This window comes from Hylobates moloch, unplaced genomic scaffold (assembly GCF_009828535.3).
Source record: "Hylobates moloch isolate HMO894 unplaced genomic scaffold, HMol_V3 SCAFFOLD_15, whole genome shotgun sequence".
NCBI classification, from domain to species: domain Eukaryota; kingdom Metazoa; phylum Chordata; class Mammalia; order Primates; family Hylobatidae; genus Hylobates; species Hylobates moloch.
In genome coordinates, this window is record NW_026652290.1 from 53,535,108 (window position 1) to 53,676,062 (window position 140,955).

The 140,955-nt window shown below is 49.0% G+C and overlaps 5 protein-coding genes, 2 long non-coding RNA genes and 1 pseudogene across 7 annotated transcripts; 4 read left to right on the forward strand and 4 right to left on the reverse strand.

Annotated features, from left to right (window-relative positions):
• Positions 1-11,698: 11,698 nt before the first annotated feature.
• Positions 11,699-12,756, reverse strand: LOC131381351 (uncharacterized). Its single transcript, XR_009210033.1, has 2 exons — positions 12,615-12,756; positions 11,699-12,019 (listed from the first exon to the last, which is right to left on the reverse strand). It is a non-coding gene; the product is annotated as an uncharacterized LOC131381351 (long non-coding RNA).
• TEX261 (testis expressed 261) lies at positions 12,487-21,391 on the forward strand. Its single transcript, XM_032176846.2, has 6 exons — positions 12,487-12,669; positions 13,581-13,660; positions 15,372-15,525; positions 17,515-17,582; positions 18,322-18,424; positions 18,622-21,391. The coding sequence occupies exons 1-6, from the start codon at positions 12,600-12,602 to the stop codon at positions 18,735-18,737; spliced, it is 591 nt and encodes a 196-aa protein (XP_032032737.1). The 5' UTR covers positions 12,487-12,599; the 3' UTR covers positions 18,738-21,391.
• Positions 21,392-21,997: 606 nt separating this feature from the next.
• Positions 21,998-28,051, reverse strand: ANKRD53 (ankyrin repeat domain 53). Its single transcript, XM_058428673.1, is given in 7 exon segments — positions 21,998-22,728; positions 24,646-24,766; positions 25,243-25,407; positions 26,810-27,009; positions 27,327-27,471; positions 27,774-27,825; positions 27,828-28,051. Coding segments are annotated over 7 exon segments (1,488 nt in total). The 5' UTR covers positions 27,943-28,051; the 3' UTR covers positions 21,998-22,038.
• Positions 28,052-38,494: 10,443 nt separating this feature from the next.
• ATP6V1B1 (ATPase H+ transporting V1 subunit B1) lies at positions 38,495-67,669 on the reverse strand. Its single transcript, XM_032176847.2, has 14 exons — positions 67,552-67,669; positions 60,040-60,095; positions 45,756-45,854; positions 45,473-45,566; positions 44,793-44,870; positions 43,811-43,950; positions 42,886-42,987; positions 42,215-42,312; positions 40,987-41,110; positions 40,575-40,725; positions 40,234-40,316; positions 39,349-39,453; positions 39,026-39,155; positions 38,495-38,933 (listed from the first exon to the last, which is right to left on the reverse strand). Exons 1-14 carry the CDS (start codon positions 67,667-67,669, stop codon positions 38,770-38,772), a joined length of 1,542 nt encoding a protein of 513 aa, XP_032032738.1. The 3' UTR covers positions 38,495-38,769.
• On the forward strand, positions 47,647-47,985 carry LOC116483116 (elongin-C-like). The gene has a single exon (XM_032753631.1). The coding sequence runs from the start codon at positions 47,647-47,649 to the stop codon at positions 47,983-47,985; it is 339 nt and encodes a 112-aa protein (XP_032609522.1).
• On the forward strand, positions 55,198-61,732 carry LOC116483117 (uncharacterized). Its single transcript, XR_004252178.1, has 3 exons — positions 55,198-55,586; positions 56,149-56,286; positions 61,318-61,732. It is a non-coding gene; the product is annotated as an uncharacterized LOC116483117 (long non-coding RNA).
• A 2,332-nt stretch (positions 67,670-70,001) lies between the features above and the next one.
• Positions 70,002-102,885, reverse strand: VAX2 (ventral anterior homeobox 2). The gene is made up of 3 exons (XM_032177421.2): positions 102,577-102,885; positions 82,304-82,491; positions 70,002-70,851 (listed from the first exon to the last, which is right to left on the reverse strand). Exons 1-3 carry the CDS (start codon positions 102,821-102,823, stop codon positions 70,414-70,416), a joined length of 873 nt encoding a protein of 290 aa, XP_032033312.1. The 5' UTR covers positions 102,824-102,885; the 3' UTR covers positions 70,002-70,413.
• Positions 73,194-73,306, forward strand: LOC116484411 (small nucleolar RNA U13; annotated as a pseudogene).
• Positions 102,886-140,955: the final 38,070 nt, after the last annotated feature.

The window sequence follows — 140,955 nt, forward strand, 5'->3', positions numbered from 1 at the left end:
CTCCCCTCCATGGAAAGGGCAGGCTCTGGCCCCCAGCAGAGGGGTGGAAAGCCAGTTTCCAACTTTGACCTCCAATCTCCCAAACCCCACAACCCTGGGACAGAGAACCTCTTAGGTCTAGGGCAGGGGAAGCTCAGCTGGCCCCACTTCAGGTGACCTAAAACAAACTGGGTAGATGCAAAGAAAGGGAGGTAAGATGGGAATGACAGACTGTTGTCACTGCACCAAACCAGCCAAAGGCTGCCTTTGACTGAGGAAGATTGATTTGGGTGTCTCAGGAGGATGTCAGGTGTGAAGCTGTGTCTGTGGGCCTGGTACCTGTGTGTATTTGGTGTCTAGGTGGGTCTGGTACCTTCCTGCTTGCTTGAGTGTCTGTGACTGAGTCCTCATATACCCACATGTTTACCTGTGCGCTCCCTGGGACCCCTGCACTGCCAGCTGCAGGGGGCCTCTCTTGTATGTGCCTTTCTCTGTGTGAGATGTCCCGAGGTTTGTTGTGCCTGTCAGCCTCTGACGTCTATAACACTCTGTTCCCCAGCCTTGCCCTGAGGCTCTCTGGGGAGAAGCTGCCTGCTCAGCTCTCACCAACACTGCATATGGGGATGGCAAGGAGACTCAAGAAGCTCTCGGGAGATGCAATTCTGCTGCTGTTGGCTGGCAGAGGTTTGCACTTAGCTTTGTCTTCACTGTCATTACACACACACACACACACACACACACACACACACACACACACACAGTACATGCAGCCAGTCAAGCCAGCAGCCCTAAAATTAGTCACGCATTGATTTTGGTCTCTTACTGGTCTCTGGCTGTGGTTTCAGACTCACATCACTGTCATTGCCCACCCCCAGCCCCCTCCCCCTGAAGGTGCATGGAGAGTGGTGGTGAGTAAAGACAGGCAGCTTGGGTGGGACAGGCAGTGTGGCTGCCACCGGAAGCTGATCTGGTGTGCTGGGCTCAGAGGTTTCGGGTTTGGGATGAAATTAAGAGGTAATCTAGCCTCTCCCATCCCTCTACCATTGACTGGTGCCATCAGCCACAGTTGTGTGTGTGTGAGAGAGAGAGGGTGCCTGCTCCCATCCAACCTGATTCTCCAAGGAACCTTCTTAGGATGGGCCCCTCATTCCCCACTCCAGACTGGGGAAGTGGGAAAGTGGGGTGGGAGCATCCACCGGTGCATGGACGCCTGAGCATCTCCCTCAGGCCCGGCTAAATGTTTGGCCAGGGTGTGGTGAGCAGACAAGGGTCTCACAGACTGGTCAGTGAGGCAAGGTGTTAAAGGCCTGGAAAGTCAGAGAAGAAGCAAGAGAAGTCAGAGGGAGTCAGTGAGTATGTCCCATGAGGACCGTAAATGCTGGGTGCAAACAGGAACCTAGAGAAGAAAGGGTTAGAATGGACTGGAGCAGTCAGGAAGGCTTCCTGGAAGCAGGGATGTTACCTAGGTCTTGAAAGACTGATGACTGGATAGGCAGAGAGAAGGGGCAGGAAGGGCGCGTGGAGTGATCACAGGTGGCATGGAGGAGGGGTTTGCGCAGGAGGCAGGGACACAGGATGGACAGGGCTCTTCAGAGATTCAGAGCCATGACTCAGAGTGTCATGGCTGACTCTGACCCTGTGCAAGACCTGGGGGGAGCTGCACCAGGAGGGACGGACATGCTGCCCAGGGAACCATGGCAAAAAAGAGAGGAGGCTGGCAAAGGGACTGACACTTGTCTCATATGAAGAATGGCTGTGAAAAGACATGGTCTGGAAGAAGACTTGGGGGCTGTGTGTGTGTGTGTGTGTGCCTGCATGTGTGTGCATGTGAGAAACATTTGAAGAGTGGACGTTCGGAGGCAGTGTATTTCAGTGGGTAAGCATGTGGATGCTATTGCCAGGAAGACTGGGGCCTGGGGTGACCAACTTGTCCCAGTATGCCAGTGGCTTTCCTGGCTTTAGCACTGAAAGTCCAGTGTCATGAGTATACTAGTATGGATTGCCCTACCTGGGACTTGCTAGCTGCTACCTAACTTCTCTGTGCCTCAGATTCCTCCTCTGTAAAATGGATTTAATGGATACCTATTTTGGCTGAGTGTGGTGGCTCATACCTGTAATTCCAATGTGTCATGCATGCAAGTGGTGGGTGGGACAAGGACAGCTCCAGGGCTCACCTTTGCTGGGTAGGGTTAGGAGGAAGAGGAGGAGGGGCAGGCTGGGCAGGGCTGGCCTCACTTGCAGCCCCCTCCACTGCTGTCATCTCTGTAGCTATGCATAGGAGAGGGTGGGTGTTGGTGCTCAGGACTCTAGTGGCCCAGTGTTCTCCTGTACTTCTCCGTCTCTAGGGCTGTGTTCCATCCTGGCTGCCCTGTGGAAGCCCTGAAGAAATGGGACGTGACCCTGTGGAAGCAGGTTGACTTGAAGAGCTGCTGATGCTGGAGCCCGTCCTGGAGAGTCTGATTCAACCTGTTTGAGTTAACTATAGTGTACGGCCCCAGCTGAGAGCTACCAGACTGGGAGTTGGGGGACAACGAAGGGACATCGGTATGGCTGGCTGTGGGACAGGTAGGGCCCAGACTCTGGGTCAGCATCTGTTGACCCCTGGGAACCTCCTCTCCTGGAGCAGTTAGGACTCTTGAGTTGCAAGAAATAGAAACTCAGTAGTGCCTCAAAGAACCCAAGGGTGCTGGGAGTAGCTGGAACAGGAAGGGTCTGTAAGGCTGAGGCTACACCTCACTGACCGTACCCTCCTCACAGGCATCAGCTAGGGCCTTTTCACCATAGACTGGCTTCCTCTGTCATTGCCACATGGCATAAATGTCCACCATGGGGCTCACAAGCTGCCATTGAGATGGCTCAGTGCCACACACTGCACACAGGCCAATCCAGCCTCGCTCAGGTCCGCTCTCCAGTTGTGGGAAGGAGCCCATTTAGCCAGCTTGGGTCAAGGATCTCCACTTCTAACGGAGGGAGGGTGACCTGGCAGAAATATGGCTTCAGAGGCCATCCCCATAGGCAGGATAACTCCTGCCCACCTCACGCACCTCTTCATGTTAGGACCTGTGCTGGGAACTGTGGACACAGAGATGAGGACACTCCATGGCCTACTCAAGAAATATTTGAGCTGGGCTTTGAGAAATGGGTGGGTGTTTTTCAGGTGGAGAGGTAGGCAAGTGGTAATGCGTGAGGGGGGATTCTGTGTCTGAGGCAAGAATCCCACAGAAAGAGAAGACAGCGCCCAGCTCTCTCCCCTCTGTCTGGGTGGAGTGGAGAATGCCAAGGCGTGGAGGGACCCCCGAGGGAGACCATCCTAACATGTTGTTTGGATTTGAGATTCACTGTGCATTTTCCTCCTCCCGCCACCACCCACTGCCCCAGAATCAGACCTTCCTCCTCCAGTGGTTGGGCTGAGGGTGATATGGAGAGTTGTTCTATTTTGTGTTTGTTTTTTTAAAAGCAGGGCACACTGCTGCTCTAAAGAAAATAGAGGCTCTGCTGGGAAGGAAAAAAGGAAAATAGGACTTTGGGCACAAACCCTCAACCTATGGACATGGTCCCCTTGATTGTCAGCATCTGACTCTGACTCTGCACAAGACCTGGGGGGAGCTGCACCAGGAGGGACAGACATGCTGCACAGGAAACACTGGCGAGAGAGGGAGGAGGCTGGCAAAGGGACTGGCACTTGTCTTAAATGAAGAATGGCTGTGAAAAGGTGAGACATGGTCCAGAAGAAGACTTGGGGGCAGTGTGTGTGTGTGCCTGCATGCGTGTGCGTGTGAGAAACATTTGAAGAGTGGATGTTCCAAGGCAGTGTATTTCAGTGGGTAAGCATGTGGATGCTATTGCCAGGAAGACTGGGGCCTGGGGTGACCAAGCTGTCCCAGTACGCCAGTGGCTTTCCTGGCGTTAGCACTGAAAGTCCAGTGTCATGAGTATACTAGTATGGATTGCCCTACCTGGGACTTGCTAGCTGCTACCTAATTTCTCTGTGCCTCAGATTCCTCCTCTGCAAAATGGATCTAATGGGTACCTATTTTGGCTGGATGTGGTGGCTCATGCCTGTAATTCCAGCACTTTGGGAGGCCGATGTAGGCAGATTGCTTGAGCCACAGGAGTTCAAGACCAGCCTGGGAAACATGGCAAAATCTTGTCTCTATGAAAAAATACAAAAATCAGCCAGGCGTGGTGGCATACTCCTGTAGTCCCAGCTTCTCAGGAGGCTGAGGTAGGAGAATCACCTGAGCCTGGGAATGTCAACACTGCAGTGAGCCGTGATCATGCTACTGCACTCCAGCCTGGGCGACAGAGCAAGATTCTGTCTCAATAATAATAATAATAATAATAATAATATCTACTTTATAGAATTATTGTGGGTGTTAAACAAGAGAGTGTATAAAGGACCTAACCCAGTGCCTGGCAAAAGACATGTCCAACAAATATCATCTATTTATAATAAATTATATTAAATATATAGGCTTTTTCTGGGCAGTCCCAAGTGGGGAAACTGGACCTATCTGTTTAGCATGAGGAAAAATTTCCTCACAGATCGTGGGGTAGTGAATTGCCATGGTGTTCAAATATAGGCTGATGTAGGGCCTGGTTGTGAAGTGGAATGTAGAGCTAGCATCCTCCTGATACAGAAATTTCTTTTTTCGTTTGTTTGTTTTTTTGAGACATGGTCTTGCTGTGTCGCCCCGGCTGGAGAAGTTGCTCAGGCTGGCAGAAGTTTCTTAGTTCTCTGATACATTCAGTGTCATCCTCTTCTCTTTGTTTCTTTCTTTTTTCTGAGGAGAGGAGCTAGCTTGTCAGAAAGAGCTGCACCTTTTCTTCTTGTCAGGAATTCCTGTCATGGGAGGACCCCCTGGAGCTGCTTGGATAAAGACAGAGAGACACTTCAGCCGAGATTCCAGTGATCTGCGTTATGCTAATGACAGGAGTGACCGTGAATGGCTCCCTGCTGTCCTGGCTAATGGGGCTGCCTCAGGAGAGGAGCTGCTAGCCCAGGGCGGCTGGACTTCCATCAGCCAGCTGCCCGCCTCCCTGCGCCCCAGGCTATGTATGGGACTAGAGCAGCCCTGCTCAGGGGCTCTGCTGCATGCGAGTGCGTGCATATGTGTGTGCGTGTGTGTGTGTGTGTGCGTGCATGTGTGTGTGTGCTTCCCTCCCCACCCGTTCCTTCTTGTCATGCCCCAGCCCCACCCCTTCACCCCTGCCCCACCCCCTGCCCTTTATCCTCTAGTAGTTTAGCTGAAGACAATGCTGAGGCAATTAATAGTGCCCTTTGAGGACTTGTCACTAGAAAGCTCTTTAACCCAGCCACCTGAGTTGGAGCCCTAGGCATGTGACATGGATGGGGGGGTGCCAGGACCGTGCAGCTGCTTGGGTGAGGCACAGGCACCGTGTAGAAACCAGGTTGGGAGGCCTAGGTTCCCTGGACATATAGATTATGTGGACATAGCAGGGGTCATTGTTTTTCATTGCAGTTTGTCTCTCACTAGAATTTTGGTCTTGCTAGCCGGCTGCAGAACCAAGATCTTAGAGGTGGGGTGCCAAGCAACACACCTGCCAACTACAGGGGCTATCACAGGAAAAATTTCCCCCGGCATGTGGCACCTTAAAGAGGGGACATCGTGTGGTGGATGGCATGTGTTAGGGTGCAGTGGGGCCGGCGGTAACCTCTCTCCTCAGCTCTTCCTACCCCAAAGCTGTGCTCCTGGGAGGCCTGGGGAGCTGGTGGGGAAGGAGTTCAGGTCGAGGTAAGAGCCACACAGGGGGAGGAGAAGACTAGGCGGAGGGAGGGCCCTGGGCCTCCAGGCCTGTCTCTGCCATGTCTGACTTCACGGTGTCTCTCACACAACAAGCATCGTCTGTAGCCAGACCATGCCGGGGCAGCAGGAGCCCCGATGCCGAGGTGGACCCTGTCTACAATTTTGTGTACTGTGTGTGTGTGGTGGGTGGGTGTCTGCTGTGTGTACTCTCGGGGCCTGCCCACCTGGCCTTCATGAGCCGGGTAGTGGGGTCCCCACTGTCTCTCAAAACTCCTTTCCATAAGCCATGAACCTGCCTTTGGTCCTCGCCAGCTCCTCTGGTCGCCACTAGAGGGCAGCAGCCAACACAGCCCGTCAAGGGGAACTTTGGCGGCCAACTCCTGGCCCTACCGCCTCCTACTTCCACCTGTCCGCACCTTCCTAGCCCCTGGGGATGTGCAGGTCCCCAGCGTGTGGGTGGACCACTGGGACCACAGATCCTACTAAGGATGTCCTTGGCCTCAGGTATAGTGAATGTGTTAGTCTGTTAGAATGAGAAGGGGAGTGGGTGAAGACAGTGGAGGGGACCAGGGGTGGTCAAAGCCAGAACCCTGAGGTGTATTCATTTGTTCCTGCAAGGGTAAAGGCAGGAGAGAAGAGGAAAGGCCTGGGGGACCAGGCAGCCTGCAGGGAAATGAGGCAGGACCCAGCCCACTGGCCAAATGGCACCTGATGACAACGCAGGCAGAATCACCCTAACTGCAAAGTCAGGTGACTCAACTCAGGAAGACCAGAGAAAACCATGTGGACTTTGGAGACAGCCTGCCCTAGTTTGAGCCCCGGCTGCTTAAAATATTCGCGGTATGACTTTGGACAAGATATTGAACCTCTCTGTGCTTTGGTTTCTTAGCTGTGATGGAGACAGTAATAGTATCGCCTGTGCTAGATGTGTGTATTAAATAGGTTAGTACATACAAATCACTTAGAACAGTGTCTGACACAGATAAAGAACACTATAAATGCTAGCAATTATTGCTTTCTGCACTTCATCTTAGCCAAAAACCTGAAAAGCAATTTGGTCTTTGTTTTCTCAAGTAGAGACACCTATTATGTTGAAATAACTAGTTTCCCCTAGAACCCTCTCATGAAATATACGGAGTTGGTCCCTCACCCTACAAACATTAAATGGTGACATTTGTGGTTTCTTTTTCTTTTTCCTTTTCTTTCTTTTTCTTTTTTTTTCCTTGAGATGGAGTTTCGCTCTCGTTGCCCAGGCTGTAGTGCAATGGCGTGATCTTGGCTCACCTCAACCTCCGCCTCCCCAGTTCAAGTGATTCTCCTGCCTCAGCCTCCTGAGTACCTGGGATTACAGGCATGTGCCACCAAGCCTGCTAATTTTTTGTATTTTCAGTAGAGACGGGGGTTTCTCCATGTTGGTCAGGCTGGTCTCCAACTCCTGACCTCAGGTGATCCGCCCTCCTCGGCCTCTCAAAGTGCTGGGATTACAGGCATACGCCACCGCGCCCGGCCCTTGTGGGGTTTTTTGGAGACAAGTTCTCACTCTGTCACTCAGGCTGGAGGGCAGTGGCGCAAACATGGCTCACTGCAGGCTCGACCCCCTGGGCTCAAGGGATCCTCCCACCTGAGCCTCTCAAGTAGCTAGGACCGCAAGTGTGTGCCACCATGCCCAGCTAATTTTTTTTATTTCTTGTAGAGATGGGGTCCCACTATGTTGCCCAGGCTAGTCTTGAACTCCTGGGCTCAAGCAATCCTCCTGCCTCAGTGCCCAAATTGCTGGGATTACAGATGTGAGCCACCATGTCCGGCCACCTGTCAATATTTAAATCAACAAACTGGTCAGTCACCTTTGAACCTCCAAACCCTTTCACCCTTGAAATGAGTCCCTTGAATTGAGTGTGGGGACCTGCTATCCTTCCTTCCCTCCTTCAGGCAAGGCCTGGGTTTGCTCCCCTTGTAACTCCTTCCCCAAACACAGCCTGAGGATCCTCCATGAGCCCCACCCTGTCCTGTTGGGTCAGGTGGACCTGACTTCTCACCACCCTCAGGAAATGGTGGCTTCTCTCTTCCTGCCATTGGAGGAGATTTGAATCCTCAGCCTTACCTCTCTCAGGCTACTTTTGGCTTTAAAACTGTGGGAAGTGAAAGTGCCCAGCCCTGGAAAAACAAGGCTGGTTCAAAGGTGAAAGCACTTAACCTTTTGGGGCCTCCAGTTTCCCTTATCTACAATTCTGGAGAGGGATGGGGGATATTTTTATAGTTTCCTCCTTCCCTGGGAAGATGTTTAGGGAAAAAAAAATACCAATTGAGACTTTACTGGTTGGGTGTGGTGGCTCATGCTTGTAATCCCAGCACTTTGGGAGGCTGAGGCAGGCAGATCACTTGAGACCAGCCTGGCCATCATGGCAAAACTCCATCTCTACTAAAAATATAAAAATTATCTGGGCATGGTGGTGAATGCCTGTAATCCCAGCTGCTTGGGAGGCTGAGGCAGGAGAATTGCTTGAACCCAGGAAGTGGAGGTTGCAGTGAGCTGAGATTGTGCCACTGCACTCCAGCCTGGGCAACAGAGCAAGACTCCGTGTAAAATAGGTAAATAAATGAGAGAGACAGAAAGAGAGAGAGAGAGACTTTACTATGCCTCTACTCACCGATGCTTCTGTGTCTCCAATACAAACTCCTCAATAGAAAAGATCTGGGCATGAAGCTCCCCTGTTGGAACAATCAGGGATGACCAAGTCCCATGACCTAAGGTTAGCAAACTTACCAGTAAGGCACCACTCAATGCTTTTTCCTCACATAGGGACTGGGTAACAACAGGAAATTGGAGACATCCTAGCAGGCCCATCATATTATGAACATTTTAATTGTAAACTTCATTTATGAATAGGTAACACCTTTCCATAACTTTACATAGTTCAATGTTTTAAGGATATAAAAAGACATACAGTGGGAATGCTCTTTCCTACTCTCAAACCCCACCCTTTCTCTTCCTAGGAAGCAAGCAATATTACCATTTTCTAATGCATTCTTCCGGAGATATTTTATAGAAAGAAATGTGTAGCCTGGGTGACGTGGCTCATGCCTGTATTCCCAAAGTATTACCTGCTGTGGCAGGAGGATTGCTTGAGCCCAGGAGTTCAAGACCAGCCTGGACAGCATAATGAGACCTCATCTGTACAAAAAATAAAAATAAAAAAATCAGCCAGGTGTTATGGCATGCACTTGTAGTCCCAGCTACTTGAGATGCTGAGGTGGGAGGATCTCTTGAGACCTGTGGGTCAAGGGTGCAGTGAGCCATGATCTTGTCACTGTGCTCCAGCCTGGGTGACAGAGTGAGACCCTGTCCCTCCCTGCAAAAAATGTATATATAGATTCTTTTCCCCATTCTTTTGCTTTTTTTCAAAAATAGTCCTATATAGGTACATAAACACCCTCATTGGCTTTTAGGGCCAGATATACTTAACCAGTTTCCTATCAATGAACACTTAGGTTGTTTTCAGTCTCTTACAGTGCTGCAATGAAAAGCCTTGTAAATAAGCATATGGTGAGGCTGGGTGCAGTAGCTCATACCTGTAATCCCAGTACTTTGGGAGGCCAAGGTGTGTGGATTACTTGAGGTCAGGAGTTTGAGACCAGCCTGGCCAACATGGTGAAATCCCATCTCTACAAAAATACAAAAATTAGCTGGGTGTGGTGGTGGGCACCTGTAATCCCAACTGCTCAGGAGGCTGGGGCAGGAGAATCGATTGAACCCAGGAGGCAGAGGTTGCAGTGAGCTGAAATCGTGCCACTGCACTCCAGCCTGGGCAACAGAACAAGACTCCATCTCGAAAAAGAAAAAAAAAGCATACAGCCCTTTAAGGTCTCACTATGTCACCCAGGCTGGAGTGCAGTGGTGTGATCCTGGCTCACTGCAACCTTGAACTCCCAGGCTCAAGCAATCTCCCACTTCAGACTCCCGAGTAGCCAGGACTACAGGCACCATTGCACCTGGATAATTTCTAAATTTTTTGTAGAGATGGGGTCTCACTTTGTTGTCTAGGTCAATCTTGAACTCCTAGGCTCAAGTAATCCTACTGCCTAGGCCTCCCAAAGTGCTAGGATTATAGGTGTGAGCCACCCCACCACACCCCATATACATGTCTCTCAGGTATTCTTAACTGGGGGTCCAGGGACCCCTTAGAAGTCAGCAGGTATAGAATTTAGGGAGACAATTTCAAGACACCTGGAAACTTGGAATGAGAAAAGTTTCTATTTTTATCTATAACTCTCTCATATGATTAATGATATCTTGAAATATCATTTACACTCACTCCTACTTTGTCATTGTGGTAGGTAGTTATTAGATTTTGCAATAGGTCTGCTTATGTCATATATTAATAGAGAAACACATAAATTACAGAATACATTTGGTTTTCTAAAAATAGTTTAATACTTGCATTTCAATATAATTGGTTTGCTTTGTAATCTTTTTTGTTTTATTTTTGTTTTGTTTTTGTTTTTGTTTTGAGACAGAGTCTCGCTCTGTTCCCCAGGCGGGAGTGCAGTGGCACGATCTTGGCTCACTGCAAGCTCCACCTTCCAAGGTCATGCCATTCTCCTGCCTCAGCCTCCCGAGTAGCTGAGACTACAGGTGCCCGCCACCATGCCCGGCTAATTTTTTTTTTTTTTTGTATTTTTTAGTGGAGACGGAGTTTCACCGTGTTAGCCAGGATGGTCTCGATCTCCTGACCTTGTGATCCTCCCGCCTCGGCCTCCCAAAGTGCTGGGATTACAGGCGCGAGCCACCGCGCCCGGCAACCGCATTTTTTTTTTTTTTTTCTGAGACAGGTTTTCATTCTGTCATCCTAGCTGGAATGCAGTGGCCCAATCATAGCTTACTGCAGCCGCCATCTCCTGGACTCAAGTAATCCTCCTGCCTCAGCCCAGAGTAACTGCGACTACAGGTACGCACCACCATGCCTGGCCATTTAAAAATTTTTCGTTGCCCAGGCTGGTCTTGAACTCCTGGCCTCAAGTGATCCTCCTACTTCAGCCTCCCAAAGTGCTGGGATTACAGGCATGAACCACTGTGCCCAGCCTGCTTTGAAATCTTTTTTTTTTTTTTTCTTGAGACGGAGCCTCGCTCTGTCGCCCAGGCTGGAGTGCAGTGGCGCAATCTCGGCTCACTACAACTTCCGCCTCCCGGGTTCACGCTCTTCTCCTGTCTCAGCTTCTTGAGTAGCTGGGACTACAGGCGCCCGCCACCAGGCCCGGCTAATTTTTTTGTATTTTTAGTAGAGACTGGGTTTCACCGTGTTAGCCAGGATGGGCTTTGTAATCTTATGTATTTTGTTGGGGGGAGGGGGGAGCTATGCATAACATAAAATTTACCGTTTTAACCATTTTACAATTCTGTAACACTGTATACAATTCAGTGACATTAAGCACATTCACACTGTTGTGATGCCATCAGCACCATCCATCTTCCCAAACTGAAACCCTGTATCCATTAAAAAGTAACTCCCCATTGTTTGTCCCCCAGACCCTGGCAAGCACTATTTAACTTTCTGCCCATGATTTTGACCACTCTGGGTACCTCGTATGAGTGGAATCATACAATGTGTGTCCTTCCCTATTTGGCTTAGTTCACTTAGCATCATGCCTTCGAGGTTCATTAATGTTGTAGCATGTGTCAGAATTTCACTTCATTTTAAGGCTAGATAATACTCCATTGTATGTTTATAGCACTTTGCGTCTATCTTTTCGTCAACCGATGGACATTTGGGTTGCTTCCTTCTTCTGACGATTGTGAATAATGCTATGAATATTGGTATACAAATGTCTCTGCTTTCTCAGTTCTTTTGGGTATATACCTAGAAGTAGAATCGCTAATTCGTACGGTAATTGTTTTTTTAGGAATATGTATTTTTAGGTAGGAAAAGTATGATTCTGAAATAAGCCTACTAGACTCTTGTTCTACATACTTTATTTTGCATGCCTGTCTCGGCCACTAGATGGGAGACTTGTTGACAAGGACTAACCGGTTCCAGGTGCCCCTCAGGGAACCCTCCCAGAGGTGTAGTAAATGCACCCAGCGCCTAGCGGACGCCCTGCGTGCCCGGCAGGGGGTGAGGTGCAGGCGATACAAAGGTGCAGAACGTACCCCAAAAGAACAGCCTAGAGGGGAATTAGGCCGGAGGATGACCGATTAAAAATCACTCCAACTCCTGATTGTGCAGCTTCCTAGGTGCATGACCCAGGGCAACTTCCTTTGGCTCCAGCTTCCCCATCTATAAAATAATTTACATCATCTGCTCAAATTTCCGACAAGAACACACCTCGCCTTTATCACAGAGCGTGGCACATATTAGGAATTCAATAATTTTGTCCCTGTCACCTGCGATCGCAAGAGACAGATTTGTCCGTAACCTGCCGGGAGGCAGGTTCTGGGGAGGTTGCTGGGGCGCGGTAGGGCCGCCCTGTCCGGCCCTGGACCACCTCCAGGCTGGTGCGGGAGTGCACAGGGAGGGGCTGGAGGCTGCACTCCGAGCCCCGTATGGGCGCCTGGTCGTCTCCGCCCCTGGGGACCTTCCCGCCTCCCCCTGGCTCGCCGTCTGCATTCGTTCCCCTCAGTGGAGCGGGGGATCCTGGCGGGGCAGCGGCGGTTGGCCCTCCTCTCCGGCGGGCGGCGCTAGCGCGAGCCTGGCCCCGGGCAACACTCGGGCCGGGCTCCTCTCGACTGCGGCGCACCGTCGCCCTGCCGTCCGCCGGGCGGGGACGCGGCGGCAACGGCGGTGGCGGCTGTGTGTCGCCGGAGCCGAAGCGCGCAGGCCCGTCCCGGTGGCCGGGGAGCGGGCGGGTGGGGGCGCCATGTGGTTCATGTACCTGTTGAGCTGGCTGTCGCTCTTCATCCAGGTGGCCTTCATCACGCTGGCCGTCGGTGAGACTGCACGACCCCGGCCCGCGCGGGCTCCCACCCCGGCATCGGTGCTCGTTGGGGGTCGCATCGCGGGGGTTTCGGAGCCACTCGGGGGGCCACTGCCCGGCGCTCCCGGCCTTCCCCGCCCCAATCCCATCCCGCCTGATCCTGCCCCTCCTGTCGAGCCTGGCAGCCCGGCCTGACCGCGGCTCCTTCCAGGTGTCACAAAGTCCGCTCCGGCAGTGCCCGGGAAAGGGTGACTCGAGTGCCGCGCTCGCGCCTGCGGACCGCTAACCGCTGCGGCTCCCACTCTTCGCGGGCCTGCCGCGCGGAAATTTTCCCCAACGCCTACCGCCGCCTTTGCTCCTCTGGCCCTTCATACTTCCTGCTCTCTCCATCTTTGACACTTCTCCTCTGGCTAGTTCCCATTCGGCCTCAGTTGAGATGTCATCTTTTCCGGGAAGTCCACAGGGGTTGATTGTCCAGCAGTGCCCTGTCCTTTCCCTAAAGTAGCACTTCTCACACTGAACTCGTCTGTCTCTCCCTACTGTTCCCCTTCCCTTTCCCAGGCTGGGTCAGGGAAGGACCCTTGTCTGTCTTGTTCAGCTGTATCGTCAGCCCAAGGACCTGGCTCATGCCAAGTGCCCAGCAGTTGTTTATTGAATACGTGAAATTCCATTTTCTGAGCCAGAGGTTATCATTGTACTGTGCATCAAATGCAGACTTTCACTGATTTTTATGAGATTTGTCCTTAGTTGCCCTAAGAAAGTTTTACTTTTCCAGACTTGGAAGGGCAACACATGGGATGTTTGGTTTGTTCTTGACCTTCTGGGGTCCATGAAGGGTGGATGGGGACTGGGCTGCAGAGAGAGGGGTGACCAGGATGGTGGGAGTGACCCTGGCTGATAGTCTCCCTGCCTCCCACCCTGCAGCAGCTGGACTCTATTACCTGGCAGAACTGATAGAAGAATACACAGTGGCCACCAGCAGGATCATAAAATACATGATCTGGGTAAGTGGCATCTTTCTCCAGGAGTCCTCCTCACTCTTTTGCCCTGCCTCAAAAGCAAGAAGTGGGGAGAGTTTGGCATGGATGATGAGGCCTGTGTCTCTGCTGTTTCCTGAGCATACACTCTTACCTCCTTGCCCTGAACGCTGTCTTTTGGGTCTGCACTCCTGGGCCCAGATCTTCCTGGCCGCCTTCCCCAAGTGGCATTGTTTCACTGCAGGCCTTGTCCTCTAGTCTTTAAGGTGACAGCCAAGTGTACTTGTCTGTTGACAAGACCGTAGATTTGACTTTGCTTAGCTGTCTCCCGCTGTCTTTAGCCCTTTGCTCTGCTCACAGCATTTAAAACTTAGAGGAGCCATAAGACAGTTTTGTGTATATGTTCATTGCCATCTTTCTAATCGGATCAAGTGATTTGTCCTGAGATTGGCACAGCTTCGCTGTCCTCACCCTTTCCTGGTCTCATGGGAGGCTTCTGTTACTGAAGACACAGTCCTTGCCACTGATGTCAAAGCCATAGGGGTGACTGCTGGTGGACAGACTTCCTTCAGCTGCAGGAAAGGCTGGGGGTAGGGGTGCCATTGGAGAGAAAGCACCCATAGCCCCTCAGGTCACCTGGTGTCAGCAGCCACTTGCACTCTGGGCATGGCTGAGGTTGGGGGTTCACAGTGGAGGCAAGACTATAGCCCTCAGCTCTGGTCCAGAGGCCCAGCTTGTAGGTTTTGGCACAGTAATCAGCCCCTCATTCAGCCAACTGTCATTTGCTAAGCACTGACAACTGTAGGTCATTATCAGTAATGTTTTTCAAACTGTAGGCATGATTCATTATTTGGCTGTGTAGTTAATTCAGTAGGTCACAATCAGCATTTTTTTAAAAAAGGAACATAAATAGAATTGAAATTTGAGCTTTGAATCGTGTATATGTATATATGTGTTGGGGTCACAGTGTAAAATGTTTTTCCTTCTTTTTTTTTTTTTTTTTTTGAGGTGGAGTTTCGCTCTTACTACCCAGGCTGGAGTGCAGTGGCACAATCTCAGCTCACCACAACCTCCGCCTCCTGGGTTCAAGTGATTCTTCTGCCTCAGCCTCCCCAGTAACTGGGATTATAGGCTAATTTTGTATTTTTAGTAGAGATGGGGTTTCTCCATATTGGTCAGGCTGGTCTCAAACTCCCAGCCTCAGGTGATCTGCCTGCCTTGGCCTCCCAAAGTGCTGGGATTACAGGCGTGAGCCACCATGCCTGGCAGATGTTTTTCTTACTGTGGGTTGCTGTCAAAAAGTTTGAGAAATGGGCTGAGCGCGGTGGCTCACACCTATAATCCCAGCACTTTGGGAGGCCGTCAGAAGTTCGAGACCAGCCTTGGCCAACATGGCGAAACCCTGTCTCTACTAAAGACACAAAAATTAGCTGGGCGTGGTCGTGCGTGCCTGTAGTCCCAATTACTCAGGAGGCTGAGGCAGGAGAATTGCTTGAATCCAGGAGATCGTGCCACTGCACTCCAGCCTGGATGACAGAGTGAGACTCCATCTCAAAAAAAAAAAAAAAAAAAAAGTGTTGCCTTTTGGGAGCAGAGAACCTAGTTGGGGAGGCCAGACCTGTGAAATGAGGAGATTGAAGCATGAACCTAGTGCTGCCTAGAGCGGGCTGGGGGTTGGTGAGTCCAGGAAGGTTGCCTGGAAGAAGCGCCCTGCACTGTCTGCCTCTGGTTGTTTCAGTTCTCCACCGCTGTACTGATCGGCCTCTACGTCTTTGAGCGCTTCCCCACCAGCATGATTGGAGTGGGCCTATTCACCAACCTCGTCTACTTTGGCCTCCTCCAGACCTTCCCCTTCATCATGCTGACCTCGCCTAACTTCATCCTGTCGTGTGGTGAGAGGGGACAGAGTTGGGGAGGCAGCTGATGTGGTTGGGTGTGCCCATCTCCATCCTGGGCACTAAAGGGGATACAGAAAAAGGAAGCCAGCTGTTGAAGTCCTCCAGGAAGCCAGGCTAGCTGGGAAGATGCGGTTCTTACTGCTGAGGACTCTAGAGCCCACCTTGGCTCTAGTGAATAGAATTTGTTGGGGCTGAGGGCTCAGACAGGGCGGGCTTTCCCAGAGAGGTAAGTTTGAAGGAGAGTTTGGGAAAGAAGAGATTGTGGATTGGCTGAGGCAGGGCCCCCAACTGAGCAGTTCCAGCCTCAAAAAAACCACTTGGCCAGAAAAAGCCCAAAGCCCTTCCGGTAGGCAGGCAGGCAGGCAGCTGTCCGTCCAGTCCTCTGACCCAAAGTCATGGTTAGGACTGGAGCCTCATGGGGCTGTGAGCACCTTGCAGACTCTGGCCTGGTGTGAATGCCTCCTGGGGGGCTGCAGCTTCTCATCTCATTCTCACTGGCTGCTGCTGCCTCGGGCTTGAGCCTGGATGTGGAGGACCCAGTCTTCTTGGTGTTGCCCTGCCACCACTTTCTGACCCTGGGGAATCATTGTCCCTCTCTGGGCCTTAGCTTCTCCATCTATTCAGAGAGGATGTTTCTGAAAGAACTATTGGGAGACTCAGTGGGCATATAGTAGGTGCACATAGGTATTTACAGATATTCCTGGAAAAGGCTTCGGAAAGTATTTTGGTTGCCAAGATTGCCATTGCTCCTGTTCATCATTGCTGGCTACCCTAGCTTTCAGTCAGGGTATCAGATGGAGTTAGGGGTTTTTTAGAGTGACTTTTCTGTTTCTATGAGAGAGCCTGGAGAGTGAATATTATCCACACAAAGGGCATATTGTTAAAGCCAAAACTGGTTTCTTCCTTGGGTGTTGGTGTGATTTCACCAAAGAATTTGTTCAGCAGAGGTTTGTTTAGGGAGCCCTTCCATGGAGACCAGGCCCCTCTGTCCCATGGAAGAAGTCCTGCCCCCAGCCCCTCAGCAGCAGGCTCCCCGATTTCACTCCCTTGATCTGCCCTTTGATGCCTAAATGAGTTTTTCCAAAAGATCTTGTGGGCACCAGGCACTATCCTACCTCCCATTATCTCTTAGCCCTAGAGTGTGGCTAGGCATAGCAGAACTGTAGTGTTTGCCTTAGAATGGGAGAGGCAGGAGAGAAGAAAGGAGACATGGGAATTGCTGTGAGGTGTGTGTGAGGGGACAGTCAGTTTCAGGGCACATGTTCTTTCTGGTGCCTGCCCTTCACCTCACCATGGGAACCAGCAGGGATGACTGTCTCTTGAGCAGCCTGTGTCCAGGATATGCACACGTGCCCTCTTTTATAATCTCAGTTACACACCAAGGAGGGGTGGCTGTGTGTGTGTGTCCAGAACGTATCAGTTCACACCGGTATGCCTTACCTGGGGGCAGGATGGGGAGGGACCCCTTCCCCCAGAATGTTGAGGAACCTGAAGACTGCACCTCAAAGCATCTAGCGAGTCTTGCCCTTTTATTCCTGAGGAGTGAGAGCCTTTTTATTTGAGCAAGACTTCTCCCTGCTGCCCAGTTTGGAGTAGAGCGTCTTAGGGGCATCTAATCTGCACACCCACGATTTCTCCCCACCTGTCACTGTGGGAGAGCTTTCTTTAGCACTCACATCCACTAAAAACGAGGTTCATTATCATGATGCTTTGGATTATGTAACATAGAAGTCTCATTTTTATAACATGCAAAGAGCCTTCTTCTAATTTTACTCGGAATGCCCTGTGCAGTGGGCAGGTTGAGGCTCATTCTCCCATTTTAGCAGATGGGAAACAGTTCTAGGCAGTAGTCTACTCTGAGTTGAGTGTAAAGTCAGGCCTAAGACTCCATGGAGGCTCCCAACTTCTGAGGGCCTTTTGAAGTTAAAAGTACAGCTTTCTGTTATTCCCCTTAAACTGACTGACTCTTCATTCCCTCAACAGGACTAGTGGTGGTGAATCATTACCTAGCATTTCAGTTTTTTGCAGAAGAATATTATCCCTTCTCAGAGGTAAGAAGTGTCCAGCACATTCAGCTGTTGACAGGGACAGGGTAGTAAAAGGGAACTTGCATGGTTTACTTTGTGAACTTAGCTATGATTTGAAACTGAATCTGTTCAAGGATTACATGTTTGAAAAAAACAAAACATAGATGGTTTGAGAAAGCAGTGTGGATGGGGACAGAATGAGCTCCTTTGGCTGAGGTGGGGAGGACACTGCTCTTCCTCAGTGAGTCCTTTGGGTCCCCCTGGAGGGGTCATCCTGAGGTCAGGAAGGGAAGGGGTTCTAGGGTGACCTTCTCTGACACAGTCCTCACAGGGCAGGGATGGACTGCACCCCTGAGCCCCAGCTTTTCCCGGTGGCTGCCAAGGTTTTCTTCTCCCACGATTTCTCCACACCCTGCTGCTCTAGTTTGAACCTCTGCTGGGAAGAGCAAGGTCACTTCTTTGGGGAGTGTGGGTCAGTCAGTCATGGCTTAACACTTTGTCTGCCTCCTTCAGTCCAGGGGAGTTGCTTGTCCTAGTGACCAAGATGTAGGGTTTGTGGCCACATTCAGTCATTTTCAGCCTCCACCTTTCCCCACAGAAGGATTTCCATGTCTGAGGGTGGCGTTCCCCGCTTCCCAGGCCTGGGCCCCCTTCGGAGATCAGGTGTGGTCCCCTGTGCACTCTTGACCAACACACAGTGACCACACCCAGCCCACTCTTGGCACCTCCGGGGCACCCTCTTCTCAGTCTCTCTTGTTGCCAGGTCCTGGCCTATTTCACTTTCTGCCTGTGGATAATTCCTTTTGCGTTTTTTGTGTCACTTTCGGCTGGGGAGAACGTCCTGCCCTCTACCATGCAGCCAGGAGGTGAGAAGGGATTTGTAAGGGGCCGAGGTGGGGGCAAGCCAGCAAGACCTGGGTTGGCAGGGATCCACTGAGGGAACCGGAGTCTAGCCCTGTGTTGGAGACACCTGGACTCGGGGTTGGGAGGGCCATGTTCACACACACACGCACGCACACACACTCTCTCTCTCTCTCTGATACTCTTGCCTGTGTCTCCACAGATGATGTCGTCTCCAATTATTTCACCAAAGGCAAGCGGGGCAAACGCTTAGGGATCCTGGTTGTCTTCTCCTTCATCAAAGAGGCCATTCTACCCAGTCGTCAGAAGATATACTGACCCCCATGCGGGCAGGATGTGGGGGCAAGATCAGGAGAGTCAGGCTCCTGGGCCTCTATGCCAGGTGGGGACCGGAAGTCGGGACGGCACCTACCACCTGCCCTGGCTTTCCTCCCCTCAACTCTGAAGCCCCATCCCCACCCTCCTTGGGGGGCTCAGCTTGGCTCAGATCTGATGCTGCAAGAGGCTGTAACCTCAAAGGGCACCAAAGAGGGTGGCAGAGCCTGCTTAGCCAGGAGGCCGAGGTCCCTCAGTCCTCCCCTGTCCCTTCCAAGGTGGGTCAGGAGGTTCTGGCCCAGCTGGGGCAGGCAGGGCAGGGTCTGTGAAGCTTAAGAGCAGATGGTGACAAGTTCTCTGGGCAGGTGGCCATGGGGAGGGGCCATGGCTTGGCATGCCCAACAGAAATAGTTTTTGCTGTTGAACGGTGATTTCTATCCAAGTGCGGATTTCCGTTTGAATAAAGCTTCTAGGTGGCACTGTTTGCCTTAATGTCCTGACAGTTTACCTTCCTTTCTTCCTGCTAACCTTCTGCTCTGGACTGGACTCACTTTTCTGCTCCAGGGACTCCTTTTCTGGGTTTGGGTCTTGCCCTTCCCAAGGGACTGTTCTTGTGGCCCTTAATGGGAAGGGTGCAGGGGTGAGGAGCTGAGCCCGCTCAAGGAGTGGGAATTGGGGCTATAGGCAGCCTCTCTGATGCACTCTCTTCCATCTCTTTCCCCAAGGCTCCGTGACTGTCAAACTGGGAGTAGGAGAGGGGACAATTTAGGACTGGGCTAGATTTTCAGAAGAACATCTACAATATCCTATTTATAAATCTTCCTCTGGGAAAAGGAGTGGTTTCTGGCTGAATACTATCTTGGGCTCAAGGAGAAACAAAATAAAAATTAGCTTCCAGGCAGCCTGTTTTTAAAGAAATGGGACTAATGGGAGAAGCTGTTTGTCACTCTAAGAGCATCCAAGGCCTGGCCCTCTTCTGTGCACTCTTGGCTCCTGGGGAGATATATCTGCCTTCTAAGAAGGCAGGCCAGGTCTTGAGCACAGACCTGCATTTGTTGACCTTGCACTCCGACTATAGTGCCTTGCAAGTGCTCAACAGTACATATTGGAATGAAGTCCCCATGAGAGCCATTTCTGGCCATGTTCTATACCTCAAAGTGAGGCTGGCAGGTACAGAGATGAACTGTACACATGTGATACCTTTAAGCCACTGGAAAAACCCCTGTGCTTGAAAATATTTCCTCTATATCATGCCTGGAGTTCCATCATAGCCCTTCATTTCCTTGGCTTTAGCATTTACCTTCTCTTAAGAATACCAGCTTTCCCCTTTCCCTGAGAGGAAGAGCACATGTTGGTCTTCTCTTAGTGTGAACGAGATTACCAGGCCCTTTTCTCCTATGCACACCAGGATAGACAAGGCAGGGGATACTGGCAGCCTGCATCATCCTCCCATTGGGCTGACAGCTGGCCCTACTCTCCTCCCTCTGCTGCTTGGTTCCTCACCTTGATGATGTGGCTTCGCCCTCTCCACTCTACTGCCAGTGTTCTCCCAGGGGTTGCTAAATCCAGCAGACCCCTTTCCTGTCTTACTAGATCTGGGCGGCATTTGACATGGCTGATCACCCCTTGCTTCTTGGATGGCACTTCCTTGGCACCTCTGTGGCTAGTTGTCCTACCTCCCTGGCTGTTCCTTTCAGGCTTCTGTGCAGGCTTCTCCACTTGCCCATGCACAGTAGGGTCTTTCAGGGTTCTGCTGTGGGCTCCCTAGGGAAGCCCATCCATCTGGATAGTTTCAAGGAAGGTGAGGAATTTAGAGTTGACCTCCAGCTCCAACATCCTTCCTGATCACCTGAACCACAGTTTTGCTGCCTTCTAGGTGCACAGACAATTCAGGTCCACGGCCCAGATGGTACTTGCTGTCTTCTGCGAACCTGTCCCTTCTGGGTACTTCCCTTGACCCCGAGATCACTCAGGAGCCAGACAGGAAACTTCTTGTATTCCTGTTTTCTCTTTCTGCCCACCACATCCAATCTCTCAAAACGGTCAGGTCTACCTTAACATCTCTTGATTTGAGCCACTCCCACTGTCATCAGCTTTCACCTGGGTTATCGTGACAGCCTCCTACTGCTTCTCTATCCCGTGGCCAGAGCTATCTTCCTAAAATGCATTGCCTAGTTGATCAAGTCACTCTCTGGCCTAAAACCTTCCATGGCTCCCTGCTGCCCTCAGGATAAAGTCCGGACCCCTCAGCATGGCTTGTGAGACTCATGGTGTCCTGGTCCCTGCTCACCTCTCTGGTCTCATCACTTGCCTTCTTGCATTCTGGGGCCCAGCCTCCTGTATCCAGAGATGCAGTGGCTCTCCATTGCCACTCTGATTCCTCCTTTCTTTTGGTCACAGAGAAAGGGTACTTTCTCTGTCAAATCTCAACTTAGACTTGACTTCCTCCAAGGAGCTTTGGCTATACCCTCTCCTCCTGACCCCCACCCTGGCATACTACACAGATCACTCTGGGCTCACTTGCCTGCCTAATGGTCATCTCCCCAGTAGACTGTAAGCTCCTTGAGGGCAAGGATTGTGTTGGAATTTTTGTATTAACAGTGCCTGGCTTGGTGCCTGGCACCTAGAAAGCACTCAATAAATGTTTGTTTAATGAATGAATTGTAGTGATGTGTACAAAGGGATACAGGGAAGCCAGTTAACTTCCTGGAGGAAGTACAAGTGCTTTCATAGACTCGGATGGAAACCACACATCCCTCCCCTCCCTTGATGTACTGCCCATGCCTCCCTGAACTGCAGAAACCTCAGTGGCTGCTGGGAATAAGGATGGCAGCCCAGAGTAGCAGGGAAGCCCATGCCAGGGGGACATATTAGCTGCCCTCCACCCCATTCTGGGTCTCAGCTTAGAGCCTGCAGCAGGAAGGGCTTAATCTGAAAAAGAAACAGAATTTCCCAGTGGGTCTTTCCATCCTGGAAGCCTGGGCTCTTAGGGCTGGGAGGGCAGTGGCGGTGCCAAAATGTGACAACTTTTACAATGCCAAGGTGAAGGATAGCGCCTGACCCCCCCACTCTGAACCTAACTTGGATTTCCTGGCGGGGGGGCAGTGGTGCCAAGACATTTATTTGCAGAGAGAAAGGAGGCCTGGGGTCTGCGCTTTTGATTGGGAAGGGGGACTCCTATTCTCGAACTTGGGAGTGGGAAGCCCATGGGCACCCCTCCCCCTTTTCTCGCCACCCACAACGCAAATTGCCACACTTCAGCCTTCACTGGGCTGCCTCAGGGGGAGAGGTAGCCATAATAACTTTATGGGTTGGTTTGTGGGGAGGGCAGGGCGGGGAGTCCTTGATGAGATCGCACAGCTGCCAGGAAGGCTTCATCAAATGTGTCACGCAGGTTCATGGCCAGAGTGTCAGTCCAGAAGGTGTTGTCACCCAGGTGCCGCTTCCTGGGCACTTCCCTCATGCTGATGGGGTAAAAGCCCTGGGGCACCTTCATTCTGTACGGCCATACACGTGGGTACAGCATGCGGAGCAGCACCTCAAAAGGCAGCCGCGGCACGGGCGCCACCCAGTGGCCGTCCACTGTGTGCAGCCGCGCACCGCCGTGCCCATCAGGCCTCACCTCCAGGAAGCTGCTGAAGTCGTGCTCCGGAATGGGGTCTGGATGCACGCCCAGGCGGATGCCCTGCGAGTGGCTGATCTGGGTGGTGGGGGTTCTGGCGGGGTTGTTGCTAACATTCCACATCGTGGGCCGCTTGACCGTGGGCTTCCTGTAGATGGGCTTGGGCATCTCTGTGGGCTGTGGAATGCATTGCAGGCGCGCCTCCACAGAGGGGTGGAAGCTCCTGGAACGCTGCGATCCCCGTTGCTCTGGGGTCTTGGAGAGGGCGGTGGCCTGGGCTTGCTTGGTATTAGAGACCAGAGAGTGGCCTGGGTGCAGCTTGCCGTGGAGCCACTTTCTGATAGCAGCTTCGCTGAGAATTTTGTGCTCTTTCTGCAACAACAGAGGGCACAAGAGAGTCATGGAGGCCTGCTGCCCTCTACTTCTGTGCAAGGAGGTCCTGTGGCTGTAGCTTTCGGAAACCACGGTCTGAAGGATGAGGGAAACTGAGTCTGATGGGAGGGAAACTCTGAGTCTGATGGGAGCAACACCTACCTTATGGGAGCTGGTGTTCCGATGGGGGAGACAACTTTTTCCATAAGGGAGCCCCTGGGCTGAGTGGGGAGACAAAGCACCTCTCCCAAAGGGGAGATCTCCAATCTGATGGGAGAGATATAGCCTCTGCCCTAGGTGAGACTCCAACTTGACATGGGAGACACAGTCCCTGCCCTAGGGAAAACCTCAAGCCTTACAGAAAGACAATTCCCTTCTTCTCCAAAGGAATCCACAGTCTGATAGTAGAGACATGTCCTGCCATAAGAGAGTCTCTGGTGTGATGGGGGAAAAGGCAAATGGGAAGTGCACACTGTATCCTTGATCCTGGAAAGAGAAAGCAGAAAGGACCGGATGGCCTGATGTGGACACACTTCTTGGAAGTGGTGGGCCTTGAGAAGTCATGTAGGGAGGATACAGTTGGCTGGCTCTCCAGGCCCAGTGGCAGCAACTCAATCTAGCTCTGTCCTTGCCTCCACGGAGCCTTCCATATGTTGTCATAGAACCTCCCCCACCACCATTTTCTCACTATCTCACTCCCAGACTGTTGCTAAGCAATCAGAGGCTTTGGAGATTGACCCAGCTCCAGGCGCAGGCTCTGATTGGGCTAAGCCAATCATAATAATTCCATCAGACCTTGCCCCAGACCTAAGTCAGTCAGCATATGGCTTTCCTTTAGTTCTAGCTAAAGGAACGAGAATGGACACTTGATCGAATTGAGGCCATAAGAGATGCGGGGAGATGCAAGGAGCTTCTGGAAAAGGTTAGAGCTACAGGAAACAGATGGGCCTTGCCTCCTCTGGACAGTGTGTGACTCTGAGGACTGGTGACCCTGACATCAGAGGAGGATAGGGCTGAGAACTGGAGAGAAATGGAGCTGAAACAGATCTGGTGTGCTGCAGTCAGCAGCCCCAAAGCCCTCCCCACTTCAGGATTCACTTAAGATTCCCAGTATCTTCTGAGTTTTTTGGGTTTTGCACCCTATGTAATTACGCCTGCTTAAAATCCCCTTTCCTCCCCAGCCAAGGTCCTTCACTGATGTAAGCCCCTGCCAAATCTTGTCAGCCTCCAACTTACATCTGATCCCCAGCTGCTCTGAGTTTTCATTCTCTGCATACATCATGTTCCCAGGTGCCTCTATGCCTTTCCATGCGGCTGCTCTTTATGCCTGGTTAGCCCTTCCCTCCTTCATATAGCCAAGTGCTGCGCATCTTTCAAGACTCCTCTTAAGCATCATGCCTCCTGACACCCTCCTGGACCCTCTCCTCCTTGATGGGCCTGTAACCTGCCTCCTCTGCTAGACTCTAAACTCCTTGAGCGTGGGGACCACATATTGTTCATCTTTAGACCTCAGGGTCTAGCAGGTTCCTAGCACAGAGTGAATGCCCAGTGCCTGCTGGAAGGAAGGGTGGATCTTTTTAACCAGAGTGTGAGCCCCAGTTACAGGCAGGGCCATGGTCTCATTGAAGGTTCTCATCCTGAAAGAGGCAGTACACTAGGAGGGGCCCAGAAATACTTGCGAATTTAAGCTTGCTTAAATTGGCTTTCTAACACAGGATAAGTCTTTTGACCAAAACACTGGCTTATTTAAAAGAGTGGTATTCCAGTCAGAGTACACGGTGGGAGTACAGGCGAAAGGGTGGCTCTTTCAGGGTGGGAGTGCTTCTAGCCACTCCTCCACAATATGTCTGTCACTGCCCCCTCTGCTCACATGCCTGGGTAGCAGCTGTCCCCTGGCCCCCCTGCTGTCCCCCTTACTTGATACTCAGTCAGGTAGTTGTGCTCCATGAGGGCCAGCTGGCTCATGAACGTCTTCATTTTCCTCATCTCACGGGCAAAGTCCTTCTTGTCCTTTTTCCACATGGCATCCTTCAAGAACCTGGTGCCAAGGTCGGGGCAGGGGTGTCATCCCACAGTGACAGAGCTTCCACCTGGGCTGGGAAGACTGGCTGCTGCTGAGAGCTTGGATGGGGATGAGGGGAGTGGCCAGAGGGAGATGAGCAAGACGAGCCACCCCCATTGCCCAGGGCCCTCTGGCTCCCTAATTCCTTTAGGTGAAAGAGGAAAGTCCTTGATGACCTGGTCACCACCCTCCTGCTGAGGAGCCAGGGGCCCCAGGGCAGGAAAGGAGGGCAGTGATCAACCCAGAGAGCAGGGGACCTGGGCATACTTACCCCCCAGCCCAGGTGATGAGGTGATCGCCTCATCCAAAATATCCTGGGCAGTAGACTCATCCTCCAGCTGTCTGGCTTCCCAACCCTCCCCTTAAAGGCTCAGCTGTGGTGAGGGCCCCAGGGAAAAGGCTGGGGGAGGGGAAGGGGGTGGGCAGGCTCTAGGTGGTTCTCACACTCTCACCGGGCACAGGCACGGTGGTTCCATATTTTGCAGAAGTCAATGGGTTTGTAGCCCATGGCATCTTGGGCATGGACATTGGCGCCACTCTGCACCAGGACCTTCACACAGTCCAGCAGGCCGTCACGGGCTGCCAGGTGCAGGGGCGTGGAGCCGTTGCATGTCTGACTGTGGAAGGCCCCGCCAGTGGGGATGAGGGCAGAAAGGAAAGACAAAGAGCATCTGCCCATCAGATAGATGGACACACCAGTTTCCGAGCCCTGCTCTACCATTAGTCCACTGGGTGATCCTAGCTATGTCTCTCCCTTTCGGCACCTCAATTTCCTTTACTGTAGAGGGAGGAATTGGACTAAGTGAACAGTAAAAATCTGACTTTAGAAGGTATGTGACAGTTAAGAACTGCTGGAAGGAGAGCTGGCTTCGTTCAGAGACCACTAACCTCATCCACTCTTAAACCAACCAGCCCCCTGCCCTTTCCCTATGCCCACAAGATCTGCATGACCCGGGCCTAACCTCCTCGATCTTATCCTTTGACCTTGCCCACTCTTTCCCAGCCCATGGTCTTTGCATATGATGTTACCTCTACCTGGAACACTTTTCCCTGGCTCTTTGCATGGCTGGCTCACTCTGTCTTCAGGTTCCAATTTAAATGTCACCTCCTTAGAGGTGATTGCTTCATCCAAAATAGATCCTCCCCCTACCTGCTTTACCCCCTACATCATCACCCTGTTTATTTTTTTCGTAACCACTTCCCGTGCTCTGTCAGGATTTTGTTCGTTTGTTTGTTTGCTAATTTACTGTCTGCTCCTGCACTAGAATGTCAGCTTCATGAGGACTCCAGCATAGTGCTTAGCACGTAGTGCATACTTGATACTTTGAATGAATGCAGTCTCCTATATGCCATGCACTTTTCAGTGATCACAGTAGTCCCGTGTGATAGGTACTGCTATTCTCCCAAGTTTCAGTTGAAGACACTGAGACAGAGGTTCCCAAACTTAGCTGCAAGCTAGAAGCACCTGGGGATCTTTTCTGACTTCCAAAGCCCAGGTCACACCACAGACCCATGAAATCACAGCCTTTGGATTGGAACACAGGTGTTTGTATTTTTTAATTTTTTTTTTTTAGACGGAGTCTCACTCTGTCACCCAGGCTGGAGTGCCGTGGTGCAATCTCGGCTCACTGCGAGCTCTGCCTCCCAGGTTCACGCCATTCTCCTGCCTCAGCCTCCCAAATAGCTGGGATTACAGGCATGCACCACCACGCCCTGCTAATTTTGTATTTTTAGCAGAGACGGGGTTTCTCCATGTTGGTCATGCTGGTGTCAAACTCCTGACCTCAGGTGATCTGCCTGCCTCGGCCTTCCAAAGTGTTGGGATTACAGGCATGAGCCACCACGCCCGGCTAAAGCCCAGTCTCTTTACTACACCATGTGGATTCCTGACTGCTTTATGTGGGACCCAATCCTTGTCACCTCCAGCAGCCCCTCTGCTTGTCCTGCATGGATTTGCCTGCCTGGAAGTGGGGCTGTGCCCGTGCCTGAAGCCTCCCTCCTGAAGCAGGCTGGACTCACGCATTGAGGGCTGCACCTTTCTCCAGCAGGTAGTAGATGCAGGGGAGGGCCACGGTGGTGTTGTCCCTGTGGATGACGAGGTGCAGGGGTGTCTGGCTATTGTTGGTCAGCAGGTCCACGGGAAACTTGTACTCCTCTACCAGGACCTGCAGGCATGCAAGCTTGCCCCGTTGGGCGGCGAAGTGGATGGCAGTGAAGCCCTGTGAGGTCCAGAGCAGGCAGGAGGAGGCTGAGTGGGACTGAGGTCCCAGGGTCCACAATTTATATAAATTTATTGGGGTTACCTTCACTCTCTTCCCTGTGTCCCCAGGAATGCTCACACCCTTTTGCTAGTTAACCAGTGTGTGTTCATCAGCCCACCCAACCTCCCTGCCCCCAAAATGGTCCTTCCACAGCCAGAAGATGAGTTAAATTAGGAAGATCTACCCAGAAAACGACATCTCTTCTCCAGGTGACCACTCCGAGCAGCGTAGCGGGAGAGGGACCTCGGTCTTTGCCCCCACACTCAAGAACTTACCTTGTAGTCGGTGGGGATTTCCCTGAGGCTCTGGTTCAGACAGAATCGCAGCCATTCCACGTTGCCCACAGCCGCCGCGAACAGCTGGTAGTAGCTCCAGATCACCGTCTGGTCGATCGCCGTCTGGTCGGACTCCCCCCTGGGGCTGGGGTCAGCGCGGGGCGGGGTTAGCGAGGCAGGGCGGCGCGGCGTGGCGAGGGCAGTAGCCTGCGCACGGAGGTGGTCTGCGAGGTCGGGCAGGGGCTGGCTGGTGGGCGGGGCAGTGGGGAAGCGACTCTGGGCCACCGCCTAGGGACCTCTCGGGAGGCGATCCCTGGCCCCCGCCTGGCTCTCCGGGCTTATTGGGCCGCAGCCTCCGCGCCCGCCCGCTCCATGCTCTGCCCATCAGGGAGGCGCTGGGCCGGGTTCTCGTTCCCCGCAGCCGGGACACCTTCTCCCGCTACCCACCTGGGCTGCTTGGACTCCGCGTCAGTCCAGGTGGCCTTCAAGGAGACTTTGTCGCGCGCTGCATGGAGCCACGTGGAGTTGGCTGCGGCCGAGCACCTCTCCCTTCTCCCCTTTCTGAGTGCCAGCTTCCCGAGCCCGCCCGCCGAGCGATGCTGCCCGCGGAGGCCATCGCGGGGCTGGAACTCGGACCCGGGCCGGGCGGGCTGCTCACCCACCCGCCGGCGCCCCGCCCCCGGGGGCCGCTCCTTGCCCGCTTGCCGCGGTTTCCCGGCCCCTTCCAGGCCGCTAAGGTTCGGCTGCCTCTCTAGCTGGAGGGGCAGAGCCCGGGCGCCTCTGGGGACCCTGCCCGCCTGCCGCTCCCCACCCGCCGCTCTGCTCCCAGCCTGAGCCAAGACCCCCCCACTCAACCTCCCAGTCCTGCTGCCCGGGAAACTCAGCATCAAACACACAAACAACAAAGACACTTAGCTTTTGTTTCCGATTATCAAACCGACAAGTAGAAAACAGAAATACTCAGTGTGGAAATTAAAAATTACCATCCCACCACCCACAGAAATCATGGTTTATTGCAGTATATATGCGTATCATGACTATTTTTTGTATCTCTTTTCGTTTATTAATAATATTATATTATGAGCTAGCGTGCATTGTCACTCCACATACTAAACGTACATTATGACGCAACCAGAGCCCAGCGTCATAATGGATGTGCCATTGTTTCACATGTGCTGCCGAGAACGAAATGGCTCAACTCTGGTTGTTTTCTTAGAATGGATTCCTGGGGGTCGAATCACTAGGTGAAAGGGAATGAATATTTTTCAGCTGTCAATATGGGATTGCAGACTGCCTTCCAGGAAGGTTATTATTCACTTCCACTTCCACCTGCAGTGAAGCGGGTGCGCTGCACATCAGCAGTGTGGCTTTGGGCAAGTTACCTGACTTAGTTTCTGTGGGCGGCAAGCCACCCGGGTGCCGAGGCAAGAGACTGAGGGCACAAGCTGTTCCAGTATAATAAAATATATAAAACAACAAGAGTTATACTAGATCTAGATCATAAACATGATTATATATGAATATCGTTAATCATCAGTTTGTAGCAATTACTCTTTATTTCAATATTATAATAATCCTCGCTCTATAATCATAACCTAGGAAAAACCAGGCCATACAGAGATAGGAGCTGAGGGGACATAGGGAGAAGTGACCAGAAGACAAGAGTGCGAGCCTTCTGTTATGTCCGGACAGGGCCACCAGAGGGCTCCTTGGTCTAGCAGTAATGCCAGCGTCTGGGAAGATGCCGGTTACCAAGTGGACCGTGGTCTAGCGGTAGCATCAGTGCAAAGAAAAAGCACCTGCTACTTAGCAAACCGGGAGAGGGAGTCTCCCTTTCCTGGAGGAGTTTAGAGAAGACTCTACTCCACCACCTTTTGTGGAGGGTCTGACATCAGTCAGGCCCGCCCACAGTTATCCAGAGGCCTAAACGTCTCCCTGTGATGCTGTGCTTCAGGGGTCACACTCCTGTTTCACTTTCATGTTCCATCCTGTACACCTGGCTCTGCCTTCTGGATAGCAGTAGCAAAATTAGTGAAAGTACTAAAAGTCTCTGATATGCAGAAATAATGGCGTAAGCTGTCCTTTCTCTCTCTCTCTCTCTCTACCCCTGCCTCGGCTGCCAAACAGTGAAGGGCCTCCTGTCCGGTGGACACGTGACTCACGTGACCTTATCAATCATTGCAGATGACTCACACTCCTTACCCTGCCCCTTTTGCCTTGTATCCAATAAATAACAGCACAGCCAGGCATTCGGGGCCACTACTGATCTCTGTCCTCTTGGTGGTAGTGGTTCCCGGGGCCCAGCTGTCTTTTCTTTTATCTCTTTGTCTTGTGTCTTTATTTCTACAATCTCTCATCTCCGCACATGGGGAGGAAAACCCACCCACCCTGTGGGGCTGGTCCCTACAAGTTTCTACAGCAGCAAAATGGGGATAATAGCACCTACTTTATAAGGAATGAAGGAATGCAAACAATGAGAACGGTGCTAGCAGAGAAGCACTACCTGTGAATCTGCTATTACTCAAAGAAGAACTATTCAAACCATTGCTAGCATCAGATATTAGGATTTTAAGTAAATGTTCACTAATTTGGTAGTGGAAATGATGTTCTAGTGTGGCTCTTTGATTACCAACAAGGGTTAAACATTTAATTATCAGTGGTTTTGTCTTCTAGGAATTCTTTTACTCACGTGGTTCTTTGAGGGCCTTAATGTGTTTCTTACTGATCTGTAAAACTTATTAGCATAGTGACCCTTTATGTATGTTATATTTGTTGTCAATATTTTCCTTAGTTTGCCTTTTGACTTTTTAGAATATATAGTAGCTAAGCAATAACTGTTGCTTGAATCAGTGTTGTCTTACTGAGCCATCCACATTCTCATCCCTTCTCAACAGGAATGACCCCAAGTTTATAAGAAGCCTCCTGTGGCTGCAGGGTCAACTCTGGGCATATCTGATCACATCACTCCACCCCTACCACGGTCTCTCCTCTGTACCCCAGCATTCCAGGTATTTCCCCTAAGAAAAGGACAGAAGGTCCCCTAAGACCACAGTGACCTGCAGAGAGGGACAAGAATACAGATTATCCACCCAGAATCACCTTTCTCCCTTTCCAGGATACTGTCTTCTGAGAAGGCACTTGTCCCCCAACCCCAGTAGCCAGGACTCAGCATACCTGGCAAACACCTTCAAAACTAGCAAATCATGCTGGCTATCTGCCCCAGGTAGGGCCTTAGCAACTGGCTTCAAGTTGAGATAAAGTGACAGTGCTTTTCAGGGATAAAGTTTGAGGATTTCCTGGGCTATTGTTGCTTCTGGGGTGTTAGGATTCTAATAATGACAACAGGACCCTGTGTATGTGGTGGGGTTGAAGAGAGCATCTCAGTACCTCTCCAAGTACATCCTCACTATCTTGACCTGGGATATCTTACATCTCTATACGAGTGTTTTGCAACCCTGGCTGTACAAACACCAATGCAGGGGACTTACCCCTACAGATTCTGATTAATTCATCTGGTTTGGGGCCTGGGCACTGGTATTTGTAAAGTTCTCCAGGTGATTCTTGTGTGTAGCCAAGGTTGAGAACCACTTTAAGGCCTTTCTGCCTCAGTCAGGGAGGCAAGAGGCTGCAGGTGATTTTGAGGGAGAGGGGTCAATAGAGTAAGGGAAGAAGAAACAGGAAACTAGCAGAGTCCCCAGGAGGAGAGAATGTGTTATCCTAAAGACACCTTGGCCACAGCCACGCAACTGGACAAACATAACGGCTGGTGGAACAACAGAAGCTGGACCATGAGAAGGGCAGACAGCAGAAAATGCCCAGAGAAAGGTTCGATTTCTTCTTTGGAAGGTGATGGTAAGGGTGTGGCTCCAGTTTAACTGGTTCTACAGCTCTAGGCAAGGGAGATGGAAGGCTGAGGGGAGCAGGCCCACCAGGGAGAAGTTGGGGGAGAACCTAGAGAGGCGCTGTCTGCACACTCCAGGGCCAGTGCCCAAGGCCAGATGCTCCTCATCTGTTCTCTAAACCACCCCAGGATCCTCTTGAAGCTTAAGCTAGTTTAGATTGAGCTTCTGTCACTTTCAACTGAAGCCTGACTAGTAAAAATTCCTGAGGTTAAAGCCTCTATTGGGTAAAAGAATTAGGACCAGTGGGATAGTCCTAGAAAAGAGCTGTGTGGGCTAGGGGCACTGTGAAGACCCAGGGGACATTGGAACCTGGCCCTGTGCTGTCTTCCAGGAGGAGGAGTGGTACACCCCAGAGAAATGGCCAGGTACGTGAAACTAAAGAATTATGCTTGGAGTGCTGAGATCCATTTGTTTGAGAAGGGACACACCCTAAGATGGGCCTAGGCTGTGGAAGCTGACACTTTCACTGTGGCCAGGCAGCGTGCTCGCCCATGGATGGCAGCAAGGTGGGGGAACTTGGCTGTGAGAACTGGGAGTCCTCCAGTGGTGAGTCTGGGTTCTGGCCGTAGTGGTAATGGGGTAAGAAACAGGACTTTCAGAACAGCACCCTGGAGTATCCATTTGGAAGGAAGTGGATCATGCTTTTGGGGGAGAAAGAAAAATTTGAAAGACAGGTTCTAACGGGTGGGAGAGGGAATGTCTGCCTCTTGGGACCAGATCTGGAGGAAGGCAGGTATCTGGGTGCCCACTATATTGTAGGGGTGGGGAGGTCTGCTCAGGACAGGAACCCTAAAGAACAAGCCATACCCCTTAAATCAGATTTACATTGAAGGAAAACAGGACTTCACTGTGACAGCCTATCCAAGTCCCTAAACAAACAAGCAAATAAACAAAAAAACAAGCCCGAGAGTGGGGAAGGGAAATCAGAATTCAGAGTTACGGCAATATATTTCCTAAAAAGTTTAATTTTCAACAAAAAACCATGAGATATACAAATAAACAGGAAAGTATGACCCATACATAGGGGAAAAAAGCAGACAACAGAAACTGCCTATGAAAGAGGCCAGATATCAGCTTTAACAGACCAAGACTTCAAAGCAGCCATTATAACTATGTTTAAAGAACTAAAGGAAACTATGATTTAAAAAAGTAGAAGAAGGTATGGTGACAATTTCTCAACAAATAGAGACTATCGATAAGATAAACCATTAAAAAATAATCCAATGAATTCTGGAATTGCAGAGTATAATAATTGAAATGAAAAATTCGCTAGAGAGGAACAATGGTGGATTTGAACTTGCAGAAGGAAGGATCAGCAAACTTGAAGATAGGCAGTAGAGATTATGCAATCCAAAGAGCAAAGAGAAAAAAGAATGAAGGAAAACAGAGCCTCAAAAAAAGTCGGGGGGCACCATTAAGCACACCAACATATTCATAATGGGAATTCCAGAAGGAGAGATGAGAGAAAAGAGCAGAGAAAGTAATTGAAGAAGCGATGGCTGAAAATTAGCCAAGTTTGATGAAAAAGATTAATCTACACATTTAAGAAAGCTTAGCAAACTCCAGGTAAGTTAAACATAAATATATCCACACCTAAGCTCATCATACTAAAAATGCTGAGAGACAAAGTTTTCAAAGCAGCAAGAGAAAAAGAACTAATCACATTCAAGGGAACCTCAATAAGATTAATAGCTGAATTCTCATCAGAAACAATGGAGGCCAAAACGCAATGGGTAACATATTCAAAATGCTGAACAAAAAACAACTCTCAAGAATTTTATATCCAGAAAAGCTATCTTTGAACATAAAGGCAAAATAAAGACATTGCCTGACAAATAAAAACTCAGAAAATTTGTTGCTAGCATCCCTGCCTTACGAGAATTACTAATGGACTCAGGAAGAAATGGAAAATCTGAATAGACATATAATAATTAAAGATAATCAATTATTATTAGTAGTAGTTAGTAGTAAAAACTGCCGACAAAGAAAAGTCCAAGTCCAGATGATTGGTGAATTTTACCAAACATTTAAAGAAGAATTAATACGAATTATTCACAAAGTCTTCCCAAAATATAAACGAAAAATGAACAATTGCAACTCATTCTATTAGGCTAGTATTACCCTGCTACTAAAATCAGACAAAGACATCACAAGAAAAAAAAATTACAGACCAATATCTCTTGTGAATATAGATGCAAAGATCCTCCATAAAACACTAACAAATCATATCCAATAACCTATTAAAAAAGATTGTGCACCATGACAAAGGGAATTCATCCCAAGAATATAGGTTTGGTTTGATGTCTGAAAATCAATATAATGCACTATACCAATGGAATAAAGGATAAAAAACCATGATCATCTCAGTAGCCAAAAAAAGATCATTTGACAAAATTCTACACCTCTTATTATAAAACACTCAACAAACTTGGAATAGATTGAACTTCCTCAACTTGGTAAAGGAAATCCATGAAAAACCCACAGGTAACATCATGCTTAATGGTGAACAGCTGAATGACTTCCCTTTAAGATCAGGAACAAGACAATGGTGTCCATTCTTGCCACCTCTAGTCAACACTGTGCTAGAGGTTCTAGCCAGGGAAATTAGGTAAGAAAATGAAATGAAAGGCGTCCAGATTCAAAAGGAATAAGTAATACTATCTCTATAGATTACATGATCTTGTATACTGAAAACCCTAAGGAATTCATTTAAAAACGATTCAAAGTAATAAATTAGTTCAGCAAGATTACAGAATACAAGATCAATATAAAAAATCATTTGTATTTCTATACAATGAGCAATCTGAAAATGGAATTATGAAATCAATCCCATTTACAATGGCATCAAAAAGCATAAAATGCTTAAAAATAAATTTAGGAGAAGAACAAAACTTATTCCCTGAAAATTATAAAACTTAGTTGAAAGAAATTAAAGAAGACTGGAATAAATAGAAAGATACTCCCTGTCCATGGATCAGAAGATTTAATATTGCTAAGATGGCAAGACTCCCCCAATCAATCTACAGATTTAATGCAGTTCTCCTCGTAATTCAGGCTGGCTTCCTTTTAGAAACTGACAGGTTGATCCTAAAATTCATGTGGAAATTCAAGGGATCCAGAATAGCCAAAACCATCTTGGAAAAGTGGGAGCACATCCGCTTCCCAATCAAAACTTATTACAAATCTACAGTAACTAAGAAAGTGTAGTAATAGCATAATAATAGACATATAGATCAATGGAATAAATTTGGAGTCCAGAAATAACCTGTCACATTAATGGTCAACTGATTTTTGCTAAGACAATTCAATGGGAGAAAGAATAGACTCTCCAAAACATGGGACACTGGAACATCCATATGCAAAAGAATGAAATTGGAACCCTGGCTCACATAATATAAAAGATTACAATGGATGAAAGACTTAAATATAACAGTTAAAACTGTAAAACTCAGCCGGGCGCGGTGGCTCACGCCTGTAATCCCAGCATTTTGGGAGGCCGAGGCGGGTGGATCACGAGGTCAGGTGATCCAGACCATCCTGGCTAACACGGTGAAACCCCATCTCTACTAAAAATACAAAAAATTAGTCAGGCGTGGTGGCAGGCACCTGTAGTCCCAGCTACTCGGGAGGCTGAGGCAGGAGAATGGTGTGAACCTGGGAGGCGGAACTTGCAGTGAGCCGAGATGGCACCACTGCACTCCAGCCTGGGTGACAGAGCAAGACTCCGTCTCGAAACAAAACAAAACAAAACTGTAAAACTCAGCTGGGCGTAGTGGCTCACACCTGTAATCCAGCACTTTGGGAGGCGGAGGAGGGCGGATCACTTGAGGGCAGGAGTTTGAGACCAGCCTGGCCAACATGGCAAAACCCCATGTCTACTGAAAGTGCAAAAATTAGCCCGGTGTGGTGGTGCGTGCCTGTAGTCCCAGCTACTCAGGTAGCTGAGACAGGAGAATCACTTGAACCCGGGAGGCAGAGGTTGCAGTAGCCGAGATCATGCCACTGCCCTCCAGCCTGGGTGACAGAGTGAGACTCCGTATCAAAGCAAAAACAAAAACAAAAAACTATAAAACTCTTAGAAGAAAACATAAGCATAAATCATTGTGACCTTGGATTAGGCAATAGGTTCTTAGATATGACACCAAAAGAAAAAATAAACAAGACATCATCAAAATTAAAATTTTTTTGCTTTAAAGGGGATCATCAAGAAAGTGAACAGACAACACACACACAGAATGAGAGAAAATATTTGCAAATCATTGGTAAAGGACTAGAATTGGTATGTCAAATATGTGAACAAGTCTTACAACTCAATAATAGAATGATAACCCAACTTTAAAATGGGCAAAGGACGTGAATAGATATTTCTCCAAAGAAGATATACAAATGATCAATAAACATGGGAAAAGACGGCCAACATCATTCATTGTTAGGAAAATGAAAATCAAACCCACAATGAGATACCACTTTGTACCCACTAATATGGCTATAATAAAAAGGACAGATAATAAGGGTTGCTGAGGATGTGGAGAAATTGGAACCCTCATCCACTGCTGGGGAAAATGGAAAATGGTGCACCCACTTTGGAAAGCAGCTGGCAGTTCCTCAAAACATTAAACTGAGTTACCATCCAACCCAGCAATTCCACTGCTAGTTATCTACCTAAGAGAAATGAAAACATGTCCTCATAACAACTTTCACAGGAATGTTCATAGTAGCATTATGCATAATAGCAAAAAAGTGGAAACAACCCATATGTCCATAAACTGCTGGATAAACAAAAGGTGGTATATCCATTCTGTGAAATATTATTTGGCAATAAAAAGAAATGAAGTACTGATGCATGCATGGATGAACCTTGAAAATATTTTGCTAAGAAGCCAGTCACAAAAGACCACATATTGTATGTTTCCATTTATATGAAATAAAACAGACAAATCCATACACAGAAAGTAGGTTAGTAGTTGCCTAGGGCTGAGGAGTGAATGGATTGTGGGGAGGTGTTGCGAGGTGAAAGCTGAGAGTGTAGGGTTTCTTTTTGTGGTAATGACGATGTTCTAAAATTGATTGTGGCCATGGATGCACAACTCTGTGACTATACCAAAAACTTCACTCTTACAATTGTAAATAAATTGTATAGTATGGGAATTATATTTCAATAAAGCTGTTATTAAATAAAAACAACTCTTTGCCCGGCAGACACCCAAACCTTTCCCTAAGATGGCTATAAATTATCTTGGGATGGGAATGGGGAGGGCCTCCTTTGGTCCTAGCTCTTGATCCAATAATTCTGACGTCATCTACAACGCGTTTACCTAGAAATGAAACTCAGCTCTTTGCTGAAGTTCTATCCTCCCAAACCACCCTTATTTCCCTTCCTAGGAAGCATTCATGATTTCACTGTAGATGGGGCAGGGGAGACAGAGGAGGGACTGGTATTACAAAAAAGTTGGCAGCTTTCAAAGGAACATCAGGCAGCCTAATTTATAGAATACTCTTCACCCATTTCTTAACTGGGTATCTTCAGTCTTCTGCACTCATACCCCCCATGTCCTTCAGGCCCTCTCCCTAGCAGCTCTCCTCCCTTCCTGTCTGGAGCAAACCAAATTCTACCTAGCATCTCTCAGGCAGAGCTGTTTAGAGTCACACACATCTTTTGTGGCCTTGGTTGTCCCTTCCAAGGCTCCTGAGCTCATGTTCCACATGAAATTTATCAAGATATTTGTGTATTTATTTGTTTGTTATTGAGACAGGGTCGCCCCTGTCTCACTCTGCTGCCCAGGCTGGAGTGCAGTGGTGCCATCATGGCTCACTGCAGCCTTGACCTCCCAGGCTCAAGTAATCCTCCCACTTCAGCCTGCTGGGTAGCTGGGACTACAGGTGTGTGCCACCTAGGTGATTTTTAAAAATTATTTTAGTAGATACAGGGGTCTCACTATGTTGCCCAGGCTGATCTTGAACTCCTGGGCTCAAGCAATCCTGTCTCAGCCTCCCAAAGTGCTGGGATTACAGGCTTGAACTATCACACCCAGCCTATCAAGCTATTTCTTTCTTTCTTTCTTTTTTCTTTTTTTTTAAGACAGGGTCTCACTCTTATTGCCCAGGCTGGAGTGCAATGGTGCGATCTTGGCACGCTGCAACCTCTGCCTCCCAGGTTCAAGCGATTCTCCTGCTTCAGCCTCCCATGTAGCTGGGATTACAGGCATGTGCCACCACACCCGGCTAATTTTTTTTTCTTTGTTTTGTATTTTTAGTGGAGACGCTGTTTCTCTATGTTGGTCAGGCTGGTCTCAAACTCTTGACCTCAAGTGATCCGCCTGCCTCGGCCTCCCAAAGTGCAGGGATTACAGGTGTGAGCCACCGCTCCAGCCCAAGCTATTTCTTAAGGAAGATAATTATCTCCCTAAGAAAAATTCTATTGTCAACTGTTAAGACATTAATGCAGCTTTTTAAAAAAATTATTTATTTATTTATGTGAGACGGAGTCTCACTCTGTCGCCCAGGCTGGCGTGCAGTGGCACGATCTCAGCTCACTGCAACCTCTGCCCCCCGCGTTCAAGTGATTCTTCTGCCTCAGCCTCCCTAGTAGTTGGGATTACAGGCGTGCGATATTACACCCAGCTAATTTTTTTTGTATTAGTAGAGACGGGGGTTTCGCCATGTTGACCAGGCTGGTCTCGAACTCCTGACCTCAAGTGACCCCCGCCTCGGCCTCCCAAAGTTCTTGGATTACAGGCGTGAGCCACCGCACCAGGCTTAAATTTAATTTTTTTTTTTTTTATTTTTTTAAGAGACAGAGTCTCGCTACGTTGCCCAGGCTGGAGTGCAGTGGCTATTCCCAGGCACGATTCCGCTATTGATCAGCACTGGAGTTAGGACCTGTTTGGTTTCAGACCTGGACTTGTTCACCCCTCCTTAGGGAACCTGCTGGCCCCCGTCTCCGGGAGGTCACCATATTGATGCCCAACTTAGTGTGGACACCACATCAGCATAGCACACGACAGACCAGAACTCCTGAGCTCAAGCGATCCTCCCGTCTCAGCCTCCAGAGTAGCTGGGACAACAGGCTCAGCCTCCGCGCCGGGCTTTTTTTTTTTTTTTTTTTTTTAATAGGGAGAATAGTTTAATGAACTCCGTGTACTCATAACCCCAGCCCCCAGCTTCAACAATTATCTTTTCCTTTCATTTTTGTCTTTCTTTTGCCAATCTTGTTTTCAACGAAGATAAATTCATCTCAGTTACCTTTTATTTTTATTTTGTGGGCTTTTAACATAAAAACACAGATGCTCCCGTCAGAGCAAGGCACCGCAACCTTCGGTTCTTCCGCAGCACCGGGAGTCGAGGGAGAGGCATGGAGAGCGGGAAAAGGAACCGAGCGAGGTAAAGGGATGGAGCGTGCGCCCCCCGCAACCACCTCGGAGCCAGCGGAGGGCGGAGGGCGGAGGGCGGCGCAGAAGCCTCTGGTTGGGTGGCAAGGGAGGGGAGACCCGGGAGCCCAGGGCAGGTTCCCTGCCGGTGTTGGGGTGCCACGGCGCGCGGGGCTAGAGCGCAGTGTCAGGCGCGAGGTCCTGCAGCGCCCCCTCGCGGGAGTAGAACTCGTCGATCATGGCCTGCGGAATGCGCTTCAGCATCTCCTTGGGGAAGATGCGCAGCAGCTTCCAGCCCAGGTCCAGCGACTCGAACACCGAGCGGTTCTCGTAGGGGCCTAGGGACAGAGCGGGAGGAAGTGTTAGGAAGGTGTGTGGGGCGGAAGGAGGGTGAAGAGGTTACTGGCTCCACACCAGCGACGCGCCTTACCCTGGTTGATGAAGTTCTTCTCAAACTTCTGCAGGAATTCCAGGTAGAGCAGGTCCTCAGAGGTGAGCGCCTCCTCCCCAACTACTGCCTTCATGGCCTGCACGTCCTTCCCGATGGCATAGCAGGCGTACTGGGGGAGGGGCAAGGCGTCGGTGGCCGCTGCGGGCTTACCACGGGAGTCCAGTAGCCCCCAACCTGGCCACACTCGGACCCCGTTCGGAAAGGAATTTTGCCAGGACAAAAGCTTGTCCTTCAGGTGGGGCTCAGGCCTTCAGCCTCGGAAACTAGAGGACCTACCAGCCCCCGGACCCTCTCCTCCTTACCAGCTGGTTGGAGACGTCTCCATGGTCCTTTCTCGTCATGCCTTCCCCAATAGCTGACTTCATCAGCCGCGACAGGGAAGGGAGCACGTTGATGGGGGGGTAGATCTGAGGGAGAAGAAAAAGGGAGTGGTGGACAGCAGGACTCAAGGTTTGCTCCGCCTGTCCCCAAATTGTTCTCAGGAGAAGCTCCTCACTTATCCTACATTCTGAGGGGTCAACAGCCACACCCACCCTCTCTTATCTCCCACAAATTCTAGGGCTTGGGCATGCAGCTCTCTTATATGTGGCCCCAGACAGAACAGTGGAGGGGCAAGGTGACATGGCATTAGTTAATAAAAGGCTCAGTATTTCAAAACTTTTGATAATGTGGACGAAAACCACTTTGAAGCTTAATGGTTAATAGCTGCAAAAAAAAAAAAAAAAAAAGCCTGCCAAGCAAAGAGAAAAACCGTCATAGGGGTCACCGTTAACCTACACACAGGACGGATGTGTGTCACTTAGCTGTTGTTTTCTGCCCACCAAAGCAAATAACTGGAAAGGGAAGGCAAATAGTATTTACTATCTGCCAGATGCTTTCTATATGCCAACTTATTTTTATGCTCCACAATGCGTCTGGGTGATATATTTGATTATTCCCATTTTATGGATGAGGAAACCTAGGATCCAAGAGATGAAATTATCTTCTCAAGATCCCAGAGCCAGGTAAGCCAGACTCTGCTCAGGCCTGTCTTCTGTCTGTGAACTATGCAGTCTTCCCTATGGCTGTCTCCTGTTTGGGGTTCGCTTTGGCTGGCCCTCCTAATTCATGCCTGGGGGCAGTGAAACATCTGTTCCTCAGTGTTTCTCTGGGCTGAGAGCAGGAAGTGGGCAGGGACAGGGCAGTACCTGTCTGTTGTGAAGCTGTCTGTCCACGTAGATCTGTCCCTCTGTGATGAACCCCGTCAGGTCTGGGATGGGGTGGGTGATATCTACAAGAAAACACACTGGCCTCAGTGTGGGTGGGGCCCAGGTCTCCAACCACTCAGGGCCACCTGGGTTCTGTTTCCCTCATGGGAGTGATAGGGATGTGTGGGGGGCATGGATGGTGGAGGAAAGCGCGGTGTCTATCTCGATGGAGGAAAAGCGCTGCTGCACATCTGTGCAAAGCAACGTGGGCCCTTTAAGTGTCTGGTTGGAAAACGGAGGGCAGGGGAGCTCTGGGGGGTAGTGGGCTGTGAGGAGGCTACCGTCGTTGGGCATGGTGAGGATTGGGATCTGCGTGATGGATCCTCCCCGACCCTCCACGCGGCCCGCCCGCTCGTAGATGGTGGCCAGATCTGTGTACATATATCCAGGAAACCCTCGGCGCCCAGGCACCTCCTCTCTAGCAGCAGAGACCTGCAATATCCATGGGCACTGGGTTAAGAAAAGGGGTGAGAGGCTGAAGCTAGGAAGGGTGGGTGGGAGGTTCAGTGACCCTGTGAGAAATGGAGTGGGGGGCAGGGGAGGAATGGCCAGGCTGAGACCAAGCCCTGGAACTCATGGGAGTGGGGCAGGCTTGGGTGGACCAGCTCCCCTCTATTTGCTGGGTGACCCTCTGGGGTGTCAGGCTTAGGGAGGGGCAGGGAGGAATCTGACACCCCTTGCTAGCCAGCTCACCTCCCGCAAGGCCTCTGCATAGGAACTCATGTCCGTCAGTATGACCAGCACATGCTTCTCACACTGGTAGGCAAGGAATTCAGCAGTGGTCAGCGCCAGGCGCGGGGTGATGATCCGCTCGATCCTGGAGGTGTGGCCAGGTGTTTAGACAGCCTGGAGGCCTGGGCTAACGCACCACATAGCCTGGGGGCTGAGCGCAAGGTGAACTGGGAAGCTGGTGTTGTGCATAGTGGCACAGGAATGGATAAGATGAGCCCTTGCCCCCATGCCCTAGACCAGGGCCATGGTTCCTGGGAGTAGGCAGACTCCAACACACACCTCACCTACTGTCCAAGGTAGGAAAGGGGACAGAGGCTGAGGCCAGGAGGCAAGTTGGGTGGGAAAAGCCAGGCAGGGCCAGGAGTGCCTGATGAAGATGAGAGTGGCTTTTGTCCCCTGTGGACTGAAGGGGAAGGACTCTGGCATATCACCCTGTAGATGAGTTGGGGGCACCTGCTTTAGCTCTGTCTTATCCTAGGGCACCCACACTTGGGTCAGCTGGAGCACCCTCACTCTGTGTCCTCTGGATGGTTTCGTCCCTCTCACTGCTCCTCTCACTGTCCCTTTCACTGCTCCAAGCACACCTAACGTGCTCGTCCCTACGCTTGCCAGCCCTACGAACCCTTCCCACGTGGAGTGCTCCTGAATACCATAGCTCAGCTTCAGACATTGTCAGTTCCCAGCTCTGGAGCTGTGGCTCTTCCCCTTGGGGATGTCACCAAAACCTCCAGAATTCTATTATCTGCTTTCTGGAGTACCCTCCAGAAATACCCAGGATAGTTTATTAGAATTGTTTTCATCCACCTGACCCCCAGATCTAAACTCCCATTTTCTACACTTTTAAAATAGCAGTTTTTCTAAATAAATGTTTAGGGAAATGATCTTCTTGGGGTGACTTTGTGGATGTGACACAGAGATGAGGAGCCCTGAGTTGGAATGGTGGCTGGACATGGGTTGTGGGAAGAGCAGAGGGCACAGGCAGCAGACAGAGTCATGGTCTGGCTCCCTCTGTGAGTTTTCCCTAGCCCTTCCCAGGCCTCAGTTTCCCTAGCTACACAAAGAGGGTTGTTCTCCCAGCTCTGGCCTATGGCTGTAGTTCTGGGATGCCCTGGAGCCCTGGTACTGTAGGTCTTGGAAGGGGACGGGGTCTGCCCACCTGAGGGCAGTTTGGGCATCAGGGAAAGCTCACGTGGGGTCATTGGCCAAGTTCAGAAAGAGGCAGACGTTCCCCATGGTTCCATTCTGCTCAAAGTCAGACTTGAAGAATCTAGCTGTCTCCATGTTCACCTGGATACACAGCAGGGTGGGCTGGAGTTAGGGCCCTGTGGCCTGAGGGCAAGGCCTGGCCCCTCCCAGCTGTCCTCAGGAAAGCCTGTGGACTGACCAGCTACCAGTCACTGGGGGTGAAGGCACCATGGCCATGGGGAGACCCCGCGGCTGGAAAGGGCAGGCACTGGGTTTGCTGCCCCAGTCCTCACAGGGCCTTGTCAGATCCCCGCGGAGAGGCTGAGACTTCTCTAAGTCCAGCTCTGCTCAATGCCATCCCTGCCCCTCCTGTTGCCAACTGCTGCTCTGCCCACCTCCCTGGCCTCCCAGGCCTCCCCTTCCTGAAGCTATCTTTTTTCCCCCAATCCCCTGGCTTCTCCTCCTTCAGGCCACCCAGGGCCCATCCTACCACTGTGATTGCCTTTGGAACACCCTGAGGGACACATGGCCCTGGTCACTGCTCCCATCCTCACCCCTCCTGGCTGGCCGGGACACTGATGGCTTCCCCATCAGATCAGGTCATGCCAGGGGCTGAGGGAGACAGGCTGCCTGCTCACTGCCTCCAGAACTTGCCAGTCTGCTAAGTCTTCTCACCCCCATGGCTGCAAAGACGATGGCAAAGTTGTCATCATGATAATCCAGCACAGCCTTGGACTTCTTCACCAGCCCCGCCTGGCGGCAGATCTGAGCAGCAATCTAGGGTAGAGTGGATTGGGCAGGAGGATGGCAGAGTCAGAGCTGACCCCCGCCCCACTGAGCACCACTGGCTCATGGCCTTTGGTGGGAGGGATCCAAGCCCAGAGAGGTCAAGGGGCTGCCCCAGGTGCTACAATCTTTCCTGGGGTGGGGTTGGGAGTTATTGTGGGCTGCTAGTGGGCTGGGGGTGCCTGACACGAGAGGCAGGACAGAGTAACAGTCCTAAAGAGCAACTACCTCTTTGGTCTGGGCACCTTGGCATAGGGCAGCCCCATACCCCTCCACAGCCTGCTGGGGGCTATTTGGGCACAGAGTTGCCCTGGGCCTGCAGTCTGTGGGCCTCCAAGACACCATGCCCAGAGCCAGGAAGGAAGGGTCACAGTAGGGTGGGGGCACTTATGCCTTCTGATCACTCAGGCCATTTTGAGTGGTCAGGGTGCTGGGTGGCTGGAGGAGCATCTAGAGACCTTTTCACAGCAGCTGCTCTGAGAGGAAGCAGCTGTTCACTGTTGGTGGTTGAGAGAAGCAGGAGCGGGTGAGTAAAGATGAGTGCAGGGACAGTGGTAGGGGCTGTGAGCTCCCCCAAGCAGGACTTTCTACTCTGGGAGCTCCCCATGGGCTCCCTCGTTTGGGGCAGCCTGAAGATTGGACCTGGAGGAAATCTGGTGCAGTCCTGAGTCCCTGAGCTGCCAGTCTCGATGCTGGGACCCTAGCCCTGCCAGCCCCTGCCTGCTTGGCACAGGAGCTGTCCTCACTGGCCCAGCAGCCCCAGCCTCTGCTCTGTCCCTCCCCCAGCCGTGCCTGCTGGCCCTGAAGGCCTCACCTCATTGTGGGGGAGACCGGCTGCTGAGAAGATGGGGATCTTCTGGCCACGGGCAATGCTGTTCATGACGTCAATAGGAGAAATGCCCGTCTGAATCATCTCCTCGGGGTAGATGCGGGAGTGTGGGTTGATGGGCTGGCCTGGGAGAGGGCGATCACAGAGCCATGCTCAGGGGTTCAAACCCTTCCCTGCCCTCCTCAACACTGACCCCAGACTCCAGAGCAGCACTGTTTGATGGAACTTTCTGCGATGATAGAAACGTGCTCTGGCCGTGCTGCCTGAGGTAGCCCTAGATACAAATGGCTATTGAGCACGTGACATGTGGCTCTGAAATGGGACTTTCCTTCTGTTTGAATTAGTTTAAATTTAAATAGCCACAGGCCCCGTGCTACCTTGGACAGTGCTGCCCTTCTGCTTTGGAAGTGGCAGGCAGGCAGAAACTCAGGCTGAGGCTTTAGGACACAAGAGGGCAGAGCCCTCGTCACCACCTCCAGGTACTAGTGCAGGGTTCAGAGGGCCTGAGGGTGATTCAGCCTCCTGTCTGAGCAGATAAGTCTTCTGTGCTCTGCCACTGACTTTCTGTGTGGCCTGGGGCAAGCCACGGGCTCCCACAGGCCTCCAGCATGTCCTCAGTAAACAGGTGGGATAGGGTTTGAGGCCTGGGGAAGGTGCCCACTTGAATGGACGAGAGCTGGCAGAGCACCACAGCCCATTCTCAGGATTGTGGACAGGAAGCCAAAGGCAGGGGCATGATGGCCTTGGGGCAGGCATGGAACGCTGCCCAACGATGATGGCATTTTACAGGGGATGGACATGGAGTGCTGACGGCAGTGTTGGGGTTCAGTGGAAGATTTGGGGATAGAGAGGCCTTTGCTGCTCTCCCATCACATCTGATCTGCTTGTGAGTCTGGGCAGAACTTCCAAGAGTGGGGAAGGTGTTAGGGCTGGGTCCTGAAGCCATCCAGAGCCTCCAGTCACTCACCATTGATATCCAGAAAGTCCTCTGCCATGACCACTGGCCCCTTGTCAATGGGCTTGCCGGAGCCATTGAAAACCCGACCTGAGGGTGGCGAGGAGTGTTGCAGGGTCCTCAGGTAAGCCCTGTGTCCCTCACTACTGCCCACCCTCCACACCGCCACCAGCTCTCACCCACTCCCCACTGGAGTGCCCTGTGTCCCCCTCCCCTGCAGCCCACAGGTAGCCCAGAGAGCCAGCTACAGTGACTGTCCTGTGAGAGTCTTCCTTCCTCTCCTGGAAACCTTTACAGGCAAGGCCTTGGCCAGGACAATGACTCTAATGGGGGATTCCAGGACTAGAGAGAGGAGAGGGCCAGGCCAGGTCTTGGGAGAGAATTAGGGAATATTCAAGGCTTAGCAGTCCCTTTCAGCCTGGCTCCAAATAGGTGGCTATCTACTGTGTCTCTAGTTTATTGAACCCACCTTCCTCATTTATTGAACACCTGTATGTCAGACCCTGAGCTGGGGTCAGAAATCAGAGAGAAGAAGACACACCTCAGACCTCAAAGAGTCCACCAGGGAGACAGGCAGGAAGTAAACAGGAAGTGACAGTGTAGTGTGCTGAGGGCTTGGTCAGAGAAGCTGGGCTGGGAGGGCAGAGGAGCGCCCCCACCCCTGCCCACCGCTGCCCACCCCTGTTCCTCACCCAGCATGTCCTCCGACACCGGAGTTCGTAGGATGTCCCCTGTAAATTCGCAAGTGGTCTTCCTGGCATCGATCCCTGATGTCCCTTCAAACACCTGTGGGAACAAGAGGGAGTTTCTCCACTAAGGGGCCTGCTGGAGGGAATGGGGCTACCCATTCTGGACCCGCTTTGTGTTCTCAGGGAAATTGACAATTTCCTGCCTTCAGAGTTTGTAAGATAGTGTGGGAACTTTATGGGTTAATTCATTGACTTAACTAGCCAACGTCCCATTGACCCCACTCACCTGAACAATCGCCTTGGTGCCAGCCACCTCAAGCACCTGCCCGCTCCTCTGAGTCCCATCTGGGAGGGTGAAGTGGACGATCTCCGCATACTGGGCAAACTGACAGGAGGGTAGAGCAGCCACGTGACAGTGAGACCAGAGGCAAAATCCCTTCTACTCCTCTGGCCCTCCCTGACCCAGTCCCAAACTGTTCTCTCCCCTCTAGTGTCCGGACACTTGTGGAAATGAACTCAAGGGGCTGGGAAGTGAAAGTTTGAATTCTGTTTGGGAGGCAGTTGCACCCACTTCAGAGTTGCAAGACCAGGTTAGTATTGAAACTCTGAGGCTTAGTAGCTGCCTGACCTTGTGGAAGTTACTTTACAATTTCAGTAACTCATTAAATACGTAAGTCATAAGTAATGAGCTTGAGTTTCCTCATCTTTAAAATGGGGATAATAATAACACCTACTTCCCATGGCTGCTGCAGGGAGGAAATGAGATAACATATGCAGATCCATTCACATGGTGCCTGGCACTTTGTAAAAGCTCAGTAAAGATGTAGTAATGATGGGGCTGCCTTGGGCTCCTGACAGCGTATCTGTTTCTGCCTCTGTGGACCAGGGGTAAACACATTGGTAAAGTGCTTCCCTCTGCTGAGGCACCAGGAGAAAGACTCTCTGCTCCCAGGCGTCCTTCAGTACCAGTGGCATGGGACTAGAATTGACTCACGTAGTCCTTCCAGGGATCAGGAATTTTAAAAATCAGGCTAATATATATATATTGTATTTTCAGTAGAAACGGGGTGGTACATAGATGGATAGATAGATAGATAGATAGATAGATGATAGATAGATAGATTGATATATGTATGTATGTATGTTGCCAGGCATGGTGGTGCACACCTGTAGTCCCAGCTACTCGGAAGGATGAGGCAGGAGAATTGCTTGAACCCAGGAGGCAGAGGTTGCAGTGAGCCGACATCGCGCCACTGCACTCCAGCCTGGGTGATAGAGTGAGACTCCATCCAAAAAAAAAAAAGAACTTTTAAAACGCAATAATCAAAAGGATTTGATCAAAGGATTTGAAAAAGCATTTCTCCAAAGATGACATACAAATGGCCAATAGCCACAAGATAAGATACTCATCAGTAGTTATTAGGGAAATGAAAATCAAAACCACAATGAGATAGATGTCACTTCACACACCCTAGGATGGCTATAATAAAAAAAGATAGGCCAGGCGAGGTGGTTCATGCCTGTAAATCCAGCACTTTGGGAGGCTGAGGTGCGTGGATCACATGAGGAGTTTGAGATCAGCCTGGGGAACACGGTGAAACCCTGTCTCTACAAAAATATAAAAATTAGCCAGGCATGGTGGCGGGCACCTCTAGTCCCAGCTGCTTGGGAGGCTGAGGCAGGAGAATCCCTTGAGCTGGGGAGGCAGAGGCTGTAGTGAGCCAAGATCACACAACTGTACTCCAGCCTGGGCAACAGAGCAAGACTCTGTCTCAAACAAATAAAATAAAATAAAATAAAATAATAAAATAATAACAACTGTTGTTGAGGATGTGAAGAAATTTGAATGCTCATACAGTGCTGGGAGGAAAAGAAAATAGTGCAGCCACTTTGGAAAGCAGTCTGGCAATATTCATAATAGTCAAAAGTGAAAATAACTCAATATCCATCAACTGATGAATGGATGAACAAAATACGATGTATTCATACAATAGAATATTATTCAGGATTAAAAAGGAAAGGACTGCCCTGGAACACATGGGGGCAGGCAGGCGGGTTGGGGGCGGCCCTGGAATGGGGCTATGGTGGCACATGGGGACCCGGCTATGGTGGCTGTGGGGCTAATGAAGAACTTCTCAAGTTCCTTGGGAAGCAAAGGAAGATTTCATAAGAACAAAATGGATGGAGAGGAGAAAACCTATGGTGGCTGTGAAGGCCCTGATGCCATGTATGTCAAATTGATATCATCCAGTGGTCATGAATGTATTGTAAAAAAAGAACATGCATCAACACCAGGCACAATAAAAGCTATGTTGAATGGCCCAGATCAGTTTGCTGAGAACAAAACCAATGAGGTCAATTTTAGAGAGATTCCTTCACATGTGCTATTAAAAGTATGCTTGTATTTTGCGAACAAGTTTCGCTACGCTAACAGCTCCACCAAGATTCCCGAATTCCCAATAGCACCCGAAATTGTGTTAGAACTGCTGCTGGCTGCCAGCTTCCTAGGTTGTTAAAAAAAAAAAAAAATATATATATATACACATATATATATATATACATATATATATTAGACTGTTAACTCTTTTCAGTAGTTAATACCCATAATTCAGTTAGTAACTTTTTTCATATATAGTGTGTTGCCTGTATGCGGTTGAATTATATAAAGTTCATTGCAAAGCAGATTTGTTTTTTTGCCTAGCAATCAGAGTTGAAATTTGTTTGCTACATCAACAAATTAAGGACATTTTTACGAATTGAGAAATAAACAAACATGTCAATTCATAAAAAAAAGAAGCACTGATAGATGCTGCAACATGAATGAAACTTGAAAATATTATGCTAAGTGAAAAAAGTCAGGCACAGCAGGCCACATATTACACAGTTCTATTAATAGAAAATGTCCAGAATAGGCAATTCCATAAAGACAGAAAGTAGATTAGTTGGTGCTCAGGGGCTGGGAGAGGGAGGACTGGAGTGAGGACTAACGGGCATGGGGTTTCTTTTTGAGGTGATGACAATGTTTTGGAATTTGATTATGATGATGCTTGCATAACTCTGTGACTATACTAAAAGCCACTGAATTAACAGTATGCGAGTTATATTTCCATTTTTATAACACATCAGGGTCCCAGATACTCAGGTGGCTGAGAAAGGAAGATCACTTGAGCCCAGGAGGTCGAACTTGCAATGAGCCATGATCATGCCACTGCGTGCCACTGTGTGATCATGTCCCACTTCAGCCTGGGTGACAGGGTGAAACCCTGTCTCAGAAAACCAAACCAAACCAAACCAAAAACCAAACCAACAAACCATCAGGCTGTTCCTCCAGGACCACAGGCAGCACATGGGCAGGTAGAGCTTTGCCCTGGGGAATCCCTGAGCTCTGCTGTCTGTGCATGCTCTGGGAGCCACCCAGTCCCAGTCTTTACCCACAGCTAGAGGAGGTCACAGACTTGGCCTGGGAAGCTGGGCTAGCAGAGCACACCATCCCCATTGACACTCATCGTCAGCTGTCATCAGCACCAAGAGATCTAAGCCCCGTACCTGCACCTTCTTCCCGGAAAAAGTCCTGGAGCAAACACACTGCATCCCCTAGGCTCCCTCACCTCACTTCCCAGGTGGCTGATTTACTCCAGGGAGTAAGCCATAATCATAATCCAACTAAAATTAATGGGACCAGGCACAGTGGCTCACGCCTGTAATCCCAGCACTTTGGGAGGCTGAGGCGAGAGGATCACTTGAACCTAGGAGGTTGAGATCAGCCTGGGCAACACAGAAAGACCCATCTCTAAGAAAAACCAAACCAAACCAAACAAAAACCCAAAACAACAAACAAACAAAATAGTGATGGTAAAAAGACAACACTTTCCTCCCAAATTCCTAATATTCTGGGAAACTAAAGCACTCTTCTGAATTACTCCTTGTCATTAGAGGCAATCAAAACTGATATAACAGATTATCTGGAAAAGAATGAGGAGGTCATCATTTTGTGCCATTACCTATGAAAGATATAAAGCTGTGCCATAATATCCGACCATAAAAGTAAGTTAGAAATCAGTAACAACAGCAAAAAAATAGTTAGATAAACCTCTTACATTTGGAAAGAAAAGCATTCTAGGTATAGAAGCATTTATAATCAGAACTAGAAAACATTTAGCTCCGTAATAGTGAAAAGCTGTATGTCAATATATGTGTGATGCATTTAAAGCTTTAAATGATTGTATTAGATAAGAAAAATAGTTGAAGAAGCTAAAAGTATGCAATGTGAGAAGTCAGAAAAAAGAAAAGCATTAAAACCCCAAAGAAAGTAGAGGAAATAAGAGGAGAAATTATTAAAACAGAAAACAAATATATAATAGAGAAGACCAACAAAGCCAATTGGTTTTTTGAAAAGCTGAATAAAGTAGACAAATTGCTGGCAACACAGATTAAGAAATAAGAAAGGCATGAATAAATAATTGTTGGAATAAAGTCACAACTAGATAAACTGATAATATTAAAAAGATAATGAAAGGAACTATGAACAATTTTATGCAACACATTTGAGAAATTAGATGAAATGAATAAATATAACTCAAACCAGAACCAACTGAAAATGATATTGAAAACCAGAATAACCCTGAAATCTTTAAGATATTAAATAAGCAGTCCCAGATAGTTTTACCAGCGTGAGTTCTAATAGTCAAGGAATAAATAATTTGAAACTTAAGCTCTTCAAAGCCAGGAAAAGAAGGTACTGTATTTAACTCATTTTATGAGGCAGGTATAGCCTTGATACCAAAATAAAATAATTATGGGAAACTTGTAGGCAATCTCACTCATGAAGAAGGATGCACAAATCCTAACAAAATATTAACCCAATCTAGCAATGTATAAAAAAGACCAAGTTATAAGCCAAAATAGTAAAGAAAAGAAATGAAGATAAACATATACACATAAACAGAAATTTTAAAAGATCAAGTTGGGATTATTTTAGGGATGTAAGGCTAGCCTAATATGAGAAAATCTATTCATGTAATTCACCTTATTAACAAATTAAAAGATTAAAAACTATGAACATCTAAAAACATTTTGAAAAAAGTTAAAAAAAAAAAAAAAACCCATCCATGATTAAAACCAAAACAAAAGAGAACAAAAGTACTCTCTGAAAACAGGAAATGAAAGGGAAATTTCTTAACGCCAAAAAGAATATCCTCAAAAAACCCTACATAGGCCGGGTGCAGTGGCTCACGCCTTTAATCCCAGCATTTTAGGAGGCTGAGGTGGGCGGATCGCTTGAGGTCAGGAGTTTGAGACCAGCCTGGCCAACGTGACGAAACCCCATCTCCACTAAAAATACAAAATTAGCCAGGTGTGGTAGCGGGTGCCTGTAATCCCAGCTACTGGGGAAGCTGAGGCAGGAGAATCACTTGAACCTGGGAGGCAGAGGTTGCAGTGAGCTGAGATCACGCCACTGCACTCGGTGACAGAGCGAGACCCTGTCTCAACAAAAAACAAACAAACAAACAAACCCTACAGAAAATATGATATTCAATGATATGATGCATAAAGCATTCCCTTTAAAATTAGGAGCAAAGCAAGAATCCCTGCTATTCTCATTCTATTCAGCCTTGTACTGGAGGAACTAGCTAAACTAATAAAATAAAATGAGTAACAATTAGAAGGAAACAACTATCAAATAGAAAGCCCCCAATTCCCAAATACATTAAAGATAGAGCCAAGAGGAAAACTATAGACCAATTTCTCTTATTAATATAGATGCAGAAATAAATTATTAGTCTAATCAAGTAGTGCATTAAATAAACATGTATGACCAAGTAGGTTTTAATCCAAGAATGCAAGACTAGAGCAATCAACATTAGGGAATTTGTCAACATTTGATAACAAATTTCTTAATAATAGAGAGTTCGTCAACATAGATTAAAAAAGAATCCTATAAGATTACGTAAATAGAAGCCAAAAGGGTTCTGATGAAATTCAGCATCTGTTTTTTTGTTTTTTTTTTTTTTTTAGACAAAGTCTTGCTCTGTCCCCCAGGCTGGAGTGCAATGGTGAGATCTCGGCTCACTGCAACCTCCGCCTCCCTGGTTCAAGCGATTCTCTTTCCTCAGCTTCTCAAGTAGCTGGGATTACAGGTGTGCACCATCACGCCCAGCTGATTTTTTGTATTTTTAGTAGAGATGGGGTTTCACCATGTTGGCCAGGCTGGTCTCGAACTCCTGACCTCAGGTGATCTGCCCACCTTGGTCTCCCAAAGTGCTGGGATTACAGGCGTGAGCTACGGTGCCTGACCAAGCATCTGTTTCTAATACAATTCTATAGAAAACAGGAATGGAAGGCAACTACTTGAACACTAAACTATTAACCAAAACCAACATCAACATCCTTGTACATGGTAAAATGCTAACGTTACTTTCATTTCCAATGAAAATCAGTAACAGAGATGCCTATATTTCAATTGTTACCTAACATTGTTTTGGAAGTTTTTGTTTATACAGTAAGACCAGAAAAAGAAAAAAGAAAATTAAACATAAACAGAGAATGTTCTATTTATTTTTATTTATCTTTTTTTTTTTAGACAGTTTCGCTCGTTGCCCAGGCTGGATACAATGACGTGATCTTGGCTCACTGCAACCTCTGCCTCCTGGGTTCAAGCGATTCTCCTACCTCAGCCTCCCGAGTAGCTGGGATTACAGGCACCCACCACCACACCCAGCTAATGTTTTATGTTTTTAGTAGAGATGGGGTTTCTCCATGTTGGTCAGGCTGGTCTCAAACTCCTGACCTCAGGTGATCTGCCTGCCTCGGCGTCCTAAAGTGCTGGGATTATAGGCGTGAGCCACCGCGCCCGGTCGAATGTTCTATTCTTTTAAAGGTGGTGGTGGAAGGTGACTGTATTCTTCAAAAATGTCAAAGAAAGCCTGTGGGAAAATGCTCCAGATATCAGGTAAGCTGATAAATTGGGATGTGGATGGTAGATTAAAGTATTTTATCAGTATAAATTTAAGAAGTTGATAGCTCTACTGTAGTTATATAAAAGAATATCTTAATTCTTAGGAAATATACACTGAAGTACTTGAGCTTAGTTTACCCTCAAAAGATTCAGGAAGGCTGGGTGCAGTGGCTCATGCCTGTAATCCCTGCACTTTGGGAGGCTGAGGCGGGAAGATCACCTGAGGTCAGAAGTTCGAGACCAGCCTGGTCAAAATGGTGAAACCCTGTCTCTACTAAAAATACAAAAATTAGCCAGGCGTGGTAGAGGGCACCTGTAATTTCAGCTTCTCGGGAGGCTGAGGCAGAAGAATCACTTGAACCGGGGAGGTGGAGGTTGCAGTGAGCCAAGATTGTGCCACTGCACTCCAGCCTGGGCAAGAAGAGTGAAACTCCGTCTCAAAAAAAAAAAAAAAAAAAAAAAAAAAAAAAAAATCAGGAAAAAATTATGCACACACAGTCACACATGGAAAGCAAATGATAGAGCAAATGAGATAATATATTAACTGTTGGTGACATGGATGTTCCTACTACTATTTTTATCTTTGCAAATTTTTATAAAATTGAAATTGTTTCAAAATAAAAAGTAAAGTAAAAGTATACTGATGGAAAAAGAGACATAATTCCCTTTATTTGCAGATTATATTATACATCTAGAAAAACTCAAGAGGCTCTGGTTCAGAAAAAAGGTTTTAGAATGAATAAGATAATTTGGCTGTTTATAAGATAAATATTTAAAAATCATTCCCCCCCCCCCTTTTTTTTTCTATTTTAGTAGTAACCAGTTAGAAGAGGCAATGGAGAAAACCATCCCATCTGCAATAGGGCCAAAACTCATAAAATAGCTAGAAATAAATATAACAAGAAAGGTACAAGAAAAAAATATTATGGAATAACATAAAACAAGTCCTAAACAATGAAGAATATTATTGTCTTAATGTTCTTAGTTACTAGCATAAAAACATGAATCCTTTTAAAAAGTATATAAATTTAATCCAACCCTAATGGATTATTGTTTATTTTAAAATTTAATAAAATTATTTTAAAGTTCACATAAATGTCTGAGAATAGCCAAAGTAGTTATGAAAAAGATCAGAGATAGAGGACTTGCCTTTTCAGATGTTAAAACTTGCTATAAAGCTACTGAAGTCAAGTAGTAAATTGATATGAGGTCGACAAATGGATCAGTAGGAAAGAAAAAAAGTCCAGAAAAAGATCCCAGATTTTATAGGACTATTATAGAACAAATGTTGTATATTAATTAATTCTCAGAGGGGAAATAATATATAGAACATAAGAGGATATCTAGTTAGAAGACAACCACATCATAAACCCAAATACATTCCAGGCATGTAAAAAAATTTTAAATATAAAGTAAAAACAATTTTTAAAAAATACTGGAAGAGCTTTTCTTCTTTCCGATCTTTCTGAATAATCCAATTAAAAGACAGATGAGCAATGTCTTTAAGCAAGGAAAGAAATTCAGAAGCTATACACAAAAAATATTTGATCATATGGGTATTTCAAACTTCTGTATGGCAGAGACACAATAGATGAAATCTTCGTTTCATTTATTGTTGCAAAAGATAGCCTGTGAGCAACAAACAAGGAGCTCCCGTATGCACAACTTGCTTCATAGGAAGATTTCACGGAGAAGGAAGCAAAATCAAAATGGTAAACATATGGACAGACACTCAACTTTCCTAGTTATCAGAGAAATGTAAATAAAAGCGAGACAGTACTAGTTTTCATTTACTAGATAGGCAAAACTACAGAGATAACATATTCAGGGCCAGCAAGGATGTGGGGAAGTGGGTCCTCTCATACCTGGTTGGTGGAAATGTGAATTACCACAACTCTTCTGGGCAAGCCATCTTGCCCCAAATTGTCAATATCTAATTTGAAATTAAAAAGTACTTGAACCAGCAATTCCACTTCTGGGAATCTATCCTATAACCACAAAAGCATCCATTTAAAACGGATACAATATTGTACTATTTGTAATGGCAAAACCTGAGAACATACGAATGTCTATCAATAATGGGACTATTGAGTAAGTTACAGTACATCCATACTATCGCCTGCTATGCCAGTATCCAAAAGAATGCGTAAAATGTGTATCCGCTGACACTGTCAGTGGATCCACTGTCAGTCCCTTGGCGGGACTGACCCCAAGGTCAACCTCTAACATATTTGCCTGTGTTTGAGCTTATACAGCAGGGTCTTTCGGGGCTGAGAATAAAGCGGTTAGGGGCAGATAGTTAACTTTACATGTCTTTTCTCTTTTTCACTAAGTTACAAGGTGCATGTATTATTTTTGCAATTAAAATATAATACATTTTTAGGACATGTTACAGCACAGTGCTGGTGATTATCATCATTACTATCGTTATATCACCTACTGGCCACAAACTAGTGACCTTAAGGGCTTGGGGGTTGGGGCGGAGTGTCCAATTCCCCAGCAAGGTGTGACCAAGGTAGGGGCCACTCCGCCGGGGAACCCGTGCTGGTCGAACTTGAGACTAGAAGGTTTGCAGCCCTGACCATCACACGGAAGGAAGCGCTACCTTGAGTCCTTCCTTGTCCTGTGAAGAGGATGCCAGGAAGGTGACCTGTGGTTCCCCAAACCACCCCTCAGCCTTGCGGAGTCGGGTCTCAGCACTAGGCCGGCCCCGGGGGAGGGCTCCGAGGTGGGAGGAGCTGCGAATACCCAGGCGTCTTGGGTTCTCAAGCAGGGACAGCGAGCGCCTGGGAAACGCGTGCAACACACGTCCCGGCTCGTTTTCCTCTCCCACTCTGATAACCTGTGTTTCGATACGAAACGGGCCCTGCCTCATTGTCACCTCCCTGGAGGTGACGGAGGGCTGTTTCAATCTCAGGGGAAAAGTTGCTGTACAGAACACAGGCCAGAGTGTGCCCCAAAGAAATCAGGCGGTGGAGTGATTTAAAAGTGATCATTTTCTGTAGTCCTAGCTACTCGGGAGGCTGAGGCAGGAAAATCGCTCGAACCCGGGAGGCGAAGGATGCAGTGAGCAGAGATCGTGCCACTGCACTCCAGCCTGGCGACAGAGCAAGACTCCGTCTCAAAAAAAAAAAAAAAAAAAAAAAAAGTGATCATTTTCATGTGGGTTTATGTGGGTGAGGGAGGGAGGGTGGCAGGAGAGGAGAGTGGAGAGGAGAGTGGAGAGGAGAGTGGTGCGTTCTGTGTCCCTGAAGGACAAAATCAGAGAAAATGAACTTTAAATGGCAGAAATTATGGTCAGATCTGGGGAAGGGCCATCAGGTTTTCACACCCAGGCATGGAGGGTGTAGTGTCTGGAACCTTTAGGAAGAGCCCCAGGCTCTAAGTGTGTGCTGGATGTTCGTTGTTATTGTTGGTGGTGGGATCTCATGACCAGTTATGGCAGTGGGTGCCTGGGAGAATTCCGGTGGGGGATAGCGAGTCCAGGAGCTTGTATCTTCAGGGGCCCTATTTCCCAACCGCATACTGAGCAGGCCTGATCCCATCAACTCTGACTGTCGGTTACTAAGAGGGCTGCAGGAAGAGGGCATGACTCAGTGCAATGTAACCCCGTGCAGGAGATTCAACTGAGCTCTCAACCAGCAAGTGGCCAGGCAGAGGGGAGCTGCTGCGTACACACGGAGGACCGGAAGTTCTTAGCAAGCCTGTCGGGATTTGTGCACAGGAATGCTTCCTCTAAGGTCCCTCCTGCTGACAATGGTCAGGGCAGTGCGGGAGCTCCTCTTTGGAAATTGTCTTCAGAGCTGATGCAGACTCATTTGAAAGCAGCCACAGACATTGGGGATCGAGTCTGGTGGTTAAGGTGAGTGCTTACTCCAATTCTCAAACAGGGACCAATTTGAATCACAGAATACAGGAGTCAGAAGATTCTCTAGAACAGAGGTTCTCCGTGTGGTCCCCATACCACCAGCATCACCTAGGAACTTGATAGAAATGTACATTCTTGGGCCTCCTACCCCAGACCCGCTGAATCAGAGCTCTGGGGTGGGGCCCAGCAATCTGCCTGTTAACAAGCCCCCTGCACCCCTGATATTCTGATGCTTGTTCAACTTCTACAAATCAGAGAGTTAGCCTTTTCTGGGTCACAAACCCTGGAAAATCAGACGAAACTGTAGAAACTCCTACCAGAAAAATGCACAGGCACGTTCATGGATACCTTCAAATGTCTGCACACAATTTCAAGGGCCTAATTCCCTAGGCTAAGAACCTCTGATCTACACAAATGTTCTTACATTTGAGGACGGAAGCAGGAAGAGTAATTGCCTGTGTGATTCAATGTGGGCAGAAGGTGGCGCTGTAGAAACAGAATTGTAGCATTTGCCAAATCCTGGAAGAGGGAAAGGGGTAGGGGCAACGGAGAGGGAAGCGGAGAGGTGCCTCTACCACCCAATTATTTTTCTCTGCCAAAGCTACAGATGCATCCGATAGTCGCAAAACCACAGGTCTGGGGACCTAGTTCTGGTTTCCTAGATCGGCCTCATTTTACAGTGGAGGAAGTGGACGCCTGTATAGGTTTCGACTCCATGCCACGCTGGGTCCCATGGAGAATGGCAGGTCTGGTGGAGAGTGTGGTGGAGGTGGAGAGGGGGCAGGAGGTGGCACCAACTGTTTAATCAGGCTTATTAGCATTTCCGCATTCCAGGCAGAAATATTGCCGGCTATTCTCGAGGGAGAATAATACTACATTTGTCTGATGTGACCCTCACAATAATCCTATTATTATTTAATAGATGAGGAAACTGGGATTAACAATCCTAGATCGATGGTTCTCTAACTTGAGCATCAGTTCACCTGGAAGGCTTGTGAGGACAGACTTCTGGGCCCTACCCCCAGAACTTCTGATTCTGTCAGTCTGAGGTGGAGCCCAAGAATTTGTATTTCTAACAAGTTCCTGGGTGGTGCTAATGATGTTGATCTAGGGTTGGCAGGTAGCTAGTAGAAAAGAGTAGGATGGATCTGGGATTAAAATCCAAACCCAGTGTGCTACACTTAACTACTCAGCCACACTTCCTCCTGGGGCGTCCCTTACACTGGGGGGTCAAGCGGTAATGTCCGTATGAACTCAGAATCTGTTTGCTAGCAAAGAATGGGTCTGATTTATTTAATATCATTGGCTCAGGTTTTGACAGGTCCATAGCTAGTCGTGCTAACATTTATTCATTCATTTATCTCATTAATGTACTCACCTTTCCTTTGAGCAAATGTACTGAGCACCTACTATAGCCTACGTGTTCAGTAAAAATGCTGTGTTGGGCTTCTGGAGCTGAAGATGAACAAAACACAGTTCATGGCCAATAGCAGGGCACAGTGTGTGTGGGGAAGGGCAGGGAGGAGATACGTGGCCAGATCTTGACCAAATACCTCAGTGGATGCCACTAATAAAACCACAAAAAGTAGAGAAGAGGGAGAGGCATCCAGGAGAAGGTGACCTCTCAGCCCTGGGGATGAGTCAGAGGGAGGGAATGGGGCAAGTGTAGTCTAGGAGGCAGAGGGAAAAATCTGTGCACAAAATTCATATACAAAACAGATCGATCCCCAATGTCTGTGTTTCATTTATATTTATATATATATATATATATATATATATATTTCAATAGCCCCCAACACAAAGAAAGGATGCTGGAGATGATGGATATGCTAATTGCCCTGACCTGATCACTATGCATCATATGTATCAAAACATCACTGTGTACCCCAGGAATATGTACAATTATTGTGTGTCTATTATAAAATCCACAGACACAAGCCCCCAATCTTTGTCATTCCTTTCCACATACTCTATCCTCTTGTCCAACTAATTGTGAGAAGGGTTCTTTGCCTGGAACCCATCTCAGAGTCTACAGAGAGAACTCAGGGGTTCTGTGATCTTGAATGGGAAAGTTACATTTTTACATTCATTAACATTTACACAAATTTAGTGTTTCCTCTAGTTCTGAATGTAAGGAACAAACCACAGTAGAATTAGCAGTTCCACGGCATCTGTGACTTTGTTACCATCAGAAATCACAGATATTTTCATACCACATTACAGTCGTTGCAGGTATCTCAAAATAGTATTTGTGCTCATCACTACTTTAAAATTATAGCAGTGAAACTGGCGGTGAGATCTCATTATTTAATTTGTTAATAAACATACATCACTGATCACATTTTTAAAAAATGATATGCAAGTGCCCAGAGATCTCAAATGGCAGCCCCATGCAGACACTATTTCAGGTGTTGGTTTCTACACAGGGAAGGGAGAGTGATGAGAGTGAGTGGAAAGGCTTGCAGCCACCCTCATAGAAAAGACCTGTAAGCAGCCGGGCACGGTGGCTCACACTGTAATCCCGGCACTTTGGGAGGCCGAGGCGGGCGGATCACGAGGTCAAGAGATCGAGACTATCCTGGCTAACACGGTGAAACCCCGTCTCTACTAAAAATACAAAAAAATTAGCTGGGTGTGGTGGCAGGCGCCTGTAGTCCCAGCTACTCAGGAGGCCGAGGCAGGAGAATGGCGTGAACCCGGAGGGCGGAGCTTGCAGTGAGCCGAGATTGTGCCACTGCACTCCAGCCTGGGGGACAGAGTGAGACTCTATCTCAAAAAAAAAAAAAAAAAGAAAACCAAAGCCCTGTAAGCTGAGGGCACTGGGGCCCTGGGCAAATTTGATGCAAGGGTCAGGTCTGAAGGGCTGGAGGATGGAGACAGGATAGGAGGGTGCCAGGCTGGGAGCTCAAGGCCATTGCCACAACAAGGTAGCAGTGGGGTGGGAGGGAGCTACAGACGTGGGCGCTGGCAGGTGTGGGGTCTTGGAGAAGAGGGGTCAAAGGGGCACCGAGACTTCCAGTTTGCTCAGCTAGGAGGTGGGGTGGGAGGCTGAGGGAGTGGGGCTGGTTGGTGGAGGGAGGATAAGAGAGTGATCTTGTACCTTTGCAGGGCTCTTTATGGCTCAAGAATTCCCAACCCCAGGACTCAAGATACTGTCAGTGTCTGCCAGTTTCCCAGGGGCTACAAAATAGCCCACAGCCCGCTTACCTTTGGTGGGACCCACTTCACTTCCCACCCATGTTGGTGAGACTGAGATATTCCAAAGGCCTTTGGAGGCCATCAAGATCCCTAGAAATTTTAGTTGGCATTGACTTGCTACCTCCTCCTCTTTCCCCTTAAAAGAAGATCTTGTGAGAGTCGCAGGTGGGGAGAGTCTAGCCCTCGAGGAGGTTAGGTACAGCTGTGCTGTGGTCCAGCCTTCCTCTGAGGAGGTTAGGTACATCCATGCTACTGATGGGGAAACAGAGGCAGGACAGCTTGTTAGGGATAGTAGGAGGTTTTCCAAGGCCCAGGGCTGGGCCTCTGTGGGGTTTTTATGGTTTTTACTGAAAAGGCAGGGAGGAGAAAGCTTGGACAGCTGGGGATACAGCTAGGGAAGTAGAGTGGGAGTGGGTGCCTGGATGGAGAGAACACACCAGGCCCTGGGGGCCATGGAGGGAAAGGGTAATTTAGAAGAAATCCTGCAGGGCAGGGGAGAGGCACCCTGGGATTTGGCCTTAGTGCAGGGAGGCAGCGAAAGAGTCTTACCTTGACCCGGTCCAGCACCACCAGGGGCCCGTTCACGCTGCACACAGTCCTGTAGGCTGGGGGAGGGGCGGGGGTGAGTAGGGGTCTCACCCCAAACACCCTGCTCACACACACAGAGGCATCCTCTGCCTTCCCTTCCTCTCCACACCCCACCTCCTTCCCAGCCTGGGCCGTCAGGGTCATTAGCTGTGACAGGGCCAGCCACCATTGCTGTAAGGGTCATGCCCCTGCCCGCAGGGCCCCTGCTGCTCAGACACCTGCAGGAGGCTAGGGGAGGGCCAGGCAGAGGGCAGAGGCCTCCTCAGAGTCCACCCCCACCACATAGAGGCCTCTCATCCCTGAGGCTGCTTCCCCTCTGGCTTCAACCCCCACCTCACCCACTCCCTCCTCTCTCACTCCAAGCATTTTCCAAAAGCTCCTGGCCCCTGGCTGTGGCCCAAAAGTGCCCTCCTTTGCCCTCACCAGGACTGCATTTCCCTCCATTCACCCCACACTGATTGAGCAGTGTGTGTGTATGTGTGTGTGGTGTGTAGGGGGTGCAGGCGTCAGTGAGAAAAACCAAACGGGGCCTCTGCTCTCATCACAAGGTTCCTGGACTCCCCAGGCTCACTGGGTGCTCAGCATGGGAGGGGAGGGAGTGAAAAGGCAAGGGAAAGAGGGAAATGCCTGCAGATGTGGCAGCTACAGAGACCTACACATGGGAAATGAGCTCAGCTTGCAGAGGGAATTGGGTTAGATATCAATAAATACTTCCTAACTCCCATAGAAGAAGCTGTGGACTTGCAGGAGGCAAGCCTAGTTTTGGTTCTGCTAGAGGCTGGCTGAGAGACCTGGGACAGTCCCTTGCCCATAGTCCTGGGATACCAGCGCCCTTTTCTAAGGTTCTTGTGACGCACCAATGAGATGAGACACCTGAGATGAAGGCATTTGGCAAGGTGGGCAGGGGGTCTGTGAGGCCCCTGGGTCAGCCACAGGCTGGCAGGATGCAGAGGGGAGTGGCCCAACCCCTCTTTCACAGGCAAGGAAAATGGGGCCCAGAAGTGTGAGAAGCCTTGCCCAGGGCCACACAGCACATCTGTAGCAGAGCTGGAGCTGGGAACCCACCTTGTGCTTCTCGCTGGACCGCACTGGTTCTCGGCTCACTTACCCTCTTGCTTTGGGCAAGCCTGGCCCCGAGCCACCCCATGCCAAAGAAAAACTAAAAGTCCCTCCCCTTCCCAGTCTGGATATGTGTGGTCAAGCTTCTTATTTTTGTTTGATCTAAGCTCTTTTCACCAGGACTTGGACTAGGAAGATCAACTGGGCACAGTGATTCTTGCACAGATTTTTATAAGGATCTTCCAAATGTGATAACCATTTGGAAAACTCCGGGCCTCGAGAACAGCCCGAGAAGATAAGTTCAACTTGCACTTTGCCAGAGCAGGGGAGCTCCCTCAGCTCCCTGCCTTCAAACCTACCTTACAGACCTGCCTGGCCTGCACCTGAGCCACCCTCTTCTTCCTTCCTATTCCCACTAAGGAGGTGTCCCTGCTTCCTTCCTAACAGGTCCTTCTCCTGCACGGGGAAACAGGCCCTAGAGATGACTCCATGGGGTGAAGGACCAGAGCCTCCTTGCCTCTCTCTCTCTCTCCCTCTCCTGTCTTCCCGTGAAGCTCTGATGTTTCCGGTACAAAAGAAACCTCACTCAGTCCCAGTCCTTCTCCAGCTCCTTCCCTCACAAGCAGGGCCCCCCACTGCTGGCTTTCTTTCCCCGCCTTCCACCCTCTCCTTGGCCTTCTCCACTCTGGCTTCAGTGGCCTCCGATGGCTACACTCAGAGCCTGGGCGCACTGCCCTTTGGAAGCTCCCCTCTGGGGCCGCCTGTCAGCCTCCTCTGAAGACTCACACTCCTCGCTCTCAGACCTTTGGGTGCTGGAGGACTTCGAGGTTTGGCCTGGCTCTCCACTTCTCCCTCTCCTTTCCTCTGAGATCTGCTTTCTTCCTTCCCTCCCTGCTTCCTTTCTTCAAGCACATCTACTGCATGGATGCCTTCTATGTACTAAGCTAGGCAAATGAAAGTCACAAATGAAAATGTGAAGCGCCTACAGGCTAAAAGAAGGATACAGAGCAAATAACATAATTACAAACTGCAGTGGGTGCTCCTAAGGGAAAGATCAGGATGGGTGAACAAGAGTGGGAGGGAAGACCAGACTGGGTGTGCTTGGAGGAAGCATCTTATGGGAAGGGCCATTTGAGCTGAGCCTTCAGGGTCAAGGGGTGCCAGCCCCCAGGGAGCTGGGGAAAGGGCACTTCTGGCAGAGGAGAGGAAGAACTCATCCAGGGCCTTCGGGGAACAGAAAGAGGGGCAGTGGGCTGGCATGCACAGGCTCGCTTCAGGTGCAGTAAGACCTGTCACCTCCAGGAGGGCAAGACATCATCTGTGGTGTTCATCGTTGTGTCCCACTTCGTGGAATAGTGCCGGGAATATGGTACCCACTCAAGAAATATTTGGACGGGTACAGTGGCTCACGCCTGTAATCCCAGCGCTTTGGGAGGCTGAGGTGGGTGGATCAGTTGAGCCCAGGACTTCGAGACCAGCCTGGGCAATATGGTGAAGCCTGGTCTCTACAGAAAAATTTAAAAATTAGCTGGGCATGGTGGAATGTGCCCGTGGTTCCCAGCTCTCAGGAGGCTGAGGTGGGAGGATCACCTGAGCCCAGGGAGGTTGAGGCTGCAGTGAGCTCTGATCACGCTACTATTGCACTCCAGCCTGGGTGACAGAGTAAGATCCTGTCTCAAAAAAAAAAAAAAAAAGAAAGAAAGAGAAAGAAATCTTTGTGGTTGGATTATGAAAGTGTTAACTGACCCCATCTGCTCCTTCCCATACTTCCCACATCAGAACCGTTGTGTGCCCCTCCCGAACTTCCCAAGCCTCCAGACCAAATGAGAGTGTCCCATTGACCAGCCTAAAGGGTTGCACCCGTAGCACCAGCCATACTTCCTGAGAAGGCAGAGAGTAGAAGAGAAAGGGGATGTACTGGGCTAACGGGCTGTTGGGCATAGGAAGACTCCTCAACGAGAAAGGGTAGGAGACAGAGGCTTGGGCATTACCCTTCCCACCAATTAAAAAAAAACTCCAAACAGCCACAGCACTCCCACACTCACATGCTGTTTGGATCAGATTGTCTGGATCGCTAGTGGATTGTGCAAGCAGAGGGATGTGGGGCAGGCAGGAGAGACCCTCATTTTTATAAGCCCCCGGGAGAGCTGGCATCTTGCATGCCACACCTGCCAAAGGGCTGTGCTGGGGGAAGAAAGCAGTGATGAAAAGATGCAGGGTGGGTGGGCTGGATAGGGAGGTGGGGGTGTGGGAGGGGATGGGGCCCAAGAACCAGAAAAGTCCAGGGAATCATTTCTAATTCCACCGCCTCCGGAGACAAGTCTTTCAACTTCCTCCCTTCCTTCACAGCTGCTCCCCCACTTCACAGCCCCTGTCACGTAGAATCCCCATTAACCCTGACATCCAGCAACTCCACCTGGGAGTGGGGGCAGCAGCAGAGTGGGGGACAGAGGATTAGGGGATCCACACAGCCCTTCCCTCAGGAGGAGGGGCTGGGCTGGAAGGGTCCTAGAGGCAGCTGCAAAGTGCTTGCTGCAGGTCCTCTGGGAGTCAGATGCCTTCCCCGGCCAGGCCGCTCGGGTGACCGGGGTGAGATATCGAAGCTCAACATCTTAGCACATCAGCCTCAGCTGTGAGTTGCCTTTCTGGGCTTCTCGCAGCCTCCAGGCCTGGCTCTGGGTGAACACATCGCTTCATGGCCTGGACCCTTCATTGCAGATAATCCACTTACACGGCTGTTTCTGTTCAGCATTGGACTATGCACATCCTTCATGGCCTTGCCCTTGACTGACTACTGCAGCCCACTGGGTCCTCTCCCCACTGCTGTCCTACAGTACTATAGACTGGGACCCTAGAGGGATGATTTCTCTCCCCTCAGACGTCTTAGAGCTCTGCCTCTCCCCTGTTAAGCCAGCCTGATCTTTTCTTCTAGGCTGTTTGGTTTGGACACAGCCAAAATGGGGGCTGAGCAACAGAGGTGTCCTTGACTGCAAGCCGGTCCTTTTGTTTATACACTGCCACCCCCACCTCCGTGTGTCCCTTGCATGGAGTGGCAAAACGAGGCCCAGAAAGTGGGCTAGTTTCTGGTAGGACGCACCACAGTTCAAGACGGTATCCTGCAGCGCTCAGCGATTATGGGCCACTCTGCAACCCTGGGATGTTCGCCTTGACCCTGGAGAGGGAAGCGGGTGCATTGCTACAGGCAGAGGGCTGGATCAGAAGACCCGAGGGGTGCTCCTTCCATGGGCCTTCCAGAGACTTTGCAGACATTCCCTCCAGCTGCCCGGCCCACCCCCTCTCCATTGTCCTAGCTGACACTTTGGGTTGCGCTCCGGACTTCTGGCTGGTGGAGCGCCTCCCTGCCCCCACCTCCCTACCGCCTTTTCTGTCAAAGGCTCAGCGGGGCTCCCGCGCGGCCCACTAATTAGCGCTGGCCCAGCCACACCTGCAGCGTCCTGGGAGCGGGCTGAGACAGGCGCCCATGCGTGAGGCCGGGGTGGGGGCAAGCCCGGGGCAGCAGGTCCCGCACCTCCTCCCTGATCCCGCTGGAGGGATTAGGGGAGGGAGGGCAGGCGCTGGAAGCTGAGGGCTCTTCAGCCCAAGACCCTGCTTGTTGGGACTCTCTCCTTGTAACTCCTTCCCCTTCCAGTTGAGGAAACCGAGGTGGGGAGGCAAAGCCAGTGGTTTGGCACTCAAGCTCCTGGGGGATCTGCGGGGATCTGACCTGGCTTCATCCCTCCAACCAGGCTGCCAGCTTGTCCTTCCTGACCTTTGCTCCTGCTGGGCACCTCCACCCTCCAAGCCCAACATCTTCTGCCCAAACAGATGAAGCTCCAGGATACCTCCTCCCCGGCCGGGAGCCAAGGCCCTTGGGGAACGATTCTAGCTCCACGGGAGGCATAGGGGACCCTTCTTTCCCAAGGTGGACGTTGGCAGGGTCAGCTCCCCAGGCTGCCTCCACTCTTTCTGGTGTCTCCTCCTTTCTGGCCAATCCTCTCTCAGCCACTGCAGTGAAATCACCCTTAAAGTCTCAGGCCTCTTTAGCCCACCTCCCCGGGGGAAGGGAATGCCTCTTAAGTCACCTGGACTCACCTCCACCCATGGCCGTGGCCCAGCAAGCCCTCCCTGCCCTTAGGCACCCCCAGCTTTTCTCCCAGAGTTCTCCTGTCTGGGAGTGCTTACAGACCCAGGGTAGGAGGCCAGGCTGTGGGGGAGACAGGTGGAGGGGGCAGAGCAGCCCTGCCTCCAGTGTACTGAGGGTGCAGCCCTACATTTCCAAACCCTTGCCAGCCCTGCGCCTGTCCACAGGCCCCAGGGAGAACCACCCCCCCCACCCCTCCCACTCCCAGAGCCTGAGGAGGAAGTGAGGCAGGGAGGGGAGGGGATTGGGAGTGCATGGAGGGACACACCAAGGAATCCCAGCCTTCCCCTGGGGGTGGGAGGGCATCTGGGCTGGGCTGAGGCTGGTCCAATGCATCCTGTGAGGACACTTGTTAGGCAGCAAAAGTAAAGGTGCTGGCAGGGAGCAGAGCCTAGAGGGGCTCCCCTGCACTGACCTTTGCTCTGGGTCCACTGTTGGGTTGTTGGGTATAAACACATTCTCCTGGGTGGAGGCCATATAGAGCCAGCATGAGGGAAGCATGCAAACATGGGGGCAGGGGCGGGCAGTGCCACCCCTGGGTTCCAGCCTGGATCAGAACCTCCAGGGCATGTTGACTATACATAAGGGGCTGGGTGGGAAAGAGCTGGCTGGAGGTGGCTCCAGGCTTGGGCCAACCTGCCCAGAGGAGTGTGGGGTTAGATGGTACCTATAGGGTCCCTGGGCATCAGGAGGTGGGGACACTTTCCAGGAAGAAGGAAAGCAGAGCATGAAGGTGCAGATCACACACCACACTCAGCACCCAGCAGCTCCCTGGTGCCTGCAGAGAGGAGGGACAGCCTGCAGGGAGTGGGGCTCATCACAACAGACTGGCAAGAGTCACACATGCCAACTCAGGGCTCCAGGCCTGGGCTCTGGACCCAAGGGGGCCCAGTCACTGTATATTTCTGGGCCTTGGTGACCCTAGCTTTGGCCTAGGGAGAATCCGGACGTCCTATCCTCCCCCCAGCTCCATGGGGCAGGGCCTACAGGCCTTCCTTGAGAAATCTGACCCACCCCATTCTCACCATTTCTTCTTAGCTGGAATGTGCTCCACCCTCAGCACCTGCCTCAGGCCTCAGGAGGTGCCCCATACCCCAGGGCTCTCCTCCCATGCGCCCCTGGGCCCCTTTACTCTGATCTCACCCCTCAGCTACCCTCTGAGTTCACTCTACCTCCTCTCCTGGCCTGGATAGCAACAGAGGAACAGAGGGAGGTGGGGTGGCTGTGTCAGGCTCACTTCCCCTCACACCACACTCCCTGTTAGGAGCCTCTGGCTCTGCATAGCTGTGGCGGGCCACGCTGGTTTACTCCAGTGAGCAGGGCGGCCTGAGAATTCACCAGGCCAGGGAGAGTGACCTTGGACAAGGAGATGCAGGGGTTCCCTTTGGTCCTCTGGACCTTGCCCCAGACATCTGGGCCACCCTTGCAGGACAGGCACAGGAGCCACAAGTAGGGCCTCCCCTCTGAAATGGACAAGGGTACATCCTAGAGGCTGTAGACACTTCCATGCCCCACACCTGGATACTCATTCTTATCCCAGCTGTACACACACTCACCATACTCAGATATGTGACACTGCGGAACACATACACAAGTGTTCTCTCCATGAGCGCACATGCACACACGTACATCACACCTAAGTGCACACACACACCTTTGCCCTGAGTGCATAAGCATGCAGTCACACATTTCCTTACCCCAAGTGAAGGTGGGAGCACCCCCTAGACACATGCTCCTACCTGCTTATGCACACAGGCACCCTCCCCAGAACACACGCACGACATGCACCCATTGATGTGACGCACACGGGGCACCTATTTCCTCAGGCTGAGAGCGCTGACACTCTACACTGCCACACACGCCACTCCAAGTACACTTAATCACACCCCGCCTGACTCTGAGTACTTGGGTGCACACTCCTCACACAGGCATGTTTACACAAGAGCAGGTGCACAGCACACCCCACTCTCAGGGGCAACTGGAAGCTGTCTCTGGACTCGGGGTGTTACGGTAGGATTGGGCTGATGACAGCTACTTCCCAGCCCTCTCTTCTGGGGTAGGCTGGGCTGGGGACCTGCAACCCTTCACCTGCAGAGGTGGTCCCTGGTCCAGGTGGCCCCACTGCGTCACTCTGCTGGACAGAGAGCCCTCCAGGTCTCCCCAGGTCTTGGGTCCTCCTCCTTTTCTGAGGCAAGAAGCGGGGCCCGGGAACCTGGCAGCCCACCCTAGTTCCCCACCCTGACCTCACCCACCACGGTGGAGGGGCTACTCACTGACGCGGGGGTGGGTGATGTAGTTTCGGGTGACCGCCTGCATGTGTTCTAGAGCTGCACCTAGGTTGCAGCCACTGCTGGGGAGCCCCCCAGGCCTGCTGTCTATCTCCATGGCCATGGAGCAGTGCCCAGCTGGGAGCCCAGTGCCTGAGCCTGCTGCTAGTGGCAGCTCTGAGACTTCAGGTCCAGCTGGAGCTGGAGAGAGCCGCTCAGCCTTCCCCTGCAGCCACCACTCCCCTCTCCCCTCCCCTCCCTCTCCTCCTCCTCTAGGTTGACAGTAAACAAGGAAGCCTGGGGCTCTGGCTCCCAAGCTTTCCCCACACCAAGCTGTGCAGGTCTGGGAGGGGCCCCAGTCACCTGAGAGCTGGAGGATATGGAGGGAGAAGGGCAGAGGGGAGGGCTGGCTTTTTCCTTCTTCTGTGCTAGGCAGTTCCTCCCTGCCAACCCCAAACTGTATGAATTCAATTCCTCCCCCTGGACCATCAGGTGCTGTCAACATTCCCACGCTCGTCCCTCACCACAGCGCTTTCTGGTCTCTCCACACCCAACTTCTGGCAGGCTGCCCTCTCTTCACTGTTCTCGCAACCTGACCTTACCCTGCACTCCTTGCCCTGACTATACCTGGATACTTCTGCCCCCCGACAATTCCATTGTCATCTTTTTGAACATCTGTAGAGAATTATTTCCTGGTCAGCCTCAGTGCCACCTCCTACATGAAACCTTCTCTGGATTCTCTAGCAGCCAAGATTTACTACACATCTAGCCTCTTTCCTAAGTCATACCCTTTAGGAGAGGCCTCTCTTTTCCCTGCCACTGGGCTGTGAGCCCCCAAAAGCTGAGCCTGTGTCTCGACCCACAGACCTGGGTCTCCTGAAGCCTGTCTGTCTCATACTATTGAGAGTTCTTGAGAACGAGGGCTGGTCTCTCTCCATCTGATTGTAGAACCGTGTCTCATCTTCTCACATTCACCTCCAGATTTCTATACAGCAGGCCTGCCCTGACCTTTGCAGCCCAGGTCAAAAGTAAAATGGAGGTCCCTGTATTGTATAACTAAATACCTGGAGTTATAAATCAAGCTATGTGCACAGCCTGGCCTGGGTTCCACCCAAGACCTCACCACTGCTTCCCAAGAACTCTCTCTTCGTGTCATGAAACTAAGAGTTGTGGTTTCTCCTGGTGAGTGGAGTGTGGTACAGGTCCGCTGGGCAAGGCAGGGTGGACCCTGGGTGGTAGCTGGACCTGCCCAACCCAAGGTCTTCTAGTCACCCCCATGCCCCATTCTAGGCTCAGGATTTTTGCATTTCTAAGCTCCTCCCCAAGCCATACCACTGAGCAGAGGGAAGGGCAGAAGTATGTTTGCCTAGGGATCACTGTCCCTAAGCACCCACTCCAGGTGACTCAGGACAGCCAATTTGAAACCAAAGCAGTAGCTACTAAGTTTCTCAAAGCAGACTGGAGGAGACTGTGCTTGTTATTTCTGTTCACAGAGTCAAAATCTTACCCCGCATCCTCCCGCCTGAGGACCCATTTCAGGTCTCTGGTTCCTGTCTTGTAATGCCCATCCTTTCAAAGAACTCTCCTGTGGAGGGCGGGGGTGGGTGTGACCATCAAGGAGCAGCATGAGGAAGGTCTCTGTGGTGATGGAACAGGTCTGCATCTGGATTGCAGTGGTGAGTCCACAAATCTATAAAACGACACGGCACTATGCACACACACGGTACCAATGCCAATTTCCTAGTTTTGATATTGTACTATCGTTAGGGAAGATGAAGCCTATCTGTCTCATACTACTGAGTTCCTGCCAATGGAAAGAACTTCCCTGTCCTACCTCTGCAGCTTCCTGTAAATCTATAATTACTGCAAACTAAAAAGTTAAATAAAAGAGTCTTGAGCGAGACTCTTATTTAACTTTAAAAAATTTTATATTTTTTGAGCAATATAAAATATATATAATATGTATATGTGTGTGTATATATATATATATATTTTTTTTTTTTTTTTTTTTTTGAGACAGAGTCTCCCTCTGTTGTCAGGCTGGAGTGCAGAGGCATGATCTTGGCTCACTGCAGCCTCCACCTCCTGGGTTCAAGCGATTCTCCTGCTTCAGCCTCCTGAGTGGCTGAGATTACAGGCGCCCGCCACCACGCCCAGCTAATTTTTGTATTTTTAGTAGAGATGGGGTTTCCCCATGTCGGCCAGGCTGTGTATAGATATTTTAAAGGGTTTCATGTTGCAGTTTGTGATGGGTAGGCCCTCTCTAAACATCTGGACTCTTGCTTGGGTTTACCTTGGATGCTCTCTCTCCTCTTTCTCGACCTGGTCTCCCCTTTCATCATTCACCCTCTTCAAGGTGACAATGTTTCCCTCTCTCAAGTATTTTTATGTTTGAAAGACAGCTTGTAAAGGGCAACATTTAACCAAAGAATTCGTGTTGGTGCCATGGGCCTTTATTGAGTGGGAGTCAGATGCGTGCTGACTCACACATGTGAGCCCCCTGACCCCCAGAATCCCAGTTTCTGCCCTCTCCCATCTGAGGTCCCTCTGACTCTAAGCCCATTTTCCCTTCCAGTGACAAGAGGGGTAGAAGGGATTGAGGGGTAAGTAGTTGTGGTGTGGGCCCCATTTCCCTTCTTATCATTGTTTTCCTTTTATTTCAGTGAGAGACACACACACACACTGCACTCACGCACACAAGCTGCGGGACCAAGGCCATTTGGTCGAGAGTCTCTGAGCTGGGGGGCAGGTGGGGAGGAGCGTGTGGCTGCTGCCCCTCCTCTCTGGGGCCTGCTCAGCGCAGTCCGCTGGGGCACAGGAGACTGGGAAGGTGCTGTGCTCGGGACTCAGTGTCACAGGGTGGGAGTCTTAAGTGTTAGCTTTCTTGCAGCTGCTGGCGCTGCCCACTTTCCGTTCTAGCCAGCTGTATGGCTCGAAGGCCGAGGAACCCAGTTCGTAGCCGGCAGGCAGGTCCAGGAGCGGGGCGGAGGAAAAGCAGACAGCTGGCAGAGGGGGCGGCAGCGGAGGGGACGCCGAGGCCGAGGGCAGCGGGTTGAGGCATGGGGAGGAGTTCCTGGGGTCACCTAAGGAGGTGCCCCTGTGGCTGGCAGGTAGGCCTGGCAGGCTGGGGGTCAGCGCCAGGAGGCTGGGGGCCCTGGGCACAGAGAGCAGCCGGCCCTGCTCCAGCAGCCGCAGAATGTTGGAGGTGGCAAAGGCCTCGGAGGCTGAGGAGGACGCCCGCTTCTCCAGGTCTCTGCTCTGGTCTTTCTTCTGCTTGGTGCGGCGGTTCTGGAACCAGACCTTCACCTTGGGGTGGGGGAGGGGGGTGTCAAGGAAGGAGATGGGACAGGCAAAGCAAAGTGGGGGCAGGTGGGAGGAGGAAAGGAGAGGAAGGACATGGGGGTTGGGGTAGGTGGTGGATGGGGTGGGGGTGGGGTGTGAGGGTGGAGCAAGAGGGAAAGAAGAGCAGATTGTTGTTAAGGTCTCCCCACAACCAGCCTGCTCTAGGCGAACTGATTAGGGACTCTGGTCCCCCAAATTATGGAGGCCCCTCTACTGCTAAACTGACTCTGGCCTAGGATGGAGGAGTGGATTGACAGACAGAGAATGGAGTTTGGGAGTACAACTGATGTTCTCCTCTTGGCCCACATGCCCTTGGCTCGAAGTCAAGTTCACAGCCTCAGCCACCATTTATGTGCTGGTAATTCCAACTCTACCTCAGGCCCAGAGCTCTGAACTGAGATCCAGGCCATGTATCCACCTGCCTGCTAGACATCTCCCCATGGATATCTCAAAAAACACCCCAAGCCCCACATGTGCAGCTCTGTCCTCCAAACAGAGGCTTCCCATGCTCCCTCTTCCATCATGGCTGCCTCCACTCACTCATGCAGGAGCCCCTCTTCCAGCTCCCTAGAGCAGACCCTCCTCTCTCCCTTTGTTCTCTCTGACCTGGACCATGGCATTGTCTCTACAGCAGCACCTCCTGACCCTGGCTGCCCATGAGAACCTGGGGAGTTTTAAGCCCCTAACTCACTTCTCATCTTGGACCAGTAAACTCAGAACAGGGGAACCTGGGACCCAGACTCTAGTAGTTTTTAAAGCTCACCAGGTGATTCCAAGGTGAAGAAACCAGTGTTTTAAAGGTATCTCTGCCCCAGGTCTAAACTGTAACATGTAGAGGGCTGGGGGCAAGAGAAAAAATGGAAGCCTCTGGCTCATGGCCCCACCCTGGCTCTGACCCATATGTGTGTGGCTGCCCCAGCCTGTTCGCACTCTGCAAATAGCCCCCCATTGGCCACTTCTTGGGCCTGGAGTGCTGAATAATGTCTGTGGTCTGCCCTTGGGAGGACTGACCCTGGAGAGGCCCAGGCAGGTGCTGGATGTGGCTCAGGGCCATTTGGCAGGGAATTCTGAAACTGGACACTTCACTGGCAGGGATGGGTGGTCTCGAAGGTGGGCACAGGCTTCTGGCAGGTGAGACCCCTTGGCTTTGCAGAGTCCTCATCCCGTAGGGAGGGGCATGGCCAGATGCCCGTCTGAGGATGGTGAGGTCTCTGCCTCCATGCTGGCTGCCACGCTGCTTTTGGAGGGAGCTCTTTCTAACCCAATCTGGCCATTGCCCGGTTTGAAGTTTTTAGCAGCACCCTCCTACCCCATCACCTATAAAGGCCAAGTTTCTCAGCGTGACACCAAGTGTGACTGGATGTGGCAGGTTGTTGAGGGGGACTTCTGATGGCCACACATTCAAAGCTGAGGACAAAGAGGTGCCACAGTCTGAAGAAAGTCACTGGCATCATGGAAGAGGTCTTTTTCAGGGCCTCTGAGAGGAGGCAGAACTGGCCCTGCCTCTACCACCCAACACCCAGTGCTCCAACCCTCTTCCTAGTCTACATAAGAAAAGGGAACTGGGCAGGAAGCTCAGGCTCAGTCCCCTGGGGGCCACAAAACCTCATGGGAGGAAGGGTGTGCTGCCCTGCAGATGCAAGTTGGGGGAGGGCCCAAAAGAATCACTTGCAGGCACTAGAAGGAGAGACTGGCATTCATGCCCCAGTCCAGAAACTTATCAGGCCACAGCATCTACAGGCCCATGTCATGGGGGCCACCATGGGAGCACCCAGACTTGTTTCCCTGGGAACATAGAGGCCGACCCTGCTCCTCACCTGGAGCTGGGGCAGGCGTACTGGCAGGGAGGGTGAGAACCGTGGAGGGGAGGGCCCAAAAAGAAAAGGTCAGGAAGACCTTGCTGGTTCCTTCCAGCTTTTGGAAGATTTAATAGTCCAGCAACTGCTGTGGTTTTGAGAAGTTGCCAAGAGATGGGTGGAGGAGAAGGCTGGAGCCAGAGGGCTGCCCAGGTTAAGAAGACAGGCAGAGCCAAGACAGACTGGGCCACCTGGGCCATGCCAGACATCACCACCTCCTAGGAGTGACTGGCCCTTCAGCAAAGGCCTTCAGAAAGTGAGGCCTGGGTGCCTCCCCTCCTCACACCAGAAGATGTCCAGTCTTTTAAAAAGATCTCTGCCTCCTTGAAGCCACCCTCTGCCCTCTGATCCTGGAGGAGGTGGCTGTTGGGGGGAGAGGGAGCAAGTGACTGAGACAGATCACAATCCCCTCCAGAGGCTGCACTGGGAGGAGGTAAAGAGTGGGCAGGGGTCCTTTTGTAGTTCTTCAGCAGGATGACTGGGTGTTCATGCTTCTATGTGAGACGTGCTTTCCTCCAACCTCCAACCTTGCTGGCAAGCAGTGAGTCAAGGCTGTTCTGAGTGGGGAAGCAGGCATGGGGCTTCAGGAGAAGATGAGATTTAAACTAGATGTGAGTTTGTTGTTTTGAAGGACATTGGATTGAGTTTATTTCTTTATTTTTGTTTTTAGAGACAAAGTGTTGGTTTTCTGCCCGGGCTGGAATGCACTGGTGTGAATGAGAGCTCACTGAAGCCTCAAAATCCTGGCCTCAAGCGATCCTCTCACCTCAGCCTCCCGAGTTCTGGGACTGCAGGTGCACACCACCGCACCTGGCAGATGCAGATTCAATAACCAAAAGTGACTAGTAAGTTATGGGATCTACTTGAAGTTGATTGCTTCATTTATCCATTCATTCACTCATCAGATATACATTGAGGCCCAGGGCATCAGCAGTGAACAAAGCCCAGTGAATCCTTGCCACGTGGAGTTGGGGAGGCAGAGGATGAACAACAAACACAAATAAGCCTGTCTGTCGATTGGCAGCAAGGGCTTTGAGCTGTGTTTCTCAAATGATTTGAGGTGAGGACCACTTTATAATGTGTCCAATTTTGTTGAGGACCAATACTTTAAAAAATACAATTAAAATGAATTACTAGAAAGATTGCTATATACATTTGTTTTTTTTTTTTGAGATGGAGTCTCACTCTGTAGCCCAGGCTGGAGTGCAGTGGCATGATCTCGGCTCACTGCAACTTCCACCTCCAGGGTTCAAGTGATTCTCCTGCCTCGGCCTCCTGAGTAGCTGGGATTATAGGCATGTGCCATTACACCCAACTAATTTTTGTATTTTTGCTAGAGACAGGGTTTCACCATGTTGGCCAGGCTGGTCTCGAACTCCTGACCTCGTGATCTGCCCACTTCGGCCTCCTAAAGTGCTGGGATTATAGGCATGAGCCACCGCTTCAGGCCTTTTCTAAATGCCTATTCTTTATTTCTGTACTTACCATGTCATAGACAGGTAACAGTTTATGGGCTGGCAGTGGCCCAAGGGCCATACTCTGGGGAGCACTGCTTTAGAGAAAGGTGGCAGGATAGCGGAAAGGAAGGAGGGGGGTGACTGTTTTGTTAATGGAATGGCACATACAGCCTCCCTGAAGAGGGGACATTTGAAGAAGATATCAGTAATGATGGTCAAGGAAGATTCAGCCAAGTCTAGCTGAAGGCAATGACTGGAAAGAAGAAAACCCTTTCCCATTTGTCACCTCTGGAATCTGACTGCTGAGGGAAGCAGTCCCACCAGATCCTCAAGGACCATAGCGCTGGACACTGCTGCATTCCCCCTCCCTGCTGGGAAGCTTCCTGACCTCTTAGCCAAGCCAGCACCTCCCCGTCCTAGTACCTGAGGCCAGACACCACCTCCAGGAACCCCTGAGCCTCAGTATCTTATCTTTAAAATGGGGACAATAATACTTGGCTATTGCAGAGATGAAAGAAGAAAACCCATTTAGGCAGCTTAGCATCTCGCCTGGCCCACAGGAAATGTGAGTAGTTATTTATCACTCGCTTTCTCTGTTTCTAGCTCTGTTTCTGAGCTAGAGGGAGAGGAGACACAGATGTCATGATTCCAGTCCTTGGGAAGCTGAGGGTCTAGTGGGGGAGTGGCACTAACTCATTCCCAAAAAACAGAGGGCAGTTCATACTCAGGGAGTGGCAGTAATGGGGTGTGACAGATGAGGAATGACCAGGCATTTACAAGGTGCTCTCCCACATATCCCAGCTTCCTGCAGCTCTGGGTGTAGCAAGGAGAGGCGGGTGTGGGCTGGCGCTGGGTTTGGGCGTCTCCTGAGAAGGTAAGCCTGGACCCTAACAGGAGAAGTCAGCGGCAGATGGAGCAGGGGCTGGGACCAGGGGTATTTGTTTCTTGGCCACATACGGGCTAGGCCAGGAATTCTCAACCTTGGCCGCACATTGGAATTTTCTGGGATGATGCCCCGGCCTCATCCCTCATCCATATTAAATCAGAGTCTCTAGGGAATGGGGCTGAGGCCTGGGTATTCTTCTAAAGCTCTGTGGGTGATTCTAATGTGCTTCCCAGCATTGCAAACTTCAAGGGTGAGAGTAAGAAGGGTCAACTCTCTACTTCCCACCATCAAGCCCATCAGGCCCATCAAGCCTATCAGGCCCTTCAGGCCCTAGCGGGTAGGTTCACAGGGCCCTGCAAATGTTGTCTCTCTGTCTCTCTGAAGAACAGACAGGCTCAGAGCCCTCTGAATGTGTCCCTCCTCCCGCAGGAAGCCTTCATTTCCGCTTCAGGTTCATCCTCTTCTCAAGGTTAAATCCAAAGTGATCGGTCCTTTTCCGCTTCTGGGAAACCATTCCTAGCCGACTTCACGGGGTGGTGGGGCCAGCGCACCTCCTGAGCTGTGCCTCTCCCCTCACCTGCCCAGTGCACCTTCTGGGCTGTCTCCCTCCTCTGTCTTCTCAGGGTCCCGTGTGGCCTCCTGGAGGCTGCCATCTTGACTCCCTGGGACTCAGTGAGTGCTTGGTGGCTGCCCTGCCCCCCTCCGCGATCTCGTGCTGGGCCACATTGTGACCCATGGCACTGCCCCCCTCCCTGATCTCCTTCTGGGCCACACTGTGACCCACGGCTGTGCACCAGGGGATGGGTACAGTTTCCACTTGGCTGCCAGGACTACAGAGGAATTTTCCAGGAGATTATCCACCAGCTTCTTTGGGCTCATGGTCAATATCAAATTCCAAGATTCATTGTTGATCTGGAAATGGCATTCATCTTTTAAAGACCGTTTTCTGTGACCATGGGCCCATACTTAATCTGAGGTGAGTGGTATCTATGTATCTAGGATGGCCTGGTTTTTGTAATCTGCACTAGGAAGGTACCATCTATTGTGATGTTCTGGAAGAAGCCATCTGAGGCAGAGGCATCAAGCATGAGGCTGAGGACAATGCTGAAGGGCTGGAGCAGCTCTTATCCAAGCTAGGTGGGCATCCCGGGGGGGGTATTGGGACTTGGCAGTTTGTTCTCCACCTGGCTCCTCGGCTCCTGGCCCTGAGAACGTCCTCCAGTCCAGCTGCAGGAGGGGAGTCCTGAGCCAGCTTCTCACCTTCCTTTCCTCTGCAGCCACATCCTCTTATGTCCTACTTGGACCCTGGTACTCTGGTCATTCATTCAGGCAACACAGAAATATCAAGCATTTGATGCAAGCCAGGCATTGCCAGTTGCTGAAAAAACAAAAATAAAGAAAACTCCATTTTGACCCTCTTGGCTGTCAGACACTAGCAGGGTGGGTCATGGGCAAGCAGTAAGTGTTACAACACGGTAAGTGTTTTGGTTGAAGTAGCAAACAATATAGTGGAGAAGACAATATATAGTAGCAAACTATCCTGGAGAATCAGAGGTCAGACAGCCGCTGATTCAATTCTGGTTCCCTTAACTAGCTAGATGACTTAGGTCAAGTTACTTAACTTCTTGGAGCCTCAGTTTCCCCATCAGTAAAATGGGGTTCATAACTCTTCCCATAGTTTTGTTGTGATGACTCAGTGGGCTAATAATCACGGACTTAGTAAAGTGCCTGGCAGTTGATGAAGTCTTTTAGGCAACATGGTGATCACATCATCTGGTCAGATTTGCTCACTTTTCCATAAGCCAGTGATTCTCAGACATCACTGTGCATTAAATCACCTGGAACGAAAAATATATAGGTTGTGGGGTCTTCCCTAGAAATCTGACTGGGGACCTCTGGGCTGAGGGTGGCACAGGCATCTGTATTTTACCCCAGGGGAGCTGTACGTACAGCTGGTCTCCAGAGCATACCTTGAGAAATGCTGCTTTAATCAAACACCAAACTTTCTTTTTCAAACAAAGCATGGTGACAAGGTGTATCAGAAGGTTTCTAAAACCAAGGAGAACTGGACTAAATGGGGCTGTCCCTGTTCTCCGACATGAGAAAAACTTTGAGTGCATGCTACCCTTGGGCTGATAAAGGTGGGCAGAGGGTTCTTTTGATAGTCTTGAGAGAGAGATTCCTCTGAGGTTGCCCCTGCTCTCCAGGGCAGCCATGCTTAGCCTCCGTTGCACAGCCATGGAGTCTGGACAAGGCCGGGACAGAGGTCAGCTGCACTGTATCTTGTTCACTGTTCCTACTCTGGTGGACCCTTTGTCCTGTAGAGCCCTGTGGGTGGTGGAGAGCCAAGGAAAGGGCTCCACCATTCTGCCTGCCCAATCCTGTATGTGGGTTTCAGATTTAAATCTGCAGACAACTCAACTGAATTGGGCATGCTAGATTAAAGAAGAGACTAGCCATGGAAATGGGCCCTGAGCAAGCTCTGTGTTTTCTCTGCCTGAATTGGGACAATGCCTGGGTCCTCTGAGTATCCAGGGAAGAAGGTAGAGATGCTATTTGGCAGAAGGAAGAGAAGAGAAAAAAGAGAGGAGAGGAGAGGAAGAAACAGAGAGGGAAGCAGATATTTTGGAGAGCAGTCGGAGCACATACTCAGCAGAGCACTGGGAGGAAGGTCTGTGAGTAGCTGGCGCTGAATCCCTCGGGCCCAAAAGAACCTTTGGCTTCCAGTCTCTTCCAATTCCTGGCTACACCATGGTTCCTGTTATTGAATTTCAACAAGACTATGGCTTCTGTTTTTATCCCTGGGGAGTCCATCCATTATCTGAGGGCACCTGAAGGAATTTCTTATCTTTTTCCCCAAAAGAGCTCTGACAGAGACTCTCAGATAACTTAAACCAGAGAAAAACCAGCCCTCCCCCCAAAATCTGACGTGCTTTCCTGACATCTCCACTGGGATCTCAAACTTCACTGATCCAAAACAAAATTCTTGATTATGCTCCCACCATCTTGCTTCTCCCCCACTTTCTCAACTCATTATATGGTGTCACCATTCTCCCAGTTGTTCAGCCCAAACAACTTCCTTTCCCTCGCCCTGTGCATGTAATCCATGAGCAAGTCCTAACAGGTTCCAGCACTAGAGTGCCTCTCACATCAGTACTCTTCTCTCCTCCACCACTGCCCTGTTCAGGACCCATGTCAATAGTTCCTACCTGTCCACTCCTGTCCCCTGTGGTCCCTTCCCCAAGGGGACCGCTGCTCCAGCCCTTCAGCCAGAGAACCCCTGTAAAGTGCCAATAATCTCCTGTCACTTTCTCTTCAATGTATTACCATAGTCTCTAAGCATCGCATGATCCTCCTCTACCTACTTACCCAATTACCCTGTAGCTCCAGCCACTCTGGCCTTCTGATACTCCTAGAACATTATATGCTAGTTCCTGCCCCTCCGGTCTTCATAGTTACCCTCTGCCTTGTCGTGTCCTTCTGGTTCCTCATCTGGCTGTTTCTCCCTTATCACTCAGGCCTAAGCTCAATGTCATCTTCTCAAAGAGGCCTTCCCTGAACACCCCAGTAAAACACTTCCTTCTAGTCTCTCTCCTATGACCCCATTTGAGCTCCCTCACAACACTCATCACTCTTGGAAATGCAGTTTGTCTTTGTCTCTGTGGATCTTAGCTGCACGAGGGCAGGTGCCTGGTCTGTTTTGTTCTAAGCTATAGCCCCAGTGGCTCGAAGAGTACCTGCTATATAGTAGGTATTCAATAATATTTTTGAACAAAAGTATGGGTGAGCATACTGAGAATGCCACAGAATTCCAGCTACAGGTTAGTTAACCTCTCTGAGGCTCAGTTTGCTTAAATGGGGATAATAGTACCCACAAAGCCATCTTCAAGGGTACTATTACCCATGAATGCGCCTGCTGCAAGTCTTGAGCAAGTTATCTATTTAACTTGTCTATGCCTCAGTTTCCTTCTTTTTAAAGTGGAAACAATATACTCTTATTGGCTGGGCATGGTGGCTCACACCTATAATCCCAGCACTTTGGAAGGCCGAGGAGGGAGGATTACTTGAGACCAGGAGTTCCAGGCCAGCCTAGGAAACAAAGCGAGACCCCGTCTATACAGTAAATAAATAAATAAGTAAATAAATAAATAAGACTTACTGTTGTATGCTAATGAGGTGATTCAGGGTGGATCTCTAGGTAGTTTCAGGACTGGGGCTGGTTCTAGAAAGACCATACTTGTGATTAGAGGGTGGAAACTTTCAGCCGCCCCCATTCTTTCCTCCTAGGGAGGGGAGGGGAATGGAGATTGGATTATAGTCTTTTTTTGTTTGTTTTTGAGATAGAGTCTTGCTCTGTCATCCAGGCTGGAGTGCAGTGGAGCTAACATGGCTCACTGTAGCCTTGACCTCCTGAGCTCAAACAATCCTCCCACCTTAGCCTCCCAAGTAGCTGGGGCTACAGGTGTGTGCCACCACACCCTGCAGTTTACAGCGTAAACTGTAAAAAATGTTTTAAAAAACTTTTTTTAGAGATAAGGTCTCCCTGTGCTGCCCAGGCTGGTCTTGAACTCCTGGGCTCCTGAGCGATCCTCCCTCCTTGGCCTCCCAAAGTGCTGGGATTACAGGCGTGAGCCACTGTGCCAGGCCAGCCTGGATTTAGTCTTGAACAAGGAGACCAGGAGAACTTCTGATTGGTGAACACGTGGAAGTGCTGGGAATGGGGGCACTGGAAAGGGCATGGGAGCTCCACGCACCTCCCCCTTACCTTGCCCTTTGTGTCTCTTCCATCTGGCTGTTCCTCACTTGTGTCAATTATAATAGACCAGCAAGTGTAGGGGAGGTGTTTCCTGAGTTCTGTGCGTCATTCTAGTGAATTGTCAAACCTGCAGAGGGCAATGTGGGAGCCCCCAGTTTTAGGCCAGTCCGTTCAGAAGCACAGGTGGCTCCTGGAGCTTGCGTCTGCTGTGGCACTGTCTTGTGGGACTGAGCCCTTAACTTGCAGGGTCTGTGCTAGCTCTGGGAATTAGTGTCAGTACTGAACTGTTGAATATACTCAGTGATGCTGGAGAATTGGAGCACTGCCTGCTGGTGATTGGAACATACCATACACTTGGTGTTGGAAGAAAAATCTCACACGTATCCCATAAGGTTGTAGTGAGGACTAAACTAGTTAGACTGTGTCACGCCCTTGGAACAGGACCTGGTGCATGGGAAGTGCTCAATAAGCATTAGCTGTCCATTACTTTTATTATCTGTCAACCCTAGGACTGGGGACAGAGAAAGGAGGCTCGTGAGTGAGAACAGTGTGGAGGACTCGCTGAGGGCCTACTATGTGTCCAGCTGTGTTCTGGGCTCCTTGTGGAGCACGACGAGGAGCCATGGCCTATAAATACATTCTTGTCCTAGGGAAGCAAATACTGGTGGACATCCAACACCACACACATGTACACATGCACACACACGCGCACACACACACACACACACACACTCTCTCTCTCTCTCTCTCCAGGTCAAGCCATGTGGAAAGGTCTCTTGGGAAGAGGGCAAGGTGCCTGCAGAAGGCTTCCTGGAAGAGGGGGGGCTTGGGCTTGACCTCCAAGGGCAGCTCAGTGTAGGGAATACGGGCCTCAGTGACTTCCCCAGGAGTTCTGGCCTGGCCCTGCCACTGCAGCCTCCTCTCTGAGCACAGGCCTGGCTTCCCAGCCCCCTGTTGAGCCCAGCTGGAGGGAGGCCCCGCAGGGTTGTTTGGGAGCTCTGAAGTGGCAGCTGGGGAAGAACAAGTGCAGGTGGAGATGACCCGGCCCTGCAGGACAGCAGCTGCTGTCCTTCCCCAGCCTTCCCCTCCTCCCAGCCTGCCCCTCCTCCCGGCCTGCCCCTCCTCTGCCTCTCGCCCCTTCTCGCCTCTTCCTCTGCCTTACTGTCAGTGTACCCCAGGAGGAACCTGCTCACCTCTCAAGGGGACCAGGACTTCCAGGCGCATCTGACTACCCCATCCCCAGGGGTGGGCTGCACAGCACTCTGTTGGTGGGATTTGAGGGGCTGGAGGAATTATGCTGAGGGTAACAGGGAGAGCTGACCTCACTGAGGCAGGGACACAGGGGAGGACAGCAGCCACACAGCACAGACGGGAAGCCTTCACTCCAGCACAGCCTCCCACCTCGCTCCCAGGAAGGAAACCAGCACGCTGCTCCAGATCAGCGCTTCCTCACTCCCCTCCTCCCTTCCTCTCCACTTTATCAATCCTGTTTTGGCCATTGTTTACAATGCATGTATTGATTGATCTCCCTCATGTATGAGAGCAAACTACTAGAGTTCTGGCTGAAAGAAGGGTCTCTGAGTTATTCTTTGACAATCTCAAGGAAGGTTGCCCAGTTTATAGGCAGCAAAAAGATGAGAGACTGCTTGTCCAAAGCCCAGCTCTGGACCTAATTAGTTGTCTGACCTTGGGATAACTTCCTCTCACCTGTAACATGGGAATGACATCATCTGCTTCTTGGGAGGGATTAGTTACTTAACACAGGCAAAGCACTTAGTGCCTGACACGTGTAAGTACTAAGTATTAGTAGTAGTAGTAGTGGCAGTATTTTGTAGCTCTAGTACCGGCTTGAAGGGTCTACATTCATACAGGGTAGGTGCTTAATTTACAAAAGTTTTTATCTTTTGAGTTAGGCATACTGCTGTTAAAATGCCAGTCCTACCCAGGTGAAGGGGGTGTGCAGACTCTCCTTTCCAACAAGAGACTGAGGCACCCTGAGATGGAGGGAAGGTGATGGAGGGTGGGAAAGGGCCAGGAATGGAGAAGTGAGAGGTCCCCAGCCCAATTTTATAATGTTTCATCTTCCCCAGAATCTTTATTTCCAACCAGCCAAGCCCTCACCATCCCTTCTTGTCACTCCTCTTACATGCCAACACCCCCCCCAGCCACTCCCTGTGCCCCCAGGGCTGCTCTCCCCCAGTTTCTCCGAACTCTTTCCATATTCTATCCAAAAGTGCCTGATGTATCCAGAAGACCCCCATCGGCATTTCCTGACTGTCTGTGGTCGACGCATATTTATTTGCTCTTTCACTCCGGTTTACCTGTGGCTTAAAGTCTCCCTCATGCTTGTCTGAACTCCTCCGAAGTTGGGTCTCCCTGTAGCAGCTCACAAGGCCTCATATCCCCAGGAGTTCCCAGGCTGCCAGGACAAGAGTGGAGTGGCCTGGCCCTGGTCTCTTACCTGGGTCTCGGAGAGGTTCAGCTGGCGGGCCAGCTCAGTGCGCTCTCGGCCCACCACATACTGGCAGCGCTGGAACTCCATCTCCAGGCGGTACAGCTGCTCGGCAGTGAAGGATGTACGTGTCCGCTTGGGCCGGTCCAGGTCCAGGCCCTTAGGCAGGACAATTTCCCGAATTGTCCCTTTGGCATCTGCAGAGGCCATGAAAGAAGCCAGGTTAGTTCATTAGCTAGGGAGTTAGATCACCAGAAAGCATCTTAATAAAAGGTGGTGTGATCTATTGTGGAGCTCCTCCGGCCTGGATCTGGTTGCATGACCTGTGACAAGTTGCTCACCCTCTCTGGGCCCAGATTCCTTAACCACCCAGTGCAGGATATTGTATCTAATGGGTGGCTAAATGTATGTAATAGGCCTCAGTACAACTGCCAGGTCTACCATCGTGGTCTGGGAAGAAAGGACTCACTCTCTCCCAGCCAGGATTCTGGGCCTTTGCAGAGTAAGGAACAGATGGGAAAAATATGCTGGGTCCTCAAGTACATCGGGGATGATGGGTTAGAATTGAGTGTGATCAATCAGGTAAGGCTTATTGGAGAGGTCAGAGCCAGGTCCTAAGTGCTGTGTGTGTGTGTGTGTGTGTGTGTGTGTATGTGTGTGTGTGTGTGTGTGCATGCATACATGAAGGAGTGTCATGCATCCACAGACCTGGGACCTGGGGTCCATGAGGAGGAGGTAGCTGATGAGCGGTAGAGGACAGTCTGGGGAGCTGAGGTCTCTAGGAGGAGCCCAAGGACAACTGCTACCATATCAGGCTGCTGGATGCCTTCCAGAGGGGGGCTGCTGCCACTCCCCATGTGCCTAGTCCTGAACAGCAGGGCCACTCCTGGGCCCTGACAAATGCCCTCCACACACAGGGTCTCCAATATTTTGGAGCCCACTGAAGAGTGATTGAAAACCCAGCAGCCCATGTTCCCCACACATTCCTCATAAAGAACTTAGTAACATTTAACTACAGGGGTGGAGATGATCCATGTTTGACCCACACATACTGATGGCTTGAAATCTAGTTATTAGAACATTTTATATTACAAATTAGATTGTGGAAATATGCAGCATCACATCCTGTAGGATTTACAAAATCACTCCCTACAAATGATGTCCATGATAACGAAGCTAAACTAACAGGAATTTCCATTACTTAGCATTGGCAATGGGAAGCTTACCAACTTAAAGGCCGCCTTGAGGAAGCCCAAGGAAGAAAACCACCCTCCACAGGTGCAGGAATTCCAATACCCTCCAGGGGGCGCACGCAGTCGGAGTTTGCAACGCGGCCAGAATGGGCAGTGGCTGTTGACATTCCAGCCATAACAAAGGCTGACAAACGTCTGCAGTACTTGCTCTGGGCCAGTCACTGTTCTAAGCACTTAATTACATTTAATTTTGTTTTGTTTATTTATTTTTTGAGACAGGGTCTCACTCTCACGCCCAGGCTGTAATGCAGTGGCGCATCTCAGTTTACTGCAGTCTCGACCTCTTGGGTTCAATCAATCCTCCTACTTCAGCCTCCCGAGTCGCTGGGACTACATGAGCGCACCACCACGCCCAGCTAATTTTTGTATTTTTTGTAGAGACAGGGGGCATAGGGGATCTCACCGTGTTGCCCAGGCTGGTCTGTAACTTCTGGGTTCAAGTGATCTGCCCGCCTCAGCCTCCCAAAGTGCTGGGATTACAGGTGTGAGCCATTGTGCCTGGCCTTATTTTATTTTTTAATTATGTTTTTCTTTGTTTTTAAAAAATGAGATGGGATCTCACTCAGGCTGGTTTTGAACTCCTGGGCTCAAGTGATCCTCTTGTCTCAGCCTCCCAAAGTGCTGGGATTATAGGTGTGAGCCAACACACCCCGCTGTTTTAAGCACTTTAACCTTCTCAATGTCTCCATGAATTTGGAACTATTATGATCCCCATTTTACAGATGAGGAAATGGAGTAACAAAATTTAAGTAATTTACTCAAGGTCATACTGGCAGTGTCCAAGAAACTCTTGAAACACCGTCTTTTTTTTTTTTTTTTGTGGAGACACACTCTGTTGCTTAGGCTGAAGTGCAGTGGCACCATCTCGGCTCACCACAACCTCTGCCTCCCAGGTTCAAGTGATTCTCCTGCCTCAGCCTCCCGAGTAACTGGGACTACAGGCATGCCCCACCATGCCTGGCTAATTTTTGTATTTTTAATAGAGACAGTGTTTCACTATGTTGGCCAGGCTGGCCTTGAACTCCTGACCTCATGATCTGCCCACCTCGACCTCCCAAAGTGCTGGGATTACAGGCATGAACCATTGTGCCCGGCTCCATCATTTTACTTTATGTCTACCCTCGGTTGGTAATTCTTGTGTGTGTGTGTGTGTGTGTGTGTGTGTGTGTGTGTGTGTGTGTGTGATGAGTCTTGCTCTGTTGCTCAGGCTGGAGTGCAGTGGCGCAATTTCAGCTCACTGCAAGCTCCGCCTCCTGGGTTCACACCATTCTCCTGCCTCAGCCTCCCAAGGACTACAGGCGCCCGCCACCACGCCTGGCTAATTTTTTGTATTTTTAGTAGAGACGGGGTTTCACCATGTTAGCCAGGATAGTCTCAATCTCCTGACCTCGTGATCTGCCCACCTCGGCCACCCAAAGTGCTGGGATTACAGGCATGAGCCACCACGCCCGGCCCTTGGTTGATAATTCTTAATAATTCAATTAATAGGTTGAAATGAAGAGGACTTGGTCATGAGTAAAAGATGGAATCTTCTGGATGGGTTCATCGCTCTCCTGGAGAACATAATGGAAAGAGCTGTATTTGGGATGTGCTGTCTGCCAGGAGGCTCCTTGTGATCCACAGGGACTGTGGGACCTACCTTGAGAATCCCTGCTCTAGAGGGTCACCCTGAGCCCCTCCCTCCAGTGTCCCACCCCAGGAGACTGACTCTTTCTGGGTCCTGCCAGTGCAAATTGACGCTCCCCTTCCAGGGTACGCTCTGGCTCCTGGCTCAAGAGTCCTGGCTCAGATCTCACAAGTTCTCAAGCACCGTCCTGTTCACAGTCAGCCTCAGGGAAAAGGTGAGCCAGGGTGGAGGATGTATCACTGCTCAGAGGTGGCCTTTCTCCCCATCCCAGGCCAGGTCCTGCCAAGCTGCTGGGCAAAGCCTATCAAAAGGATGTGTTCTAGAAACTGCAGGCCTCTCAGGACAACTCAAGCTCCCCAGCTCCAATTCTGTTCACATTCCAAAAAGATAGGGTAATATGTGTGACCCCACTGTGACTGGATCAGTCTCCTTTGCTCAGGTTCCATAATTTCCAACTGTGAGAGCAGACTCAGAACTTTCTCGCAACACTCCCAAGTGAATCCTTCTCAAATGGCACTGATTTTATCAAACATGTTTTGTGGGGTATGAATAGGAGGAAGGGTGCTCTTACAGCTGGTGTCTTACCCTCCCCTTAATCAGCCTCCTCAAGCCCACCCTGTAGCATCTGAGCCTGAGTCCCCAAACATGAGATCAAACCATCCCTCCCTCTTTACACAAGACCTAAAAGGGGGATTGCCACCTCAGGGAGCAGCCAAGTGCAGCTGTCTCCCGCAGGGTCAGGGAGGCATGAACCAGACGAGAAAGGCAACCTCAGACTTGCCACCAAATATTAAAACATGCCATACAAATAAGCACATGAAAAATGTTCAACATTGCTGGCCATCAGGGAAAGGCAAATTAAAGCTGCAATAAGAAGCACCTATCAGAACAGTGAAAAGAAAAAATACTGAGAATGGAAAAGCTGGTGAGGATGCAGGGAAGCTGGATCTCTCTTACATTGCTGGTGGGAATGGAAAATGGTACTACTAGCCAGGCAGTTTCTTAAAGAGTTAAAAATATACTTACCTTACAACCCAGAATAAATTCTAGGAAAACGAAATATTTGTTTTTGTTTTATTTATTTATTTATTTATTTATTTGGAGATAGAGTCTTGCAGTGGTGCAATCTCGGCTCACTGCAACCTCCACCTCCCAGGTTCAATCAATTCTCATGTCTCAGCCTCCTGAGTAGCTGGGGTTACAGGCACCTGCCACCATGTGTGGCTGATTTTTTTTTTTTTGAGACAGAGTTTCACTCTTGTTGCCCAGGCTGGAGTGCAGTGGTGTGATCTCGGCTCGCTGCAACCTCCGCCTTCTGGTTTCAAGCGATTTTCCTGCCTCAGCCTCCTGAGTAGCTGGGATTACAGGCGCCTGCCACCACACCCAGCTAATTGTTGTATTTTTAGTAGAGATGGGGATTCACCATGTTGGCCAGGCTGGTCTCGAACTCTTGACCTCAGGTGATCCGCCTGCTTGGGCGTCCCAAAGTGTTGGGATTACAGGCGTGAGCTGTAATCCCATTTCAGCCCAGCTGAAATCTTATGTTCACACAAAAACCTGTATACAAATGATCATAGCAGCTTTATTTGTAATAGCCCCCTAATGGAAACAAATCAGACGTCCTTCAATGGGTGAATGGTTAAACAAACTGTGGTATAACTGTACTCTGGGATACTACTCAGGAAAAAAAGGAGTAATGATTGATAGACGCAACAATTTACACAGGAAATTATACTGAGGGGAAAAAACAGTTCCCAAAAGTTATACACTATATGATTCCATTTATTTAATATAAAAGTAACAAAATTATAAAGGTAGAGACCAGATCAGTGGTTGCCAGGATTTGGGGATGGAGGAAGGACCTGGCCATCAATGAGGAGTAAGAGGAAGTTCCTTTGTGGTGACACCACAGTACTGTATCATGGCTGTGGTGGTGGTGACATGGATCTATAAATGTAATAAAATGTCACAGAACTATATACAAAACCCAAAAAAACAGTGCAAGGAAAAACAGGTGAAATCTGAGGAAGGTCTGTAGCCTAGTTAATTATATTGTATTAATGTCGATTTTCTGGTTTTGATAATGTACTATAGGTTTGTAAAATGCCATCTACAGAGAAGCTAGGTGATGGATACACGGGACCTCTCTGTACTATTTTTATAAATCCTTGTGAGTCTATAATTATTTCAAAATAAAAAATTGACAACAAAAGCATGCCACAAAGCTAGAATGATGTGTTGTCACAGAAATTGACAAATCCATTAGTAAAAAAAACACAACAGTGTCTCTGTATTCCACTTATGGTTTGTAAGATGATTTAAAATTATATATAAATAAGCATATGTCATTTCAAAAGTTAGGCATTTATTTTAATGTTTACTAGAAAAAAATTTATACCTATAATTTTATAAGCTTAGGGTGAGGCTAAAGTGGAAATTTAATCTTAAAATGCATTATGCTAAAATATTAAGAAAATAAATGGAATATGAATATAACAAATGAAGATGGGACTCAAATGACTGCATATGGGGAAACAATAGCATGGAAAGTACAAGATAAGGGGATGTTAGACACATGTATCCATAGTCATAGAGTTTATCATAAAAGGGCATTCGAGATGGGAAAAGAGTGATTTAGTCAATAAGTCACGTTAAGCAGACTGGTGACCATAAATTGTATGTTTGGAATAAAATTGAGTTAAATTCCTATCTCGCTCCATAAATAACAACACATTTCAAGTGGATTAAAGAGCAAATCATAGAGATAAAATTATAAGGGCATTACAAAAAAATATAGGAGGATGTTTTTAGAATGCTAGGCTTGGGATGAAATTTCTAAGCAAGCTACAAAACTGGAGGCTGTAGGCTAGGCGTGGTGGCTCATACCTGTAATCCCAGCACTTTGGGAGGCTGAGGCAGGTGGATCACCTGAGGTCAGGAGTTTGGAACCAGCCTGGCCAACGTGGCGAAATCCATCTCTACTAAAAAATACAAAAATTTGCTGGATGTGGTGGCAGGCACCTGTAATCCCAGCTACTTGGGAGGCTGAGGCAGGGAAGGGGAGGTTGCAGTGAGCTGAGATTGCGCCATTGCACTCCAGCCTGGGAGACAGAGCAAGACTCAGTCTCAAAAAAACAAAAAACAAACAACAAAAAAACTGGAGGCTGTAAAGGAAACACAAAGGATGTATTTGACTATATTAAAGCTAAAAACTTGGACGACAAAAGCACCAAAATCAAGGTAAAGTACAAGAAACAGATTTGGAAAAAAAAAAAAAATACATTTAAGAGTCAAAGAGGCTGGTTGTGGTAACTCACACCTGTAATCCCAGCACTTTGGGAGGCCGAGGTGGGCAGATCACTTGAGGCCAGGCATTGGAGACCAGCGTGGGCAACATGGTGAAACATTTTCTCTACTAAAAATACAAAAATTAGCTGGGCGTGGTGGTGTGCGCCTCTAATCCCAGCTACTCAGGAGGCTGAGGCATGAGAATCGCTTGAACCTGGGAGGTAGAGGTTGCAGTGAGCCAAGATCGCACCACTACACTCCAGACTGGCAATACTGCAAGACTCTGTCTCAAAAAAAAAAAAAAAAATTTAAAGTAAATAGCCTGATAAAATAAATGGTCAAGTAATTTATCTGGGTCATTCACAGAAAAAGACAGCTAAATGGCCAATAAACGTATGAAAGGATAAACATAGCTTTATAGTAATCAATATAATACAAGTTCCAGCAACAATGGAAAGCCCTTTATATCCCATAAGGTTGAAAGGACATTAACAGGTGATTAAAAACAATGATGACAATTAATAACAATGGTGCACTTTATGGAAATCTACACTCCTATACGCTATTAGTAGAACCATAATTGAGTCCATATTTTAAGGCTGCATTTATCAAGATTAAAGATGCACATAAATTTTGTTCCAATTATTTTATTTTATTTATTTTTTTGAGATAGAGTCTCACTCTGTTGCCCAGGCTGGAGTGCAGTGGTGTGATATCAGCTCACTGCAGCCTCCGCCTCCTGGGTTCAAGTGATTCTCCTGCCTCAGCCTCCCAAGTAGCTGGGATTACAGGTGCCCATCACCACGTCCCCTAATTTTTGTAATTTTTTAGTAGAGACAGGGTTTCACCATGTTGGCCAGGCTGGTCTCAAATTCTTGACCTCAAGTGATCCACCCACCTCGGCCTCCCGAAATGCTGGGATTACAAGCATGAGCCACCGCGCCTGGCCTGATTTTATTTTCGTTGGTATTTGTCCTGGTGAAACACAGGCTCAGGTGCTCCAAAGTATATACAACAATGATGTGTGTTGCTGCACTGCTCAAAACACCAAAAATTTGAAAGCATCCTCAATATTTTCCACAAGAGAAATGGCTGAACAAATAGTGGTACATTCGTATTATAAAATACCATGTAATAATTGAAAAGAATGAGGCAATAAGCTATGTGAACAGACATTAGTGTATGAAAGTAAGTTACAGAATAACATGTGTAGTTTAATCTCATTTATGTAGATTAAAACAACTGAATATATTCAACCATTCAACATGTATTTAATAAGCTCTTATGTGTCAAATATTATTCTAGGGCCTGAGGATACAGAAATTAGCAAAAGAGAAAAGTACTTGTTCCCATAAACGTGTACTGGGGAGGGAGACAGATAATAAATGTAAAGTAAGTTATTTATTTATTTATTTATTTATTTATTTTGAGTCGGAGTCTCGCTCTGTCACCCAGGCTGGAGTGCGGTGGCATGATCTCGGCTCACAGCAATCTTTGCCTCCTGGGTTCGAATGATTCTCCTGCCTCCGCCTCCTGAGTAGCTGAGATTACAGGCACCCACCACCATGCCCACTAATTTTTGTATTTTTAGTAGAGGCAGGGTTTCACCATGTTGGCCAGACTGGTCTCAAAAGGCTCAAGTGATCCCCCCACCTCAGCCTCCCAAAGTGCTAGGATTACAGGCATGAGCCACTGCACCCGGCCTTCAGGCAATTTATTTCTAATAAAAAATAAATTTTAAAAATATGTAAGGCAATGATGAGTGCTGGGAAGGCAATAAAATAAGATAAGGGGATATTACCATCCCTGCCCTAAATAACAAAACCCAATAACCAGAGAGTGTGTGTGTGTTGCCACACCCTTTCTACTGTGATGGTCTTAGGAGCAGGAGTGAAGAAGCTTTACCAGCCTGGGTTTCTGAGTATCAAGATGAGCCCCTGTCCCCTTGTGATGGATTTATGTGAGTGATAAATGCATTTGTGTTTTGTTAAGCCTCTAAAATTTGGGGTTGTCTCTGCAGCAAAATATAGCCTATCTTACTAAAGTAGTCCTCTTTTTCTGAATTGCTCCTTTTCTGGGAGGAGTTTGGGAGGAGCATCAGGAAAGAGGAACAGCTTTCATTCCAGGGCTTCGTTGCAGGTAGGCACTTAGGGTGAAATGGAATGAGTCCTGCATTTTGCTACCCCTCAAGTCTCCTCAAAGAGCAGTGAGCTCTGGGGGTATGAGGGAGGGTAAATTCTGCCCAAGAGCCTTTGCTTGGGAGAGGTGGTGACCCCTGGCCTGATAGTAGTTAGCTTATGCTTCTGACCTCCGGTGCCCCCCTGGCACCTCTCCCAGTAGACACCCCCCCACCACCTCCAAAGCCCTATCTCACTTCCTTTCCTACCTAGCACCAGACAGTCTCTTTGCACAATAAGCTGATAATGTGCTGACTTTTTTTTTTTGAAACGGAGTCTCGCTCTGTCACCCAGGCTGGAGTGCAACGGCGTGATCTCGGCTCACTGCAACCTCCGCCTCCTGGATTCAAGCGATTCTCCTCCCTCAGCCTCCTGAGTAGCTGGGATTACAGGTGCCCACCACCGCGCCTGGCTACTTTTCGTATTTTTAGTAGAGACGGGATTTCGCCATGTTGGCCAGGCTGGTTTCGAGCTCCTGACCTCAAGTGATCTGCGTGCCGCGGCCTCCCAAAGTGCTGGGATTACAGGCATGAGCCACCATGCCCGGCCGATAATATGCTGACTTTTAAGTGTGCAAGGCCCTTCCTGCCCCACCTACAAATATAATGTGATTGCTATAAAAATTCCTTATGGAAAATTCATTCTCAAGTTTATTGGGAATATTGAAAATGCAAGAATAGTCAACAAGAAAAGTTAAACAATAGTAGTGAATACTTGCATTACCACACAGCAAATATGTTACAAATCTCCAGCAACTGAAATGGTATAATGCTACACAAGAGTTATGAAGCAAATTCATGTGTCTATGTGGATCTGGTATGTTAGGAAGACAGTATTTAGAATTAGTTGGAGGAAAGACAGGGTTATTAGAGACATAGCTTTTGAACAATTAGTTCATTATTTGGAATAAAGCTATTTATCTCACACTGTGTGCAAAAGTAAACACAAATTTAAATGTAAATAAAGCTCTAAAAATTGAAGAACAAATATAAAATAACTTTCTAAAAAGGAAAATAAATGACATATTTGAGTACCTAAAAATAAACACTTCTGCAGGGTAAGAGACAGTTAAAACACAAATGCAGATGGGGGGAAAATATTCATAATGAATTCTTAACAGAGTCCTAATGTCTGGTATACACACAGCCTCTGTAAACCAGTGAGTAAGGTCAAGCAGTCCAGTGGGAAACCGAACAAATTATTCAGAGAAGAAGAAATGCATGTGGTTAATAAATATGAAAAAATACTCAGGCTAGAGGAATCAGAAAAATGAAAGTTATAACAGCAATGAGATAGCCCTTTTTTTGAGATGCCATATTTTATCTATCAGACTTGGAAAATTGTACTGGCAAGGCTGAGTAGAATTAGGTTCTCTCAGGCTCTGTCAATAAGAACATAAATTGATATAATATATGGTTTTTGAAGGAAATAATGCCTAGCTAAACTTAAAATGCACAGCTCCTTTGTCCCAGAATTTTTATAGAGCTTTCTATCACACAGAAACGTTGGCGTAGTTGATAAATACAGACCCACTGTTTGTAGCACAGTTTGCAAGAGGGAAAAAAGGGGAAAAAGCTGAATGTTTATCAAAAGGAAAATTGTCAATAAAATCACAGTCTAGTAATAACTTTGGCTATATGTAGACGTTAACAAGAATGAGACACATAACCTGGATGGATGTTTATTGTATACTACTAAGTGAAATGGCAAGTGTGCATAAACCCATTTTTATATTAAAAAAACAGTAAAAGTAAACTCTTTCTGTGTGTGTGTCTGTGTTTTTGTAACCACATAGGAATAAGTCTGGCAAAAGAAGCACCTCACTCTTCTCTTGCCTCTGAGGAGTGGAAACTGATCAGAGAGGAAAGATTTGACTCATTTTTTGTCTTTATTACTTCTTTTGGTGAAAAGACTAGGTAATACAATTTTTTTGGTAACAAACATTTTAATATGTTTGTGTATGCATATATAATGTTTTAAATGCTGGATGAAGATTTTTCTAACTAGGAGCTAGAATCTAGAAGCCCAAAAAGGAACAACCATTAAATATGGTTAGAGTTTAAATTTCAGTTTAGAAAAAAAAGAAATCCCACAAAGAAAGTTTTTTGTTGCTGCCTTTTTTTTTTTTTTTAAGAAAGTGACCTGGGAGTTGTTTGCAATACATGTCACAGAAAAAGGGCTCATTTCCTTACTATATAAGTAGCACTTACAAAGATGAGAAAACAATTAGTGATCCAATAGAGAAATGGCTAAATATACAAATAATTCACAGAAGAGAATATTAAAATGAAGAATAACTACATAAAAACATGCTTAACCTCACTAGCAATTTAAACTACTAATAAAATGAGATTATTCTGTCACTTGAAAAGATTTCACTCTAAAAAATAAAGTATATCCTGAGTTGGGAGGACGTAGAGAAATGGCACTTTTATACAAGATGGCTAAGAGTATAAATCAATATAAGATTTTTGGTATAAAATTTGGAAATACTATCATAACTTTAAATGTGTATCCTTGGATTTTAAAAGTTTGCTTCTAGGAATTTATCCTGTAATTATATTCATACTATGTATATGTAAAATGATTCTTGTTACTTTAAACAGTTTACTATGACAAATTTCAAACATTTTCAAAATTAGGGAGAGCAGTACAATGAGCTCCGATATACCTATCCCCCAGTTTCAACTATTAGAAACTCAGGAATAATCTTATTTCTTCTATTCTGCTGTAATTATTAGCAAATTCTAGAAGTCATAACATTTCACTTACGAGTATTTCAACATGTATCTCTAAAAAAGGGGGACTCTTTAAAAAGTCACCTACAACACTATTATCACAATAAAAATTGACAATTATTCCTTAATATAATAAAATATCCCACCTGGTTTTACATGTTCCAAATTGTCTCATAAATAAGATTTTTAAAAAACCATTTGTTCAAGGGAGCACTCATTCTATCGTATAAATGAGGTGTTGCCTGGGATAAAAAGATAAGAATAATTAAAAATAAAACAAACCATTTGCTCAAATTAGGATACAAAGATGTTCACTACAGCATTGTTTGTAATAATGAAAAAGTACAACCAACCTAAATATCCATTAATAGAGGACCAGTTAAATAAGTTATATGATTTCTACATAATGGAATCCTACGCAGTGGTTAAAAAGAATGAGGGAGTTCTAGAAAGAAAGATTTCCACAAATATTCTTTTACTCTACTTGCAAGCTAAGACAATTTGTTTAATTAAAAAAAAAGCCATTACAAAAAAATCCGATTTTTGTAATATATAACTTACATATTTATATTTTTCAATTACTAGGTAAAGTTTGGAAGGTAATCTTAAGACTGGAAGTATATCATGTAAGGGAAATTATAAACTTTTAAATGTTACTTGACATAGCAAAATAGTATGGATTGCTTTTGTAATTAAAAAGATATTTTATGAGAGGCCCAGGTGGGAGGATTTCTTGAGGCCAAGAGTTTGAGACTGGCCTCCTCAATATGGTGAAACCCTGTCTCTACTAAAAAAAAATTAAAAATAAAAAATTAAAGAAAATAAATAAAAAATTAAAGCTAGGCCAGCATTGTGGGGAGTGCCTGTAGTCTCAGCTACTCCAGAGGCTGAGGTGGGGGGACTGCTTGAGGCCAGCAGTTCAAGGTTATAGTGCGCTATTGTTGGGCCACTGCACTCCAGCCTGGGTGACAGAGTGAGCCCTTGTCTCTAAAAAATAAAATATAATGACATAATAAAAATAAAAAGATATTTTATACTTCTGAAAACAAAAGACCATCCTAAACAAAATCAAAGGATAAATTGCAAACTAAAATATTGCAACACATATTGAAAACAATACATAGAGATTCTACAAATCAATAAGGAAACGGTGTATTTGCAAATTAAACTGGTCAAAGGAAATGAATCAATAGATAGAAGAAATACAACTGGCTAATGAATATGAAGATTGACAAAGATGAAATGATACAAAATGTCCAATGTGGGGACAGGGCAAAGGGGTGGGCATAAGTAACTAAACTTCTCCTGCAGAATAACTTGACTATATTTATCAAGATGTAAAATGTGAACAGTGCTGGCAAATTCTGGAGAAACAACCACTTTCAGACATCGCTGGTGGCAGTGTAAAGTGCTACCATCTCACGGAGGACAAACAATTTGGCATTATCTTGCAAATTTCAAACACAGATACCATTTGACCCAGTAATTCACTTTTAGGAACTTCTCTGACAGATATACTCACACATGTGGAAATGACAAAGAAACAAGTTTACTTATTTCAGGATTACATATAATAGCAACAGATAAGAAAATAACCAAATGTCCACAAATAGGGTACTGGTTATATGATATACATTATGATCCACCTAGTCGACTTAAATGGAATATTATGCATCTATTAAAAAAAAGTTATTTACACCGCAAGATATATTGGAAGAAAAAAATTATATAACTGCACTGATTTCCATAGGCGTAAACATTATCTGGAAGGACATATTAGAAAGTCCTTGAACCAGGTGGGAAGTGGGTGATGGGGAGAGGGATGGGAGAGGTTTTTCACTGGATACTTTTTAAAAAGTGCAGTGGCTCCCACCTGTAATCCCAGCTATGTGGGCGTTTGAGTCCAGCTTAAACCCAAAATAGTGAGACCCCCATCTCCTGATGTCCGAAAAAAAGATGTTTTGATGAATTAATTATCTATTTTACAATTACCTATTACAGTAAATGAAATATATTTAAATTGTGTGTGTAAATCTTTTGAAGCAGTAATTACACTGCTAGAAACTTATCCCACAGAAACAATCAAAGGTCGAGAAGACCCCTGCCTTTGGAGCTTACTTCACAGTGTTTATATTAAGGAAAAACAACCCCAAGGTCCCTCCAGTCTTTAAGGAATACTTAATTCTACAGCCAAGGGACAGCAAGAACTAGTTCAGCAGAAAAGATGATCACTGTAGATTAATTTTTTTTGAAATGGTAAATTGCAAAACAGCCTATGAAATATAGTTCTGCTTTTATTTATTTGTTCTTCTATAAGAGCGTGGAAAAATCGCCTGGAAGGACTTGCCCAGAATTGAAAACAGTGGCTGTTCCTGGGATCCTTCTTTGCTTCCGGTTTTTAAAAAAATCAAGCTCGTATTACTTTTTGAATTTAAATCCTCTATTTACCTGTCTACATTGTAAGTGTGGCCCTGCCAGAGGCTGTGCCTCGTAGAGTGTCCTTTGCCCGGCCCTGGCTCCCGCAGCTCCGCGGGTGGACGCGGTGGGCTGCCAAGTAGTGGGGAATGGAAGGCGGGACAGGGGCTCTGAAAGTCAATGTCTCCAGCAAGACGCTAAAGAAATCGTGGAGTCAACTGCGCGGTTATTTTTGGCTCCAGCCGTGGGCTGCAGCCGTGTGAGCTGGCAGGGGCAGGGGCACAGATTTATCCAGTTATTTCTGTCAACCCTCTGGCTGGCTGTGCCGTGGAACCTCACACCCGGCAGCCGCCGAAAGCCGGGAGACTCAGCATTGACTTTATGAGCGGCCCAGCGCTTCCCAAGATCTCCGCTCCAGCCTGGGCCGGCCTCTAAGCCGCCACATACATGAGGAGTTTCAGGTTTTGTAATTCAGTGCTTCCCAAAGCTGCGGATTGCAGAAACAAAATTCTAAAACTATGGGGCTGTCAACTTCATGTTTTAACAATTATTCTATGTTCTGCTATGATCACTGTTTCATATAAGAAGGACATTGCAACGTCAAAAAATAAGATAATATTAGAACACACGTTCTTCCGGGAGAAGGCGTTGGCCTCCTAATACCGACAGAATTATGCCATGTTGATGAATTTGGTCTCGTTTAAGTTATTCGAGAAGTATTTATTGAGTGCCTACTGTGCACTAAAAGCATCCAGGAAGATCGCCTGGATTTGGTGGGCACAGTGACCACCTCCTACGTGGTCTTTGCCTGGCTTCGAGGGAACCGGGCTCGGGGAGCCCGCCCCCTCGACTTCAGTGGGGAAGTCTCTACCCAGCAGTTCCCGGCCTGGCTGTGGGAGCTGGGCAAAAACAGCTTACATTTATGGGAAGCTGTGTGCCAGCAGCTTCAGCCAGGATCAGTCTGGCACACAGTGGGTACACATTAATGTTTGTGGAATAAGTTAAAGAACAAGAAACGCGCGGTAGCTCAGTCCTGTAATCCAGCACTTTGGGAGGTCGAGGAGGGAGGATCGCTTGAGCCCAGAGGTTCAAGGTTACAGTGAACTATGATTGCACCCTTGCACTCTAGTCTGGGCAACAGAGCAACCACTCTATCTTAAAAAAAAAAAAAAAAAAAAAGAACAAAAGATGTTAAGGCCACAGGGGAGACCGTTCAAGGAGGGCCCTGAGCCTTTACAAGCCCAAGCCCCCACCAGGACCTTATAGCGCACTCCGCCAGTCTGGCACTCACCCTGACTTTCCAGGTGCATTCACTCTGGCCCTGTAGGCCACATCCAAGCCTGGGGCTGCTACCTCTTTCTGCAGTGCTGGATGTCCCCAGTCAGCATCCACCAACAGTGGGAGAACCCAGGACACTGAAACCCCCAACCGCCTTCCCAGATGAGCTGGGTTGGGGATATGAGGAATGAAGTAGGCTCCTAGACCTGTCTCACCCCAGGGATTGGTGGGCAGACCCATGCAGCCTTCGTGTCCTCTATCAGAGCATCTTGAACTGGGGTACAGAATCTGCAGATGCACAGCCAGATAACCGGCTACTGGCTCTCCAAGGGTAGTCAGGTCTAGCATTATTTGTGATTTTATATTAAGCAAACAGCAAATAGGCAAAATTCATATGCTCCACCTCCCACCATTAAAACAGAAATCAAAGAAATGTAGCCAACAACAGGGAGCCTGCAGCCAAGGGGTAATTGGGGAAATGGCACCCAGGCCAACATGATGCATAGACACCCTCTCTCCTTACAGGTGGTGCGCAAAAGAGGAAGACTTGAGCCCGGTGGCTTTGACTGACTGCGGGTGCGTGCCGCTGCCATCTCCTCCCTTTCCTGTAGCCCCAGGTACCCACTCCTTGTCCGGGCTTCGAAAGGATTTGGCCTCCTTGCCCCTCGGAGTCCCCAGAAGCTACCTGGGGGACCGTCCCTGAAGATGCGGGTGTGTTGGGCAGGGGATGCGGTAGAGGTTCCATGGGTTCCTGGGTCTACAAGACCAGGTAGGGAACAGAAATCGCCTGAGGAGGGAAGGAGCTGTCTAATCTTCCTGAACAGCTCCCTGAAAATGAAAACTGGCACACAAGACACACCTACAAGATGATTTTTCGGGTTGCTGGTCTGCTTCAGTGTGTTTGTGGGGGTGAGGGTTATGGAAGAAAGGGGAAACAAAAGAAGACCCAAATGAGAAGGCCTGGCATAGACCCACTATGGGAATGTGGGCCTCCTGCCGAAAACAAGTAAAAGGAAAAAATAACGTAAAGCAACTCCAGGAAAACAAAACAAAAAAAGAAACCCTCTACAAATGCTAAAACCAAAAAATAAAAACAAATACAAAAATCTCAAAGTGCAGTTCCTTGCGTGAACCATTTACACCTTTCCACGTCTGCCTGGGGGGCTGGTCCTGGGTTATCAGGTCTATTAACAGACTCAGATATTGAGACTAAAGTCCCGTGGTCCTTACTAAACGCCTGCTCAGCAGGGCTAGGCCTGCGGCCGGGCCGATCTCCCCAAGCCCAGTAGCTGTTGGTAATCCAAGCAGAAAGTGAGCAGAGGCCAGCCGGCCCTGAGCCTGGACCCGGCTGCTGGAGGCGAGGCGTCTGTCCCTGCAGTAACCTCCCAACCAGAGCCCCGAAGCTGCGCCCCCTTGCATGGCTTCTCAGACGCGTCTCTGGGAGTTAGGGCTCCCGGCGGCTGCACGCCATTGTGCTGTGTGTACGAGTTCGGACTTGCGTGTTTCCGGAGCGTGGGTCCCGGCTGCCCGCGGATTCTCCGAAGGGATGGACTCCACTAAGGTCAATCCCACCCGTCCCACGGCGGGAATCGCCCCGCCCAAGCAAGAGGACTGGGCTTCACGCGTCCCCTCACGGCCCCCAGCCATCCGCGCATCCATCCAGCTCCCGGCTGAAAGCGTTTTTGCTGCTGCTGGTGGGGTTGCAGCGAGTCACTTCTTCAAGGGATCCTGCAGTCATCCCACCCTACTGCTCCCAGACACAGGGGTTCGGAGGGTTTCGAGTGGGGTTTGAGGACCCGCAGGGGTGGCTGTCAGCCCGGAGAGGCCGCTTTGGGTGAGCAGGAAAGGACGCCACGCGTTGTCCGTAAAAGTTGCTGTGTTGGGTGACGCTGGTGGACAGAATTCCCCGGATCTATCAAAATCGGTAGTTAAATTTGCGTCCGGATTAATTTGGGAAACAGGTGCGTTTGAGTGTGCAGGTGGAGCGTCGATCGCGGGGTTGTAGGGAGTCTAGGGTCAGAGTTGTCCCCCTCTTCTGCCTGCTGGAATCCCAGCTCCACCGAAAAGGTTGGTGCTTGGCCACTGCCCTGTGCTGTTTGAGCCACGGCTCAGGCGGCCTGTTCCTTCGGTTGCTTCCTGCCTGCCTTTGGCGTGCGGTTTCCAATATAAAACAAAAGGATTTCCCCGTCCTCGCCCTCACTGGTCTAGGGACTGTGCACGCGGAGGTGTGGAGCGGCTTTTTCAGGCCTTAGGGTCCAAATGGGGGGCTCGCTGTGTCCGCGGTGCGATGTGCGAGGTGCCTGTTATGCGCCCGGCCTATCATCTCAGCAGCTCTGGTCCGTGCCCATGTGTGACATGAAGGAGCCTTCATTTTGAGGCAGGAGACGCACCACGTTTAGCCTCCTTGGCTGTCTACCCTGTATTCGCAGAGGCTTGAGTCACTGGCCCAAAAAGGATCCCACCAAGGAGATTGGGGAGGGCTGCCCTGTGTGGTCTGCAAGATGGTGCTCATTTTCCTTTACTATTAGTAGGTTCTTAACCCCTAGGTGCTCACCTCCCAGTACAGCCCAGGCCCTGGGCCCAGAGCCAGAAGAAGGGGGAAAGGGGTGACTTGGGAGAGGCCTCGGACAACGGAGGTCCACTGCCCCACCCATCAAAAGTGGTTCATAGGTCACCTCAGAGCTACACCCTTCCTTCTGTCAACAAATATTTATGGAGATCCTACTGGGTGTTTGCAATTTTACACACATCACCTCTGATTCTTGGCAAGTCCTTTAAGGTAAGGGCTATGGGTCCCTTTGTAAGATAAGGAAACAAGCAAAGAAAAACAAAGAAACTGGTTCAGGTTTAAAGGGCTGTAAGGTCAGTAATCTAAACCAACTTTGCTTAACTCTGGTGCCCAAGCTCTCCTCCTACTCCCTGTGCCAAAGGACTCCCTCAACAAACCTGCCCCACTGTGGTATGCCCTTAGGTGGAGGAGTGCAGAATGAAAGAGAGGCAGAAAGGACCCAGAAAGGGTGAGGCCTCCCCAAGAGAGGAGAGATCCTGGGGAGGCCCCAACCCAACATTGACAAAGGAGAGCAAGGGCAAATGCCTCCCTTTTACCTTTTAGTGGTTTCCTTCCAAAGGTTCTATGGGAGGATGTGTTCTCAGAGGTCAAGGGCAAAGTGTATTGAAGGCCTGTGGAAGGGATGTTCATTCAGGGGCCAAGGCAGTTCAGACTTTCCTTCACCAGTGCCAGGTCTGTTTCACTGATCAGAGCCCTGAGCCATGGCGGGACTGCCAGTAACACAGGTGACCCTGGCTAGGAGAGATTAGTGGTAAATCACATCCTGAGCATTTCAGGCCCATAATAACCTCCGTATCATTAAATAGGGAAGGACAGAGGATTTATAAAAGCCCCATTTGCCTTTCATTTCTGTTAGGTGTGTAAATATATCCTCTATGCTTTATATCTAATATTTCGATTATATTTTACAAATGCAACGGCACCTCTGTGTGTGCACATACATTTATAAAAGTACACCCCCTGAAGACACACACAGGCTGTCTCACATCCAGTGCAAACCCATCTCTGCCTGGCTGTGGATTGCTCCCAGCTTGGGTGGCCCCACCTCACAGGGTGGAGGGTCACTTTTGAATTCCACTTCCTATGAGTTTACCCCTGAAAGCTATTTAATTGACATCTGTACACAAAACTTATTTGCTCTACATACAGGGTTAGTAGAGTGGAGAGGATGTTAGGTGGGCACAGAACTCACAATTGTCCTAGGGGGAAGAAAATGTCCACCCATAGGTGGGGTTCAAGGCGATGAGTGTCACAGGCAGGGACTTTAGATCCTCCCCTGGGAATGTGTGGGATTGGGGGACTGATTTCTCTGGCAGTCCTACAGATATTTTTAATGGAACCAAAAGCGCTGCTTATGCCTTCACTCAGGACATCCCACAGTCTAAAGAATAAAATCGGATTTAATCCCTGGTGCCCAACAGGTCCACACATCTGCTGGAATTCCTGATGGCATAACTGCCTTGACTCAAGTAGTCAACTATGAGTGGCAGTGAGCACCCACTGTCCCAGTGACATCTGGCACCAGGAATGTTTCCCAGAGCTAAGGCCCCTGCCTCTGTATTCAAGGCAGTCATCAGTCACCCTCACACTGGGCTGCATGCATGCTCTACCCTCCAGTCCCCAGAGCCACCCACACCCAGCAGCCGCAGAGAGGTCGTGCCCAACTTGCCCAGGGTGTCCCAGTCAGCTTGACGGTAGCCGAGCTCAGATCAAACCTAATCCCCTCGCTGGAACCACCCAGGGCCAGCTTCCAGCCTGTTCCCTCTCCCCAGGCGGAGGCCAAAGAAATCCGCTCGGCCCGGTAGCCTCCAGAGGCCCAGTGGCTCTCCGGAGCGGCGCGTGTGAAGAGGCTGGAAGGAGGCAGCAGGAGGAAGCCGGGAGGAGGGAGCCCAGGAAGGAGCCTGAGGGGAGCCATTACCGCTAGTGGCCTCTTCTGGCGCTGGGTCTCCCGCTCCCGGGGCTTCGGGATGGAGGAGGCAACGGACTTCAGGCTCTGGCCGCGGCCTGGGGTCGGGCTGAGGGCAAGACCCCGGAGTCCCCTTTCTCCTCCCATCTCGCTGGGCGAGGCCCAGATCGAGGGAAAGTGGAGCCCTTGGCATTTCGAAAGGCTGGAGCTGGGGACCTGGGGAGCCTCGGCCTCGCGGAGAGGAGGCCGGGAAGAGCTGGGTAATCGGTCGCAGTCCAGATGGGGGAGCTTGCAGGAAGAAGGTGCTGGGAAGGCGCGTTCGGCTGAGAGGAATGGCCGGGAAAGACGAGAGGAGGACGAGGGCCGAGGGAGAAAGGGAAGGACGTGAAAGGCCAGGCCGCGGGAAGGCGGCGCCGAGAGCCGGCTGGGCCCAGGCGCCGCGAGGAAGTGGGAACCAAGAGAGTAAAGCACAGCGGGCTAGCTCCGCGCACGCCACCCTCAGCGTCCCGCGCCGTCTCCCCTGGGCAATCCGTGCGGGTCCCAATTGCCGGGGATGGGAAAAGCGGCTGGGCAGGAGGCGAGGAAGCACCTCGGCCGCCCTGCAGAGCCGGGGCCTTTTCCTCCCACGGTTGCCTACGCTGCTCCCTCCACGTCCTGTCCCCACGGAGCGCGCGTAACGCTTTTCTCCGCACTTGCCTTGAGGGTCACGGGACGGAGACCAGGCTCTCAGCATCCCGCACTCCATTTCTGCCCCCGCCACAGTAGCCGTTCCGAGTGGGCCTAGAACTAGGGGACTGGCCCGAGAGGCGGAGAAACGGGGACCGCTTCGGTCCCATTCGCTGCTTTGTCCCTTGCACTCAGCTCAATGTCCAGCACACAATAGACGCTCAAAATAATATTTGCTGAATGAATGACTGGATGACGAATGAATGAATATATGAATTGGGAGGTGTCAGCTGCAGCTAGGTTGGGGACCCCAGTATGGGTAGGGTGAGGGTCCAGTGGAGCAGGGCCGCGGGCTGTCCCCTTACCTCGCACCAGGATGCGGCGGCAGTGGTCTGCCTCGCCAGGCCCGGGCTGCCCGTCGCTGTCGGCTCCGCTCTCCCTGGAGCCTGCGGGACTGGAGGCTGAGGTCCCGGCCACCTCCGTTGGGCTGTGGCCACAGCCATCAGCTCGCAAGTCCTCCGCTCCGCCGCGGTCTCCGCCGCACCTACCGCCGCCACCAGACTCCGCCCGGCGCGCGGGGCCCCGGTCGCGCTCGGCGCCCCCATCGCCCATGCCGACCGCCACTGCCAACCCCTCTACGGCGGAGCCAGCCTAGGCTGGCCGGGAGCGCCGCTCCCCGCCCCTCGCGCCGCTCCCCGCCCCTCGCGACCCCGCTCGACTCCTCCTCCTCCGGCCCCGCCCCCGGCCGCTGCTCCTCCCCTCCCTGCTGATTGGGCGGGAGTCACGGTTCCAAGACTCCCAGCCGCGCCAGGGCTCCGCGCCAGGGGGAGAGGGGGAGGGGAGGGGAGGGGAGCGGTGGTCCCACTCCACCCCTAGTCTAGCCCTGCTCCAGGCCCGGCAGAGGGAGACTGGGGCGGCCCTGAGGAACGCCCTACACCCCCTCCTAAAGTTGATCAACTTCTCCTCCCCTCCACCGTTCCCCTAGCCTACTCACCTCCCCACTCCCTTCTTTCCCAGAGAAGCGCAGCCGCTGCGCTCCGGGCGGTTCAGCAGGATCAATAACCAAAGTGAGCAAAGAAGGCGACCTCGGAGAGACCTAGCAGAGAACAGGAGGTTGGCCTTGCTCGGGCGCTTGGCGGGGCGGGGTCGGTGGGGGTGCTGGAGGCGGGGGGGCAGGCCTGGGCTCGGTGCGCCAACCCCTAGATTTATACCCACACCCACACTCATGAACCCAGACCGGAGGGCCCCCTCCCCCGGCCCTTCAGGAAGAGCAAGGGCGAGAGTGGGCGAATGAGGCTAGTAAAGTGAGGCAAGGAGACCGACTCACCCGCATCCCGGGGGAGTGAACAGGCAAACAGACGGACAGCCGATTGCAGGCGCCCAGAGTAAGGCTGAGACCGTGGTAGGCGGCAAAGTCCTGGGTTCCTCGCAGGTCTGAGGCCGTCACAGGGGACCGCACCACGAGACAGGGATAGAAGGTGGGGATTTCCTTGTTTCCCTCCGCGGAGCTTTCCCCGTGCTCTGTCGCTGTCCCGGGTCCCGCCTTCTCCGAGGCTGCGGAGAGGTAAAGGGCGGAGGTGAGCATGGCTGGAAGTGAAGCAGGGTCAGGCTGTGAGGAGCTGAGCAGCTGGGGTCCCGGGGCGCAGCCCTTCGAGGTGTGCGGATCCCCAGCATTTACTGGAGAGGCCAGTGCTCTCCCAAGCCTAGTGTCTCTCTCAACGCACCAGAAGGGGCCTTCTTTGACTCAGAAGGGGGCCTAGACGAAAGATTGAGGACGAAGGTGTGTGTGCAAATGTGTGCACGCGCAACAAGGCCTGTGACCCTTCCCCTAAAGCACTACGATCTCAGACTTTCCTTCGTTTTTCTGACCTGCTGGCGTGAGCAGGGTGCTTCGGTCTGTCCAATAATCTGGTTAAGGGTGTCTGTGAGAGCGGGCGTGGATATGCCCGTGAAAGTGGCTGTAGCATGGCTGAGTGTGTCCCTGGTGCAGCCTCCATTATCCCTGTGAGTGGGAAAGCAGGTGTATGAGTGTGTGCGTGTGTCAGTGCCATAGTGTGTGTCCAATGTGCACGTGAATGGTTGCATGTTTCCGATGCCAGATGTTCCCGGCAGAAGGTGAGGTTGGGGGGGACACAAACCAATTATTTAATTGAATGATTAACAACTATTCCACTTAGGGTATGGAACCTAGGAAAAGGGGAGGGTAAAAAGGGCAGGTCGGGAGGTCTTGCTGGTAATACTAACGGAAAGAAGGGAAGGGAGGAAAGAAGGGAGGGAGAAAGGAAGAAAGGAAGAAAAGAAGGAAGGAAGGAAAGAAGGAAAGAAGGGAGGAAGGAACGAAAGAAAGGAAGGAAAGGAAATGCAACCACAAAGTGATTTGGGTTGGGGGCGGGAAGGTGGGATTGAGCCCAAGGCTTAGGTCAGGGTTCCGAGGGAGAGCAGCGTGGACTACCTGTAGGTGCTGAGAGTTTGTGGGCCTGGGGCACGGGGCTGTAGGAATGTATATGTATGTAGGAGGGAGGAGTGAGAAAGAGGTTTCAGGAGGGTCCTGGGGAAAGTGTGACCCAGTGGAACCGAGCTCGGCTGAAGGAATCCATGTTGCATGATGTGCGGTGAGCTCTGCCCTCTGTTCCTCCCGGCCAGGCCCTGGGAGTGGCAGTGAACTCCTTAATGACCGCTATGCAGGTCTGACCCTCTCCCTCTCCATCTGCCAAGCTCCCCAAAAGTCTTGTCTCTCACCCAACCACCACCTCTACTCTGCACTTCAGTTTTTTGCCTCTCTGGCTCTCTCAAGTTTATTTTTATTATTTGAGTAAGATGCATCTAGTATACAAAAATTATAAACAGAAATATAAGCAAACACTCGGCTTGCCTGGACACTGCACCCCTACCCCTAGCTCTAGCGGTTCTGCTTGCTGCAGATGAGCCCCCAGTTTCTGTGCAGACAAAAACGGAAAAACAGCACTTGCTGGACCGTGCCAGGCTTTGTTTGTTGTCATCGTTTTAATTTTTTCATTTCACAAATGGCATCTTTCCACACCAGTAACTCGGGTCTCAGTCCCGGAGTCCTTTTCCAGGGCCCATGGATGAGGTCCTAGGTGTCAGCACACCCCTGGGAGAGGTCGGAGGCCTCCCATAAAGTCCTTCGGAGCCAGGACCCCAGAGGTTCTGGCAGCTTTCTCTTTCCTGTCTGCCCCGGGGAGCCCTGCAGGGAGCACTGCCTGGCTCCAAGCCAGCTAGGTGTCGACTCTTGGGTGTTCTAGTCTTCTCCTTTCTCCTGCACCCTTTATTCTTCCTTTCTCACATTCTCTCTTGGAGGTATAAGATTCGGCCTCCCTCAGAAATCCTGGCTTTCTCTTCTGAGCAGGCCTGGGCAGTGGGGCGCCAGCCCCAGTGCACGTGCATGCGGGGATGGAGTAAGGAAATCAGGGCTTCTGTGTACGGAGGAGCCCGGGTGTGTATGGAGGAGGAGTGGAGAGGAGGACTGGTTCTCCTCACCGAGCCCTTCCCTGACCAGTCAGACCCCTTTCAGGCTGAGCTGGGAGCCTGGCCTGTGTTCCAGTCGCTGGAACACAGGTTCTTGAACCCCAGGCCGCCTCGGCCCCCGTGCCTCCTTAAGCTCGTTGCCTGGGCCGTCTGGTTCCCCACCAAGGAGGAGCTTTGTTCAGGAGCCACTAGGCTCCCACCCGCGTCCTCCCCTTCCTAGAGACAGACGACATCTTGCCTCGCTAAGTCCCCCGGGTCCTTGGTGAGGAAGGCTGGGCCACGTGTGCCCGGGTACAGACACATGGTGAGGGTGTACTGGGGGATGTGGGGGTGCGGTGCCGCCCCTTCAGAGTATGTGCGTGGGTTGGGGAACAAAACGTGCGTACGTTGGGTCCCTGCCTGGCTCTAGAGGAAACTTCCTGCCCAGTGCAAGACGGACGCAGAGCTGGAGGAGTTGTGAGTCCGCCTGGCACGAATTCACTGGGATCAGGGATTCCTCATTCGAAGCTGGGGCCTGTCCCGGGCCTGCTGCTCTCCTCTTCACCTTCGGTCTCCACCTGCGGCCTCACTGTGATCTCAACCCGCCAAGGGCCCAGGAGCCCAGATAATTTCTTTCGACTCTTTACTTCCTCTCTTTTTTGGTAAGGCGATTGAGAAACTGAACCTAAGGGAGTTGGAAGGCGGATGCCAGACGGTGCGGGGAGGGCAATGGTGGTTCAGGTCCTTCATTCTCAGTGGGAGGAATGGGAAGACCTTCGGCAGGGAGGGGCACTCCTGCTCCCAGCTCCCCTTAGAACTGGAATCCCCTGGGGTTTCTCCAAAGCCGGGCTGGAGTCGGGTAAAGAGACCATCCTCTCTGGATTCAGCCTTGCTCAGCATCCTCCGCCACCCTCCAATTCCTGCCGCCTTTTCGGGGCGTGGGCCCGTTCCGGTCATTCCTCGGGGACCCTCCAGCCCCGCACCACCCGCCTTCTCGCTTTTTGGCCGCTCAGCAGGAGGGACGGACCTCCCGAGCCTTCCGTGGTGCTAAGAACTGGATCCCCGGTGCCTGTGGATAAATACACTCCCCTGCCCCCTACCCCCAACACCACGACCCGCAGCAGCCCTCTCTAGGGTCGGCAGTGTGAGGCCTGTGCTGGGTGCTAGGGGAGCGAAGGGATGTATGTGAGCGGGTGCAATTCATAGGCCAGGCTCCCCCAGACACTACCCAGTACCTCTCTAAGGAGCCGTTCTGTCCTTCACTGCCAGCGCTCTGGAGCGCTGGCACAGCCTTTAGTATCCGGCTCAGGTGCTCAGAACCTGTGTCCAGCATTCTTTCTTCTTTCGTATCCCTCGTGATGCTCTGGCCGGTGCACCAGGCCGGCCCTCCAGGCCTGGACTCTGTCCTGCTCAGCTTGGCTCCTTCGGGTGCGGTGCGCTTCCCTCTAGCTGAGCCTGGGGCCTGGCCTCTCTCCCGGGGTGCGCAGGCGTCGGGTGCCTTCCCGGGCTCCTCCTGCTTCTTTCCTGTCCTCCCCTTTGACCTCTCTGCCTCTAAGACCCCGTTGCCTCTCTCAGCTGGCGCATCCCCCCAGCCATTTCAGACCCAGAGCCCCAGAGGCTCAGGCAACCTGGGTTCCTCAGCTCTGCTCCACCAACTTTCTTTTTGGGTCTTCTGCCCTCCTCTCTCCTCGCTGGTTTTGGGGCCCACCTTAAGGCCCCTGGGAAATCCTCGGCGGCACTTGCCCTCCTCCCAAAAAATCCAGTCTTCGCCTGCCATTCTGCTCAGTCATCATGCAGGAATGGGAGTTCTTCTGCAGCTAAAGAGAGCTGGGAGCTTGGGATGAACAGAGAGGAACAATCCTCAAAGAAACCACGCAGGGAGCATAAGTGAGTTGGCAGAAAGCCTCTAAACCCGGCTTCCTTCTCCAGCCCCCTGCCTGTGCCCCAACTCTAGTGCCTGGGATCCTGACCTCTGCACCAGCCTGTTTGGGAGTGACCCACTATCCCACCTGCTGCTAGGGAAGGATTGACATTTTAAGATGTGATGGTATTGGATTTTGGTATTTTTACAATGAGTATTGTTATTTTTATAAAACAATAAAAATATATTTATTTCTGAGAAAAGTAGCAGCACTGAAAGTGAAGGAGGTAGCTCCAACAGTGAGACCATAGAAGGTTCCTTGGGGTGTCCAGAGAGGTGGGGGAGCTCCTCAAATTCCACTGTGTAGGCCCCTCCTGGATCACTGGCCCCTGCAGGCTCAGTCACTGCTCATTTCAGACAACACAAAATGACCGTGGCATGTCTGTGCTGGATGCCAGTGTTGCACTCTGGGGTTTATGCAGGAGAAGGACCCTTGGGCTGTAGGGGCACTCTCTATGAGCATGGGTGAGAGGTTACCCCTTAGTGGGGAACAGGGAACCCAAGTTTGCTGTGCTGACCTGCCTGGTTCAGGGTGAGAAGCCAAAGACTGCAGCCACTGCACCACCTCTGGACCAACCACCTATCCAACCTGGTGTTTACCTTCTCTGGCCTAGGCCCACAGGGTCTTCAGTTGGCCTTGTGTGCTCTGGACTGCAGGATAGTAGTTTCAACTGCTGCTGAATCCTTCCCTCTGCCACCTCAGTGTGGGTTTCTGGGCCTAGTTTCCCCTAAGCAACCTCTAGGGCACAGCAAGGAGCCCCCTAAAGCAGCACTTACCTCCTTTGCCCCCCTTTGCTCCATCTTCTCTGCCCCAGCAGGGATTCCAGCCAAGTGGTGGGAGCTCTAGAGCCCGTCAAGATTTGCTGCCTGTGTGCCAGGCCTGATGCAAGGTGCTGGCAACTTTCCTGATCTGCTGAGCCCCAGGGCCTACCCAGGAAGGCTTCCCCCAGGGAGGCTGTGGGTCTAGGCTGGGCTGTAAAGAAGGCCACACTGGAGTGACCACTGCTAACATGCCAGACCTGAGGAGGTCTTCTAGGTACATAACCAGGCAAATATATATATCAGGCAGTACTGCCTTGGCTGTGGCCTTGGCCCGGGGTCAGGAAGCTTAAGGAAGGAGGCAAACTGGAGTTCTCAACACTTGCCACATATTAAATCACCCAGACAACTTGAAATGACTGGTGCTGAGCTGAAGACCAAATGGCTCCTTAGTGGTTCCTAGTGGCCATCTATATATTTAAAAGCCTTCCAGGTGAAGCCTGGTTAGGAACCACCTGAGGGCTGGGGAAGCTGGCACTTTGCTGGAGCAAAGGCCAGTGGTGATCAGCATGCTCTGGTTCAGGAAATGAGAAATGGTCAGGACTTTAGGTGGGGTCAGGGAGGAGGCAAGCCAGGGGTAGTGGAGTCTGGGAGGTGGGGGAAGTTTTGGGGGAGGAGGTTTTGGGGGAGGAGGTTCAACATTCGGGGATGGTTGAACAGACCTGGGCAGGACACGACTGGACCCAACTTCCAGGTGTCCAGCTTAATCTTTTTTTTTTTTTTTTTTTGAGACGGAGTCTCGCTCTGTCACCCAGGCTGGAGTGCAGTGGCGCAATCTCGGCTCACTGCAAGCTCTGCCTCCCGGGTTCACGCCATTCTCCTGCCTCAGCCTCTCCGAGTAGCTGGGACTACAGGCGCCCGCCACCACGCCCGGCTAATTTTTTTGTATTTTTAGTAGAGACGGGGTTTCACTGTGGTCTCAATCTCCTGACCTCGTGATCCGCCCGCCTCGGCCTCCCAAAGTGCTGGGATTACAAGCGTGAGCCACCGCATCCGGCCGGGTCCAGCTTAATCTGAAAAGCCCTCTCCATCCACAGGACTCAGGATTCTCCAGGGCTGCCCAAGGGCAGGGAGAGGATGGCTGGGCCAGAATAGGGAGAGAGGTCCCAGTCGGCAGCCAATGGAGACCAGTGTCCCCAGGTTCTGGAAGGGGGTCTTTTGGACTCCTGACTTGGTAATCTTCTCGTCTCCATATTGATCCCAGACTAGTTGGCTTCTTCCTTCTTCTCCCCAGTAGTTCTCTGTGACTCTTCCTCCTCCTCCCCTCTCACCTGATGATTTGGCCACCTCCCCCTCCCTTTGCCTCCGTTTCTCCTTCTTTTCTTTAGCCTTCCTCCCTCCCCTCAGCCACCCCTTCCCTGGGCAATTCTGTCCTTCCTGTCCCTTGAGTCTTCGAGGCAATTTCCTTGGTAACCTCCCGACCAACACTCTCTCCTTCCTCCATCTCCCTTTTCTTGCATCTTTATTTCCCCTCTTCTCTTCTGCCCTCTCCAGGAGTGCCCTCTTTCACTTGTCCATTCCGGGCAATTACAATCCCGCTAGGTGCAGAGTTGAAATGAACAAAAGAGATGCAAGAGACTTGAGACAATCTTCTAAAACTTTTTCTTTTTTCTTAACAAATTAAGTCCCTTTACTCCTACTACTGTGGTTTTATCTATGTCATCCCCCAAATTCGCTCAATCCTTCATCTCTTTTCTAACATGGAATACACTGGCTAGTGCCAGAAGCTGTGCTAGACTCATAATTTAATGAAATACTCACAAGACTATTTAGGATGGGAGCTCAGTTGTCTCAATTTGCTGAAGAGGATACTGAGACCAAGGTCACATAGCTGGTTTGTGTGGGACCCCAAGGGCCCTCCCAAGGCAAAAATCTCTTCCCCTCCCTCCAATTTCACTCTGTGAAGGGGGCTCTCTCCCAGTCTAAGAGGTTCTTGGTAGGCTGGATTCAGGCTCCTGGCACAGCCCAGGAGGGGCCTTTTGAATTGAGGGGCAGTATCATTCACTGCAGGGGAGCTGTGGCCTCTACAGAGACTGAAGGAAACTTGGACTGCAAGGACATGGACACTTGCAGGGCAGAGCCTGGATCTACCGTGGCTGGGTGGTGGCCTTCAGTTCTAGAACTATGTGTGTATGTTGTGTTGATTTTGTGTTTTGGTAATAGCTTTATTGAGATGTAATTCATATGTCATAAAATTCACCCATTTAAAGTGTATAATTCAATGGTTTTTCGTGTATTTACAGATACGTGCAACCATCACCACTGTCAATTTTAGAACATTTTCATCACCTCAAAAAGAAATCTCGATCTCCCAGCCTTCTATCTCCTCAAACCCCCAGCCCTAAGCAACCACTAATCTACTCTCTGTCTCTATGGATTTCCCTGTCCTGGATACTTCATATAAATGGAATCATATCATCTGTGGCTTTCATGCCTGGCTTCTTTTATTGGCATAATGTTTCAAATTTCATCCATATTGCAGCGTGTATCAGTACTTCATTTCTTTTTCTGACTGAAGAATATTTCATTGTATGATTAGCTCACTTTTTGTCTATCCATTCATTATCGATGGAAATTTGGATAATTTCTACCTTTTGTGTGAGCATGTCTGTGACTCCCAAACTGGTTTTCAGCCTGCAGGTCAGCAGCTTGACCAGAAGAGCAGGGGAGGTTTCCTGGGAACAGCTAGATGAGCCCGGCAAGGCTTGGGAAATGCCACTGGATGCCTATGGGTCCCCAGCTAATTAGTCACCTTCTGGAAGCATTCTTTCTGGTTTTGTCCAATGGGGAGGAGCCACCTGGACTGCAGCCTTGGAGGAATACAGTCTCTGGAGCAATGATTCGGAATCGTGGCTCTTGGCTAGGTTGGGTTCAGACCCTGGTTCTACTACTTAACTAGTTGCTAACAGGCTGCTGAGCCTCTCTATGCTTCAGTGTTCTCATCCATTAAGTGGGAGTAATATTAGTATCAACCTCTGGATGTGTTAAGAGGAGTAAATTAATATATTCAGAGCACTTTACCCAGTGCACTTTAACTGGCACTCTGTGGGTGCCGAAGGAAAGACTTAAGCTTGTATCATTTAAGGCTTAAAGCCAAGAACACACTGTAGCCCTACTTGCTCCCTCTCCTCCTCCTGCCAGGGTGAATGAAGAAATGAGGAGGTTAGCCATGCCCAAGGGGAGCAGCGGGAGACTGTCTAGCATGCGGGTTGTGAACCCAGATTCCAGGGCCCTCCACATTGACTACCTTAGTGCCCGTCCCACGTGGTGGGTGCAGGAGAAATGCAACTTGGCTGCCAAGGCTGAGGACAGCAATTCTCCTCCCAGTTTGGCTCAATCTTCTTTTTCCCAAAAGTGGCCATTGGGCTCAGAGGACAGTGTGCTGTGAGGCCCAGGCTGGAGCCCTGTCTTTCTACATCCAACTCGGCCCTGACACAGACCCTGGGGAGCATTCTGAGTTTATCATTCCAGTCTCATACCCAAAGCCAGATCCTGCATTTTTCCCAACCTGAGAACCCCAGCCTATCCATCAGCCCTTCCTGAGGCCCAGGGAAGAATAATTCAGGGAAGGAACAGCAACTCAAGCCCAAGAAAGATCTGAGTCCTCTGGCAAAGAGGCAAAGGGAGATTGCAAAGGCTGTGTGTGTGTGTGTGTGTGTGTGTGTGTGTGTGTGTGTGTGTGGCGGGGGAGACAAGGGAGGGGGCAGGCATCATTCCCAGGCATTTCCCATGTGGTGCTCCTGGAAAGCTCAGGGTGCAGCTGGGATCACTGGGACTGCTCTCTGGACTGTCTTTGGGGAGGGGCCTGGAGGCCAGCACGGGTGGCCTTTATATCCTTTGATACCTTTTGAATTTGTGGTGTGTTAAAAGTCAAATAAATCCAGTAAAACACAAATTTAAATGTCATTGTTAGAATGGGTTTGAAGCATTTTGTTTCCGTGTTTCCATCAAGGGCAGTGGCTCACCTTTCCTTCCTGACTGTGCCTCAGAGAGCTTGCCTACAGTGACCTACCACTTAGGCAGTTCTCCTTTTTGTCTTTGCCACTAGTCACTACAAAGTAGGCAGTTCTCCTTTTCATCTTTTTGTCCTTTTTGTCTTTGCCATGCCTTCTGTGCAAGCCAAAACACTGTACATTCAAGGTCACTAACCACCTGTCTCCCATATCCCCAGTGCTAGGAAAGCCTCAGGTTTAGGGCCCTGTTGCCTCAAGCAATAATCATTTGCAATCAGTGATCTGTGTCACCTGCAAGCGGGTTCCAGACTGAGCTTGGCAATCAGGAGCCAGGCATCTCTGGCACCTCTTCCTAGGTCACCCTCTCTCTGGTTTCCGCTTCACCATGTGAGCCAGAAGCTCTGCTCTCGGCCTCAGGCGGGTCCCAACACAAGCACCCAAGGCCTGTCTGCTGAGTGGCCCATTGTCCATGGTGAATAGGAGGGGTTACCTAGGGACTGGGTCTCTAGGAGCCACCGGCCTGGGTGGGACCAGGCTAGAGGAATTCTCTATCTCTTGACCCTGGGAGAGGACGTTCAAAATGCAAGGGTGAGGAGCTGAATGACAGCCTGTGTTGGGTGACTGTTGGGCCTCTGTGGGAAGGCACTAGCCACTATCCAAGGCCCTCTAGAAGTGGCAGCCTAGAGGGCCCGTCCTCTTACCCCAAGATGCTGCTAGGAATTTATATCAACTAGAAACAGTTCTCCAGGAGCTGTTGCACATTCTTGGAAATATTTGTCATCTAACAAGTGTTTACTGAGTTCCTAAAATATGCCAGGCACTAGGGGACGGCTGTGAGCCAAACAGATTCGAATAGTCGGTCATGTAGCCTACAGCACTGGAGATGGCCGGCCTTCCCGGGACAGTCAGACTGATACAGGGCCAAGGCTGGAACCCTGGAGTTTGATCTTTGGGGGTGGGAGGAGCATTCTACCTGGTTGTTTACATGTTGCGCACACCAGGGAATAAGTCTAAGTATCCGATTTTTTTTTTCCTGGCTAGAAAACAGCCTCTGAAAATAACTCCCCTTAAATAAATGCTTTTTACGAAGCCTCCATGGTCCTGTAATAATGAAACACCAAAAATGGGAGTACTGTGCCTTGTGTTGGGTTCAGTTCGCTTACAAAACAGAACAACCCCAAACAAACATGCAGACCCTTGCCTTGGAGGTGTTTGTGTGTGTGTGTGACCTGTGTTTGTAAACGCGTGTGGTGTGAACTAATTTCATCAACTTTTAAAATAATGACTTTTACTTTTTTTTTTTAAGAGACAAGGTCTCACTCTATTGCCCATGCTGGTTGTAGTGACACGATCACGGCTCACTACAATCTTCTACTCCTTTTTTTTTTTTTTTTTTTTGAGACGGAGTCTTGCTCTGTCACCCAGGCTGGAGTGCAGTGGCCCGATCTCGGCTCACTGCAAACTCCGCCTCCCGGGTTCACGCCATTCTCCTGCCTCAGCCTCTCCTAGTAGCTGGGACTACAGGCGCCCGCCACCACGCCCGGCTAATTTTTTTTTTTTGTATTTTTAGTAGAGACGGGGTTTCACTGTGGTCTCGATCTCCTGACCTCGTGATCCGCCCGCCTCGGCCTCCCAAAGTGCTGGGATTACAAGCGTGAGCCACCGCGCCCGGCCATACAATCTTCTACTCCTAAGCACAAGCTATCCTCCTGCCTCAACCTCCTGAGTAGCTAGGACAACAGGCAGGCGCCACCACACTTGCCTAATTGTTTATTTTTATTTTTTTTGCAGAGACAAGGGTCTCCTTATGTTGCCCAGGCTGGTCTGGAACTCCTGGTCCCTAGGGCTTCTCCCCCCTTGGCCTCCTAAACTGTTGGGATTACAGGTGTGAGCCACCCCGCTCTGCCTTTTCTTGTTTTTCTTTTTCTTTTAAAAGGAAAACATGCATCTGAGAAAAAAAATTCTAAGCAGCACAAAAGATTAAGAAATGACTACTGGGTGTCTCTCCAGAATCTCAGCTCCATCCCTAGAAGCTCAAGCTCTCATCCCATCTCACTCTCCGGTTTTAAAAATGAGATCAAGTCGCCCTGTCCGCGGTTCTTCCTGCCTGCCAGCCTAGCCAGCGCCTGGCGCTGGCTCCTAGCGGCGGGTCTCCTGCTTACCTTTCCTGCGCCCTCACTGCGCGCCAGCCACGTGGGAGAGTGCTTGCTTTCCCACAGCGTCGCCAGCTTAGTGTGTGATCGAAGATTTTCATCTTTGTGGGTCCGATGGGTTTCTTAAAGAAATACATGAATTATGCTAGGGAAACGAGGAAGCAAGAGAAGGGCAGAATGTTTGCGGCAAGAGACGCTTTGCTTGGGTCCTAGGGGGTGCAAGCGCGGGCTGGGGACAATGCGGGGGCAGTCGTGGCCTGAGCTCCAAATCACACCTGCACGCAGAGGCGGGAAGCCCCTCAGCCTGGTCACAGCCGCGCGAGCCGAGAGAGGCGGCGGGGCGGCGGGGTCAGCGGGAATTAGCGCGCCGGGGCCGGGGCGAGGGATTGCCGCGGGGCGAGAGTTCGGGACGGGATTAGCGGGTTCAAAAGCAGGTCAGGGAGAGCTAAGCAAGGCGACGAGGTCCGCGCGAGGTCAAGGTCCCCGAGAGAGGCGGGTTCCGGACCCGGCTCGGGAAAGGCAGCGGACATTGCGATCGCGGGGAGGCTGCACCGGGAAGCCCGAGTTCCGAGCGCGTGGAGGGCTCTGCCAGCTTTCCAGCGTAGGCCGCGCCCTCTGACGGCCACAGGGCGAAGACACCTCTGACCATGGGCGTTGGTCGGGAGGAAAGAGCGAGGGGCGAGGTGAACCCCGGTACCAGTGCGCGGCAACTTCAATGAATGTATCCGAGGTCGCCAGGCGCGCGTGCCGCAGATCTGCAGAACTGGGTTTATCTATTCGTCTTTTACATCGTAATCCCGTTTCCTTTTATTTTTATAACACTTTTTTTTTTCTGGCAAGGGAGAGCATCTCTTACGCAAACAAACAGTCAAAAATAAACAAACAAAAAAAAAAACTGCACTGAACAATGCAAAGAAATGTTCTTGCCAGGAGCCAGTCTCTCCCCCGTCTCCTGGCACCTGTGGCCTCCCTGCCGAACAGATAGATCCCAGAGTGTGACACCTTCTGTGTAAAAATAATCGCAACCCACACTCCACCCTTCTGTGCGTCCTGCACACGCACCAAGGGAGCGCTGGAAGGACAGCCGAGGGACACACGCTCTTCCACGAAATAAATAGTTTTTAGGGGTGTGTGTGTGTGTGTGTGTGTGTGTGTGTGTGTGAGCCCCTGACTTGAAAGTTATTGGAGAAGGTATTCATATATTATTTGGGTTCTCTCTTAAAGAGCTCATGGGAAACACACGTGGCGGTACGGTGATAAGCGAAGTGGGCGCCTCACTCGGAAACCCCTGCCTTGGTGGATGATCTAAGAAAAAAAGCCCAGATGGACGGATACATGGGCACTTTCGGGATCGCTGGGTGCAGGACGCCTGGCCGCCATCGCCATTTCCACCGTCCACTACGCCAGGCACCTGCCTCTCTTCTCCAGCCCTGGCCTTTAGGTCTCCCTTCCCGCAGATGTCGCCTGGAGAAATGGAGCCCGGATGCTCAGGCGCGCGGCCTGGTATCCCCAAACCCGGGACCTCTGTTTTGAGTCTGGTTGATTTTCCACGGAGAACCGAAGAGTCTCGGTTTGCAAGTCCTTGGGGGAGATGGTGACGGGGGCTGGGGCGCGAGCGTAAAAGGGCAGGAAGGGAAGGAGAGGGGAGACGGAAGCCGGCTGAGAAGTGGAGGAAGCCGCGGAAGCCGGTCGCGCGGGAGCGGAGGCGCGGGAGCCGGGTAGGGGGAGGGGCTGGCTGGGACCAGGGCGAGGGGCGGGGCCGGAAACGGGCGGACTCGCGCCCCAGACAAAGCGCAGCCGGGTCGGCGAGGGCCAGCTGCTCTCCCCGCAAGGTCTCCCGAATCCGGGCGTTCGCTTGGCCGGCCGGCTGGTTCTGGTGGGGACGCGCGGGTTGCTGGTGGGGAAGCCAGTCCAAAGGGATCGATCGCTGGAGAAACCCCACGCATTCGCCCAAACGGCCTTCGGCTCCGGCCTTCCGCTCCGGGTGGCCGGAGCAGAGCCCAAGGGTCAAGGGCGAGGGGCCCCTTCCCTGCCCTTTCATCCAGGTGGACTTTGTGGCCTTCGTTTTGTTCTGAGACCCCCCTGGGAATGCCACTGCCGGGCACCAAACCCGACTGGCAGGTCAAGGTGCAGGAAGTCCCTCCATTAGAAATGCATTCCCCTGGCTCATAATACCTTCTTTTTCTCAGTTTTACAGTCATATACACAATGGTAAGACTCCTCTTGACGCCACTTCCAACCTCTGTGCACTATTCGCATGGCTAGAACAGCAATCATAGAATTGAAAGCAGGAAAAATATCCCCGCGCTACCCCTAAAAGACTCAGTCTTTTTTTTTTTTTGAATGTGCATCCTTATTTTGCATAATGTTAGTCCTGGTGAACATGTAGCTTTGTATTCAGTCTTTTCTACTTGAGGCCACACTTCAGTATTTGCCATGTGCTATTATCCTCATAAGTATACTTTTCAATGGCCGGGTAATGCTCTATTATGTTACTGTGTAATTTACTTAACCGTTCAATTACCTGATATTCTTCCGTGTCCATTTTTTCTGTATGAAAATAATACACAACCTAAAATCTTCGTGTATATAGTTTTCTCCTTTGGGGAGGATTATTTCTTCAAGATTCTTACTGTTTCAGCAGGAAGGGGACATTTTCACTACTCTTAATAAATTGCCCAACCGCTTCCCAAAGCAATTTACGCAGGCATTTATTTTTGGGTCATTATGGGCGTGGTGCTACCGGTCAGGAATGTCCAGACTAAATCAGTCCCACCCTTAGAGCACTTTCCCTGCACCCCAAGCCTCTGGGAGGCAGGCCCTTGGAGCAAAAATTACCGCTCAAAGTGGGGAGCACCGTGGGGAGAGGAAAGAAGAGGCACTGGGAGCCGGGAGTGGGTGAGGAGTGTGGGGGTTCTTTCCCCAGCCTGGAGAAAGCCAGGTAAGGCTTCACCTGACTTAGCAAGGAAGTGAAGGTGACCCCCGCGTACAGCCCCAGGCAGGGGTTTGTCAAGTAGAACTAGAGAAAGAAACATAGAAACCTTCGTCTGCGCAGGCAGCAAAGTTTGTTGGGTTTGGAGAGCACGCTGTGCGGGATCATAAATGTGGGTGGAAAAGCCCAGGAAAGTGGGATTCTCGCCATCCAGTCCAAGAAAATTGGAAACAGACAGCCTGGTTATTGTGCATTTGCATTATTTTAAATGGTTGCTGTATTAATAGAGGCAGGATTACATAATCATTGTTGTAAATTATGTTTTACTGAAAAGTGGTTTACATTTCCTTATTTAAAAATACCAATTGTCTTGCCTTCTGACTCTTGAGGCTGAAGAAAGAAATACGAATTGTCCTTTAAGAAACAATTCCTTCTCTAAACCACAGTAATATGTATTTTAAATCATAAAAGCAATACATATATTATTTGATTTTTTTATAAGAATATATTCACATAAGATTAATTTAAAAATTATAAGTGAACACAAACTCATAAAATACTCAGACAAGTGTACACAAGTCCTTCCTTAATCCTCTCTCCAGAAGTAGCATGGCTTATAGTTACTATGTTGCATATGTGAACTATTTAGATGTTTTTTGCAACGATGATTTATATTCCCTGCCACTCTGCAAATTGCCTTAAAAAAATAGGTCATAGTTTTCTTACACGTTAATGGACGTAGCTCTATCTCATTCCTAACAGCTGTCTTGGTAACATTATATAGATGTTCCACCATTTTTTTGTCTCTATTAAAAAATTACACATTTAATTATGTGGTTGTATTTTATATAATAAAATTTCAAACAATGCCAAAAGATAAAGATAAAACATGAAACCTCCCTTCATGCTTGTCCTTACTTCTTCTACTCCATCTCATTCCTCAGAAGTGTGAGGTGAGAAATTTGGGGATTGTTTCGGCAGCTCCCCTCCCTAGTCTGTTTTAAAAATTGTGTATTTAGGCTGGGCATGGTGGCTCACACCTGTAATCCCAGCACTTTGGGAGGCCAAGGTGGACCGAGGTGGGCCGATCACCTGAGGTCAGGAGATCACCAGCCTGGCCAACATGGTGAAAACCCGTCTCTACTAAAAATACAAAAATTAGCTGGGCGTGATGGCGAGCGCCTGTAATCCCAGCTACTCCGGAGGCTGAGGCTGGAGAATCGCTTGAACCCGGGAGGCGGAAGTTGCAGTGAGCCGAGATCGCACCATTGCGCTCCAGCTTGGGCGAAAAGAGCGAAGCTCCGTCCCCCCCCAAAAAAAAAAATTGTGTGTTTAATCTTTTTAAACTGAGCACTCAAACACTCACATTCTCCTCCTCCCTGAATTTCACAACCCCCTCCTCTAAACCGCTGGGTTGTATTCACTGCGTTAGTCTTTGTTGTCATATACTCTCACAAAATAAGCTTTTTTTTTTTTGGTGTGTGTTTTTATTTTATGTACATGGTATTGAGTTTTATATTTCATTTTAAATATTATTTTAAAATTTTAAAAACAATTTCAAATTTATGGGAAAGTTGCAAGAATATTGCAAAACTCTAGTATAGCTGTCTTTTAGCTGCAATTGCATTATCATTCTCTTATAAAATTATTTTTATGGAAGCATTTGAGGATAAGTTGCAGACACCATGCCGTTTTACTATTAAATACTTTAGCATGCATTTCCTGAAGGCCATCGCCTACATGCCACATTGCAATGATTAAAATTAGGAATCTTAACATTGATATATAATCTTCAGATCTTATTCAAATTTCGTCAGTTGTCCCAATAATGTCCTTTATAATATTATTATTTTTTCTCGCCCAAGATTTAATATTACCCATTGCATTTAGTTTTTAAGTTCTTGTTAGTCTCCTTTACCTGGAAACAGTTTATCAACTTTTTTTGTGTATGTTTGTAACAGGTATTTTTGAAGAATATGGACCAGTTAGTTAGATTGTATATGTTAGAGTTCCTTGTTTTATTTTGAACAGTCTGAAACTTACAGAGAAATTGTCAAGAGCATTACAAAGAAACCCCCTCCTCCACTTACCTGTTTGAACACAAGTTGCTGACATAATGCTTTATTTTGTATTTCTAACAAACAAGGACATTCTCCCTTGAAATTGCAATACAATCATCAAAATTAGAAAATTAATGCTATCACAATTGACTCCTCAGACCCCATGAAACCTTGTCAATGGTTCTGGAAATGTCCTTTATTATCAAAAGGATGCAGTAAAGATGTATTGCAATCAGTTGTCATGTCTCTTTAGTCTCCTTCCATCTGTAACAGTTAGTTCCAGTCTTTGTCTGACTTTCATGGCCAGTTATTACGTAGAATGCCCCTCAGTGTGGATTTATCTCATGTTTCCTCACAATTCAATTCAGACTATGCATCTGTGGCAGGAATATCACAGAAGTGATATTGAATTCTTCTCATTGTATCCTATCAGATGTTACATGATTTTGATATATCCTGTACCGGTGATGTTGACTTTGATCATTTGAGTAAGAACTAAGTTTCTCCCTGTAAGGTTATTTTTCCCTTTGCATTTAATAAGTATTTTGCAGGGAGGAACTTTTAGACTGTCTATATATCCTGCCCCTCATCAAACTCTTTGTGCATTGTTTAGATCGATATCAACAAATGGATTCCTATTGTATTCAATGGGCTATATTTTGTTACTATATTATTTATTTAATTTGCAAATTGTCCCAAATGTCCTTTTTTTTGGGGTAATAGCTTTACTGAGATATCATTCATGTATCATACACTTTACCTATTTAAAATACACTGTGTAATGTTTTTTAATATGTATATTCACAGAGTTGTACAACCACTCCTATAGTCAATTTTAGAACATTTTCATCATCCCCAAAAGAAATCCCATTCCTGTTAGCTTTCACCTCCCAATTCTCCCACCCCTGCCAGCCCTAGGTAACTATCTACATTGCGTCTCTATAGATTTGCCTATTCTGAACATTTCATATAAATGGAATTGTTCAATATATGGTCTTTTGTGACTGACTTCTTTCCCTTACCATAATGTTTTCAAGTTTCATCCGTATTGTAGCATAAATTAGTACTTCATTTTTAATGGATGAATAATTCCATTGTATGGACATACCACAATTTGTTTATCTATTCGTCAGTTGATGGACATTTGGGTTGTTTCCACTGTTTAGCTATTATGAATATATCCTTCTGTGAATGTTCTTGGAGAAGATTTTGGTGGCCATATATTTTCATATCTCTTGGGTATATACCTAGGAGTGAAACTGCTAGGTCAAACAACTAATTCTATCTTTAAATTTTTGAGGACCTACCACACTGTCTTCCAAAGTGGCTGTCCCATTTTACATTTCCCCCTAGCAATGAATAAGAATTCCAATTGTTCCACATCCTTGGCAACACTTGTTATTGTCTGTTTTTTCAATTATAGCCTTCCTAGTGGATGTGACTTTGTATTTCAATGTGGTTCTTATTTGCATTCCCCTGATAACTAATGGTGTTGTCTATCTTTTCATGTGTTTCTTGGCCATTTGTATATCTTCTGTAAAGAAATATCTATTCAGATCCTTTGCTCATTTTCACATTGGGTTATTTGTTTTTATATTATTGAGTTTTATTATTTATTATTTATATTTTTAAGGTAGAATCCTCTAGTTGTGCAGGTTGGAGTGCAGTGGTGCAATCATAGCTCTCTGCAGCCTCGAAATCCTGGGCTCAAGTCATCCTCTCACCTCAGCCTCCTGAGGAGCCAGGACTACTGGTGTGCACCACCATGCCCAGTTAATTTTTCACTTTTTGTAGAGACAGAGTCCTCCTATATTGCCCAGGCTGGAATGGCTCTTTCTAGTTTTCTTCTTTTCTGTATTTACAGCTACCTTCTCAAACAGTGAGAAATCTGTCTCCTATTTTCCTCAGTATGTATATTTGATCAGTTTCCTGGTGTGTAACCAGTTTCCTGCGGCTGCATTGCCTCTCTGCGCCCCACCCCCACTGAGGAGGCTCTGCTCACCCCACTGTGGCTGAGGTATCTGATGCTGACACTGTGTGGATGTCTCCCGGCTTGGATCCCAACACACCCATGTGGATTCACCATGGCAGACACTCTCCCTTATGGAGATGCTTACCTTGCTTGGCCCTACCTAATGGCTTTTGGATGAAATTTTCAGGAGAGGAAGAGCAACTATATATATATGTATTTTTTTTGCCACATCAATTGACTCTTTATTTTATGAGCGATTTCTCTGTAGCATGAGATGCTGTTTGACAGCATTTTACCCACAGTAGAACTTCTTTCGAAATTGGAATCAGTTTTCTCAAACCCTGCTGCTGCTTTATCAACTAAGTGTATGTAATATTCTAAACCCTTTGTTGCCATTACAAATAATGTTCACAACATCTTCACTGGAAGTAGATTCCATCTCAAGAAACCACTTTCTTTGCTCAACCATAAGAAGCAACTCATCATTCATTCCAGTTTTATTATGAGATTGCAGCAATTCAGTCACATCTTCAGGCTTCACTTCTTTTTCCTTTTTTATTATACTTTAAGTTCTAGGTACATGTGCACAACATGCAGGTTTGATACATAGGTATACATGTGCCATGTTGGTTTGCTACACCCATCAACTCATCATTTACATTAGATATTTCTTCCAATGCTATCCCTCCCCCAGCTCCCCACCCCCTGAGAGGCCCCGGTGTGTGATGTTCCCTGCCCTATGTCCAAGTGATCTCATTGTTCAATTCCCACCTGTGAGTGAGAACATGCAGTGTTTGGTTTTCTGTCCTTGTGATAGTTTGCTGAGAATGATGGTTTCCAGCTTCATCCATGTCCCTGCAAAGGACATGAACTCATCCTTTTTTATGGCTGCATAGTATTCCATGGTGTATATGTGCCACATTTTCTTAATCCAGTCTATCATTGATGGACATTTGGGTTGGTTCCAAGTCTTTGCTATTGAATAGTGTCACAATAAACATATGTGTGCATGTGTCTTTATAGCAGCATGATTTATAATCCTTTGGGTATATACTCAGTAATGGGATCGCTGGGTCAAATGGTAACTCTAGTTCTAGATCCTTTAGGAATCGCCACACTGTCTTCCACAATGGTTGAACTAATTTACACTCCCACCAAGAGTATAAAAGCGTTCCTATTGCTCCACATCCTCTCCAGCATCTGTTGTTTCCTGACTTTTTAATGATTGCCATTCTAACTAGCATGAGATGGTATCTCATTGTGGTTTTGATTTGCATTTCTCTGATGACCAGTGATGATGAGCATTTTTTTCATGTGTCTGTTGGTTGCATAGATGTCTTCTTTTGAGAAGTGTCTGTTCATGTCCTTTGCCCATTTTTTGATGGGGTTGTTTGTTTTTTTCTTGTAAATTTGTTTGAGTTCTTTGTAGATTCTGGATCTTAGCCCTTTGTCAGATGGGTAGATTACAAAAATTTTCTCCCATTCTGTAGTTTGCCTGTTCACTCTGATGGTAGTTTCTTTTTTCTTTTTTTGATTTTTTAATTAATTTTTTTTGCACACAAAACAATAAACATTTTCTAAAAATACATACAAACAAAAAGATGCATATCACACATATTAGGAAGGTTGCACATGGGAAGACGGGGAATAGAAATGGGGAGTGGGAATTAAAGAAAATGAATGAGAGAGGGACTTTGTATGGATCAATGATAATAACTCAATCCTCTATTTGACAAAGAAGAAGGAGAAGGAAGAGGAAGAAAAAGAAAGTGGGATAAAGGATCAGAAAGGGAGGAAAATAGAAAAAATTAGAGTATGACTCCAGGGTAGACCTGTTTTGTTGTCGCTGGGTTGGTTGGTTGGTTTGTCTGTTGTATTTTTCATATGTTTTGCCATGTTGGCCAGGCTGGTCTCGAACTCCTAGCCTGAAGTGATCAACCCGCCTCGGCCTCCCAGAGCGCCGGGACTACAGGCATGAGCCACCACGTCCAGCCCCCACATTGCTTCTGGCCTCCGTGGTAGACCTCCCAGACAGGGCGGTCGGGCAGAGGCGCTCCCCACATCCCAGACGGGGCAGCCGGGCAGAGGCGCTCCTCACTTCCCAGACAGGGCGGCCGGGCAGAGGCGCTCCTCACTTCCCAGATGGGGCGGCCGGGCAGAGGCGCTCCTCACTTCCCAGACGGGGCGGCTGGGCAGAGGCGCTCCTCACTTCCCAGACGATGGGTGGCCGGGCAGAGGCGCTCCTCACTTCCCAGACGATGGGTGGCCGGGCAGAGGCGCTCCTCACTTCCCAGACGGGGCGGCCGGGCAGAGACGCTCACCACCTCCCAGACGGGGCGGTGGCCGGGCAGGGGCTGCAATCTCAGCACCCTGGGAGGCCAAGGCAGGCGGCTGGGAGGCAGAGGATGCAGCGAGCCAAGACCACGCCACCGCACTCCAGCCCGGGCAACACCGAACACCGAGTGAGCGAGTCTCCGTCTGCAGTCCCAGCACCTCGGGAGGCCGAGGCGGGCAGAGCACTCGGGGTCAGGAGCTGCAGACCAGCCTGGCCAACATGGCGAAACCGCGCCTCCAGCCAAAGGAGAAAAAGCAGGCAGCGGTGGTGGCGCGCGCCGGCAATCGCAGGCAGCCCGCAGGCCGGGGCAGGAGAATCACGGGAGCCGGAGGCAGGGGGTCTGCAGTGAGCCGACTAGATTGCAGCCTGGGACACAGAGGGGAAGAAAGAAAGAGAGAGAGAGAGGAAGGAAGGAAGGAAGGAAGGAAGGAAGGAAGGAAGGAAGGAAGGAAGGAAGGTAGGTTGGTTTGATGGTAGTTTGTTTTGCTGTGCAGAAGCTCTTTAGTTTAATCAGATCCGATTTGTCTATTTTGGCTTTTGTTGCCATTGCTTTCGGTGTTTTAGTCATGAAGTCTTTGCCCATGCCTGTGTCCTGAAATGGATTGCCTAGGTTTTCTTCTAGGGTTTTTATAGTTTTAGGTCTTACATTTAAGTCTTTAATCCATCTTGAATTAATTTTTGTATAAGGTGTAAGGAAGGGATCCAGTTTCAGCTTTCCTCATATGGCTAGCCAGTTTTCCCAGCACCATTTATTAAATAGGGAATCCTTTCCCCATTGCTTGCTTTTGTTAGGTTTGTCAAAGATCAGATGGTTGTAGATGCATGGTGTTATTTCTGAGGCCTCTGTTTTGTTCCATTGGTCTATGTATCTGTTTTGGTACCAGTACCATGCTGTTTTGGTTACTGTAGCCTTGTGGTGCAGTTTGAAGTCAGGTAGCATGATGCCTCCAACTTTGTTCCTTTTGCTTAGGATTGTCTTGTCAATGCAGGCTCTTTTTTGGTTCCATAAGAACTTTAAAGTAGTTTTTTTCCAATTCCGTGAAGAAAGTCATTGGTAACTTCATGAGGATGGCATTGAATCTATGAATTACTTTGGGTAGTGTGGCCATTTTCATGATATTGATTCTTCCTATCCATGAGCATGGAATATTCTTCTATTTGTTTGTGTCCTCTTTTATTTCATTGAGCAGTGGTTTGTAGTTCTCCTTGAAGAGGTCCTTCACATCCCTTGTAAGTTGGATTCCTAGGTATTTTATTCTCTTTGTAGCAATTGTGAACGGGAGTTCACTCATGATTTGGCTCTCTGTTTGTCTGTTAATGGTGTATAGGAATGCTTGTGATTTTTGCACATTGATTTTGTATCCTGAGACTTTGCTGAAGTTGTTTATCAGCTTAAGGAGATTTTGGGCTGAGATGATGGGGTTTTCTAAATATACAATTATGTCATCTGCAAACAGGGACAATTTGACTTCCTCTTCTCCTTATTGAATACCTTTTCTTTCTTTCTCTTGCCTAATTGCCCTGGCCAGAACTTCCAACACTATGTTGAACAGGAGTGGTGAAAGAGGGCATCCTTGTCTTGTGCCTGTTTTCAAAGGGAATGCTTCCAGTTTTTGCCCATTCAGTATGATATTGGCTGTGAGTTTGTCATAAATAGCTCTTATTATTTTGAGATACGTTCCATCGACGCCTAGTTTATTGAGAGTTTTTAGCATGAAGGGCTGTTGAATTTTGTTGAAGGCCTTTTCTGCATCTATTGAGATAATCAAGTGGTTTTTGTCATTGGTTCTGTTTATGTGATGGATTACGTTTATTGATTTGTGTATGTTGAACCAGCCTTGCATCCTAGAGATGAAGCTGACTTGATAGTGGTGGATAAGCTTTTTGATGTGTTGCTGGATTCGGTTTGCCAGTATTTTCTTGAGGATTTTCACATCAATGTTCATCAGGGATATTGGTCTAAAATTCTCTTTTTTTGTTGTGTCTCTGCCAGGCTTTGGTATCAGGATGATGTTGGCCTCATAAAATGAGTTAGGGAGGATTCCCTCTTTTTCTGTTGATTGGAATAATTTCAGAAGGAATGGTACCATCTCCTCTTTGTACCTCTGGTAGAATTTGGCTGTGAATCCACCTGGTCCTGGACTATTTTTGGGTGGTAGGCTATTAATTATTGCCTAAATTTCACAGCCTGTTATTGGTCTATTCAGAGATTCAGCTTCTTCCTGGTTTAGTCTTGGGAGGGTGTATGTGTCCAGGAATTTATCCATTTCTTCTAGATTTTCTAGTTTATTTGCATAGAGGTGTTTATAGTATTCTCTGATGGTAGTTTGCATTTCTGTGGGATTGGTGGTGATATCCCCTTTATCACTTTTTTACTGCCTCTATTTGATTCTTTTCTCTTTTCTTGTTAGTCTTGCTGGTGGTCTATCAATTTTGTTGATCTTTTCAAGAAACCAGCTCCTGGATTTATTGACTTTCTTAAGGGTTTTTTGTGTCTCTATCTCTTTCAGTTCTGCTCTGATCTTAGTTATTTCTTGCCTTCTGCTAGCTTTTGAATTTGTTTGCTCTTGCTTCTCTAGTTCTTTTAATGTGATGTTAGGGTGTCAATTTTCAATCTTTCCTGCTTTCTCTTGTGGGCATTTAGTGCTATAAATTTCCCTCTACACACTGCTTTAAATGTGTCCCAGAGATTCTGGAACACTGTGTCATTGTTCTCATTGGTTTCAAAGAACATCTTCATTTCTGCTTTCATTTCGTTATTTACCCAGTAGTCATTCAGGAACAAGTAGTTCAGTTTCCAAGTAGTTGTGCAGTTTTGAGTGAGTTTCTGAATCCTGAGTTCCAATTTGATTGCACTGTGGTCTGAGAGACAGTTTGTTGTGATTTCTGTTCTTTTACGTATGCTGAGGAGTGTTTTACTTCCAATTACGTGGTCAATTTTAGAATAAGTGTGATGTGGTGCTGAGAAGAATGTATATTTTGTTGATTTGGGGTGGAGAGCTCTGTAGATGTCTATTAGGTCTGCTTGTTGCAGAGCTGAATTCAGGTCCTGGATATACTTGTTAACCTTCTGTGTCGTTGATCTGTCTCATATCGACAGTTGGGTGTTAAAGCCTCCTATTATTATTGTGTGGGAGTCTAAGTCTCTTTGTAGGTCTTTAAGGACTTGCTTTATGAATCTGGGTGCTCCTGTATTGGCTGCATATATATTTAGGATAGTTAACTCTTCCAGTTGAATTGATCCCTTTACCATTATGTAATGACCTTCTTTGTCTCTTTTGATCTTTGTCGGTTTAAAATCTGTTTTATCAGAGACTAGGATTGCAACCCCTGCTTTTTTTTTTTTCTTTACATTTGCTTGGTAGATCTTCCTCCATCTCTTTATTTTGAGCCCATGTGTGTCTCTGTATGTGAGATGGGTCTCTTGAATACAGCACACTGATGGGTCTTGACTCTTTATCCAATTTGCCAGTCTGTGTCTTTTAATTGGGGCATTTAGCACATTTACATTTAAGGTTAACATTGTTATGTGTGAATTTGATCCTGTCATTATGATGTTAGCTGGTTATTTTGCCCGTTAATTGATGCAGTTTCTTCCTAGCATTGATGGTCTTTACAATTTGGCATGTTTTTGCAGTGGCTGGTACCGGTTGTTCTTTCCATGTTTAGTGCTTCCTTCAGGAGCTCTTGTAAGGCAGGTCTGGTGGTGACAAAATCTGTCAGTACTTGCTTGTCTGTAAAGGATTTTATTTCTCCTTCACTTATGAAGTTCAGTTTGGCTGGATAGGAAATTGTGTGTTGAAAATTCTTTTCTTTAAGAATGTTGAATATTGGCCCCCACTCTCTTCTGGCTTGTAGGGTTTTTGCTGAGAGATCTGCTGTTAGTGTGATGGGCTTCCCTTTGTGGGTAACCCGACGTTTCTCTCTGGCTGCCCTTAACACTTTTTCCTTCATTTCAACCTTGGTGAATCCGACAATTATGTTTCTTGGGGTTGCTCTTGAGGAGTATCTTTGTGGTGTTCTCTGTATTTCTTGAATTTGAATGTTGGTCTGCCTTGCTAGGTTGGGGATGTTCTCCCGGATAATATCCTGAAGAGTGTTTTCCAACTTGGTTCCATTCTCCTCATCACTTTCAGGTACACCAATCAAACGTAGATTTGGTCTTTTCACATAGTCTCATATTTCTTGGAGGCTTTGTTTGTTTCTTTTTACCCTTTTTTCTCTAAACTTCTCTTCTTGCTTTATTTCATTAATTTGATCTTCAATCACTGGTATCCTTTCTTCCACTTGATCGAATTGGCTATTGAAGCTTGTGCATATACCACAAAGTTCTTGTGCCATGGTTTTCAGCTCCATCAAGCTATTAAGGTCTTCTCTACACTGTTTATTCTAGTTAGCCATTCGTCTGGTCTTTTTTCAAGGTTTTTAGCTTCCTTGCAATGGGTTCGAACATCCTCCTTTATCTCAGAGAAGTTTGTTATTACAGACCTTCTGAAGCCTACTTCTGTCAACTTGTCAAAGTCATTCTCCGTCCAGCTTTGTTCTGTTGCTGGCAAGGAACTGCAATTCTTTAGAGGAGAAGAGGCACTCTGATTTTTAGAATTTTCAGCTTTTCCGCTCTGGTTTCTCCCCATCTTTGTGGTTTTATCTACCTTTGGTCTTTGATGTTGGTGACCTACAGATGGGGTTTTGGTGTAGATGACCTTTTTGTTGATGTTGATGCTATTCCTTTCTGTTTGTTAGTTTTCCTTCTAGCAGTCAGGTCCCTCAGCTGCAGGTCTGTTGGAGTTTGCTAGAGTTCCACTGCAGACCCTGTTTGCCTGGGTATCACCAGCGGAGGCTCCAGAACGGTGAATATTGCAGAACAGCAAATATTGCTGCCTGATCCTTTCTCTGGAAGCTTTGTCCTAGAGAGGCAGTTGCCTATATGAGGTGCATGTTGGTCCCTACTGGGAGGTGTCTCCCAGTTAGGTTACACAGGTGTCAGGGACCAACTTGAGGAGGCAGTCTGTCCGTTCTCAGAGCTCAAATCCCGGGCTGGGAGAACCACTCCTCTCTTCAGAGCTGTCAGACAGGAACGTTTAAGTCTGCAGAAGTTGTCTGCTGCCTTTTGTTCAGCTATGCCCTGTCCACGGAGGTGGGGTCTAGAAACAGTAGGCCTTGTCGAGCTGCGGTGGGCTCCGCCCAGTTTGAGCTTCCTGACCACTTTGTTTACCTACTCAAGCCTCAGCAATGATGCATGCCCGTCCTCCAGCCAGGCTGCCACCTCACAGATGGATCTCAGACTGCGTGCTAGCAGTGAGCAAGACTCTGTGGGCATGGGACCTGCCAAGCCAGGCACGGGAGAGAATCACCTCATCTGGCAGTTGCTAAGACCTTGGGAAAAGCACAGTATTTGGGTTGGAGTGTCCCGTTTTTCCAGGTAGTTTGTCATGGCTTCCCTTGGCTAAGAAAGGGAAATCTCCCGACCCCTTGCACTTCCTGGGTAAGCCGCCCTGCTTCAGCTCGCCCTCCGAGTGCTGTACCCACTGTCCAACCAGTCCCAATGAGATGTACCAGGTACCTCACTTGGAAATGCAGAAATCACCCATCTTCTGTGTCGATCACGCTGGGAGCTGCAGACTGGAGCTGTTCCTATTTGGCCATCTTTTTTTTTTTTTTTTTTTTTGACGGAGTCTTGCTCTGTCGCCCAGACTGGAGTGCAGTAGCGCAATCTCAGCTCACTGCAACCTCTGCCACTTGGGTTCAAGCAATTCTCCCACCTCAGCCTCCCAAGTAGCTGGGACTGCAGGCGTGCACCACTACACCTGGCTAATTTATGTATTTCAGTGGCGACGGGGTTTCACCATGTTGGCCAGGCTGATCTTGAACTCCTGACCTCAAGTGATCTGCCTACCTTGGCCTCCCAAAGTGCTGGGATTACAGGCATGAGCCACCGCGCCTGGCCCCATGTTATATTTTTAAAGATCCATCTCCGTTGCTTCAGATGGCTCTATAACTCTCCACGGTGTGGGACCACTTAATTTTACTTCTCTGCTCTCCCAAGATTAGATATCTAGGTGGTTCCAACAACTCGCCTGCCTCCTCAAATAATGCCATAACAGGCTGGGCATGGTGGCCCATGCCTGTAATCCCAGCAATTTGGGAGGCCGAAGCAGGCGAATCACCTGAGTTCAGGAGTTTGAGACCAGCCTGGGCAACATGGTGAAACCCTGTCTCTACAAAAAATACAAAAATTATCCAGGTGTGGTGGTATGTGCCTGTACTCCTGGCTACTCAGGAGGCAGAGGCAGGAGAATCACTTGAGCCCAGGAGGCGGAGCTTGCAGTGAGCCAAGATGGTGCCATTGCACTCCAGCCTGGGTGACAGAGCAAAACCCTGTTCAAAAAAAAAAAAAAAAAATGCCACAACAAACATCCTTGTACAGGTTTCCCTAAGCATCTGTGGAAAATATCTTTGGGATCCATACCAGGAGTAGAGTTTCTGGGTCACTAGAAACATCTAACTTGCCTAAACATTGTCAGCTTGCTGTCCAGAATGGCTGCTCCAGTGCACACTCACCAATGTGCACATAGTTTTGTGTATCCACACATCCCCTCCACTGTCATCTTGGTATTTTCCCACTCTCAAGTTTTTGCCAGTCAGCTAGGCATCAAGGGATATTTTGTTGCTCTAATTTCCATGTCTCTGGAAATTACCAATGATCTTGAGCATCCACCCAAGTGCTTATTGGCCTTTGGCTTTTCCAGGTCTATGCATTTAGCTGCATGTAGTCCTCCATTTTCTTAAAACCTATATGGGCTCTGACTGTTCGTATTGTTTTCCCACCCTCCCAACCTCCACCCCTTTAAATGTCTTGGAAAGCTTTTTATCAGCTGCATGGAAGTGCATAGCTTGAGTGACCCATGAAGTATTAAGCCATTTCCCTATTAATGGGCATCTGGAGTCTTCAGAGGTTTTTCACTACCACAAACGAATGCTCCCATAACCCTCCTTAAACATACATCTTTGCACTTGTGCCAGAATTTCTTCAGATAAATTTTTAGAAGTGGTGTTTTTAGTTTAGCATGCATGTTTGAGGACGCCATATTTAGCCATATATAACAGTGTCATCAAGTCTGTGGTGGGGACCAGGGACTTAGTCAGAGACCACAGTTTAGGAGGAAAATAGGTATCACTGAGAAGTGTTCCTGATTTGAGAAATAGGAAGAGGCATTGAAGCTGGAGTTAGGTAATAAGGACAGTTGCCAGGAGACAGTGCTAAGCACAGGTGGGTAGTCCCATGTTGGCTGGGATGTGCCAGGCAGTGGAAAGGGAGGACACAGGTTTCCTGAAACTGCTCCTTAAATACCATCAGGCCCAGGGGCAGCTGCTCTGGAAGGAGCAACAAGGGAATTGTGGGTCCACTGACAGGAGTAAGCAGTATTTTTTCACAGGAACATTGACCACCACCTTCCCCTGATGGCCCCAGAGAGCAAAGGTGGACAAGTGGACACCTGCCTGGTCACAGTCTTCTTTACAGTCTGAGATCTTACTTCCTATGAAAGCACAAGGATGTAGGTTTCTGCCATATACAGTTGGGAATGTTGTGCATTGCATAAGGTTACCTGGTCCAGAAGGTAAATGGGGACTGAAAAGATTGCCCTGAGCTAATTCTTAGAGATTTTTTTTTCCTTGTCTCTGGGCCATGAGGGAGAAGACAGTGCTAGGGCTCCCTGGCCTCAGGTCAGCTGCACAAAACGGTCCCTAGGATCGCTCTCTCACCAGCTATCTCCTACCGAAGAGGACATGTCTCTCTTTCCAGCACTCCCTCAGGGAGGCAGCCCGCACTCCCTGGGGAGACTCCATCCTGTTCCCCTTTGGGCCGAGGCTATGTGGGGCTGTGTGGTGAGCAGAAAAGTAACATTTTCATGGGGTGCAGGCTGGGGCAACTGGGCTGAGCTTCAAACTTATTTTCTTTGAGGAAGAATTGAGGACTAATTATATGCACCAACTCCTGGCTGTTAAAGAAGGAGACAGAAGGCCATATGAGGTGGCTCATGCCTATAATCCCAGTGCTTTGACAGACCGAGGCAGGAGGATGGCTTGAGGCCAGGAGTTTGAGAACAGCCTGGGCAACACAGTGAAACCCCATCTGTACAAAAAATTAAAAAAAATTAGCAGGTGTGGTGGTGTGCATCTGTAGTCCCAGCTACTTGGGAGGCTGAGGTGGGAGGATCACTTGAGCCTAGGAGTTTGAGGCTCCAGTGAGCTATGATTGTGCCACTGCACTCCACCCTAGGTGGCAGAGAGAGAGAGAGACCTTGTCTCTAAAAAATAAAAAAGAAGCCAGAAAGAGATGGGGCCGTCTTATTTCTTTTTTAGGAATCCCCAACCTCAGTCACAGAAACAAGCACCTGCAGAGACAGAGGCACAGAAATTCATGGAGACCCAGGCCCTGGGCAGGCACTCTCAGGTGGCCCAGACCCCCAAGGTGGGTGAGGACCACTGTGGGCTTGGGGAGGGAACAGCCCTTCCTTTCACACAGCAAGAAGTTTGGGCTACCCGGGTGCCGAGACCAGCTCGGTTGGGGAGACCCTAACCCAGAAGTGCTAGAGGAATTAAAGACACACACACAGAAATATAGAGGTGTGAAGTGGGAAACCGGGGGTCTCACAGCCTTCAGAGCTGAGAGCCCCAAACAGAGATTTACCCACATATTTATTAACAGCAAGCCAGTCATTAGCATTGTTTCTATAGATACTAAATTAACTAAAAGTATCCCTTATGGGAGACGAAGGGATGGGCCGAATTAAAGGATAGGTTGGGCTAGTTAACTGTAGCAGTTATCGCTCATGCTATTGTTTGTGGCTTAAGAATGACTTTAAGTGGTTTTCCGCCTTGGGTGGATCAGGTGTTCCTTGCCCTCATTCCAGTAAACCCACAACCTTCCAGCAGGGGCATTATGGTCATGATGAACATGTCACAGTGCTGCAGAGATTTGGTTTATAGCCAGTTTTGGGGCCAGTTTATGGCCAGATTTTGAGGGGCTTGTTCCCAACACCAGGGGGCTCCAAGGGGCTGGAGTTTGAGGAGATCTGGACAGGGTCTGAGGTCAGCCAGGGGCTGTGTAGGGCCCAGTGTAGAGCTGTGGCAACCTCATCCGCACTCAGCTTGGCTTCACAACAGCTCACGGAGCAGTTACTTTGATGAGGGACGGGGCTGGGCGCTGTAATCCCAAATTGCCTGACAGGTATTTTGAGATTGGAGACATCCCCCGCCACCCTCCTTTTCCTGAGAACCAGGCAGCTCAGGCATCTGGGAACTTTTGCATGCCGTGTGACCCAGAAATTCCACTCCTGGATATAGATCCCAAACATAATCTCCCACAAGTGCTAAGGAAACCTGTACAAGGAGAGATGCACAGTTGGGCAATTATGATGCAATAAGAAAAGTGCTGATGAAGGTGAATATTAAGCACCTACCTGTGTGCCTATGAGCTCCCTAACGACCCAATGAGGTGGGCCGTATTACTCCATTTAATAGATGGGGAAGCTGAGGCTATGACAAGTCAGGTAACTTTCCCAACGTCACACAGTAAACGGTGGAGTGGAAACATCCTTTCAGCCTCATGGCAGAGCCTGTGCCCCCATCACTGCACCACATGGCCCTTGGTACCACACTGATGGAGGAGGGCGGCGGGAACGACAGTGTCCTGGGTGTCAGGGACAAGGACGTGCCCCTGGCCTACGCACTAACACCACGCCGCAGTCTTCAGGCTAATTTCACACCGACAGGGCTCTCCTACCCTGGCCGCCCCCAGTCGGTGCCCGCCCGCGCTCCAGTAGTGCTGCAGCGATCCTGCCGGCCACCTCCAGGGAAGCGGCCTTGTTCTGCCCTCTGCTGGTCGCAAACTTACAGCACTGAGGGGTTTCGCTCGGCGCCGACTTCCTTGAGCAGGCGCTCCGGGTCGTGGGCTCTGGCTCCCTAGGGTCCAGAAAGGGGTAGAAGCGGGTGGGAAAAGGAGGGAGAGTGGGGGATGTCTCCAACAAGGCCAGGCCCGGGAAGCTGGCCGCGTGTCTTATTTCTCTGGTTACACCTGTTCGTGCCCAGTGCAGCAGTCCACGCTCCCTAATCCTGGTCCATAAGGGAAGGGGCAGGACGGACGGCCCCCTTAGGATGGGGAGCCCAAGAGGAGTCCTTTATGCTCCCAGAATACTCCCTGAGTACTGGGGGTACAATGATAATGAAAACATCCACCTTGCTGTGGTGAACAACGGCAGCTCCCACCCCAGGGTACCCCTGTGGCCAGACGTCAGTCACTGTCCTCTTCCTCTTAGTGACTAGAGGCCATTTTGAGTGTCTGTAGGGGAGATAGACATAGGAAGATTATACAGGTGATGCATTCGAAAATAACTGTGGCTGTAAAGGGCGAGCCTGGCACCAGGAGGATCAGGAGCCAGGGAGAGCTCGCACTGGAGCAAGGCTTGGTATAATCCATAGGAGTTGGGCTTTCTCTAGGCAGGAGGCCCGGCGAACAGAAGACTTGGAGAACAGCTCAACTCTGTGTATCTGCATCTGCTCTGTCCCAGATGCACACCCCCTTTTCCCCAGCTTTCAATCCTACATGTTGGCAGGCTGCCAGAGATTAGGCCCTTGGAGTTATGGGGTGATATTTCTTCTTTGCTGTTTGCCATTGTAAGAGGACAATCATTAGCTGTACCTGCACAGATAAAACATGACAACAGGAATATCAAGTATGTTGGGGAAGGGGGTCCCTAATGCTCAGGAGGATGACAGGTCCTTCCCAGTCCACTCTCTGTCCCATGTGAAGGGCATCCCCAGCCAACTGTTCTCCAGAAGCACAGTCCCAGAGTGAGAGGTGAGAGGGAGCTGCTGTCATCCTGCTATGATCTGAATGTTTATGTCCCCCCACGGTAATGTGTTGAATCCTAATCACCAATGTGATGGTATTAGGAGTCGGGGACTTTGGGAGGTGATTAGGTCATAAGCATACAGCTGTCATGAATGGGATTAGTGTTCTTACCAAAGGACTCCAAGGGCCAGGAACGGCGGCTCACACCTGTAATCCCAGCACTTTGGGAGGCCAAGGCTGGAGGACTGGCTGAGCTCTGGAGTTAGTGACCAGCCTGGGCAACATGGCAAAACCTTGTCTCTACAAAAAATACAAAGATAGCTGGGTATGGTGGTGCATGCCTGTAGTCCCAGCTGCTTGGGAGGTTGAAGTGGGAGGATTGCTTCAGCCTGGGAGGTTGGGGCGGCTGCAGTGAGCCATGTTCATACCACTGCACTCCAACCTGTATGACAAAGTGAGACCCTGTCTCAAAAATAAATAATAAATAAATAAAATAAAAAATCAAGAGCTATAAAATAATGGAACAGCTTCATTCCCTATTCCAGTCCCTAGTCACCCAGGTACCCTCCTCAAAGGCACTCAATAGTGTTAGTTTCTTGTGTAACCTTCCAGGGGCATCCTGTGTATGCACAAACAAATGCACACACAGCCACATGTGCCACCCTCTTTACGCACACAGCAGTTCACTTAAATTGCTTAAGAGAGGGTTCCAAGTAAGTGGAGAACTTCCCGGAGCCTACTGGAGAAATACCAGCATCGTTCCCACTGAAGCCAAGAACAAAATCCTGTGATTTCTGAAACGTAGCTGGAACTACTCCCTGCAGCAACCCTGTCATTTAAAAGCTGCAAAGTGGAGGTGGCAGTTTAACTTTGGGCAGGCTATTATTTTAATTGTGGCTTGCCCTGCCCTAACCTTTTTGCTTTGGGATACCCATTGGATGCTCCCTCAGCCTGTGAAAATGGCCCAGAAGATCTGGGCAGGTATCCATGGGGTACTGCCTTAAGTCCATTCAGACTGTTGTAACAAAAATACCATGAACAATAGGGCCAGGCATGGTGGCTCACGCCTGTAATTCCAGCACTTTGGGAGGCCGAGGTGGGCAGATCACTTGAGGTCAGGAGTTTGAGACCAGCCTGGCCAACATGGTGAAACCCCATCTGTACTAAAAATACAAAAAACAAACAAAAATTAGCTGGGCGTGGTGGCACATTGTTTGTAATCCCAGCTACTAGGGAGGCTGAGGCAGGGGGATTGCTTGAACCTGGGAGGCAGAGGTTGCAGTGAGCCGAGATCATGTCATTTGCATTCCAGCCTGGGAGACAGACAGAGACTCCACCTCAAAAAACAAAACAAAAAAACAAAAAAACAAACCCATGAACTGGGTAATTTATAAACAATAGAAATTCATTGCTCACAGTTTTGGAGGTTGGGAAGTCTGAGATCAAGGTGCTGGCAGATTCTGTCTGGTGAGGGTTCGCTCTGCTTCAAATATGGCCCCTTTTGCTGACTCATCACATGGTGGAGGGGCCAGGGAGCTCCCTTCAACTTCTTTTCTAAGGGCTCTAGTCCCATCCATGAGGATGCAGCACGTATGACTTAACCATGTCCCCAAAGGTCCTGCCTCTTCATACCACCACAGTGTCTGTATAGGTTAACACAAATGAATTTTGGAGGGACACATTCAGATTACAGCAGGTATGATCAGGGCAGAACATAGACCCTGCTGGGGTATGTGAGGGTGACTCTTTTGAAAATTATAATTTTATATCCAGGCAGATTGTCACTCAGATATGAGGGCATACTAAACGTTTTTCTCAATATATACTGTAGGACGACCTACGCTGAAAATGCTTTTGGAGAAAGAACTAAAAAAAGATGAGAAAGAAAACCTAGCTATATGTCGTTTTAAACAGACACATTTAAGATGTAAAGATACAGACAAACTGAAGAAAGGGAAAAAGATACATTGGACAAACAAAAAAGCAAGCATGGCCATATTAATATCATTCTCATGACAAAATATTCACTAAGCAGATAAAACAGGTTTTTTTGTTTTTGTTTTTCTTGAGATAGTGTCTCTCTCTGTCCCTCAGGCTGGAGTGCAATGGCACAAAGATGGCTCACTGCAGCCTCGAACTCTCGGGCTCAAGCGATCCTCCCACCACAGCCTCCTGAGTAGCTGGGACTGCGTGCACCACCACGCCCGCCAATTTTTTTTATTTTTTGTAGGGATGGGTTCTCCTCTGTTGCCCAGGCCGGTGTCAAACTCCTGGGCTGAAGTGATTCTCCCACCTCAGCCTCCCAAAGTGCTAGGATTGCAGGCATGAGCCACCACACCCGGCAACAGTCCTAAACATGTATGCAATTAACATGGTTTCTTTTTTTTTTTTTTTTGAGACGGAGTCTTACTCTGTCGCCCAGGCTGGAGTGCAGTGCCACGATCTCAGCTTACTGCAAGCTCCGCCTCCTGGGTTCAAGCCATTCTCCTGCCTCAGCCTCCCTAGGAGCTGGGACTACAGGCGCCCGCCACCACGCCCGGCTAATTTTTTGTATTTTTAGTAGAGACGGGGTTTCACCGTCTTAGGCAGGATGGTCCCAATCTCCTGACCTCGTGATCCGCCCGCCTCGGCCTCCCAAAGTGCTGGGAGCAATTAACATGGTTTCTAATGATAACATAAAAACTAACGAATTATAGGGAGAAATGCACACATTTACTATCCTAGTGAGGGATTTCAAAACACTTCTAGATTATAGATAGGCCAAACAGACAAAAAAAAAATCCCTGTGGCAGATCTAAAATCACAATCAGATCCCAAACTTTTTGTAAGTCTGGAAGAATAGTTTCTAGCCTTCCACCTGCTGTGATTTAGGGAAGAACATAACAGTAATGGAAATGGATGTGGCAAACCAGTGAATAACAGTTGGTATATCAGTATTCAGTAATCATATTACTACAAATATGTAAACATTATTCACAGCTGAATCACAATTGTATTTTCCTTTCCTATACTACTTTAGAAAATTAATAATTATTTTTTCTTTTCATTTGGTTAGTTTTCTATATGCTTTGAAATAATTCAACCTCAAACTCTGCCAACTCTCTACAACTCCTCTCAATTTCTTCAGAAAAATCTATCAATTTTCATTGCCTTGAATATCTTTCTACTGGGCCGGTTAGATTTCCCAGAGAAGACTCTTCCAGTCTCCTGCTTACAGAGGAAGACCAGGTGTCTTAGGGGCTGGGGATGGGATTGAGGGTCTCAACATTCGGTAAACAAACTCAACTTTCCTTGCTTCCTTTAACCACATGTGAAAAAAGTTGGAATTTTCATTAAAGATTTTTACCAAAGACTGAAGGAGAACAATATCTAATAGCAACAAAAGACAAAAAAAAAAAGAGTGAAGAAGAAGAAATATTCTATATTCTATAAAGGTAGCCAAGCTATAAGGGTCAGGCTTTCATTTTAAATTTTTATTCTTAGACAGGGTCTCACTCTATTGCCAGGCTAGAATGTAGTGGCACTATCATAGCTCACTGCACTCTTGAACTCCTGGGCTCAAACAATCCTCCTGCCTCAGCCTTCTGAGTAGCTTGGACTATTGGATCATGTCATCATGCCTGGCAAATTAACATTTGTTGTTGTTGTTGTAGAGACAGGGTCTTGTTATGTTGCCCAGACTGGTTTTGAACTCTAGACCTCAAGCGATCCTCCTGCCTCTGCCTCCCAAAGTGTTGGTATGACAGGTGTGAGCCACTTCACCCAGCCAGGGCCAGGCTTCTGAGCCTACCAGAGCTGACTCCTCTTTAAGACCCGGGGGCTCTTTCCTGTTTCAAAACCTCCTTCTGGGATCACCATACTCCAGAAAGAATTGACTGGATAAAGTGGATTCATAATCCATAATTTCTGACTGGTTGGCTGCAGCTGCCTGGTTCACTGTGTGAGGGTGACTCTTTTATTTTAGTCTTTTATTATGCATTTTAGAAGCAAGTACAAAAGTAGAGGGAATAATATAACTCCCCCTACCATATACCTATTACCCAGATTCCACAATTGACCTTATTTTATCTATATCCCTATTCTTCTCCCTCAAGTTATTTTATTATCTGTAAATACTTCAGTATGTATTTCTAAGAAGTAAGAACTCTTTTTTAAAAAGCCTAATAATTTGTCAGGCATGGTGGCTCATGCCTATAATCCCAGCACTTTGAGAGGCAGAAGTGGGAGGATTACTTGAGCCCAGGAGTTCAAGATCAGCCTCGGCAACACAGCGAAACCCCATTTCGACAAAAAAAAAAAAATAAAGAAATTAACTGAGCGTGATAGTGCACACCTGTAGTCCCAGCTACTCGGGAAGCTGAGGTGGGAGGATCACTTAGCCTGGGAGGTCCAGGCTGCAGTGAGTGAGCCATGATTGAGCCACTGCACTCCAGCCTGGGTGACAGAGTGAGACTCTGTCTCAAAAACAAACAAACAAAAAACAGAACAATTATACCTACGGATTAGTACTAATAGCCAGTTATTGTTCACATTTGCTCTTTTGTCTCATATGTGTTTTTTTAACAGGTACCTTGTTTCAATCAGCGTCCAAACAAATGCCATACATTGTGTTTGTTTGATACATCTTTAAGGCTTTTAAAATCTGTGACCATTCATCTTACTCTTTATGTATGAGTGTGTGTGTGTGTGTGTGTGTGTAACTACAGCAGTTGTCCTTAGCATTTCTCATTCTTTGAACTTACTCACCATGTTGCACTATCCTCTGTACTTCCTTTAATCTGGCAATTAGATTTAGAGGCCTGATCAAATTGAGGTTTGGATCTGAACTCAGGTGTGTTTTTTTTTTTTTTTTTGAGACAGACGCCTAGGCTGGTGTGCAATGGCACGATCTCGGCTCACTGCAACCTCCGCCTCCCAGGTTTCAAACGGTCCTCCCGCCTCAGCCTCCCGAGTAGCTGGGATTACAGGCACCGCCGTCATGCCCTGGGAAGATCACCTGAGGTCAGGAGTTCAAGACCAGCCTGGCCAACACGGTGAAACCCTGTCTCTACAAAAATACAAAGGGTTTGTTTGTTTGTTTTAATAGAACTTCATGAATACTGCTGGGCACCAGGAGACTTGCTGCCGGGGTGTCCTTTTGTGCTGGAGGGCTTCTGTCCTGACTATAATGAGCACTTCTGGACAAAGCAGCAAAGGAAGAAGGCCCCTTTTTCTCAAGTGCCTTTCTGAGAATCCTGCACCTGCAGCAGCCCAGTGACTCCTGGCCCCCTGGTCTGTTTTTGGTGGGTTCATAAGCAACACCGGTCTAGAAGTCTGGGGGCTTGAGTCAAAGTTCTGACCTCACTAGACAACCTCAGGAAAAGTCAGCTAACTTCTTGGGGTCAGGCTGGCTCCATTTTACATTAGCTAACTGAACCAATAAAGAGTTATTTCAATAAATAGTTGAGTATAGCATTATAGCTAGGACTGGACTCTGCACCTAGGCTGCCTGTGTTGGAACACCAGATTTGCTACTTAATAGCTTTGTGACTCTGAATAAGTTACCTAATGTATCTGTACCCCAGTTTCCACATCTAAAAAAATGGGCCTCCTGTGAAGTCACCACCTCACAGGGCTGTTGTGAAGAGGAAATGAGTTGGTGCAGGGAAGATGCTGAGGACTGTCCCTGACTCATGCTGGGTGCTCACAATGTGTTGTTTGTTGCTGCGAAGTGACAGGTGCTGAGCTAGGTGCAGAGACTGTGTGGTGAGCATGCCCGGTGCCTGCTCTCAAGGAACACACAATAGTACAGTGTGACAGGGCTGTGCTGGGGGTGGTCTGGGAAGCTGGGAGAACCCGAACAGGAATCTCACTTGATTTGGGGGCCAGGGCTATCTGACCAGAGGAATCGGCGTCTAACCTGAGATTTGAAGGCGTCAGTGAGGTGGGCCGGGCAGGGAGAGGGCATTTCCAGCAGAGGGAGCAGCATCTGCGGAGACCTGGGTGCTGTGGCACCTGCAGCCCACAGGAACGCTTTTGGCCCAGGCAGGCTTGGGACATGAGGAAGGTGGCTGGAAAGTGGGTGGGCAGGTGTTAGGTGTTAAGCCAGAAAGGAGGGCAGGGACCACTTACAGAGGGACTGGTGTGTTGCAGAGCACTGGCTGGGGAGCTGGAGCTTTCTCCCAGTGATGCTGGGAGTGTGTGTGTGTGTGTGTGTGTGTGTGTGTGTGTGTGTGTGTGTGTGTGTGTGTGTGTGTGTGTGTGTGTGTTGCAGGTTGTGAGGTGAGCAGCACGGTTGGA

Excerpts from the sequence above, each read along its gene's own strand:
- TEX261 (XM_032176846.2), top strand. The coding sequence starts at position 12,600 with ATGTGGTTCATGTACCTGTTGAGCTGGCTGTCGCTCTTCATCCAGGTG. Across the intron at positions 15,526-17,514 it reads TAACTTCATCCTGTCGTGTG|GACTAGTGGTGGTGAATCAT; the intron begins GTGAGAGGGGAC and ends TTCCCTCAACAG. Across the intron at positions 18,425-18,621 it reads CTCTACCATGCAGCCAGGAG|ATGATGTCGTCTCCAATTAT; the intron begins GTGAGAAGGGAT and ends GTGTCTCCACAG.
- LOC116483116 (XM_032753631.1), top strand. The coding sequence starts at position 47,647 with ATGGATGGAGAGGAGAAAACCTATGGTGGCTGTGAAGGCCCTGATGCC.
- ATP6V1B1 (XM_032176847.2), bottom strand. The coding sequence starts at position 67,669 with ATGGCCATGGAGATAGACAGCAGGCCTGGGGGGCTCCCCAGCAGTGGC. Across the intron at positions 45,567-45,755 it reads GCACCAAGGCGATTGTTCAG|GTGTTTGAAGGGACATCAGG; the intron begins GTGAGTGGGGTC and ends TTGTTCCCACAG. Across the intron at positions 42,988-43,810 it reads CCGGTCTCCCCCACAATGAG|ATTGCTGCTCAGATCTGCCG; the intron begins GTGAGGCCTTCA and ends ACTCTACCCTAG.
- VAX2 (XM_032177421.2), bottom strand. The coding sequence starts at position 102,823 with ATGGGCGATGGGGGCGCCGAGCGCGACCGGGGCCCCGCGCGCCGGGCG. Across the intron at positions 82,492-102,576 it reads CCGCCGCATCCTGGTGCGAG|ATGCCAAAGGGACAATTCGG; the intron begins GTAAGGGGACAG and ends TGGCCTCTGCAG. Across the intron at positions 70,852-82,303 it reads TGAACCTCTCCGAGACCCAG|GTGAAGGTCTGGTTCCAGAA; the intron begins GTAAGAGACCAG and ends CCCCACCCCAAG.